At 27.9% G+C, this 134,498-nt stretch overlaps 3 protein-coding genes and 1 pseudogene across 3 annotated transcripts in view; 2 read left to right on the top strand and 2 right to left on the bottom strand.

Moving 5' to 3' along the window:
* Positions 1 to 24,253: 24,253 nt before the first annotated feature.
* On the top strand, positions 24,254 to 26,241 carry LOC113554528. Its single transcript, XM_026958409.1, has 4 exons — positions 24,254 to 24,337; positions 24,418 to 24,567; positions 25,295 to 25,462; positions 26,062 to 26,241. The coding sequence occupies exons 1-4, from the start codon at positions 24,254 to 24,256 to the stop codon at positions 26,239 to 26,241; spliced, it is 582 nt and encodes a 193-aa protein (XP_026814210.1).
* Positions 26,242 to 29,815: 3,574 nt separating this feature from the next.
* Positions 29,816 to 115,216, bottom strand: LOC113550912 (protein sprint-like). The gene is given in 21 exon segments (XM_026952867.1): positions 29,816 to 30,506; positions 30,590 to 30,788; positions 30,870 to 31,139; positions 31,206 to 31,337; positions 31,873 to 32,064; positions 32,328 to 32,605; positions 36,644 to 36,779; positions 36,849 to 37,020; positions 37,117 to 37,568; positions 37,638 to 37,763; positions 37,765 to 38,480; positions 38,569 to 38,697; positions 38,976 to 39,125; positions 39,214 to 39,305; positions 39,409 to 39,596; positions 39,720 to 39,890; positions 56,144 to 56,321; positions 85,688 to 85,792; positions 103,601 to 103,677; positions 114,664 to 114,750; positions 114,883 to 115,216. Coding segments are annotated over 21 exon segments (3,984 nt in total). The 5' UTR covers positions 114,886 to 115,216; the 3' UTR covers positions 29,816 to 30,375.
* Positions 115,217 to 117,315: 2,099 nt separating this feature from the next.
* LOC113555307 lies at positions 117,316 to 120,741 on the top strand (annotated as a pseudogene).
* A 13,406-nt stretch (positions 120,742 to 134,147) lies between these two features.
* LOC113553356 (peptidyl-prolyl cis-trans isomerase-like 3) overlaps positions 134,148 to 134,498 on the bottom strand; it is a 1,556-nt gene continuing 1,205 nt past the window's right edge. The window contains exons 4-5 of the mRNA XM_026956655.1: positions 134,449 to 134,498; positions 134,148 to 134,386 (exon numbers count right to left, since the gene is read on the bottom strand). The exon at positions 134,449 to 134,498 is cut by the window's right edge and continues 69 nt beyond it. Coding sequence (XP_026812456.1) covers positions 134,260 to 134,386; positions 134,449 to 134,498 — 177 coding nt within the window. The 3' untranslated portion in view covers positions 134,148 to 134,259. The remainder of the gene's footprint in view (positions 134,387 to 134,448) is intronic.

Genomic DNA, 134,498 nt, shown 5'->3' on the forward strand with positions numbered 1-134,498 from the left:
TTACTATTAACTAGAGCAAACATAACTTACATCATTTCATACTTTATTTTTACACAATATTAATATATAGTTGATAACAATTTTAATTAAAAAACAAAAATATTAATATTGATATTATTTTTACCTTTAAAATGTTGTATTCCTTATGATAGTAGAATTATCAAATCTGCTGTACATAAAAATTATATTTACTCATTAAATATAACTGCAGTATATTATAAATATGTTATTAATAATCGTTTATAACATAAAATATTCTTTTGACACATTGAAATTTTACTTGATTGATGTAAAGATACATACAATTAATGTTAGGTACTTGTAAATTATAATAATTTTAGTATTTTTTTTCTACATGGGTTTAGAATAAAAATAATATAATTGTTAAAAATTGGAAAAATATACACAAAAGAATTAGATAGATTGTGATTATGGTTATATCTATTTGATCTAATCAATGAAATTATAGTCCACAAGGTTTAATGTGGACATAATTATATCTTAATTAATACTACATTATTATGAATTATTTCTTTCAGCCGATTGCAAATGTAATATTTTTAACTTATTATTAGTAAATAAATGGAATTTTTGAATAGTCTTAATATTAAATATTAAATGCTTGATGATATAGTATTATATAGTGTATTATTCTTAATAAATATCATATGATTCCTAATAAACTGTAATCAACTGTAAATTATCCGGTAATTTTATAAAAATATTTATATGGTTAGATTAGTATTTAATCAAACATATAGTACATTATTGATTGAATTGTATTTAAAGTAGTGAAAGAAATTATTAAAGTGTACTAGTTTTAAAGTTTTTTTTTTTACATTATTGAAACATACAATGCATCAATATTAAGCTAAAATCTTAATAATTATAGTTTAAACGAAATTAGTTTATTAAATATTTTTGAACCATTAAATTTATTGATTTTTTTATGTCATGTAAGCATAATATAATGATTTAATTTGTTTTTTTTTTAATTTACCAGATTTTTTAATAGATATCGCTAAATTTAATGGTAAGTAATTATACTTTACGGGATGGTAATTTTATTTTCTTATATAACCTTAATTGATAGCTGTTAGACATATTTATTTATTTATTTATAAATAATAATTATAATAATAATAATTTAATAACTACGATAAAAAACACACCACGCACACTGTATTCTAATATAGGTCTGTTTAAAGTACAACACAGTTGTTTAAATTACTAATCGAATTTGAAATCCATTGCCAGCCTGTAGATAAAACGAACAATTTTCAAAGCCTTTCAACAAACCATGTTGTGCGGGCCAGGAACGAACAATAATAGACCGTGCGCCCGGTATAACTTCCTTCTGTACTAACATATCGACTGACTTGTGTAAATTGTGTGTATGTGTGTTATAGCTTAACTAGAAGTGGTTGGGTTCGCCGCGCAAATACCAGTGAGCTATGTAGTGTGGTGGTGTGTAAGGTGTGTATTTATGGTTGTGTGTAAACTTTAAACTAATGACACGGTTAACTTTAAATAAATGGTAACTCAAATATAAGTAATAAAAAATATGCTGTATAATAGTAATAAATACGGACCTTTTGGCCCAACAGGTAAAAATGTATATAATAATATTCAATAAATAATTAGCGCATATGTATAAGAATTCACACTAATAAGCTATATCGATTGTAAATATAATAACTGCGCCAAACAGAACAAAATATAAGTATAAAAGAAATAATAAATATAAGTTTTGATTTAGTAAATATATAGAACGATTATCGTTAATGAATTTCCAGAAGTGAAGGGGATACCTTCAACAATGATTTTTCAGCATGATAAACATATTTACGCGAGAATTTTTAGACCCATATTTAAATTTGGAACGAAGTAGAGAAAACTTTCTATAATAAAAAACATTATAAGACCCTTATTATAAATTTAAGGTGTGCTTCTTTTTTTAAAAAAAATATATGTTGTAGCTCCTTGAAGAACTAAGGTGGATATGAAAATACCTAAAAAATACACTTAGGAACAAAACCGAGTATAGGACGGTGTAATGCATCAAAGAGCGAATTCATCGCCGAATCGAGGTCTATAGATAAATAGTCAAACTCCAAATAAACGACGAACATAAACGAAATAAAATAAAATAAACGAACATATTTGTGAGTAATCATCTTTACGAATGTTAAAGTAGGTTCAGTCATGAACACTGAATATCAGTAAGCACACTGATAATTGGATTACTTGATATTCAAAGCAGAATAGTATTTTTCTGCAGGAATTTATAGGAATTCTTTAACACATGGTATTTAAATAAAACTATTTAGATTTCATTTAAAATACTTTTAAAATGTATTAAGATTACATTAAAAAAAAATATTGCAATTAAAATTTCCAAACTTATAACTATCAAATAATATTCTATTGATTGGTATTCAAAAAACAGCTACAGCGTTTTATCACTTAACACTTCATATAAGTACAATAATAGTAGAAATTATGCTCTATACAATCGTTTACTATTATTAAAAATTATAGATATAAAAATTAAATACCACTGTCAATGGTGCACACAATGATGTACATGTTCTAAGTATGATGCTTATAGATTGCTGGTATATAAGTATATCAGAGAACAGTTACGTTTAATGAGATAAAAATAAAATAATGATTTGTATTATATTATTATAATACTTTACAGATACAATAAAAGACAAGGACGCGCCCTATGAAAGTAATTATTTAAAAATCACTAAAAATAATTTTTAATATAATCTATGGTTTATTAGTTGACATATTCTTTGAATCATATACTTTAATCTCTCTAAAAATATAGCTGTGAGTGTAAAATATTTAAATTTAAAAAAGCTTATAATTTACTTCATTAAAAAATCGTAAAAAGCCAACGAGAGAACGCAGATAATGTCTTCACCATTACGGTTGATAATAGGTATTTTTATTCTAATATATAAGCTAATCACGTGAAATTGATCCTATTTTGCCATGCTATACGTTTGTAAGAAGATTACAACATATGATGCGTATATGACGTTCTCTTAAATTTCACACTTCTCTAAAAATAGAGCAACTGTACATTTCTGATAACACGTAAATGTATTACTAAGATTCAATTTTAAAGATACCTATTGATTTTAAATTAAATCATTTAAATGATTTACAATTAATTCGATTAATATTGTACACATCGTTGTTCACTTTCATATGACTGTTGCATACCTTGTAGATTTATATTTTAATAAATATAATAATATATAACCCACACATAAATGATAAGACAGTAAAATTATTTGAACAATCAGAAGCACAAACATTCTAAGCCATAGTGGCCAATGTTACGAAACATAGAGAAAATTGTATGTATCATTTTAACAAAGCTGATGAATACCACAACTTCCAATGGTGAACTTCCAGTGGAAGTCTTCGACTCTTACATGAATTCCTAGAGTTGGATCGTAACACCAATGTTACCATAAAAAAGAATATTTTGAAATATATTTCTTTATTAATTTCAGTTAAATTAATAATATATAATAATTTATGTTTTTGTATGTTTGTAATTAAATAGATATAAAAAATTATGTTTCTACTTGTTTATTATTATAAATAAATTTATATTTATATTTTTTAGCTAATCTAAGTACGTATTATCCGTGGCTTTTTTTTAAAATTAATATGTATAATTAAATCACAAATTAGATTATTTCCGTTTAGGTTTTTTATATAAAACAATTAAAAAATATGTACCTCAGCGTTCAACCCGGTCAACTACTCTTTTTTATTTTTTCGTCCCAAATACCACTACTAGTTACTTAGTTAACGACCCATTAGGGCGTTTAAATTCGAAACGCCAATGTAAACCTTATAACTTCACATTCTGTTGATATCTAATTTTTATATGCTATATTATTTTTAATCCTCTTCTCATATTTTCCATTCTTTCTCTAAACTATTGTTGTCATTGTACACTAATTTAAAAAATCTGGAAAAAATACAAGTTATTTTATAATTTGAAATACATAAAAAATTTGGTTATTACCTAAGATTTTAAATTGAATATTAAATTCTCTATACGTTTTCAAGATATATAAATTAAGAAATCTACCGGATTGGCATATTCTACAAAATTATTTGATATTCATTCATATAACAAATACTTCTTTCGAAATAATTAATGATAAAATGAATAAACTTTTTGAACTCCTTTCGAGCTATAGGCATGGAAAATTTACAATTGTTTTTAGGTTTTTTTTTTTTTATAAATGCTGATATTTAATTATTCAATGGTTCAGAATTCTTGGAAATGTATACCAAGATCCCTGGTTCTTATATATATATATAAATGTATTAAAAATAGGTACTTTGTTTGTGTTTGGTTTCATATAATAATAAAAAATAGTTCCGTTAAAGTTTGGTTCGACACGGTTTTTGTGATTTCGACCCATCTTTAATTATTTTATACTTTTATAACCCATAATGTTAATTTATGTTCACTGATATCAATGATTTTTAACGGTATAATATTACCAGACAATTTTCTTTTGTAGCTGTGTTTTGGAGTAAGTATTTATTTTTTCTTTTATAATCATATCTAATTAGTTAATATTTATTGAATTTTAAGCTGTCATTCAACCTACTCAATATTAAAATTTTATAGAATTTCTTTGTTAGTAAATAGAAGTTTGTGATTTTGATGATCATAAATTAAATAGATTTTCCATGAAAACCGAAATTCCATATAGATGCAAATTATGATTTTTATACTTAAGTATGTATAAAACATTTAAAAAGGACAGGAGATAGTGATAGTTAAATAACTAGAACGCAAAATAGAATGTCGGAACATAGACAGTTATAAAAACAAAATAATATCACTTTTAAAAAATGACAAGTACCTATACTAGAATTATAATAAACATATATTATATAATATGTATAGGTACATGTAGTTTGTCAGTATAGGTAATAACTATTGTGTTAGTACTCAGCATAGATTTTAACATTTATAAAAATAATAAACATATCTAAGTCTTGTGAGATGAATACATATTCACATATTGCTTTCACATCTATTTCAACTGATATTGATGAATTATTGTATTCTAATTTTTCTTAAAAAAATACCAAAACTAAAAGAATACTTATAAAATAGTATGTGCTATTTTTTTTTAATTTTAAATAATTTTATGAAAAATCATGAATATAAAGTAGAAGTAATGGTGTTTAAATAAATAGTATTTAAATTGTATTTAAAACACATTTGAAAAGTATATAGAATACTTAAAAAAATATTGCACTTAGAATTTCATAAAAATACTTAAAAAAGTATTTAAATACAATTATTCAAATACTTCTGTTAATTACTATTTGCGAATTATAAAGAACAAAAATTATGGCCAAAAGAAACTAATGTAATAGTATTTATTTTATCACTCATTTTTAAATAATAACTTAATATTAGACTTTGTTTTTATATTTATATTTTTCCAAATATACACTCGCGAAGCAAACTGAAAAATTAACCTACAATAATTAATATTTTGTTTCTGCCTAAGAGATATACTATTTCTATAGTAGTTATCTTAAGAACGTTTTTATACGAAGTATTGAAACAAAACCATTATTTAATGAAACCCCGCATCCGAACAAATCTTAAGAAATTCGATAGATTTATGTAACAAGCTGAAAACAATTAAATAATGTTCTATGGATTGCAATTTTTTTGTAAATCTACATTGTTTTATCTCTAAACACTTCATATAAGTACAATTATATTGCGAATTATGCTCCATAAGATAGTTAATTATTATTAAAAATTGTAAATATAAAATTTAAATACAACTTACAATAGTGCATATGTACTTGTCATAAGTTTAATGTTTATAGGTCAATGGTATAAAAATATATCAGGGAACACTTATGTTATAAACGCGTTAAATATACTTATAATTTGTATTATACTATTTTAATACTTTACAATAAAGGAAAAGAAGACGTCACAAATCATGATGGTAATTATTTGTCCGTATCTAGCACATCTTAATTCATCTATTTTAAAATAAAAGTTGTACAGTAAAATATATTATGATAAATTTTAATAATATTATTAATAATACTGTGCGGTCCGGGAGCATAAGAGATATGAATAAAAATAATACGCGAGTCCGGTTACCTAATAAGCTACGCACAATACCAGCACACCGACCGACCTATGTAACTTGTGTGAATTTATGTATATAGCACTCGACAGGAGGTGAACAGGTTCGCCGAACAAATCCTGCGAGTGCTAGTGTGTGGATGGTGTGTGTATGTGTGTATATTTGTGTGTGTGTGTGAAACTTAATACTAAATGACAAGGTAACTCTAAGTAAATGGTAACGCAGTATAGATTTTGGTAAAAAACAAAATTTAATATAATAAGATAGTAATTAATGTAATAATTTACGGCCCTTTTGGCCCAAAAAATGAAAATGTTAACATAGAAGGGTAGCAATAATAATAGGTGGCTGAATAATATATATATATGAGCGATAATTTTACAAATAATAATAAATAGTTAAAAAAAACTCACAATTTGTAGAGCGTAGACTGGCCAGCTGGTTTCCTATAGCTATAATGAAATGAAATAATAACACACGACGCGTAACTACATAAGCATAAAAATCAAGTGGCGATTAGCGCGAACTTGTAAGTTATAAGTTGCAATTATTATAATATTCAAGTATTAAATATTTTAATATACTATTTAATGCATATGGCGATTCGCGCCCACGCTGTATAAATATAATAATATAATATGAAAAGGCAACGACAATTTAAATAATACGATGATTCGCGCAGGTAATGTAATAATAATTCGTAATTAATCGCCAATAAGAATATAAGTATAAAAAAAATAATGCCGTAGCCATTCGCGCGCACGGCTAATGCACTTGATAATATAAATAAATATTATATAAAAAAGCAATATAAATACAGTATTGGCGGATACGTATAAAAAAGGAGACTTTTGTTTCGGACGAACTCTTTCGCGACGACGGATGGAGAACGACAAAACGGGCGGCCGCGTTAAATTTCGCACATTAGCGAACCGGCGGCGGCTGATAACGAGTTGCCGTAATCTTATTTTATTTTATTATTATATAATTCACGAACGAAGATATTACAATGATATAAAAATAAAATAAACAATTAAAACAAAAATAATTTGTGTGTGTGTGTGTGTGTGTGTCGATCGGCGGCAGCGGCGACCGAACCTATTACCGCGCTTATTAAAGCGGCGCAAACAAATACTTTAATCAATTTTTATTACAAGAACAACGTACAAAAAATAATAATTTTCAATAATATTGTTCTATACGGTTTATCTTAATTAATTATATTAACCATAAAAATTATTACTCATATACCTACCTATATTATATTTTTATTTTTATTAAGATGTACAAATATTATGTATGTATTAGTTTTTATTAATTGTATCACATGTTGTACTATTTTTTATTTTTTTTATGTGATAAGTTTCTCATCATAGTATATTTTAATGTTATATTACAAAATAACAATTTTAGATAAATGAAAAAAAAATCAAATTTGCCTTACTCGTGTCATTATTATTTTTTTAAGTCTTAAATATTTATCCATTATTTCAAATTCTTAAAATCTATTTTATGTATCCATTAACTTTTTTTTTAGCGTCACTAAGTATGTTCAGTTTTGTTTTATTTTATTTAAATGCATTAACCTACTCGAATTCTATTTGAGATGTCGAGTTGGTTTTGTGATATTAATTATTTCGCCCATTACCTCAATGTTAATTTTTATATAAATTAAATCACACATTCTAGAGAGAATACCTATTACTTAAGAAAGAAATACGCATAGGTACACCCGTAAAGCTAAAAATACGTGAAATAAAAAGTATAGAATTTTTTTAAATACTCTCAAATGCACAAAATACTAACGACCATATTAACATCTATCATTATGCAATCATCAGAATTTAAGTCTTCACGTTTAACTTTATTGGAAATTTAATATTATAATTGTATTCATACTAAAATATTATATTATATATGTTTTTTTTTTAGAAGACTTTGGTAAATATGTTTATATTAATTAAATTATAGTTTTAAATTTTTTGTTTCTAATGGTGTATACCGTTGCAATGTTTGATAGTTAAGACATATTTATAAGAAGTAATACGCAAAAAAAAATTTCAAATTAATAAAAGAGTTGTTTATATTATAATATGCGATACGGTAGATTGATAAATTAAACTAATATCATAGTATTTATTGAAAATTAATGAGAGTCTGTCTAGATATGTCTATGTTCTAGAATCTACGGTCGTTTTCACGTAAATTAGCCCTCGGCGATGACAAGCTAGTGATGTTAGTTCTGACATACAGTGGTTCTCAATATGCGCCGATAGCTCTGCAAAACAATAGGTGGTCGAACAAAAATATCAACATCGTATTATTCAGTCTATTTACCAATCCATAATTCTATTCCTTCCAAAAAATAACAAAAAAAAAAAATATATTTTTTTGTCAGTGCCATCGTCAAAAAACTTTGTATAACTACTCGTTTCCATGATTCTGTTTACTGTTCATATTTCGTATTTGTGTACATTATATTGTTTAATATCGTAGATAATTTGTAAACATTTTTTTTTAATATCTTCTAAAATTGTTTTACATTCACAGATTAAAATACTATTTCCAATGTGTATAAATATTTCAAAAAAATTTGATCAATTCGTCTACTCCGGTCATAGACAAGTTCTTTAATCAGACAAAATTAAAAACTTTCGAATTTTATGGTGAAAATGAAAAATCGTCTAACGACTGTAATGGTATCATCGCGAAAAGAAATAAATCATCTTCTGTATCTCATACTACTGATCCGTCATTTACTTCCCCGTCGAAGACATATAAAGAGCACAATTTTTAAGTGAAGTAGACAGTATTGATGCGAATATTGTGAGGAGAACCATTCACGCGTTTTATGATAAACGTGAGTATCCTACCACATCACATATATTAGCTGTGTATAGAAAAATAAATAAGTACAAAAGTTCTGATACTTCCATGTGGCGTATTTTGAATATTCTCTATTTCAAATACAAAAAATGGAATGACGGGCGTCAGTTCTTAATGGAGCGGAATGACATAATTGCTAATCAGAAGTTAACCTTCGTCAAAATAATGATAATTCGGCCCCTTATGTATTTATAATATATAAAATAAATTTATAAAAATTATAAAATATGTTCACGAAACGTTGGATTCTGTGACCGTGAATAATTGTAAAAAGAGCGTAAGTCATTGCAAAAAATTACATGGTACAGATTTTATAAAGGAATCTTTACCTGACGAAATTTTGGATCCCTTTAATGACAATTGATCCAAATGAAGATTCCAAAGATTCCACAGATGATAGTAAATAACATTTTTATAATAATTACGTATATATTTTTTTTATATAATTTTAATTAATTTTATTTGTATTTATATTTAAAAGAAAAATACAAAAAGTGATACTAAGAAATGTTTATTATTATTTTTTATTACAAATAATTAATTTAATTACCGCAAAAATGTAATTATATACACAGATAAGTAATTAATTTAATTTTGCTGCGTTTTGTTTGACACTTGTTTTAGACGCCCTTCGTCAGGGGTCACCAAATAGCGGAACGGGGGACGCATACGGCCTGTGAAATATTGTATCCGGCCCACAGACATAGAATAAATAACATATACTACGACAACACTATATTTGTTATTATATTATGTACTTAGAATTTTGATGGCCCGCGATAAATGTTCAGATTTCTAATGTGTTCCTTAAAAAATATTAATTGCTGATTTGTCAATACGTCCACCAGGCACAATCGTCAAGTGCTATTTTTTGTGAAAACGACTGTTTTTTGTAGACTTGTATCTAAACCGTTACAACAAAAGAGGGAATCATTGGCACAGCAGATTCCAGCTCGATCAGGGCTATTTATGTGTATTTAATAAATATATATATCTATATAATGTGTACATATTAAAAATTAACTAAAATTTGGTCCACAGATCGAGATAGTACGTATTATTTCTTTATTCACTTTGTATATAATTAAAGAATTTCGAGTGAAACATGATTTTTGTGGAGAATTTCGAAGAATTATGTGTTTATTTTTTTTCGGAGTAGTAAAATTTCTTCTTTCTACTATATTGCGGTTGTTCATTGTTGAAAATTTTATCTAACGGACAAGTTAAGAAAAAAAAATTAACAATCGAACAGCGAATAAACAAGACCATTTACGCGACACCAGTTCACGACAATGTACATTTTTGATATACCTAAGCAAACAATAAATCCGCTGAAACAATGAAATGCCACGCAATGACACGTAATAAGTATGATGTACAGACTTCACTAAAAGTTATAAATAATACAATGAAATTATTATCTAATAATCGATGTAGATAGTATCCTTTTCCATTTTTCGTACCTACTTTAGGTTAGGTTAGGTGAATATGAAATATGAAATATAAATAAAACTTCAAACTATCAAAACTTTAATATTAAAACATATAAATTGTATCTATACGGTAAAATCAATCGGAGATTACCAAAAAATGATATCTTTTATTTATTGAATAAATAATATAATACTAATTGGATAATTCTTATAAACAATACCTATTAATAGTTAATTCAATACACGTGGACTCTATTTCGATATTATTTAAGTTTGAATGTTCTTTTTGATATAAAATAGTATCAAGTTTAGAATTTTATAATATCATTATTATTCGTGATAATAAATTTGTAAAAAAACTGGTCGATTCCCCAGTTTACTATAAAAATATCCTACATTTAGAAATTAAAACTTATTACAGTTAACCAAAACTAATAAGACAATATATTTTAAAAATTATTTGCTACAAAGTCTTTTAAAATCATGATAATTCATAATAGCTATATCTTAAATTATTTTTTATTATCACTTTATCACTAACGGTTATAATAACTTTTTTTTTGTAGGTGGTTTACGTATGTAACAATTATATTTAATACAGCTATTATTTAATTGTATTATAAATAGAACGATTTTGTTACAAACTACCGTGTAAAATTAATAAAATAACCAATTAGTAACGATTAAAATTACATTTTTTTTTTTTTTTTTTTTTTTTTTTTTTTTTTTTTTTTTTTTTTTTAGAGGTGATAAATGGTACGTATATATAATTAGTAATTAAAAAATAAAATTTTATTTTTATGAAATTTAAAAATCGCACATACAACAAAAATGTAATAATGTGCACTTATTGAAAAGATTTTTTTATGAAAATCCGGTTTCTAAGTATAACTTTTTAAGCCCAGAACCAATTTACTGTTTAGTTGGTTTTTTATCATTTTCATTGTGATAACGATATCGTTCTTTGTCGTGTGCCACGTTAATCGTTCTCACAAACTGGCAAAAATACTTTCCTCGGACCGTTATCAGTAATCATGAACCGTCAAATTGTCATTCTCGGACACAACGTCGATGTCGATTGACAGACAGTTCACGATTTCGAAAAGTTTAAAATTCAAAAATCAACATTGGTAAAACCCAAATTGTCAACGTATAGTTAATGACCTTTATTACTTGAGATTTGCACTAAACTATTTGTATCAAATCTGCATCGATTCATTAACACTATATACAACAGTGGTTACTTTGTAACAATTTATATTTGGATTTAATGAGACTATTAGTTTCAGGTATGACTTAAATTAATGGTTATTATATAGGTACCTATACAGATTTTACAATTTAAAAATTAAATAAATAATTATTGTTCACAGAGTATCTAAGTACGTATTATTTCATTATTTTGTATAAAATTTAAGACGTATTTCGCTTAAAACATTTGTTCACAATTTTAGATTTTGAGCTAAGCATTTATTGTTGTTAAAAATATGATTAATTTATTACATAACTTCACACCATAATATATATTTTTTTTCATCAACTTGTTATTGTGAATGTAAATCACGCCGTAGTTTAATTCTGTAACTGGGTCTTAAGGTTACTAATAGGTATATAAAAGCTACCAAATTCACTCTGTGTTCACTGCATTATAGTGTTACCTATGTGTACGTCATATATATCACATAACCATAGTACTTACATTGTTAGAAGACAATTTACTTTTCATACTTAGTTATGTGTTTAGTAATATAGTAAAATATCACTTATTATTACTAACTATTAGTGTTGCTTACAATATTTTCTTTAGTCGATCCACATTATAATTCTCATTCAATAAGTGTAATGCGTGTTTAATCAAAATTTAACAGTTAATTTGTTTATTAGGTACTAGCTTAAAAATATTTTATTTATTTTGAATATTATATCATGACGTATAGAAAATTCTAATATATACATTTAGTAAAACGTAAAAAGTATGGTTATTCGTTAACGAATTATTAGAAAATCGATTTGGTCAATAACTGGTTTAAAGTAAAATCTTAATATTTTCATAATTTGTTTCCTTTAAGAATGATAACAATTATTAGAAATTAATTACTCTTAACCCTTAATAATGTATCGACTTGATTCGATTTTCTTGTTACAAACTTGTAAATTGCAGCAATATTCACATGAAAAGTGATTATAAAGACACAAAACAATATAACTAAACAAATATAAAAAGCACACATTGTTGTAATATCAATTCATTCGTTGATCCGATTAGAATTTGAACTCCATCAAAATAACGTATTTCCTTTATTCAATCTGAAATTAAACTAGCTTCTGTGGAATTTTAAAATTCAGATAATTTATAAATCTTCATTAACCTCAATAATTATTATTAATAACTCAAAAGTAACAATTAAATTTACTTTTTTTAGATCTCCTATGGAAAAGTAAATATTATTAGTATTTTTAAATTGTATTGTTAAAAAATGTCGTTTTTAAAAAAAATCTTCATAATTTCTAGTGAAAGAAAACAATATTCAAAAAAATAATTTTATTTTTTATAATTTCATTTTTTTTGTTTTTTGTATGACAATGCCTAATTTTAATTATACATTCTTAAGCAGTATTTCGATACATAAAAATCGAAACTAGGACGGACATAAAATTTATAGGATGGCGTGGGGAATCCAGGAAGAGTATCAGGACTGCTGTGTGTCGTGGCTCAGTCCGCTGACTCTTTTTTCGTCCTGCAGTCAACCGGCTGCCGAATCTCAACGATTAGTTACCGCCGGTTCCATAGCTCTCAAACTATTTGCTCGTCATAATTTGATTTTTCTAATACAGCAAATTAAAAAATTATACAATATATGCAAAACAATTGTAGAAATCATTACAATAGCCGTGTGTAGAAAAAGTCCTAAAATATGAAAAAAGAAGCAAAATATATTTTTAAATTTGAAATCATTATGTTTAAAAGAAATATGTATTATATCTAAGTTTTCCTAACTATTTGTTGAACAAATATTCAAATACATAAAGTTCTGAGTCCTGGTTATATGTATTAATATTTTAAAACTTTAGTTTTGGAGTAGTAGAGAAACATTTTTCGGGGTGCTCATCCGTATTTATTATTATCATTAAATGCACGTCCGAATTTCGATTTTTCATGTATTGAAATACTCCAAAACAAATTTTGCTTTAGAATATAAAATTAAAAATGTAAGTCATCTTTTAAAGAAGTTAGAACTTAAAAAAAAATATCTGAAAATATTATTATAATGAAAAAAAAAGAAATATAAAAATGTTAGTAGATTTTGAAATAAAGAGAGTTGTTTGATAAAATAATCACTCAATAGGACTAAGTAATATATCTTATTTAAAAATTAACTCATAAATGGTTGTCCACAGTGGAAAAGAGTACGTATTATTTTTTATTTTATTTGTAATTAGGGTATTCGGCATTAAACATGGCTAGATTTTGAGTGATGTCTTTTTTATTTATTTATTATTTTTTTTTTTGGAACTGTAAATATGCATCTATATTTATATAAATTTGGTATATCATAGTATCAAGCTTATAAAATTTGTGGTCAAAATTAAGAAAAATAACAGCGAGAAATGAGACTACTGTTCTCGGTAAAGTTTTTGGTTGTAATCAGACATGATATAATTGATCTAGATAACACTATTAAGTTCTAAAATACAAATTAGAAACCAATAGGTTGTAAAAATCATAAAAAATTATTTTAGATTTATGCTCGTTAGTCTTTTAATAGCAATATAAACAATTTAAAAGGGACAATTTTTATTTTATACATATTTTTTTGATTGTCGACCGATAGAACATTTTTTTATTGATATAATTTATAAAAAATAATTATTTCAATCAAAACCTAACAGTTAATTTGTCTATTAGGTAATAGCATAAAAATATTTTATTTATTTTGAATATTATATCATGACGTATAGAAAATTCTAATATAAACATTTAGTAAAACGTAAAAAGTATGGTTATTCGTTAATGAATTATAAGAAAATCGATTTGGTCAATAACTGGTTTAAAGTAAAATCTTAATATTCTCATAATTTGTTTCCTTTAAAAATGATAACAATTATTAGAAATTAATTACTCTTAACCCTTAATAATGTATCGACTTGATTCGATTTTCTTGTTACAAACTTGTAAATTGCAGCAATTTTCACATGAAAAGTGATTTTAAAGACACAAAACAATATAACTAAACAAATATAAAAAGCACACATTGTTGTAATATCAATTCATTCGTTGATCTGATTAGAATTTAAACTCCATCAAAATAGCGTATTTCCTTTATTCAGTCTGAAATTAAAGTAACTCCTGTGGAATTTTAAAATTCAGATAATTTATAAATCTTCATTAACCTCAATAATTATTATTAATAACTCAAAAGTAACAATTAAATTTACTTTTTTTAGATACCATATGGATAAGTAAATATTATTAGTATTTTTAAATTGTATTGTTAAAAAATTTCGTTTTTAAAAAAAATCTTCATAAGTTCTAGTGAAAGAAAACAACATATTTAAAAAAATAATTTTATTTCTTATCATTACATTGTTTTTTTTTTTTTTGTATAACAATACATATTTTTAATTTTGCATTCTGAAGCAGTATTTCGATACATAAAAATCGAAATAGGACGGACATTTTATAATTACGGGTGTGAATCCAGTGAGAGTATCAGGACTGCCGTGCGTCGTGGCGCAGTCCGCTGACTTTTTTTCGTCCTGCAGCCATCCCGGCGGCCGAATTTCAGCGATAAGTCACCGCCGGTTCCATAGCTTCAAAACTATTTGCTCGTAATAATTTCATTTTTAAAATAGGGCAAATAAAAATTTATTGAATATATGCAAGACAATTGTATAAATCATTATAATAGTCGTGTATAAAAAAAGTCCTAAAATATGAAAAAAAAGCGATAAATCTTTTTAAATTTGAAATCATTATATTAAATAGAAATATGTATCAAAACTGGTTTTTCCTAACTATTTTTTTAACAAATATGCAAGCACATAAAGTTCTAAGTCCTGATTATATGTATTTATATTTTAAAGCTTTAGTTTTGGAGTAGTAGACCAACATTTTGCGGGGCACTTCATATTTATTATTATCATTAAATACGAGTCCAAATTGCGATTTTAATGTATTGAAATACTCCAAAACATGTTTTGCTTCAGAATATAAAATTAAAAATTTAAGTCTTTTTTTAAAAAAGTCAGAACTTAAAAAAAAATATCTAAAAATATTGTTATGATGAAAAAAAAAGAAATATAAAAATGTTAAGAGATTTTTAAATAATGTGTGTTGTTTGATAAAATAAACACTTAATATAACTAAATAATATATCTGTTGAAATATACAATTACTATTAGTATGCATACATTGTAAGCACACGGGTGCACGTGTCAATATATTATGTATTACAGTTTAACTTTTTATTGTAATGTGAAACAATACTTATTAATACCACACACATATATAGATAGGATTATGTGACGTCAATGACGCTCATATATGGGGCTCATTTTGTGTACAAGACTCACTCTCTCGTATACTCATTGACACGATGCGTTGTACGTCGTGTGTTTATATCTAGTTGTGTGTTACATTTATATGATACTGTTATTATAAGTATAAAGTCGTGTTATCATTTGTGTTAATTACCTCAATATTCAAAATCAATCAGGCTTCAATTTCAACAATATCTTATTTAAAAGTTAACTAATAAATTATTGTTCACAGAATCTGATAGTAGTACGTATCATTTTTTATTTTATTTATAATAAGGGTATTCGGCGTTAAACATGGTTACAATTTTAGATTTTGAATGATGTGTTTTTTATTTATTTATTATTATTATTTTTTTTTTTTTTGGAACTGTAAAATACATGCTTCAATGTTTATATAAATTTGGTATATCATAGTATCAAGCTGTTAAAATGTATGGTCAAAATTAAAAAAACAATAGCGGGAAATGGGAGTATTTACGCAACACCATGTCAATAGTTCTCGGTAATGTTTTCTGTTTTAATCGGACATGAAATAATTTAATCTGCAGTTAAAGTATCTCTCCGTTGGAATAACTGAATATTTTAAATTTAAAATATCATATAATCTTCATAAGTATAAGTAAATAATATATTGTATTTAAAAATAAATTAAAAAATGATTGTCCACAGATCATTATGAGGGTACGTATTATTTTTTATTTTTTATACAACTAAAGTTTTTCGTATTAATAAATCTGTCTACAATCTTAGATTTTGAGTTATGTGTTTTATTTTATCAATTTTTTTTTTTTTTTTGGAGAACTGTAAATATGCTTCTATATTTATATAGATTTGGTATATCATAGTATCTAGTTGCTAGAATTTATGGTCAAAATTAGGAAAAAACAGCGGGAAACGGGAATATTTACACATCACCAGGTTATCAGTTCTCGGTAAAATTGTTGTTATAATCCGACATGAAATTATTTGATCTAAATAATACTATTAGGTTCTAAACTATAATATTAAACCAATAGGTTATAAACAACATAAAAATTATTATTATTAAGTTTTGGAATAGTAGACCAATATTTTGTGGGCTACTCCGTGCCATTACATTATCATCACTGAATGCTCGTCTGAATTTCGATTTTAATGTATCAAAATACTCCAAAACAAATTTTGCTTCAGAATATGAAATTAAAAATGTATGTCGTCTTTAAAAAAAGTAAGAACTTAAAAAAATAACATGAAGAAATGTTGTTCTGATGTAAAAAAAATACATTTAAAAATGATAATAGATTTTAAAATAATGATTTTTGTTTAATTAAAGAATCATTCAGTATTAATAAAAAAAAAAATCTTATTTAAAAATTAACTAATAAACGATTGTCCAAAGATCTTGATGGTAGGCATTATTTTTTTATTTTACATATAATTAAGGGATTTGGCTTTAAACATGCCTACAATTTTAGATGTTGGGTGATGTGTTTTTTATTATTTATTTTTTTTTTTTGGAACTGTAAAATACATGCTTCAATGTTTATATAAATTTGGTATATCAAAGTATCAAGCTGTTAAAATTTATGGTCAAAATTAAAAAAACAATAGCGGGAAATGGGATTATTTACGCAACACCATGTCAACAGTTCTCGGTAATGTTTTCTGTTTTAATCGGACATGAAATAATTTAATCTGAAGTTAAAGTATCTCTCCGTTGGAATAACTGAATATTTTAAAATTAAAATAATTCAAAATCTTCATAAGTATAAGTAAATAATATATTTTATTTAAAAATAAATTAAAAAATGATTATCCACAGATTTTTATGACAGTACGTATTATTTTTTAATTTATATACAACTAAGGTGTTTCGTGTAAATTAATATGTCTATAATTTTAGATTTTGAGTGATGTGTTTTGTTTTAATTATTTTTTTGTTGGAACTGAAAATATGCATCTATATTTATATATGTTTGGTAAATCATATTATCTAGCTGCTATAGTTTGTGCTCAAAATTAGGAAAAAACAGCGGGAAACGGAAATATTTACTCATCACCAGGTTATCAGTTTTCGGTAAAATTGTTGTTATAATCCGACATGAAATTATTTGATCTAAACAACACTATTAGGTTCTAAACTATAATATAAAAACCAATAGGTTATAAAAATCATAAAAAATTATTATTATTAAGTTTTGGAATAGTAGACCAATATTTTGTGGGCTACTCCGTGCCATTACATTATCATTACTGAATGCTCGTCTGAATTTCGATTTTAATGTATCAAAATACTCCAAAACAAATTTTGCTTTAGAATATAAAATTAAAAATGTATGTCGTCTTTAAAAAAAGTAAGAACTTAAAAAAATAATATGAAGAAATGTTGTTCATTATACATTTAAAAATGATAATAGATTTTGAATTAATGATTATTGTTTGATTAAAGAATCACTCGGTATATGTAAATAATATATCGTCATTCTCGTATTTACAATATATAGAAGACATTCGGTCTTTTTTTTATTATGCAGGGCTAATCACCAAAAAAGTAGCCCTATTTATTCGTATTAATATATTTGTAAAAAATACTAATGCAGATAATTTGTTGTACATTTTTATATAACTATAATCAATTAATTTTTATCACTATCAATAACAGTAACTTTTTATTTGCAGCAAATAAAAACCGTAATTATTATATTTTTTATATTTATATTTTTATATTAAAAATGTGATACTAATTTTATGTTCAATATTATTTAATAATTGTAATATCAAATAGGTATTCATGGTTCTTATTATAATTATTATAGACTAAATCACTTCTCATTAAATGAAAAAATCAACTTAACACCCAAATGGGTCATAACATTTTTTGATTTATTCTAAAAGAAGGTATCCTAATTTGACGTTAAAGGGCTCTCCTATGGAATTACTGAATATTTTTAAATTCTAATAATACTTCATAAAATATATAATTAATATTTTAAGCAGCACTTGCTGCTTAAAATAAAATATTTTAAATTTACAATGATAAATAATAAGCTATTTGACGTCTAAAAATGTTTAACAACTACACTTCTAATATTAAAACAGCTTGTTGTGAGGAAAACTATTTTATAATATTTTAAATGCCTCGTTCGAAACTCTGATGTTTATTTTATTTATTCATTATCGTTGAACCAATTTGAGTTAATTTTAAAATATGTACCAAGAATGAAAAATGCAAATTAATTGGTTTTCTTTAAATATTGGTTGTAAGTTCTATGAGTATCGGCCGCCAGTTGTGGTGCAAAAAAGTAGCCAACAAATAGTTAGTTGTTAGTTGTCATAGTTATGAGTTAATGATTTTAAAATCCATGTAACTTATTTTGATAACACTAGATTGAAAAACGTTGGCCAAATATAATACATTGTGTGTATGAAATTTAATAATATAAATAAAAGTTTTATGTCCTGATGAATAATGTATTTGAATTACAACAGTATAACAAATATCGTTATTCATATTTTAAACATTAAATTTATATCAAATTGCTATGGTTAATCACCGTTGAGTTAGGTTAGTTTATCAAACTCTTATCAAATATAATTTCTTACCAATTACAGAAGGTTCTAATACCACTATCAAAACTAAGTTACATAAAATTCATTGTTAGGGTTACAGAGCGTTTTGTTGTCACGAGCGCAATTAAATATTCTGGTAATGGATAATATAAGCAACCTACCGGTAATTGAAAAGAACCAAATATTTTCATCACTTCGCTCAGAATCTAAAAAGTAATTATTAATTACGTCTTGCAAATGTTCGACTCCCGTCGGTTAATGTGTGTAAATTTCTACATATTGATATTATATTTGTAGAAAGACAATCTTAGGTCATCGATATTATTTTAATATTGTGATATACTATTATAATGTATAATATGAGTTATTGATTTATTAAAAAGTATATTTACCATTTTATTTCTAGTCTATGTCAGTAAGTGTATTATATTTGATATGTAAATATATTTTTTTAATTTGATGTATAGAACTTTTTAACTCAATTTATGAAATTTATTTCTCATACATTTTATAGTTATCAGCATTTTTTTAAATTCTTACTTGCTTACTGAGAACTATATTCATAAAATAACAATTTATTTTATATTTTAGAAACTATAATTGAAAGTACGTATGTTCTTAATTTAATTACGACCAAAATATATTTATAATTAATAACCATTGAGTTGCGTTTTCTACCAAATACTTTTATTTATTTCTAAAAACAATTTTTAAGAGATATTGAATTATATTTTTCAAGCTTTTTGATCCAAAGAAATATTTTTATCGACATTTATTAAAATAAATTGAGAAATTCTAATGTCAATAAATCACTCAATAAGCGTTAAATACTGAGGAAATTATACTATGACACTAATACACTATGTATATGAATAATTACAAGAGTGTTATTTTAAGAGAACTTTCAAGTACTTATGGTTATTAATTTTTGAATTACATTAAAATATTGATAATTATTGGTCATTTTTACATTTATCCCTCATAAAACCACCTACATTTAATTCGCTAGTGAGTGGAATAAGTTTGTGATGGCAGCGTTGGACCTCAACGTCCCCTTAAGCTGTATATTATGACGATGATGAAATAATATATTAATTAATTTATATTGAAATGGACTAAAAATTAAATTAAATATGTATATAATTTTGAATAGTGTATAAGTATAAATGTTAAAATGCGTTATGATTTTTCATTTTTTCATATTTCATAAACAAAATCAGAGATTTTATGAAGGATTATACTAAATGACAATCAAAAAAATCCATCGTTATCATTAAAATTATTTCGTCATGGCCGTCATGGTTGTCATGCCGATAAAAACACATACACTAAAAACACAAATTAGTTTAAATAAATAGTATATAATATATATATATTTTATTTATAGTATATTTTTTTCTATATAAATATTTTGTTACCATTATCCCATTTATCAATTCTCTTGATATTTTTTAGTTATATATTACCACACTATCTAAATAAAATTATTATAACATAAAATTAAAGATAAATATCACAATGTATCTTATTTTTCAGATTTGGCGAAAGATTACGTATCCAAAGTTAAAGGTATGTATAATTGTGTATTTATTAACTATAAATACTATTATTTTACCTACATATGTAGTATATATTATAATAATTTGACTTGTAACTAAATAAATTGGATCAGTGTTGGTCTTAGGTTTTATGGTAAAAATTGCCTCCATAATATGAATAAATAATATTATTATTTGTAAATAAACGAGTAAATAAAATTTTGGTAAACAATAAACCAATCTAATCCCGATTAATTTTGCAGATTTTTCAAAAGACCCTTTAGGACCGGTAAAAAGATACTGTATTTCTATCAATATGTATAAGAATAATACACGTAATTCATTTTATAAAAATCTTTTCACTAACTCCCAATCACCTTTGATATTAAATAATCAGAAGTACTATTCTGGCTTATAATAAAAAATATTTTAACTAAAAATATAGTCAAGGTTAAAGTTATTATTTTTTTTTTAGTTATTAATTTAAATTTATGTTTAAGTACTCATATTATTGTATATATATTATATCCATATTATTCTGTATAATAATTATAAATTGTATATGTTTACAATCAAGAAAAATTAAATGTATCAATCAAACAAATAAATAAGATAAATGTTTGTAGAAAATGCAAAAGATAATAAAATATAGATTTGTACATTTAGACGTATGTTGTATTTCTATAATTAAATAGAATTGAAAAACAAAAACAGACCTAAGGGAAAGTATTTACCTTAGATGTAGGGAATTCTATAAATAATATGGATTTATTTTATTATTTACTTAATGGTCTATATTTATGTATTTATTAATCATAATTTTAATTTTTTTTTCATTATACACTATATAAGTATACGCAACTTGACTTATTTACATTTATTTTCTTTTCCCTCAAATACTCAAGTTATTTTCTTGTGTATTTAAAATGTAATTGAAATTTATTTTTTCCGCAATATAAGACCGTGAAACTGGTCGCTAAATGTCTCATCTGCACGATTAACTAGCGGCTACCGAGCGACAGATATACTACAATGTGCGTTGTATGTACTGTATGTGCGTTGTGTGTAATAATATATATATATATATATATGGACCAATTAGTATCGGATGGGATGTCCGAGTAAATACTGATGAGGTAAATAATGGTTGTGAGTGTGTTGGTGTGTATTTGTGTAAACTAATGTGTTTCTACCGAATATGAAACAATAATAGGTCATGAGCCGCCCGGTCACCCAAAGTACTTGACACGTTTCAGCTATGAATAACTGCCCACCTACCATTCCTTGCATACGTGTGAGACGGAAAGTGGGATTACAATGAGCAATTTTATGACTAAGCACTTCTGAATTTAAAACATATATTATTAAAGATCAAAAAAAAAAATCTGAAAATCCATTTTTAACAATGAAAATTTTGATATATTTTTTGATATAAAAGTAACCATTGCAATATTAATTTAATAAGTATCGAATTTTTAGATTTTTTTATGCCATATTATTATTATTATTATATAATTATAATATGTTAAAATAATCTGTAACCACTAACAAATGGCAATGATTGTAATAACAAAAACAATTCACACAATGTTAACAGTTCTTAACAGACGAGACGCACAATTGTATTCGTCATCTATATAAAGATTAAAGATATATATTTCACTTCAGAACAATCTGTTAATTATTTTAATTTTTTTAATTTAAATTATTGCGGACAGCTGTCATTGCCAATCGGGTAGAAATAATATCATATAATATATAATAGTACCTACAAAGTGAGTTAACACAATTGTATTTTTTGAAATTAGTATATGTACTCATAATATTTATGAATTTTTTAGGAAAGTTGAAGAATTTGAAAAATTGGATTTAGAGCTAATGGGGTAGTTGCTGTCAATTAAATTAATTAGTTAAAACATATAAATACTTTGTATAGGTACATATTTTTTTGTATGTTGATTATTTTATATTTTATTATCGAACTGTAATTAAATTGTGAATGTCACTTGAATAATTTATAAATACTAAATAGTACACATTAATATATACGTATAATTTTTATTAATACTTTATTTCAACAATATAGACGAGTGTTATATAAGTTTTTAACACTATGAATGATTGAAAGTTTTGAAATATAAAATACATTCATACATTTAGAGCAGTTGACATGCTTGAGTAGTAGCCTCTAAAAGTTTCCGAAAAAATTAATGTAATTTAGTAATTTAATTTAATTTGAAATAAGTGATAAAATTTGTTCGAAAACAAATATAAAAATTAAATTGCAATAAAATATTCTAATCGTATCATTGTTCTCTTAAAAACGAATAATTTTACCAATACTAAATTTTTACAATATAGTCGAGTATAATATAAGTTATCATCAGTTTTTAATTTTAAAATACATTCTTAAATTTAAAGCAGTTGACATGCATGAGTAAAAGCCCCTTTCCGTTTCAGGAAATATTAATGTAATTTAGTAGTTAAATTTATAATATTTTTTTGGAAATGATTTTTTACACGTCGAATGATAGATACAATTCATACTACTACTATTTTAAATAAATTCTTTTTTTTTTAACATAACTTTTATAGAAATAATTTCTCTTAGGTATATATTTTTCATTCACAGTAATTTGTTTTCCATAAAATTTTTTTTTTCATACCTTTGATGTAAAATGGAAATTAAGTTTATATATATTGATAATATTGATATTACGTAATATTATTTGCTTATACAAAAGTTATGAACTATTAACATTTACATTTACAAAATTTCAAGTATCTACAGTTATCTATTTTTAATTTATATTAAATATTATTAATGTACCTAAATAATGGTATATCATACCTCAATACCATACAGAGAACAATGTGATACGATTCGAATATTTTATTACATTTTAGTTTTTATATTTGTTTCCGGACAAACTTTATCACTCATTTCAAATTAAATTAAATTACTAAATTACATTAATTTTTCCGGAAACTTTTAGAGGCTACTACTCAAGCATGTTAACTGCTCTAAATGTATGAATGTATTTTATATTTCAAAACTGTCAATCATTCATAGTGTTTAAAATATATAACATTCGACTATATTGTTGAAACAAAGTATTTAAAAAAAATGATAATAGTAAAAATATTCGTTCTTATTGGATCTTCTTGTTTGGTTAAATCAAAAAACGTTTATATGCATAATTTGCCTTTGGTAAAATAATATCTTGTTATATTTTTTTAAACTTATTACCTACTATTACTATTTTAATGCTACAATAATAATTAATACAGGGGGAATACCGTACAGTATTTGAGAAGCTATATCCTTGTCAATCGTTAACGTTAAATCAATTTCATCTGTACTACAATAAAAAGGCATATAATGTAACTGAGCTGAAAGGAAATTTTACATTTTTGAATCCTTTTGACGATAGTTATACAGTAAGTAAATATTTAATAATGGTTTATAAAATAATAGTACATATACCTACTCAACTAGGTCATTAAGATGAGGTTTTATTGTTTATCTAATATAACTATTGATTGGCTGTTGCCGCTTAAAGCTAATTAATAAACAAATTATCGAATACAAAATATCACCATCGACACAATATAATTTAAAACAATAATTGTTATTGAATGAGGATTATACCTAATATGGATCGACCAAAGGTAGGTAATATAAACAACATAATTACTTAGCAATAATAAGTAACATTTCACTATAACTAAACACATAACTAACATAACCAAGTATAAACGATAAAGTGTCTTCTAACAATATAAGTACCTAAGCTTACGATATATACATGACACATAGACAATACTATAATGCAGTAAGCACAGAGTGCATTTGGTAGCCTTTAGATATTAGTAACCTTTATGACCCTGTTACAGAAATAATAATGATGGCGTGTTTTACGTTTATAATAACAAGTTTATGCAACAAATACGCATTATGGTGTAATTTTATGTTACATTTAATTATATTTTCAAAATTTGTTTTTTTCCCCGAAATACATAAATCTTTTAATACGGTTGACTAAAGTACCATGATGATCGAATAGTTGTAGTCATTAATACTATTTGATTTTATAACTAAGGTTAAAAAAAGTTAATTTTAATTGTTTAATATAACCTTAAAAAATATACTTACTATTTTTAATAGCTTGATGTAAACGCTGCATCTTGGAGTTTAATTGGTGGTTGGAAACCAAATTCGATGGTTTATGTAGCAAAGAAAGCATGTAGTAGTTTGAAGATGTTCGCAGGGAATGCGTGGTATACAGTATTGAAGGCTTTTAACATTACTAAAACTAGCTGTCCAATTCTTCCGGTAATGTATTGAAATAATTAAAACAATTTATGATGTTTAATGTGGATTAATTTAACGTGCAAATTTTAAATCACTGAAATAATATTCAAATAAATACATTATACGATATTAGTCCATTCTAATATAATTCATGATAATGGAAACTATTATCGTTTTGCGACTATTAAAAACCAAATATAACTTAGTATAGTTTATAGCCAATTTTAGAAACCTTCACATCATTTGCGTTGAATTAGCACTTCTGTTTATCGTAGTCCTAAAATGAACCACGTTATTGAGAAAGTCACTATATAAAATTGTACTTAATTTTAATTAAATAACGGCTTAATATTAACACCGTAACCATTTTATATGGTTTAAAATAGTAATATTGATCTTACCTATCAACCTATCCATTAGTTATTATGCTTATACATTTAATGATTTGTAATTTTATATCTATTTAATTAGGTACCCGAATTTTATTTACTATATTATACTCAATAAAACCATAGGTACTCGAGCTTTTATTATTTTTAATTTTGTAATAATATTAGGTATACCTATCCTTGAACATCGAAAATTATGTATAGTTACCAATTAATCGTCACATTTTTCAGGGTACATATGTTACATCAGGAATGAATTTGAAGAACGTAGAAGAAGACCATAACTTTCCCAAGGTGTATTTTTATGGAAAATATAAAGTATCATTTAAGATAAAAAATTATAAAAATGAAATTATTACTTGCTACATATGCGAGTTGAGTCTTATACGACCATGGGAAAATCCAATTTAAATTCTACATAAAAACAATATACCTATTACATTATTTTCATAACTGTAATGTTTTTTAATTCATTATCTAATATCAAATGACGTATGCAATATTTTCTTAATTACAGAAATAGTTATTACTGCAACTATTACAATAAAAATAATTTTATAAAATGAAATGAAATAAATCTATTCATGTAAAATTTAAAAATTGTCATCATTCGCTTGAAAATTAAAATAATTTAAATACCTACCTAGGCACAATATCGAAAAAATTGAAAATTTTGAATAGATATTAAATAATAAAAAATAAATATTATTATATACAGTTTGTGCGCTGGGTTTTTAAAACAAGTATTTTTATTTCCAGTATTGTCAAACTAACTCATTTAAAAATTACTTTTAATTATAGTATAATAATAATAATAATAATATATTTGAAATGATAAACTGATGTCCTGATATTATATGAGTATATGACTTAAAAATGTTTATGGTTTTCTGAGTACACATATAATTTTATTAACTTTTAATATCAAGTTATATTTTTAACTTAGTACCCGAAAACTTGTGCATTTTCAACTTTTTAACATACCTTCCTTCAAACATAAAAGTTATAAAATGTTCGTTTATTTTTTTTTATATATGATTTTTTAATCGGATATTTCATTTTTTATATTAAAATATATGTATTTTGTATGTATTTTTTGCTCAATAAAAAACCTGTTATAATGATTTATTTAGAAGGCAGATCCTCTGTACTGTTGAGTTTTGTTATACAACTAATGTGCATCACCTAGATCAAAAGTTCTCAATCTTTTTTTTAGGACCACGGCCCAAATTTTTTCCTGAAAATCTATCGCGACCAATATGATTTCACTTTTAAAGTATCAATAAGTAGGTAGTCTTTAAAATTTGTTTGTTACTTTTATTACTCATTAGTTATTACTTAATACCATAAAGTCTATAGATGAATAATTTTAACAATTATACAAATGTATTTGTATTTGAAGCGTATATGTAAAGTGTGCGGTTGTTTTTTCTGCTGAAGCTGATAGCAGCACTTTATAAAGTTTATGTGTTTGTGTTTATCTCTATCGTACTCGAGGTTTTGAGTATGTTCACACCCTAGTCGCACAAGCATATACATTTTTATAATTTTTTTTTTTCATAATTGTTTTGTATTTGGAGATATATCCAAACATAGATCTTAGAAAAAAAAACAAAAAATAACTTAAAAACTTAGGAAGTTACCAAAGGTTGGACAGCGTAAATCTCACAGTGCAATAAACGTATAAACGGGTCATATATTATTTTAGATACCTACATTATAGTAATTATATTCTTTTCGGTCACTTCATATAAATAAATTATTTATTTAACTTTAATTTTACAGTTATTATCTGTATAACAGTTAAACAATTAAAACAAATGATACAACGAGTTAATATAAAATAACTCGGATAATTAAAACTTAACTGCAAAATAAGACATATTTTTATTGTGTAACAAACATACATTTTATCACGGCAAAGTTTTAATGACAAAGATTGAAGAATCGAATTTATATTAGGTAGGGCGAAAAATATATTTTGCCTCTAGACGTTGACGAGGGTAGTTGCGCTACTGCATACAATATGCCACACATAGTACATAGGTTCATTATTTATTAGTACCTACATTTAATATGATATTATGATTTTAATTTAAAACGGTAATATTTTAATTTAAACTAAAAATTAATAAATATTGCCTTGTATTAGTTGTATTATATATGGACGCCGCTGCGGCGAACGAATAGTCACTAACCAACGAATTTTAGTTTTATCTTAGTTAAACTCTAATTTATTAATTATGATAATAAGATAGTTATTGATTTATCGAGTGGGATGGTCATTTAAGTTAGAATTTTATCAAAATTCGTCAAAATCGTAAAAAATCGTAATCTATTTTGTAGTAGTTAGAAATCGATGAAAAATTTTCTTTTTTCTTCTTCAAGATTACTCATAAATTATAAGTGACATAAGTTCATACAAAAAACATAAAATCTAAAAAATATATAAAGATAATAATTTTTTATAGACATTTTAAGTTTCAATTTAAACGATAGATAAATAATAAAATAAAGATAATAATTATGTTATTTATTATTTTGTGAAAACTTTGATGGAAATATAGAATATAAATATAATATATATGTAGGTATTAAGAAATAACTTATCACTGATAAGGCTGACATTCTGACAGTCATCGTTCAGAATTGTTTTTCGTATATAAAAATATATCACTAAATTTAAGTTTAACACATCTATAACGATGGTCAGTGACCCACTCGACACCTAATGTATAGCAAAACATTAACCGATCGGCTATACATTTTTTTATTTTCCTAATTAATTAGATAAATCTTTAGAAATTTTAGTTTTAAGCCCTTGAATGTACAAACTAGATACAATTTGATCAAAGTTAAAGACCAAACCGTATTTACAACTACTTATCGTGTATACAGAGAAAAATAACTAATTTCACGAAAATTTTACGACAAAACTATTGTAAGACACAATACATTTTCACTCTGCGAATTGCTAAGGATCTAAAAGGTTCATTATTCAAAAATATTTTACCGTCATGTCATGGTAAACTTTTGGAATTTTTACATTGTAAAGCATCAAGAATTTTAATATTTAAATTGAACATTTAAAAAAATTACTTACTATAAAATAGATTAAGAACATTTGTAATTTAGAAAAAAATTCCAAATGCTTATATATATATATATATATATCAAATCAGAGTACTGTATTTTAAATGCTTAAACATAAAAACAATTTATTACTTATTACTTATCTGTAATCTAATATTAAATTTCAAAAGCTTTTACTGAGAAATACAATTTTTATCAACATAAATAATGTTATTTTAAATTGTTGTCTTGATATTTACTAATATTATTCAGATTGACCACTGGACAGTCTCTACATTTTTAATGAATTTAAATATTGTATATTTGTGTATATTATTCAACTTACAGTCACTTTGATAAATTTATAATTATGAATTTATATTATGCTAAATACAATTTCATTACCAAAAATAAATAAAAAATGTAACTAAATACCATTCAATGACAGTTCCATTTTTGATTGTTGCATATTTTTTGTATTTTAGAATTGTAAGTTGTAGCTATATCAAGATCCATAATATATATTGGTCAAGAATGAAAAATTTTTATTTGTTAGAAGTAAGATAAATATATGTTTTTTATGGTTTTAAATTACGTTAAAAACGCAATCAAAATCACCACATGATTAACTGAACAAATTATAATAATATCATTGTACGTAAAAAATAAAAACCAATTGCTTCATTTTAAGAAGTCGTTATTACCAATTATTGTTAACTACATAAGAATATTATATGATTAAATATTTTACAACATAAACGAGATGACAATGCAACCGTTAACTAATTTTTAACATTAATGTTGTTAATATTTTAACATTATATAATATCAAATGATTTGGGATTAGTTTATATATTAAAATACAAATTATTTTTAAAATATTTAAAGTAAAAAATATATTTTAGATGCAGTTAGTTAAAGTATAAAAACCAAAAAAATAATAAATTTTCAGATCTCGTGTCATTTTTTGTACATTGTACACATACGATAAAAAAAAAAATTATTATTATTTTTAGCATAAATATAAAGTATCAAGCTTATCAGTCATTGAGCCGAAATATTATTTTTTATAAACTAAGTAAGTTATAAAACATACAAATAATAAAATATCTTTGAAAAAAAGTTTTATAAATATTTAAATAATTAAAAAAAAAAAAACGTTTTTAGACACGATAAAAAAGAACATAATGTCTAAATAATAATATACTTATGATTATTATAATAATGTGTGTTATTCTGTATTCACTACATTATGTACATGTTTAAGTTTACACAGACATACACACAAATTTTATGACTAGCATTTAGGATAATAGTCGGCGCAAGATATTGTTCACAGGTTAAAAGTCTAATCACAAAGAAAAAATTGTTATACAAGAGTATAAAATAATCTCAAAAAAAATATAAAAAGAAAACAAACACAAAAATAAATAAACAATAATAATTTTTTTTTTTTAAATCTAATTTTATGGCCTAAGGAGAAGGTGAATGGGGCCAAGCTATTTTTGCATCGATTCGTTTGTACGCAAACAAACAATGACTGCCACAGGCTGTTGTTGAACTTTTAATATCTTGTGGGCAATCGGTTTCAGATAACAAAAATTCTATAAACAAAACATTATTAAATATTAACAAGATGACCAACAAAATATCATATCAAATAGCCTTGATTCTCAATTATTGTTACCTTGGCCATCAATTAATTTGAACAGAGAATAATCTTGTGGGTTGGTTATGCGTAGTTTATGAGCAATGATTTTACAAACGTCACGTGTCGTCATGTGCGGTCTAACAGGTAACGTCTTGGTCAACAGTGATCCATTGGTTTCATCGGGTACAACCACTTTAAGAACAGATTTGAGTTCATTCAGTGGATCATAACTCAACTAAAAAAAAACAAAAAAAAAACACTAATGAGTTTATACTTATTAGTAAAAAAAAATACAAACAATTTTGGTGTTACATACTGTGTTGTCGGATCCTAATGTCTTCACGCCATTGATAGTATTTGATTCCATGGATGATTTGTAACTTTTCAATACGTGCACAGCTCCGCACAGTGCAGTCAGATAGTAACCTCCCTCACCAGGTATCAATGATGGATGCAACAGTCCCCACATGTACTCTGCTTCCAATTCGGCTGTAAGGACGTTGCATTGAACAAGCACCCATACAAGCAGTGGTAGGAAGTCATCGGCGCCTAGACATGCATCTGCATTCCGGTTTTGCATTTTCACCTGAACAATTAAATTTGATTACATTAAAATAATATCTATACATAATATGTTTATAAATTATCTTACAGCATTAAATATTAAAGCAATGGCTGAAAGCAGATGTTCCAGTTTTTCCAATGGTAAGAACGCATCTTGGAGACGTTTGAAACACTCTGAGATTTTCTTCAAATCATTCTCATTGGGTGGTATCAAATTTTCCTATTATAACATTAAAATTATTAACACATTAGCTAGTTTATTTTAATACATTATACATAAAATAAGAACTTATAATTATAAATAATAATAATAATAATAATATAATAATAATATAATATTATAATTCTTAATATTTTTTTTTTTCAATCAATTTATGTTGTCAAGATCGTGTTATTATACAATAATAATTTAAAAGCACACCTATTTATAATTTATTGAAATATTTAAAGTATTGATATAATCCAATAAAATACATTTAAATTGTTTTTTAAATTAATGAAAATAAGAAAGTGACAATCCAAAATACTAAAATATTTCTTTTAGTTGTATTAAAACAAATTGTTTTTCATTGATTTTTAATTATTATTAGATTATATTAGTAAACCGATATAATAAAAAAATTATATTAATTGTGTATTCAATTTCCCAATCACCGATCGTAGCCGATAAAAATTAAAAATGATACACAACAGTTCGCTTTGTATTTTAATGATCTGGTTAAAATAATTAACCATTTATTCGGTTATAAACTTACTCGAACAGCAAAGTCTTGAATACTTTTAGACTTGGCGTAGTGTATGTTTTCGACCATGGACGGGATCGAGCCGTTATTGACGTACTCGTCGACCAGAAGGCTGTATACGTGTTCTCGTAGTTCCCTGAGAACCAACCTGTTCATCACACCTTCCAGGATCACGTCAAGGTTCAGGAATTCCGTAGGCTTCAACTGCGGATGGCGGAATGTAAACAAACGAGAAACAGAGTAATTAAAAAATAATCGACGATATAATAACAACAATAAACAGAAAATTTAGTCCGGCGTTAAATAGTGTTTAGATAAAATCGTAGGACATATGAGTGCGATTTCAAGGACGATTCGGACATGATGTGTTCAGGAATATAGTAGTATAATTCGGGTAAACAAGACGCACAGCCCAAATGAGAACCATTATAAAATACCATAGGTACATTAATATACACGAGTAGTACCTGGCTTCGCTCCCTTTCTACCACTTTTTGGAATTCCTTTTCGCCGTGTTTCAGGAGATAGTTCTTCATGCCCGACATGAACTGCCGCACGTTCCTCATAACCACCGACGGGTTGGTCTCCTTAGATTCGACGGTGCAGCACACGAAATTGTCGATGGACCGAGCAAACACGGTGGTCTTGTCCGCGGCCAGCTGTAGAGCGTACTCGCGGGTTGAAGAACCGGTGCCGGTTTGGGCCATCAAGCGGCTTCGTGCCAATGCTTGGATCCGTGGGACTGCTACAGAATAACGTAAACACCACAGTTAATACTATACGGCATAGTTTGCTCGTCTCTTCTGGACGATCGTATGGTCATATAGTTGTATTACAGTACAAAAATCAAATGGAATGTAAATTCGTAATTCGAAGTGGATGTGAGAAATGAGAATTAAAAAGGTAAAATATCAATCAGTGTAATGTAAGTCTAACGGAGACGGTGCTACTCATTTGCGCCCAATTCAAAACAATAGGAATAATCGTGAAACGTTGAAATTGATTGAGTTGAAATATAAAATCTAAAATATTATTTTTAGGTTTCTCGCGGTAATCGAAATTATTGCGAAATCCCAATCGATAAATATAATATTATAATTCTCGAATAGATTATGAACAGTGCGTAGGTATGTAATTTGTGTATAATTGCATCAGCATAACAATTATGAACACGATCGTAGATACCTACTCCAAAGTAATAATGGAATTTAAACAACTACTTGTATTTTAAGTAAAACCAACCTTGATTAGTTGTTGTTATTTAAAATATTACACGAGGAGTTGGTTCTTACAGATTTACATATTAGTTGGCGTTGTGTACTTAAAAAAAAAATTATAACTGTAATGCATATAATATGTCAAAAACTAATATTTTAAAGACAAAGTTAACCAAAGTTATGTTAAGTTATTAACCATGAGTATGAAACTGAAGTTTGTTAACATTATTTTATATTAGAATTTAAACATATTATTTATTTGTACAAATAAAATGCACTACTAATTTATAAATACATTTGAATAAAATATAATATCTATATAATAAATAATAACGTGTAATACGATGAACAGTCATATAGAATAATTTTCTAAACGTAAGACCAATATTTTTTTGGAAATAATTAACTTTTTTCTATTTTTTCTTAAACGATAACTGATAGCAACGTTGCTTACTATGCGACTATAAATCGGCATGTAAGTAATGTCTTTTTTTTTAGGCGTAAATGTCCATAGTAAATGATGACCCTATAGCAGGGGTCGGGAACCTGTGGCTCCGGAGTCGCATGGAGTTCTTTAAAATGCAACCTGCGGCTCTTTGAATAATTATCAATCGAGATCCGTAAAATATAAATTATATTATACCTGCGTTATTATAGTGATAAATAAAGTTTTTCTATATTTTCTAAATTTAAGACGTATTATGTTTTTATTGCCTACTATTTTTTCAATGAAATAATAATACTATCTTTATTCTAATATATGTACTAATAAAGTAATAATTTATACACCACAATTAAAAAAAAAGGTTGTTCAAACCTGTGCGGCTCCTTGGATATCATAGTTTTGTAAATTTTTGAAAAAATGGCTCTTTCCTACGAAAAGGTTCCCGACCCCGGCCCTATAGAGGGATACAACCCACGTAGGTACCTATCGCACAATAGCATAATACTAATTATAAATTTAGGAAAAGAAAATATATGTTGTATTCAAGTATTTTTATAACAATAAATAATATAAATTAAGATTGATTTTTATCGAATTAAAATTGTACCACCGATTAAAAATGTATTTCATTTTTAAAACCGACGACACTACGGTAGAGAGATGGAATAAGCACATAAAACTTTTTTTTTTTTTAAAGCGACAATGTAGAAAAACATGTAGGTTATCTCTGTTGAAGGTTTACTCAACAACGGGACCTTGTGAAAGTAAAAAAAAAATTATTAAATACATAATACACTGCTGCAGGTATTATTAAATTCTGCTACAAATATTACAATATTATAAACCACCCACGTTTAACCTTGTTTCATAAAAACTTTTTTTTATATAATCGTTATAAATAGGTATACGTTGAAAAAAAATGGACTTCACTTTTACGAGCCGTTATTTTGGAGACATATAGCGCACTCAACGCGACTGGAAATCGTTTGAATATTTAATTATTATTAATTGTACACTGCGGACAAATACGGTCGGCTGTCGGCAGTATAAACTCGTTTTATCGGGATTTTAATGACTGTCGGATGTAATCATTATATTGTGAGATCACGAATGATTAATATACGCTACGTCCACTTGATGTAACTGAAACCCGTCTGCAATACGAATATCGCTTTTGATCTATATTTATTTGTTTTATTTTTCTGGCTAGGTAGTCAAAACGACAGAGTAAGTAAAATCGAAGATTTGAGTAGACTATTAAAAATATCTCGTATAAAAAAATGTATTATATTACATCGATTTGTTGTGGAATCATTCGTAAAATAAATGAATATTAAGCGACAGGGTGTAAAATACATCGGAATACACTTAATTTATACATTATAAATTATAATCGAGAATGCATTGATTTTTTTACTAATAAATGTGAAAGAAAATTTTATGCAATAATCTCTAACCAAAATCATTAAATAAAATTTATTTAAAATATTTAACGTTTTAGATTTTTTTATTTATTAAAAAAATAATATATATATATATATATATATTATAGTATACATCTACACAATAAATTAATAAGTTAAAAATATATTAAGTATCTATGGAAGGTACAGTTACGGAGTATCTATTACTTATTTTACCTATGTGAAATTGTAAAATACAGTCACAGTTACATATAATTAACATACATATTTTATATAGGTATATATTATATCTGTGAATACAACTCATGATATTTAAAAAAAGACTAAATCTTTGTAATCGTAAAGTTGTAAAAAGACGAATTTCAATCTATTTAAATTTTTTGATCCATTTTCAATAGTTTATAAAATAAACTGGGTATTATATTTTGGCATTATATAACAGTGTTTTATTAAAATTGTATTTAACCCTTTTTATGAATACAGTCATGGTTATATTTATTTATTATTTTATTTTTTTTAGTTAACATAATCATGTATTCTTTTTGAAAAAATGAATTTTAAAATGCGAATACATTTGATTTTTTTAATTCAATAATGAATGAATGTGAAAATGAATTTAAATAAATATTATATTAATTTATTAAATGTTTCAGACTCTGCCTACAGGTTATTTAACACGTTTAGATACACCTAGTATACATTATATCACTATCTTACTTACGAATATAACAGTTAGTCGAAATTAATGGAAATTATGACGTAGTGAGAATTACATGACTTGTATACTAGTGATCGATACACTCGTTTGTATAAAAATTATTTGACAAGTTGGAAAAATAACCCAACAAAACGGATTATTATTTTGAATATTGTGGATAAAAAGATCTATAGTTATGTTTTGTCATGTGTTCGAAAAGGAATTGGCGATTTTATCAAGCAATGGAACGTAATGGCCTAAAAATATATGTACCAAATGTATATTATCATTCGACCAGTAAGCTCGCATTACTATATTATAATATATTTGATGTACCATAATACGTACCATACACGTATTTATTTATATACTAGATGATTCATTCCTTATTAGCCGTGCTCGTGGTAAATTAATGCGGTTATCGGTCGGGTCTCGGGTGTAATGTGTAGCCGTTTTAGTTATATACCGAAATACAAACAGGTCACGAATGGTGATGAGTGATGACCGATGAGAGAAGCTGTCAACTGTGCACGTGCGTTATGTTCGAAAGCCTATATTATGCTATGTTGTACTAAGAGCGCAATACCTACACGTAGTGAATAAAAAATGTAGAGAACCGTGTAAATTAGGTATACTTATTATGGAGTGTATAGACATTGTTCATACATCTCACCATTAAAGTTATACTGGAATACAGTTCTGAAACTACCATTTTATATTCTTTTAAATGACCAAACTCAATTTATAAAGATATTTTCAAAAAATCTTTGATTAAATCCTTAAATTTTGATACAAATACTTTTTCAATATTACAACATTTAGTCCTAAGTATAAAATGTGGTACTAAATGATAACTTTTTATTATTTTTTATTTGTCAAACATAAATAATTTTAATCTATAGAACTGACTAAAAAGAGTGAGATCTGAATAAAATATATTATTCTAAGTAATGTAATTTTAAGCTATTGTTAATACCAATAAAATGTTCAACCATCTTACCTAAAAGTGGATCTAAACGTTCAGAGAAACTTTTGTTACGATTAACTGGCTTTAAGTGTGATTGATTTTGTTCTTTATTGGCTACAGGTAACAAATGTTCCCACCTTGAACTGTCCCATGGCTCAGAAAATTCAGTCTGTAATGTGAAAATCAATATTATTAAATAACAATTATATAAATATTAAGAAATTAGCATTTAATTTACTTTAGAATCGTCATCGCTATTTTGAGATAAAAGTGACAAATTACTGAAGCCACTTAAGTTCAATGTATTGTTGTTCACACTATCGTTAGATTGGTGATCAGGTTGTTCAGTATTACCGTTGTTTCGAGATGTTGAACTGGGTTCTTTGATGTACAAACTTAAATGTGGCAACCTAAGAATGTTTATTACAATAATCATTTAATGTCATAAATATAATATTTTTGGACAATGTCAAAAAAGGTCTGACAGTAGATTTTATTTAATTTACCTGTTCAAAATAATCTCTTGTATTGTAGGTCCTTTGCGTCCAGGAGATTCTCTTAAACAATCATTGGGTTGTCCAGTAGTTATTTGGTCTGAGTTATCTAATGAGTTGGCATTTTCATTTTCATTGCCAATAAACTCCCAACTAGAATCTACTGCCCATGAACCATCCTGACCACGCTTAGGTGGACCAATACGTGGAGTTTCTACAGGCTTACCAGTTTTTAACGGTTCTCTTCTGGAGTTTTTCAACAATGGTATATTATCCACAGACGACGAGAACGCTTGGTTGGTAGAGTAATTACCATTAGGAGATAGCAGTTCTTCTTTAGAATCAATACGAGATAATTGGCTACAGCCGACTAATGCTGGCCATTGATGAAGAAAACTCGGCTCTGAATGGCGGTTTCGGAAATTATTTGCTGAAGGTTTAGACTTGCGACGTAGGAAAGCTGCCTAAACATTTAAATTTAGTTAGTAATATGTTAATTTTAATTTTTAATATAAATTATTAATATAATTTACTTGTCTTATGGCATCAGCAGGTTCGGCATAGAAAGGGCTGTTTTGTTTAGCTTCAGCCGTATCATCTTCAGGGACAGGTGATTTTGTCTCTGGTGACCCAGGTGACAATAAACTGGTTGTACTGTCCTGTAATAGATGGGAGATCGTTTATTTGATTTTGTGGTAAAACAAGACCTAGTGTATTTTTAGGAATGGTTGGAATATTAGTGGTTTGTTCCAAAATATCAGGTGGCATCTCTGGAGGAACTTCTGGAGCATTTTTCTTATAAGTACCACTATTGCTTTGAGATGGAGTTTTAAATGTAGATAAAGACGAATCAGGACCCCAAACATCTTCATAGTCACTAACTTTATCCGCAAAAGTACTTCTATGATAGATATTAGAAGTTTCTAATATATCACTTTCTCTGTAGTGTCTAGATTGTTTTATTCTATTTCTTTTAGTACGGCGGCCAGAACGTAACCCACCTCCTGTGTCTGAGATTGGGGATGTAATTTCAGAACCTAGAGGACTTTTGATAGCTGGCATGATTTCACTGTCATCTGTTGATTTTGACAACGGTCCACAAGACACTTGAATTAGTGGCGAGGGAGTTGTTTCTTTGTGAAGACTAAATGTCACAGTAGTAGTTACAGTGAAATTTTGTTGCCCCGCAACAGGCTTGGCCCAACGAGGAGGAGGTGGTGGTGGTGTCTTAGCTGTATGAGTAGAGCTTACAACATCCGAAGTTACTATTTGACTATTAGAAGATTTAAGACTTAATGTATTGGGAGGCGTGGGTCTTGTTCGACCACTCACTAGACTTGTTGGTGGTGATAAGTTATCGGAAGAGGATGGTGTACCTAAACATACATACAACATTAATAAACAATCATTGTTAGGGTTATAATATTTTAATGTGTAATAATGTCTATAATGACTAATTTTTACCTTCTTTCGAAGAACTTTTGAACGTTGTTAGAATCCCATTAGCTTGTTGTATACTTTCCACAGGACTAGTTGATAATTCTTCTATAGACAGGTGATTGTCTGTAAAAGCAGATTCTTGATTATTATTGCCTATGAATAAAAAAAAAATATATATAAATATATTATATATAGTAAATAGATATTCAGGTTAGTTCTTGTATTATTATTGATATATAATTTTATCGGTAAATGTATGTGTTTATGAATTTATTTTTTTTAATAATTACTTGAAGTGATTATAAAAAATGAATGGGGAAATTGTATAATTGTTTAAAAAATGTATAACAATAAATACATTTTTTTCGAAAATATATCTAAAATATATAGATCTATAAATCATTATCATAGTATAAAGGAATAAATCTCACCACTACTAAAACTACTAAGGCTACTCGATTGGCTGTGGGCAGCACTACTAGGAATAGATGTGTTTAATGTCCTCTTTGTAGATTCATCATTTGGTGATATATCCAATGTTGGAGAACTTCTTGAACTAGCCATAGGATATCTCCAAAATTCTAAAAAAAAAAAAAAAATAAGTATTACATCTAATTAATAATAAAAAATTAAAACGAGTGAATTACTAGGAAATGAAAAATTACCAACCTTGACCAAGTAATGCTAAAGAAGAAAGTTGCTGTCGGTTTTTGGCTTCTTGTATAGCTTTTGGTAACATAAGCTGTACAGGAAGTTCATCGCTGAAATATTTAAATACGATATTAAACACATTATTCATATTTTTTGTAAATATAGTTTTTTTTTTTTTTTTTAACTCAATAATTTTATATACAAAAATCTTACCAGCACTGTGCGTAATGAGCAATTAACATGGGGATACTATCAAACTTGTTGTCTGAACTCTCCAGAGCTAATCGGTTGTCAGTAGTGGCTTGTATGAGATAATGTTCGATGTACGGACCTTTGCCGCTTGGCAAACGGACGGATATGGCCATAGTGCCCGTCTGACTGGACTGTCTCACCACGAAATTCTGAAACAATAAACATACAATTGCTTTTTTTCTTAACTGCTATAAAATACCATAACGTCAACAGCTAACAACAACGCTGACAATAATTCAGCAATAATGGTATGCAGACATTTCATTACTCACCCCGTCGTCTTTGCCTTGCAACAAGTGAAAAGCACCGGCCCGTTGAATTCCGGGCAGAAACCATATCGGATGACTACGTATAAGACGTTCGAGTAATCCAATATCACAACTAGCCGCATCCCCCGAACCAGATCTTATGGATCCACTACTGGTTTCATAATCATCTTCATCCTGTAAACATGGGTACATTTCGGTATTATTAACAATACAATTAAAGTGGTTGAAAAATAAAACTGGTTATAATTAATATGGACCGCGGTGTTCATAAAACGTGTAAGGATTTCATTAAAAGAAAAAAATAATAATAATGAGGTAAGTAGGGGGGAGGGGAAATATATTTTTGTTTAACTATACACGTACCAGAGTAATGCAAATAAAGGGGAATTCCCGTGGCTACTATAAAGGCTGTCTCATTCATTAATTCCTATTGTTTTTTTTTTTTTAATTTTTTCTTTACTCTGTCTTAAGATTTATTAATAAGGACTACTGCCGAGTGCCACCGACTTTGGAAATTAGTTACAACTCAATAAAATGCAAAATAAATTTTTTTTACAGTACAAATAATGTAAGTAAATTAAACATTGAATACCGATGTAATATTGATGAATGCCGATGACCACATGCGTATTACTCAATGTTTTGAGGAAAATTTACCATTTCACTTAAAAAAAGAAACTTAATACACTTACACAGAGTAAATTTGGCGCCAAGTTCATTTAGGCTCTCCTCCGTTTAGTTAAGGTCGACAGAGGTCTAATAATAGAAAATCGAGTCAATACATAGCTGAGAACTAAAACGTGTGACATCACCATCCAATTACTTTTGATTTTATTTTTAATTTTACGTATACGCGGTATATCCGGTTAGTTTGTAAGGCCAAACGGATTTTAAAGAATAAAATTTTGCATAGGACAATCTCTTGACGTATAAATATTTACAACGTTGTGAAAAACGAATACGCTCGAAAAATACAAACGGAAATTTCTACTAAGATAAAATCTGTTCATTAAATATTCTTTGTGTGTTTGTTTTCATTGTTCATTATCGATTATGCATTTTAACTATTAATACAATTTTGAAATTCGAGATGAATAAATGTTGAACGCATTGAATCATTTACAGTAAATTTCAATCTAAATTATAAAATTTAACTAAAATATTATGTATTAATAAAAGTAGTTTAAACGGATTAAATTAATGAATGGTTAATACGTAACCTAACCCTTATGATAAAACATCATAAAAAAAACGTAAGCAATTTAATTTAGATAACTTTATTATTATTATTATTTCTGAATTATACAATCTATATATTATTAATATTTTTTTAACAACAAGTATAAATTAAAGTGAAAGTATTCAACAATATTTATAATCATATATATATAATATAAAGAAAAACAAATGAGATAAATATATATATATATATATATATATAATATATAAATTATATTTAACAATGTAGACAGTAGGCTTATGTGAAAGAGCCAACCAGTGTCAACTCAAGAGTTTTGAAAACTTAAAAAAATAATTAAAACTATTCGAATAGCATTATAAATATATATACATTTTAATTAATTTTTGTGTACAATATGTAATGGAATTTACAAATTAATATCATTCTAACTTGTTCTAGATGTTTTACTGTATCTATTTTTAATTTTTTTTAATATTGTATTATTACATATATTATACTTTTAGATAAAAAGTTCAGTAAGTCAACAGTTGTTGGTTTATCCTATATACAGTAAATTCATACCAGTAATATAATATTCATATAACTATTGTTGAATATTTACTTAAACATGTTCAGAAAATATTTAATCATAGCTTATGAAATTAAAATGAGTACTAACTGGTTGCTATTAAAAATAAAAATGAAAAATTTGTAAAAAAAAAAAAAAATAATAAAACAATACCACGTTGTTTTACTTTTTTTTTAATAATTCAACCCTATTAAAACAATACAATTATAACATACTGTTTACAATTAAAATACATTATAGAAACGATTATATATGACTAGAAAAAAAGCTTCAATATTAATATTAAGTACGAATGCTTTATAGTTTATACGACCACAACTCGTTTATTCGTACGCTGAAAATATGAATATACATTTGAAATCAATAGACTCGTTTTTACACAACACGCCTACCACTCGATTCGCCCCACTCTCTACATACAATATTGTAGTTTTTGCAAAGTATAGGTAAAATTGTTCAAACGGTCAGTTGTATCTATTCGGCTATACACTTTAATACGTATTACAATTATTATACGTCTAGAACATAATACCGGAACACCACGTAGATTCAATTAAAAACTATAGAATTGGTTGGGTGATCCAATTCCGTTGGAGCGATACAGGGATCAACTTAATTGCGGCTGGCAAACAAACGCACGCGTGTATACGTACAACTGAGTTTTCCAACGATTGGATTTGGCATTGGGTCGGGATGCACTTGATTAAAGACGTCTCCTCCCCACAAGACCGTTGTGTCCGCACTACAGGTGCACATACGCCACGAAGACTCTCGAGACTCGTCGACTCGTAAAACGTACAGTATATAATATATATATATATATATATGTATAAGGTCGGTAGAATGGGCTGGGGGCGACAAGGAGTGACATAAAGGGTGGGACGAGCGGGTAATTCCGGTCATAACGCGAGTGGTAACTTTCTTCGGTTTGTCCGCCGTACACGGGTTTTCAATTAGCGCGTATAAAACTTTTGCCAACTCTTTATGATGGGTTTTTTCTTTTGGTTTTATTTTAAAGCTGTTGACGGTATAATGCAATATGTAGGTTACAAAAATAACAGATTTTGGACGTCTCGCGACTCTGTCCGCAATATTAAAGGGCGTTGGATTAAAAAAACTCCATTACAAAAGTTACGAAATTGTTATACGCGCGGATAACGGATAAACCTGCTTCGCGTAAGACACTTTTCGACCCGCAATACCCTAATAAATAATAATATCGTACAATGCGAATGAAATATTTTGTCAACGATGATAGGCTTTCAGTCGATGCTGACCATCCATAACATTACATCTCAGTACGTATTTATGTATTATAACACAAGACTTCGATAGTTCGATTACACATTCAACACGTACAGTCGTCGTGTATCTGTCTATGACTAAAACGCATCGAAAACATAAGTGGCCGATAAATTATTCATTTATTTATCACTAAAAGCGTTCGGTTCCCAATGTATTATTGAAAGTACTAGGCATAAGTGTTGTATACCATATGCACATATACTATACACACGTATATGCGCTGAATCTAGGTCAATAGCCCCGACCATTTAACGCCCAATGGTTTTTAGGGATTTCGGACAATTACAACCCATCACTTATTATGATGAACGAACAGCTTATTAATGTCAACTTTTTTTAAATTCCGGTAAGATCGACTTAAAACTTTTTTTCAAACGCTCAAGTGTTAAGTACGTATAAAAACCAAACAGTTTAAAAAAAAAACGAATTTAAACATTTTAATATATTTACTTTGGATCTTAATATGAAAAACTTTTTCTATTTATTTATCTGAAAAAGCATAATTAGTAAATTCGATGTTTAATTAACGAAAACGTAAAACAATTTTAAATTTAAGTTAAACTGTGATAAGTACGAGTTAAAATTTGATTAAAAGTTTTTTAAAAAAAAACAAGAAAATAATGTGTCTTCAAAATCTACATCGCATAATTAGATCGATCAGTATTCAGTGCCTTTTTATACGTTAAAAAAACAGTCCGTTTAAAATTCCTCCACTAGCGCTATTTAAATTTAAAATGTCCTTCCACATGGTGGAAAATGTTCTATTCTTCGAGTGGCAATTGAACGATTGCGCTATTACGCTTCTAATATAATACGTTGCCGAAAATACGCAATTTGTTACGGTTGTTCGTGTGTAATGTATACTTTACTTTTATAGTTGATTAAACACTAAACAATTTTTTAAACAATTTTCTATATGCATTTATATATTTTATATAGGTGGGTATACAAACGAAGTACGAACCTCAACACGCGAGTTGTATAGGTGACCATAATAACGACTGACTATAACGACTATATAGGACTATCTGCACTACAGTAGCAACAGCACGTATATCTACATATTCGATAATAAAAATAATAATGTTTTTTCCTTTATTAACCCAGCTAATGTATGTAGCAGCTGTCACTATAATATAATAGATATAACATATAAATTCTAATATTTTTTATTATTAATTATACCTATTACATGCCACACTGGACCGAATTCGTCGTCAAGCAAGTTAAAATAATAATATATTATAATATGACTGCGAAATACCTAATCATAATCGTATGTAACCACAAACACGCAAACTCAATTTGTAGTAACGAACCATAATATTAATGTAATATTTGTAAACATCGACTTCTTAAAACCGGTCAACGATTTTAATAGTTATTATATTGGTGTTAATTGTTTACGCTTCATGATGTGAAAAATAACAGTGTAACGGCTATTTTATTAGTATAATATGAGTTTGTTCTGGTCGTTCAGGATAACAATTTTACTCAATCAAAAGTTGTTGAAATAAGATTAAGAAAAAAAAAATAGACGGACAAGAAATTAAATCTTAATAAAAACCGTAATAATGGTATACAGTGCACAATTATTAACGTAGCCTAAGTGTATTTAGTCTAATGGTCTAATAAATGTTCTGTAAATTATATTCGAAAATATAAATGTTTTGACTCTTTTCGTGAATTCAACAGTTATACCGTGCCTTTTCATTACCGTTTAATTTTGTTAATTATTTTAGTTATTACCGAGAGAGTGATGTCGATTACAATATCGTACAGCCACTATCGTAGTATCCACTTATAAACATTCAATGTGGAAAGGGTCAGATTATCCCCTGGTCACGTGTGCTGAAGCCCAATCAAGTAATATATACTACCAATACACTACATTTTGTACCAACAATATGTACAAGGTGATATTTTTAACTTTAATTATCTTTAAAAGTACTAACGTTGTTTGCAAATATATTTTACTCCATAATTAATTTGAAGTTATTAAAAAAAAAAAACATTTTTACTATTTTTTATAGGTTTCTCTTTTTTTCTTTATGACAGCATACATTTTAATTTTATATTCCAAAACAGAGTACTTTTCTGAGAATTCAAATACCAACATAAAAATTGAATATCGAACAAGCAGTTAATCAGTAATAAGTAAGTACTTAAATTTCAGATAATCGGAGTTCAGTTGTACAATAAGGGTACCCCGTAAAATATTTATCTACACACCGCTCATCTAAAATTTTAACATTAAATATATTTTATGACTTTTTAACTAACACCGTTCGAATTTTAATTTTTTTACGCTAAAATTCTCAGAAAAATATATTGTTCCTGAACATACAAATTTAATTGTTAAAAAATTAAATTATCTTTTAAATTTTTTTAATGACATCAAATAATCTAAAAATTATTCCATAACCATAATTACTTTTCAATAAATTAATGTTTACTCTTATAAGTAACACTGTGTATAACATATAAAGCGGTTGTTCATAAATGCCTTGTAAATTATAATAATTATTATATTTGAACCACTCACATTTAACTTATTAACTCGTATAAAATGATTTGCTGTGCATAACAATATTATACAGTATTAATGACATACGTCAAAGATATAAGTACTGTAAACTTGAATTTCCATGTGATCCGTTTATAAATAACGAAGATTCTATTTCAAACATGATGAAACTAACGACTTTTACGAGACGAGAGTCCGATAATTTGTTTACAGACCTTATAAGTTCGGAATCAAACGTAAGTGATGGGTGGTGCTCGCAAAGTAAGAGGATGTATAGGATATTCAATATGAATACAGTGATGGACTATAATAACAACATTACATAGGAATACACGCAAAATGGTACAAGGCACGCGTATTAGATGACACTGCCGACGGCCCATATCGATTTCCATAATATAGCGACTTTATAGGTTTATAGTGCTGCACGCACAGAGCAATTATTATTAACCCTCCCCCCCCACACACACACACACACACTCCACGTCCGACGACGTCGTTCGAGTCGAGTTCGAGTACATTAATTCTAATTGCACTTTGTTTATAATAATATACATATAGCGAAATCGTCTCGTATAACGAAATGCGAGGCGCGGCGGCAGTTATGGCGGTAGCCGCGTATTACGCACCGCACAAACGGAACGATGTACCGCGATAATGAAACGCGATACAGTAAAAATACTCGGTCTGCAGCGGCGGCACTACTTTAATACGACATTATACAGTAGTATAACTTCCCGCGATTTACAGACTTACGAGTGAATAGTATATAGGTGGTATTTTAGTGTATTTGTTTTTATTTTTTTCGAGAACGTTAGAAGCAAATTAAATAATATTTTATTTGTTTTTTTTTTTTTGTGAGAATTGCCGAGGAAACTTAAAACCATCGCGTGATTGGTGCTTTACCAATTTCGTCAAAACGTGTCAAAATCATTTTCTTTCGTTATAAAACAAAATAAATAAGGAATATTGTATCATTGGTGATAGCTTTGAACTAATACTGTTCGTAATATCGGGATTGTACTACAATCAAACTTTTTATTTTCCCATTCGTATTCAACAAACTTGCACAATAGACGTAAGAAACTTTGATTTTTTTAGAACGGAATATCAAGAGATTCTAAAACTAGTTGTATCTTAAAACGTCTATCACTAGTCGGACACATTTTAGAATTCTATTCAGTTCTATGGAACCCTTCACAAATTGGTCTCGTTGAATAATTCGAACGTGTCCAAAAACGATTTTTATACCATATCATTGGCTATAAAAGACCAACATTTTGAGTCTAACAAGTAACAACCCTCTTCCATGAGTACACCTCTAAGAACCATCTAGGCCAATTTTCATATAAATTTACCTCTAGATGCAGATTTATTTATATATTTTTTATATTCAAACTTATAAGTTTCTAAATTACTTTAATTATTAAATTTTCTTATCTTTCAACATCTATCGTGGTCTTGTCATACATTTTCAATTTCAATTCACCAAACTCCTTACGGTTATAAATCATAATAATCTCATTGATATCATATCTCCCAAGATTGCAATACGCAAAATAATTTTGATTTATTTGATACACAAGTTTAATATACCACAAGTGAATGTTTTTACAAACACATAATTAACGTATTTAATTAGTGATTATAAGTTGGGCTTATTTTATTTGAATCCGCAGTTTGTTGCAAAAACTAATCAATATTTATATAATTATAAATAGTATTATTTTTATGTTATATTATATTATATATTTATTATATAGTATTGTAAAAATAAACACATTTTACAAATTGGGTATTTATTGTATATAAAAAGCGAATGACGGTGTTATAGACAGCACGTTCCAATTATTGTCTTAGCATGCATACAACCCACTAAAAAATTGATTTTGCGACACACGTATAAAAAACTTCTGCAATATTGGCACTGCGCCGTATTTGTCCGTATTTGAGCTGTTGGCAAAATATTAGAAAATTAAATATTTTTTTTACCACAATCCATTTAGACTTTAAGAATAAACTTCAATAAATGATAACTCAAGATTGACGAAAAAAGACAAAATTGTAAATCTTGATTCACGCATTATAAATCATAATTCATATACTGTTTTATAACTTTATGATTTTATAATAAACGACCTATAAAGATACTGTTTTCTTCGGTCAAGCCGTATATACAGTTAAAATCGATAATAATTAAAAGAATTGTAATGTATATAACTATACAAGTTTAATAAACATCGGAATTATTTATGCGACATGTTTATTAGAATTAATAAGTCAATATGAAATATATCACATAAATAAATAAAAATATGAAATATTATGAGTTTTGATAATTTGAATACAGAGTCCAAGTTTATTTTTTAAAAAAAGTGATTAAATACAAAAGAAAAGATTTGCACAATGAAAGAAAAAAATATTATTATTTTAATGGTACAATTTAATAAAACATTCAAGAAAATAATTATTACATTTTTACGACTTTAAGTGTTGTTAGTGAGTATTTGAGAGAGAAAGTACAATAACATTAATAACATCGAATACAAAAGTTTAAGTGAGAGAAAAAAAAACGTATTTCTTGTATATATATATATATCCACCTATACTTCAATCGACGTAATTTGTTTTTGTTACATCAATTATTATTAAGAGGTACCTACGATTTTACTGACGAATGGCAAACGTTTTTTACTCAACAGTCGACCGAATGAAATAATTATAATACTCAAGTAACGTGTGTGATATTATTGCGTTGCCACTTCGAATTTCGATACACACGAAAAAACATTTGATACGGTTTCTAACCATAAATCGGCAGTATATAATATCGCCATTTGATAACCATCACGGCCAATCTAAAAACAGTCAAAACATTTAAATTTGCGTTTTATATATATCAAAGGATTCGTGCTTTCAAGACGCGTGAGTCCGTGTTATTATGGTTTTGAGGTTAGAACGATATGTTCACTGTGAAAAATCAAAATGTCATCGCGTGGCCTATCTAAAATACAAGTATTAGGTACACTATCAAGGCCAATCTCGTGATTTTTTTTATTAAAAATAACTTTTCAAAAATACATAGTATATGTTTTTAGAATTAATAATTTTAAAAACAGATCTTATAACTTTCAAAATTCCTAACAACCAAACGGTTTTTTGTTCTTTCCTAAAAAGTTTGGAAAACTAAGAGGGCCATGATGTTTCTTAAACGACGATATATTATATAATACGCGTAAATAAATCTGCGACGTTTTGGAACAGTTTTAGCGGGTGGAGGAGACTATTTATAATAATAATTGCATCACACAATGATTTATGTACATATTTGATGTCCAACTGCCACTAGCCGACGTTCAATTAGTTGCGCGGACGTTTCATACAGCTTTAAATCATTTCGTGTTCGTCGAAATCTACCGAACGAAAAAATATTCGCGAATAGTACCTATATATATATATATATATATATTATATACTCGTAAATTATTATATACTATATACATATATGTGTACAGAGTAACCCGACCGATGATGTGTCGTACACGCTCTACGGAGTCTGTATCACGGGATATAATACGAGGTTTCCCGTACGCTCTTACACATCGTTGCCAGGGGAGAGACCTGCAGTGGCTTTTATTTGCAACCGGCCCAGCATCCGCCCGACAATAGGTGCACACCACGCGGGGAAGGTTAAGTACAATATATATACTGCGTTATATGGGGGCCCTCCCCAAAGACGGACGTCGCTCGCGGACAAACTTTCCTCGGGCAATATTTGTAAGCGCCCGCGGATATTATTATTTTAACGCACGCATTCAGTTCGGCTTTTATACGTATTATTGTTCGGTTCTACAACCAAACGCGAATATCGCACTAGACTGCAGTATTGTATGCCGCCGCATATTATTTATGTATGTGTAACCCTACCGCGTCCATTCACCTGGAGTACCCGACCGTGGGCCGAGGTTATTTTTTTAATTGAAATCTTTGCCAAAGTAAGAGAAGCGAATAAAAAATAAACGAGTAAATCCCGGCGTACACGGCCACTGCTGCCGACTTGCGCACTGGCTCGTTAGACATATTGTTACCGGAATGCATATAATAACTGTACCGAAGAAAAACATAATATATGATATTATATATGTATACATAAATGTGCTGTATATAATGTAACCGCTGCGAGTACATCCAATTCAAACGAAAGATCGTATATAATATAATTATTGTTAATGGATAAGAGGAAAAAAAGCCAACCAGATTTTCCGTGGACTCTGAAACACGATAATATAATAATATGTACGTTGCATGGCTGAAGTCGATTTATACCGATGTTCAAGATTCCGAGCAAGCTATTGGTTTTTGTAACGACTTTCTATTTTTTTTTTTTTTATATATACTTTATATTTCTGTTTCTAAGACACATTAATATAAGCGTCGCTACTGTAAAGTTTATCGATCTAAAAATACGGAATTGAAAAACTTCCAGTCAAACATTTTTATAAATTATAGAATAAAACTGGACAAAATGATGACAATAATATAAACGTGTTTTGTCTAATTAAATTATAAAACAAAATATAAGTTGAAAATGCCATCTTATACGATTTACAAATTACAACATTACCTTGTACTGAGTGGAATTAAAAACAGTAATACATTATACATTACTATTATTTTAATAATTTTTAGCAGACTAACGTCTTTTGGAATACCTACATGATGTAATGATACTCGTTCACTATATTATGAGGTTTATCGAAGTTTCGTCGTTCATATATTTTACTAAAAACCCAAAACCTTAGTAATTACAATTCACGTTATATTATACTATCGGGCATTGACTCAGTAGCATTACAGTAACGACAATAACCTAATATATTATCAAAATAATGTATATAATGTACTGAAAAAAAATATGTATATAATTACATAATAATAATAATAGACAATATAGTCGGAAGGTGATAAGGATGATAGTGATGATACACGGTAATGCAGTTAAAATATATTAATATTAATAATTAATAATTAATGAGTTTTAGCTCTTAAGTAAAGACTGCTTGTGTGTGTGTGTATGTTGGTAAAGTAGCACATTAAATCACGTATCAGAGAAATAGACATAAAAGGGTCAGTGGACGCACGCTCACTTTATACCGTTTACGGATTAAGAGTTCGTCTACTGATCGATTTATACGGCTGTGCGGTAAACGCGGTTACCTATACAGTTAATTATTTGTCCGGATTAAAACAATCTCAACAATAGTTTTGTCTAATAATTTAAAATGTACCTAATCCTTAAAATTAGAACGGTGCATTAAATATTAATTATTATCGTATGTTTTCCAGCGGAATGCGCGTGATAACGGTTAATGAATAATGTAAGAATTTAATTTTGAATGGCCCCTCGATTTTAAAGGGGATAAATTTAATTGTATTCTGCTAAAACACTGCAGTTGAAATATAAAGAAACGACACAAAAAAAGTGTTTTATACGAACTATAGGTATTAGAATAATTATAGAACAAAAAAGATTATCCGAGCAACGTTACTATTATGGGCGTGTGTGTGTGTTGTATGTTATGAAGCTTATACTTTTTCATTTCATCCGGTGGAAAATTGTAAAGATTACGATGCGTGTATAATAAATAATAATAGTTTTTTTACAGTTAAAATATAAATTAATACGCAATTTGAACATGCATATATGTAGAATGACAATACATATTATTATTCAGTTAATGAGTAAGAAGTATGGTATTTTTTGTCATACTAATTTCCAAACATAATAAATCAGTGGTTACTTACACATTATGTGTGCTATGTACTTATGTATAAATGTATAGTGTAGATATTATTTTCAAAAAACGATAATGTCATCGAACTAGGTAATTATTAATAAATGATAATATTATGTTATCACTCGGTCATGATAAAATATTCTTATTCCACATAATATAATACTATAAAGATAACAATATTGTTGTGCTCTCAGAAGTCAAGGTATTACATTACTATGTATTATTAATTGTATACATCTCAACGTTAGATAATATTATTAATAGTTGACCTAGTCCAATTAATAATTATAACCTTATTTACCTGGACGCGAGTGCGAGTGTTTTAAATAATAATTTGTTAACAACATTCCGGCCAACCTTTCCACGTAAATCGTAATCATTTTGGCTTTTCACCAAATATACAACACGATTAAGACAAACTGCTATATAGTAATATAGTATGCATACAAATTTTTTAAAATATCTATATAATACGTTTGTACTTTGGAGCAAATTTTCTTAAAAATAAAAGACATTTGTGATCGAAAACTATAAACATAATAATTATTATAGGTACTTATAATAATTGTATTCAAAGCAAATAATAAAAAAAGCGTCAAAAATAACTAGTTACGTCTAAAAACTATTTATAATATTTTCACCGGACAAAAAATATACTATTGTTGTAGCGGTTTTAGATATAGACGACACGCCACTAAAAACTTACTGTGAGGAGTGCGACAAGTACTTACAAACTATCTAAAAAATATAGTCTGCGTTGTTTTAGAGGTAAAAAACGAGCATCTTATTAATGTGTGAGCGTCAGAAAAATCGACGAACCGTACAATGTACCACTATAATTTTGACAAATGGAGCTCGGTTGTCCGCCAAATATTATAGTGCACATATTTTTATATCTATATACATTGCTATCGATCATCGTCCGACTCTGGGGCCGCTATACCGGGGGGCCGGATGCTGTAGCCTGAGACCGCGGGCTGTCGTGCTGCCACGTCAGTGCACATATAAATTATATAGTATAAAAATATATATTTATATACCTATATATCATATATTATACGAACACATTCAGTGGGGCACTGGGAACGATTATCTTCTTCTTAAAGTATGTACAGAATAAAATATTTATTATTGGTCATTGCATATTTAACGGCATACATCGTGTCTGTATATTATGTTGACCGGAAGATCAATGCAGGATAAAAATGAAAATTCACCATGCCGAGGGTTTCGATCCAAAGCGATGTTTACCATTGTACAGAATATTATTGTACAACCGAATAGAGAAGGAAAAGAAGGAAAAAACTGCGCGGGCAATGAAGATGACGCCGTCGTTCCCGCATATGAACAGTATATAGTATATAGTTATATAGTTGCGGTAGTCGAAGAATGAAATTGCTAACGACGGCGAAATCATGAAGAACATTTTTTTCTTTTAAATAAGAATAAATACACGGCAAAGTAAATACTAGGTATTTTTCACGACGTGATGAGTTTTTAATATATTTTTTTCGCAATTATAACCGACGCCGTGACACGAAGCCTGCCGCGTTAAAGATAAGGACGAATCTTACATTTTCATCCCAATAAAGAGTCTTATGTTGACGTAGTTTGATAATGTCCCCCTCGAAACGAACAACCGAGCGAGACACTAAACAACGATGACTGCAACATTACGTCCAATCAATCAAAATATAAAATCAATTATCAGTTTTGTTGACGTATTTCTTTTATGGTCGACGAAACAACAAAAAGGGAAATATCAAAGCTTCGTCGGATCTGTGATGACTACATTATCACTGTATGTAGCCCAAATATAATATAACCCGCCAGTTTATAATACAATTTAAATAGAATAAACCATAACAATAGGAAATAATAAATCTATAGTTGTAAAATCGTATTGTTATCGAATAAACAAATGAATAGATGAATATTAAAAATATTTAACAATTAAAATCATTTTAGTAGGTATTATCTTTATTTATACAAAGAATATTAGAAGAAAAAAAATGCTGATTTATTAATTTTTGGGTAGAAGCGATAGTGCGCAAGACGAGTAAATAATTTCCTTCGCTATATATATTATAAACACAACTATAATAAAGCGCTGAACTCGATAAACATTTTTTCCAGTATACCAGGCTTTTATAATAGCTATACTATTTTCGATTCGCTGATGAAACAATTTAATTACACACCTTATCCCTATAAGAGACAGTTCGCGTAAAATTCCGCAACGTTGATTTTTGAAATTTTTCATCAAAGTAAACGAAATAAAATTAAAATGCAATCTCGAATACGCTGTTTAATTAATCTATTAGAGAAACTTTCAAACTTTTACCTCATTTAGAATAAAATAATAATACGTACTAAAACTAAAAGGCAGCCGAGTGGTTTACCTAATTTTAAATTAAGGTTAACAATACAATATTTTTACATTAATAACTTGTTTAATATAACATTAATATTTTACGCATCACAACATAATCGATAATTAATGTCTAGACCGCATTAGCTTGTACTTCTATAGTTAAATTACTGAAATAGTGGGAGGTAAATTGATAAATTTATAACTAACATAGATATATGTATATATATTTTTTTTAATTAGATGTATTATCTATTTAGGTACCTATTGAGATTCAGAATAATTTTAAAAATACAAAGTAATTGGAATTTATCATTTAAGCATAATATACAAACCGAGTTTTTTATAATATTAATATATAATAATGCATTTGAATATAGTTCGACAGGAAGCATAAACAACTTTACATGACTACACCACGGACATCACATTAGATAAGTGACGAACGATGCGGTGAAAAATCAAAATAATGGTAGCGTTCGATACGGCCGACATTCCGTCAACAACGTATGATGCGCTTTAATATACGCTGCTAACAAGTACATCAGAACGTCCAATCGTCACCGGACCACCCGCTGGGCATAAAACACCGGAGCGACTATAATATTAATATTGTGTTCCCGACTGTTACGCGGCCGCCGTTCTACTGTAAATGCGTATGCGGCGGCTGTTTGCCACTATAATCGATACGGGTTTTAGAAATCGTTTTATTTATTTCCATTTGTAAGATATACATAATATAATATAATGCCTATAATGACACCGCGCGCGACGGCCGTGAATACGAATAATAATCGGAATTCCGAATTATAACTCGCAGAACGTGGGGATAAACGAAAAGGAGCGGCGTTCAAAAAATAATAAGAAGATGAGAAGAAAAAAAAGAATATAATATGCGTTATATATATGTGTGTGTGTGTGTGTGTGTGTATAAACCGAGAGCGAATCAAATATTCACCAAAATCGATAAATTACCGAGTAACGCGAACACGATGGTTCATTGGTATTCAGCAGGTGTTGTTCAGTTACTACATGGACGGGGCGTTTGTCGAGTACGATGGAGCTACATACATTTATATATACACACATGTACACACATAATACTATATAATGACGTGTGTAGAACAATAGGACCGCAAACTGCAGTGGAGGGAGGACAAGACAATAATAATGCATTAATTCGTTCGTGGGTTTTGGTTATAGTTTTTTCCGAATAAGCCACCCAAGTTTTCTGAGCCGAAGAAATTCTCTTTTACCGAAATCTGCCCGAAACCAAAACAAAAAAAAAAAAACATAAACAAAAAAAAAATATTTTAAATCTCGAGGGTTCGTTCTAAACACGAGCGTTGCTTTTGAAAATGAAATGCTCGTGGGCGAGTACGGTCCCTCCAATTCGTATACCATTATAATATATAACGGCGAGAGATAATGAAATTATTAAATCCATTTCTGAGCTGCTTTGCCTGCACTGTTATACGCGGCAGGTCGAGAGAACTTCGGAGAAAGTTTAATTGCATCATGCTGATTTTGGGCAAACAACGAAATACGGTACCTGCCTAATTTTTTAGAACAATACCCTTGTAGAACTATAGTGTCTACGCTGTACTATTATATTATAATAGTAAAGTTATTCCGTACCTAAAGTAAGTGTAATCATAATATGTTTCCATAAAAAGCATCGTTAATGATTCACGGAATAATAAATGTGCTCTTTCGGAAATATAATGAAATATACTCGACATAATTTAAGTATATAAAAGTGCTTGTTATAATAATATCTAGAACTGTCAGTATGATTACCACATTACTTAAATTTATTGAAAAATACTATGTTAATATAACGTAGTACACGTAAATTATAGTAGTAATTTATGTACAGGTTTCGACGTTTCGTTAACTCACTGTTTCGATTATATTACATAATATATGACAATGAAAAATAATAAATCCTTCTTTGCCGGCAGACTAGAGAGAGAATACAGTTTAAGTTGTCGAGTAATTTTACAATTAGAAAAGCTCTATAATACGTGTTATTTTAATGTATTGATTGGAAAAATAATTTTAAAAATATAAATAAATTCGTTTATCTTTTATATTTACAGTATAGTATAGTAGGTGTCATATTACGAGTATATTATATATTGTTTGTGTAATATTTTGTTTTATAGCTATTAAAATGATTAGGTATTAAAATCGTTACAAAGAGTGCGAGATTACTTAAAGCAAACATAATATGTGAGTTGCCGACAGTGAACAACCCTTATAGTATTTATATTATATTGCCATCATTTTATTACTGTATGGTTAATGACGCGTTCAATTGGCTTTTAGTATTTATCCTGTTCAGCGTTTGTGACCGTCGAGCAATACATTTGGTTATAGAGCTTAATAACAAACGACCGACGATTTATGACTCGGGGTTTTTCATTAATAGCTTTCACGGATAAGCAAAAAACGGACATCAAATTGCTTTACGGTCTTCGAATTGTTTTGGAGCGGGCACATGACACGATTTATAACTACACATAAAATAACCCTCTTATTCACTCCTCAGCACAAACAGTTTACCGCGATAATATTTGTATTTTAATTTATTATTATTGGTTTAATCTAGTTAAGTAGATAATGTTTATTGCGTATGTATAAAAAAAACTCACTTGTGACAAATTATTAAACTTAAATTCTCGGCCGTCGGGAAACTCTTCATCGCCTTGGAACTGTTTGTCTTCAGCACGGATCAAGTTGCCATCTTGATCTTCGTCCTCGGTCCCGCTGACCACGGGGCCCTGAGATCTAGCCAGTCCGTCGATGTAAGATTCAAGAAACGCATCACCTCTGCAAAAAAATAAAAGCAACAATATTAATTAAAATATTATTATTGTGTATGACGTCTGTTACTATAGTATAAACGCATACACTTAGATTAAAAGTAAGTACATATAATAATTTATTTATTTAAAAATTGTAATTGAACTTCCTTTCACTATACGTTGATTATGAAAATAAATATTTTTTATATTATATAAATATATGTGTGCTATACATTTTAACCTTGAGAAATATATACTATTAATAGTTTTACATAATAAATTAAACATAAATCTTTTAATTTATAACTCCAATACAGTTTGATATAAATTAATTGTATAAATAATAAATGAATAAATGAATAAACTATAAAACAACAAAAGTGACATGGTAATCTAATTTTAACAAAGTTCTAGTTATTGTTTCACCAACAAAATATAATATAATAAAGTTTTGACAAGTTTACCCAATTCCACCATAGGCAATATTATTCCCCTAAAATATAAAAATATCAACCACAGACAAATACAATTTATATATTACTATAGCCCAAAGGAGGGGACTTGGTTCTGGATATAATTGCTCATATAACCATTCAGATTTTATCGTTTTACATAGGCTAGGCGTCAACGTTATTAGACGCCTGACTTTTATGGTTGGTTATCTCATATAACTTTAGAATCAAAACTTAAACAAAATTTTTTTTCAAATCCTCGTTTTTATACAAAAAAAGATTTGTATGTGCTTTGATCATTAACTAAGACAATTTAATGAATTATTATATTTCATAAAATAAATAAGAACCGCTCATAAAGGAGCAAAACGCAATTAATAACGTTGCTGTGTGCCGTTTTGATAAGCAGGGATTAAGCAACCTCGACCGCCCTTTTTGGCGGGGGTTTATTACCAGACAACCCTTTCAACTGAAGGCACAATTAGCGTGTGCGTGTGTGCGTAACTGTGTGTATGACAACAGACGAAATGGTAACCCGAATAGAAACATCGCTCTTTGTTTATCAACGTTCACAAGTCACTTCGGGTCTCCTATCTTTTGTAATAATGGCACTTGAGCGACAACTAGAGTGAGAAGGGTGGGACGCCACATCAAACCAAACAACTTTTCAATTATATCTGTATACATACAGAATGAAAAACTCTGCGGACCGAAGGAGAATAGTATTTAATATTTATTATTATACGAGTTAAGTGATGTGTGTGAAAAAAATAAAGTTACTTTTATAGGTATATGGTTATAAAATATATTTAGTCTGAATAAAGTAGGAAACATATATTTTGAATATTCCAAGTCTGCCCGAGGGCTGATGGGGTTTATAAACTAAAGATAAACGACTGGATTCGCATTATGAAATGGATTAGAGCCCTTTAAAAAGCTTCTTATCGACCGACATGGAGGTTCGGTGGATTTTAGAGAGGGTAGAGAATATTTAGCTAACAATGACGATTTAGACTTCAGATGTTAGCAAAGACAAAGTAATCGGATTACACGTTGCACAGATGCTCCTTTGACGTAACATACCGGTGTATAAGTATAAATTATTAAGAAAGTAATTATTTATTAATTCACAAAAGATGATAACAAAATAAAATATACAAAATCAATGTTTACCTATTCATATTTTAATTTTATATTTCTCAAGTTCACAATAAGTTGTAGTATACTATAGTATTACGTATATCATAATTACCAATTTAAAAGCAATATAAATTTTAAAAGTTAATTTTAAAATTAGAGTTTCATCGATAAAAGCGCTACTACTTAGATTGGTGATGGATTTTCACTTATTATTATTATTACTGTATGATTGAAATATAAATTGTGTTTTTATTTTTTTTAATTGAACTTTATTTCGCTTCGACGACTTATGACCATTAACGTTACTTAAATGTTATTGTTATTCGATAACAACGCACGTCCGATAACAAAAATAACAAATACATCATTCAGATTTAAAATAAGATATATATAATTGTACACCTTATATAATATAAAGAAAAAGCTATAGAAAACGAAGAAAGCACAAAAACAGCAGTAACTGTATTATTCCTATAATACTACTATCGAAATATTTTATTTTAACTCAAAATGTAAATTCTAATTTAGATTCGATCAATTCGATCTATCTATCAACAATATAAATTATATTTGTATAAAGGGCCATTTACACCATAAACAATTGTCTGTATTTTAGATATAATATTCAAAACGATATTTAATAATTTATGTTACATTTTTAGAATGGTATTTTAGATACGTATTCAATGCCATTCAGCCTACAGTAGGCTACACGAACGATAGTCGATAAATCATATAATATTTTAAATATGTATTACATTCATATTATCCTAAAATCAACTATTTTAGATTTCATGAATAATGTAATAGTAATTTAAATACACAGAAATGAATAGACATAACACTAAAATGATTGGATAAAGGGCGATAGCTAAAATAATAATCACATATATATATGTATATATATATATATATATCAGTACACCTTCGGCGTGAAAAGCATCACCACGTATAATTGACGAGAATGCTATTTTCGTGGAGGGCGTCAGTATATTAACATTATCATTATTCCAACAGCAACCTATGCATTAAACCTGGTTTAGAGAGATATCAATTAATTTCATCCCGGAAAGCAAATAATTAGTTTTGTAGCCCCTCTCTGAACTGTCCGTTTTAAAGGGAAATTCACTGACAGGAATTTATAGATATAAGGTTATCAATAAAAAATAATATTGACTATAATAGAGTTAGGTAGGGATTAAATCATACATTTTTAAACTTAGTATTGTTTCAACTGATCTCTATGCAAAAGTTGTTTCAAATTTTAGAGTAAACCATGTGTATATAATATACGTAAACATCATTATTAATGTTACTGTGTACAAACATGAATACATACAATATACATATTGTATGTATATATTTATACAATTATTTCTTTATAAAAGCAAATTTCTTATTTTCTATTGTAATTTTGCAATAAAACACGAGTAATTTAAACTATGGTAAACGAATACATTGATTTTCATTAAGACAGCTGACAGGGCTATCATTTATTTGAAAACAAATAAAAGTGTTAATTACCTACCTACTCCTACTCCTCCCAAAAGGATTTTCGTTGTTTTTTTTAAAAAAAAGAAACGTGTCTCAAGTTTTAAACTGTTATTACTTTTTGAATTCAACAGAGGTAAAGAAGAAATCCCTGCGGGGCATGTTTCCATGTCAAATCCAATAATCCGGGCCACTGAATTTACTAAGGAATCTTTAAAAAAAAAAAAAACATGTATACCCGAGAAAAGGGTATACATTATATTTATACAGTGTGTTCTACCGAACGGAAGCCAATTTATTGGTTGCTGCTTGCTCAGTATTATAAAGTCATAAGGTAATAAGGGATTATTATATCTGATAAAAGGATAGCCGGGTGGCCCCATTGTCGGTTCCCTTGCAGTTATAATACTAGAATGTCACAGACAGACGAATGGTCGCCATGGAAACTGTCTGCGAATCCCTACTACCCTAGTATATGTTTTAGTTTATACACACTGTATGTACGTGAACAAAAAAAAAAAAAAAAAATTACACTTCTTGCAATCACCCTTTGTACCGAATGAGTCATTTTGGTTACACCATGAATAGTTCGTAACACCCTTTTAGAATCTCTCCAATTTGAATACGATGATTTTTATATTCATTCAAAAAAACCTTATGATTGCATAGCGTAGAATTTCAACGCTAAGTATATACCGTATAAATTATTTTATTCATTTCATTCGTTCATTCTTTTGAGGTAAAACATCGGGTTAGACCATCAAAGGAGAGATGCCTTATCTAATTATAATAACCGAAATAGGCCACTTGAATCGAGAAGGACTTTATAAAATAATAAATATGATTTTCGGTATAAAAGCTTTTGATAAGAAAATCTGGTAATAAGAGTTCGGATACTAAAGCTCTAAAAAAAATTTCTATTATTTTTTTTTTTAAAAATATATATTATTTTAAGTATTATTTACTTTGCTTTATTCTTTAGCTTAAAATATAATATTAACAGTTACCTAAAAAATAACTATCATAGATCATGATTAATTAACAAAAGTTATTAAAAAGCATTAAAAACAGCTAGACAATTAAAATACATTTTTTTTTTTGTATATTTACTATCTATCTTACGACGACCTACGTAATATGAATCAAATATACAGTTGATAAAGCACATTAGACCAATAGAAAAAAATCAATCAAATGCTTATAAAAACACTACTAAACTGATAATAATTAATGTTGAGACAAACTATATTGTAAGATCTCACATCGACTAAACTAATCACAGATTGAACATAATTAAAGTTGCTCAATAATATTATAACTATTGAAGGCTATATTTAACTAATAAATACATAATATTAAATTAATGTTTTTTAATTTTAACGAGAAAATATAGGTGTGAATTTAAAATACATTAAGAATACTTTACTTTTTTATCATAATAATATACTCGTATTAAATGATTATAAATCTATAATACACTTTTATAAAAAAAAATGCATAGAACCACAAAATTTATAGTTCAACTGAGAACCTTCATCCAAACAAATTCAAACAGTTATTAACTAAAATATATAAAATTACACAGATTAACAATAATCCATCAATATAATGTACCCACACATCGTCATTTTTTAATCTCAAGAAATGATGAATGCATAGAACCAAAAAAAAAATAGGGTGTTTTAATTATAAGATATAAGTAATATAACTGATACAAATGTATAATTTTACATTGATCAAAATTAATACAATGTGCGGGTCAACGTCTTGTAATCATTTTCATCCTTCACAAAACGAATTCACGGTCAGTCAAACAAATACAAAACAAGTTATACACTCCATAGATTAGATATTACGCAAAAACAGGTTACCAATCTATAAATTTGACCAATATGACGATATTATAATATGTAAGATGGTGTAATACAAGTGTTCTAGCCGTTCAGCGTGAGAATATATTGTAAAATATAGGTTCGTTCCTACACAAATTTACTTCAGCCCCTGGGATTGGGTGACATTTTGTATAACCCTCGTGCACATTTGTACCCTACTACACAATTGACGTCCGAGACCTTTGCGGCTTACTGTGTATTTTATTTTATTTATTATTATTTTTTTTATTTTTTTGACGATCAACTGGGCCAAACACGAGCAGGTCTGTGCATGTATTATGCATGTCGAGGAAGCCGAGCACGCAGTCTAATCAACCGGAGAGGAAATTCATGAAATATTCACGGACCCAAAGGGGGCATCTAGACGCAAATACGAGAAAACGCATAAAGACATTCGCGTTGGCCTATTAAAACATAGTCGTATAGAAATATATTTAAAATAACCGATCAGAGAAATATTGATTTAAATCGGTTAGATGAATACAGGTGTTAGTTAAAATGTTGGACGTTACAAAATTATTAAACAAACATAAACACATTATTCTACAACTGAAAACATAAAAAATAAATAATGTTTAACCTAAAATCTGGCAACAAAAGCCGTGAATAATATTGTTAATTATCATAATAGTCCACACTCCACAGCTAGTCTACACGAAACAATTGTTAAAATAATGTGAATCGGGATGTAAATATATTTATTTATCTGATGATTATCATTGAACAATTGTTTGTATTACGTTCATTGAAAATAAAATAAGCTATATGATTTTGATAAACACAGAATTATATAAATTAATCAATTTAATTATCAAGTTTTGCTCTAAGTTCCTTTATAATGCTCAATATGCATAATTATGAAGGCTTATAAACTTTTCTATACTTCTTCAAGATTTTCACTATCATAATAATTTTTTTAAATTAAATACTTATAATAAAGTATTCATGTTTTTAATACTATTATGAAACGATGGAATAACAATACAGAAATACAGATATTTCTACTTAATTAGAATTACATGCAGTGCATTATTATAAAGTACCTACTCATTATTATATTATTCTATGATAGTAATATTTAATTGTAAATTATATTTTTTGTTTTCAATAAGTAATGACTAAATAATTTTTTTTATTCGACCAAATTTTATTTAATTATTTTTTATTTCTATTCATTTTATTTATTAGTAAAACATGACAAATATTTGATTTGATTTTATTAACAATAATAAATTGTACGATTTGTAAAAAAGGAAACTTGTTGGGTCGATTTCAGAAAGTAATTTAAATCCATGGACATTGTGTAAAATAACTTAAATTCGGCAGAAAACCCCCTGTCTCACAGGCTGTATACGGTGTATACACAAATTTGACTTTATAAGTGCCTTACAAGCGAGTTTTAATGGATAGACGGACATCCTTTCAAAGACAAGCCGGAATTGGATTTAATTAAGCATAACGGTATGTGGGACAGTACGTCTCGTGATAAAACGTCTTCTTGAAAAGGGGAGGAAATAATTTCGATCGTTAGTTCACCATTGTTTCAGCACGCTTTTAACGATAACCGATTTGTCACTCCCTTATTTTTTCGATTCAAATCTCGACTGAAGTGTTTTAGCTTCAAATCTACATCGAAAGGACTAAACATTTGTGAGTTGATCAAAAGAGGGAGAACAATAAAAAAAATATAATATTTTTTCTTTAGAGAATATGAAAATGTCCTTTATGTAGACTTAAAATTGAAAGGACAGAGAATCTGGTAATCGGATTAATCGACCGAAACGAACGGAAACTTTGGAGTGAATAATGCAGTGCTTAACAACAAAAAATATATATTGTATGTTGATAAGACAACGGTCTGTCGATTTAGACTTAAAATCCAATTATATGAAAAGTTTGAAATCTATTAAAAAATGTCAATATTATATTATACTGTGGATAACTTTTCCAACGAATTATAAATAAAGTTTAAAATTGTAATCTGTAGATAATTATTTTTATAAAAAAAAAAACCCGATTCTTTATGTATCATTTTAAAGTTATTTTCATTATTTTTCCATCAATTCAAAAGTATTCCGTGATATTTATCGTCGTATCATTCAATTTCAAGGTTAATCGTAGGCAATATATACATATACAACCTATATAACTATATATTTTAAGCAATTCTAGTTTATTTTAATATAATATATTATAGTAAATTGATGTTCGGTTATTTTCCATCTAAAAATAGTTTTATTAAACACAAGATAAATTGAATGGTAATTAAAGTTCAATAAAAGTTTTTAAAACATTCTATATTTAGTGAAAACTTTTTTCTTATAAATAAAGAACATTTTTTCGATAAACTTTCCATAAAATTATACAAGTTATATCAATACTTGTATAAAATACGACAGAGTTCCATGAAGATAAAAATTATTATTTTAAGCATCAAGAATTGGAAAAACTTTATACTGTATAACTTAAGTACAATATTCGGAAATCAAGAATAAAAGGGAATAATATAATTAATACATTTAACAAACGATTTAAAATGAAAATATATTAAGATTTTTTAATCTATATTATGTAACAGTTTTTCTTTTTTTCAATGTTTATTTATGAAGTAGATTTCCTACTCTATGAGAATTTAACATATATTTTATAGAATAAAATATATACCTACCATAAAATACAAAATTCGCAACATAACTTACATAACATAATAATATAACCACCATAAACCATATATATTTGTTATTTTCTTATGTGTATATCTAGAAATTATTAAACATTATCTAGTTGCACAATTAATAATAGGACATTACATTCTAATTATACCTGATGTCATTCACAGAGGAGCGTACCTATAATACATTTAAATACCAACAAACAATTTATTATACCAAACAGTACCTACTCTAGAATAATAAATGTGTGTGATTAGACAATCGTAAGTCTCAGTTACCAGTTTTTTTTTTATTTTAACTAAGAGTATAAAATAATTTTTCCTCACCTAAAAAACAATCTTTTCTTGCCGATTTCTGCATACCGACGGCTGCAGTTTAACGGCTTAAGCGAAGTCGGCGACACGGACCGGCGATTGAGTTTCACAAAACTCAAACTGTGATTCAGAGAAGTCAATAGACCACGGTCGGACGTCGGCGACAAAAACGTGGACGCGCCGTTGCACAGGTGTTCGATGCTAGGCGACGGCATGCCGGTCTACACAGCGAGCTGGAAAACCGCGGCGTTTAAAAACAGATTGAACAAGAGTCCGAAATTATTGTCATGGGGACAAGACACAAGAATGGAATTAAAATAATGACAAAAAACGACCACGACAACACTGACCGGACACAGAACAAATCGATTATTTCGTTTTTTTACTGTTTTCACCATCGTCGGATCCGGTGAACCGTGGATCCTCCGTGGAAAAAGGATACGGGCAAATAATTCTGAAAGACGTGACACACGAGGCGAACAGCAAAAATACCACATTAGGGTCAAGGAATGCTAAATCGAGTAGTTGCCGTCGGCGGGCATTATTGCAGCACACGCATAATATAATATTATACACACGTGAACGTTTTTATATAACTGTGCCCAGTGTGTGGGTTAAGTTAATGACTTGTACAACAACGATACAGATGGCTTTTTTTGGAAGTGATGGAAAAACCTATATTTAATGAATGAATAAAGTCTGTGGTCAATGTGTCGTGACAGACTATAGTGTTTGAGAAAATTTCGAATACAAATAATAATACCAATCGTAAATAATATACTTATTTACCATAAATTCTTAAATCCAAATCCTAGCAACAGTAGAACTACACACACACACAGATAGAAAAAGACGTAAACTCACACAGAAACACACGACCGCGAGATGACGCGAGAATAACGAGCGTGCGAAAGGCACGACCGTCGGCAAGAGACGTACGAGCGCGACTGACGCGCGTCGAACGGACCGGCGGCGGCGTCGTCATCGTCATCGTCATGCGAGAAAAAAAAACAGCGAGACCGGCAGCAGCGCCGACTCTCTTCCGCCTACAACCCTTTTATCCTACACTCTAAAGTGCACCGAATCAATCGTTTCGTTAAACGACGATAACCAGTACATAGCGTTTGACCTTTTTCCTCCATTACATCAAACTCTTTATCGAACAAACTTAACTAGTAGCAGATCTATATTAAAAGTACCCGCCTACCTCCAAAGGTAAGTACGTCATGTTGTATATACGTATCAATTATGTATGTTATGTATATACCTATGTTGAACCTAAAAATATACTTAGAAGCATAATATATTTTGTTTAAACTGTAGTGCCGCTACCAGTGACCGCCAACACCCTACCACTTCCCCCTTAACCAATAAATAATCACGTAAATTTGACTATAATATAAACCTGTGGTGTAAACGATTCAGTTAATTAAAACATTACCTTTTTATTGTCAGAACAACTGTGTTAAGTAATAGTATTAATATATTATTATAATATATAAATATACAAAACCTCGTCGGCGTATTATTGTGATTATAGATATATTATTCAATATATTACATTATAATATTATATTATTATCGTATATATACGCGGGAAGACATAATTAGGTCGGCGCATTTTAGAGTAATGTTTTGAACTTAATATAAATGCCACTTTACAAAATGATTACACACATACAAAGTAATTCGTTAACTCTAGCTAAATTAAGTCAAGTTGAGTAAAACTTCAAGTATGTTTAAACAAAATTAGTTTCAGTGCTTTAACATTTAACACAAGTCATTACTATTTACTCCGATGATAAATAAATTACTATTGATATATTATAATATTATAATACCTAAATATAGATCAGAAATATCACTGAATCATACACATTTTATCAATATAACATATTTATAATAAAATTAATTTCAATGATATTTTATTAGATAATATATATATATTTGTGATAAAAAAAATTCTTTTCGAAGAACTTTGAATAATAATGAGAGGAAAATTAAAAGAATAAACCATGAAATTATTGGGGTTTATTTCCAACAAAATAATTATCGAAATATAGATTTTAGTATTTGAAGATGTGTATCGTAGCATTATAGTTATAAGTTATAACTATTTTAAACATGGCGAGATTAATGTCATATTTTGTGAGTAAGTTGAGGCCTTATGGGGTCATTAAAGATCCCTCAGTTCGAATTTTATCAAATTGTAGGGGGTTTTTGGATAATTTCTAAGGGTTAGTTCTAAATTGACTTTTATTGCCAAAGAGATCGGTAAGAAACGCTAGGGCAGACACGTCCCACGTGGGATTTAACGAAATCGTGCAAATTGAACATATCAGTCGGACAGGAGGAAACGAATCAACAAAGTAACTCTTGTTCCGGTTCCTTATGATTGTTACGATTTTTCACTATACGAAATTAGTTTAGCGAACCAAAAGCTTTTCACATAAATGTACAAAAATATTAAACACGCATTTATTGCTGGCTTGGATAATAATCACAGAATTAAATCGCTTATTTACCTGCTTATATTTATTATGATATTTAGATAAACGTTATCAAAATAAATGAATTAATAAGCACATATTATGTTTAATTAATAAATTACAAAATACAATTAAGTGCTCATTATTCAAGTTATACAATATAATAATAATATATAAATATTATAAATTATAATTAGTAATATATTGAATCACTACAGGTTGAACAAATTGATAATTTATTCAAGCATTTTGATACTACTTAGGACTATTATTTAAATACAAACATTATATTTGTAAGTTAAATTTAACTCGAAATATAAGTCTTATAAAAAATATTTTAAGCTATTTAAAAAAAAAATAGTTTATAAGAATTTTTTATCGAGTGGATAAAACACACTGAACAAAATTTAAAGCTTGTCAATTGGAAACAAGTTTCATAGACACGTCGAATAAACTTGACCGTGCTAACTTTGTGAAGACAAATACATAAAAAAGCACTTAAACAATAAAACTATCGTCATCGGTTTTTGGACGTCTTCTCGAAGGGGACATGGTATTAAGTCCCAAAACGGTCGTCTATCTAATTAACCACAATTGAACCCACATATAGGGGACAGTGACATATTCACTTGGGTCATAATATATTATTCGATATTCGTTATGTGTCACGAATTATTTTGATAATATTATAATTTAACCGACGTATTGGCTCAAGACCAATTGCAGAAACACAAAACATTTGTTTACTGTGTTGTGTGCATAGATTTTGTGAAATTACGGTCCGGTACACGAACTCCGGTGATGTTTAATTATCGTTGTTGTTGTCTGGAGTGTAACGCGTACATTCCTACACGCGCCACGCACGCAAGTCGATTAATCTATCGATATAATATCATTGTGTGTGTGTGTGTGTGTGTGTGTGTGTGTGTGTGTTCAGGAGGCCCTGTACGAAATGTCGACCGCGATACCGACGCACAACACAATCTCGTTGAATGCCATCACTAATCGCACGATTAAATTATGTATTATTATGTTTTACATTCCCCTGAAGGAACAGCGCGCGTAAAACACGACAATAATACCTAATATTGTAATATAGCAATCGGTCGAAAATCGCACGACGAGACAATAAACGAGGATGATACGCGGGTGTGTAGTACATGTACTACATATAAAACATAGCAGCAATTGATTTACACCGCGGAAGCCAAGTCCATCAACGACGCTATTAAACGGCAGTCGGTTACGGAAGCTTCTACCCGCGTGCAGCATGCAGTCCGATGATTTCGGTGAACATACACCCTCGACGCACCGTTGATGACGGCAGTACTGCAGGGGTGTGCCGACGACGGCACGTCTTTATACTCGTATTATTATATCGTCGTCGCACCATCTAAATCGACTGTGGTCACGCAGACAGCTATTGATAAACATTTCCGGCCGACGACTTGGGGGAAAGTATATACCTACAGACGTGTACGTACGTGTAGGCACCGCGCCGCATATATATAGAATTCCATCAGATAAAAGTAATGCATGTCACCCGCAAAACCCGGGGTGAAGTATACAGCCCCGAAAACCACCGAACCATTAACCAAATGTGTTCATAATTTCGCATAATACGCATATTATACACCTACGCACCACATAACAACTATACAACCGTAACGATGTATTCATTATACTTACGTATCTGTAATGTAATGTAATGAATTTTCACGTGCATTCGGTATTCATACACGTCGGTACATATGATGATATTATTAAACTGTTTGTTGTTCGTATAAATGCACGATTCAAGCTTCAGATTCTAGGGTATAATATGATAATTATTGCAAGATCACAACGTTTTGATGTGGGGTCTTCATTTACACGACCGTACATGTTCGGTATCGTTGTTATAACTACTTCACTGCCGATCGAGTGAATGTATATATAAAAAATAATAATGCACTCACATGGTCGATAGACGGCGACGACGTTTCTTGTTTTTCGTTTTCCAAGTATAAACTAAAACTATACGACAGCGTTGGACGTTGTATTTTTATATTATATAAACGCAATTAGAGTCAAGTGGCATTAGTCAAACGGGAAAACTATTAAAATAACATTCACTCCCCGCGACGTTATTCTATTTCTTAACGGCCGTTATACTCTGTATCCATCGTCGGACTTCCACGCCAACAACAACAAGACGTGACGCAAAAACCGAGGAAGAAAAGCTTTTAAGGCCGTCTAAGGAAAATATTTATCTGCGGGCACAGTGTAATGCACAGACGCACAACACAGTTTCACCGACGTCCGTATAATATGACTTAATACGTACGTATGTACGCTACCGTTTTGAATGCCATAATATATCAAAGAGAAACTTTACCAAAGCGAAAATAATTAGCAAAACGCCGCCGTTTTATCCCGGAAACCCGCGTATCGCCTTTTACCAGCGACATCGCGAAACGGGCTGCAGCCGATATGAACGTTTTGCGATTATTCACTATCGGGCGCGCGTTTTGTCTACAATAATAACTATGCGTGTATATTATATGTGCGTCGGCTATTATACAGACGGTCGAAAGCCCTCTGTTTGTCGGATTACGTTCCATATAATATATATAAATACGGCACTATCCCTATCACTCCCTTCTCACTCGGTCCACGGTAAATAATCTCTATGTATACCAACAACCCGTGTACCGACGTATATATGCTGTGTTGAAACGCGCGAGTCATTAATATTTTTTTTTTGCCCGCCCCTCTCCAGCATAGAAACCTTTCAACAGTTCAACGGGATAGCGCGCGCGCCACAATGATCCCGAGCCTGGACCGAAGCTTTTAATCCGACGAAAAATGTCCGACGGCTTAAAACAGTGTTTTGTTCGAAATCATATCCATTTGACCGTGCACTACACGCACAATAAGCGACCGTGGATTAAGGTCATAATGTACGGTTTGGTATAGACATTTTATGTATACATAGATAGTAACATTACTGTCGATTCCTGTTGTTTAAAAAAAAAAAATTGAAATTATTAAAAATAATTGACAGCCTACGTGCTTTTCTCTCAATGTTGTACGCCTCGTTTCCGTTTAATCTCCGTGTGCTATTTTTGTTTTCATTGACTATGCAAATTAATAAACATCAATAGACTGAACCATATTATATATATATATCACAGAGTGATCGACTCAAATTCAAATTTGTTTTATTCTCCTCAATAAAGACGAGAATGTGTTTTGACAAATACGAAAAACATGCCGAACTATACATTATTTAAATAACGATGCTTCGCTATAATGCATAACTATAATAGATCATGGCAATGAGTTTAAATTAATAATATATCTCCGACGTTCACATAAATTTAAAAAAAAAAATGTCTATATTGTTTATAACGTCTATACGTTTATTAATCACACATTTCATTCTTTTAATTTATTTCTTAGCGCGATGAAACAATTATATATATTATTATATACATTGATTACTGTGCTGTATCAGCTAATATTATTCATAAATGCGAAATTAATGTGATTTGATTTTTCACAACATGTGGCGTAAAAATTCTGAAACATATATATCTGTGTGTGTGTGCGCGTTGGAAACGATTCGACAATTTAATAAAACGAGCTGATGTGATATTAAAAACGTTCACTGTAATCATAAATCGTGATATACAAAGGTACGCGTTATATTATTTTTCATACGATTTATGATTGAAAATGTGCACTCAAACAATTTTTATAAGCCACCATGAATCGAGACAAACAAGTTACATAAAAACCATAATAATATGTTAGTAATATGTTATAAGAGTTTACAAAGTTTTGCGTTGCATCGATATAGACAGTGCGAATAAATAAAGCGCATACATGGAAAACTTAACAAAAGCAGACAATATTCTGAACAAAAAGCGGAAGAGTGGTGAAGAACACGGTTGGGGGTAATACGGAATGTGTGTACTATGTGGTGGCAGGGAAACGACCATAAAAATAAAACTCTCGTGAACAACTTTCCACGTGGAAAATTATTATTTCAGATAAAAATCGGCGGTATATGTAATAACCACACTCGATTTTTATAAAAGCGAGCTCTACTAAATAATCATCTGGGAATGCCATAATTGCTTGCCGGTCACTAGGGAAATGATTGGACGTTAAAGCAATTTTAGTCCGTGAGCAACGCTCTAGAGTTTTTATTGTACCTATAGAATCAATTTGAGGCCAAAATACATGGCGAGGAAAAAGGTTGATTTTAATGTTAGTTTTACAATAGAATAAATTGTCCATAAAAATCTATTGAAAACTGTTTGATTTATTTTTTTTCGGTACAGGACAAAAAATATATGTTTAAAACGATTTGTTGGACCGGTGATGTAATTTTCTTGTGGAAAAAAAACTATACTAAAAATTTAAAAATGAAAAGAACAATATCTGTTTTCTTAAATGGTTTGTCAAAAATAATAATACGGAAAAAGTTAAGTGTGCGTGATACGATACAGGTCACATGCGTAATCTTTGAATTACTCGAGACCTGGCCATAGGCCAATAATTCTTATTGGACTCTAAAGAAATTCCTAGGAGATCGCTTTAGTGTAATACAATATTTACAAGAAATCCATGTAGAAATGTTTTTAGGGAGGGTAATATCAATAACTCACAAAACTTAATGTAACATTTACGTAAGGTCAAACTTTACAGAGCTTAGATAGTTTCCAAAAAGAAAGAAGGAGATTATGTAGGTACCCATAAAATAACAAATATATACATATATATATATATATATATATATATATATATATATATATATATATATATTCTAACATTAAAACATCATTTGCAGATTAACATTTTAGTCGTAATCACAAAAAATAAAAATAATTTGTACATAAACGAACTAATGGATTACATATATGAGTACACATCGTAGCGTGGACATACTATATACGCGTAATATATTTTTATCATTTAAAACGCCAAACACCGAATACGTATATTGTTTAAAATTGATAACCATAAAAAAAATATTATTAAAACTTTTGTTTAAAATAATATTTCATTATTTTCACGTGCAACATACACACAATAAGCCGGGTCAAATTTGTTATTGTCTCTGCTGCTATGGATACGAGAGGGGGTCGGCGTTTTTGTTTGCAACCGGCAGTACGGCAAAAATGAAATATTTTACGCAAAATTAAAATAAAGACCGTTTACACAGCTGATCCCAGGGGAAATGCAGATCGTATATATAAGAAACAGTGGACAATTAAAAAAAGACGACTTAAGTGGGCTCACGTGATCCCCACCTCCATAAATCCCAACCATGAAAATGTATCATCGTCTTAAGTCTTCTGTTCCTTTGAGAAATCTACTGTTTTATGAAAGCTCTCAAACATTAGGATCTCGTTAATTTCCACGAAATGGTAATATTAAACTTTTGTCGCCAGTTTGTTGGTTTATTATTACAACCAAACCCAGCAGATTTAATTATTTTTTACGAAGTGTCACTTTAATAAATTACGAAAAACATTATAACAGCATTAGACTAAATACAATTGACAAAATTATTTAAGAATAGAATAGGTCGATATAAATAGTCAATAATAATAATCATTTTTTTAATATCTAATTTTAGGTATGAAAAAAAATCAGTTTGTGTAAACAAAATAATTATATAACTCAATTCATTTAAAACAAAAGAAAACATAGCTAATATTATTAATTTAAAATTATTTTTTTTATATTATTTAAATCTGTGTAAAAGCTCAACGCTAAAAGTAATTTGTATTTAAATTTTAATGATGTCTTTTTAAAGTTTTGGGAAGTTAACTTATAAACTTACAAATTGTTTTAAAATATTTCACCATAGGGACCAATAACTATCTCATTAAATCTATACTTTCGGTATTTTTTTATTCTAATTATAATGAATTTTTAAATACGTCATTTTGTTAAACATCATTCAATTACAATAAATGGTCACAATATAGATTTAAAAAATAAAATATCTGTAGAATATAATGTAAAAAAAAAAAAAAAATTAAAACAAAAGTAACTAAAATAATATATTCTTAAACGTTAAATAAAAATATGACAATTGAATAATAAATGTAAAACAATTCTATAATGCAATTCATTATAAATAAGTCTTTATAAACACTAGACTTAATGTTCGTGACATAGTACTTGGTGAATCAAAAAACAAAAGGAATTGAAATAAAATTAGTTATGCACGATTTTAATCAATTTTTACAATATCTACAAATATATTATGTTATAATATTATTTTATTAAATTTTAAGTTAAAAAATTAAAATTAAAATCTATATTTAATTACCGATTGTTGTTAATTACATATAATAATTATTTGATAGATTGATTTTAAAATCCAACATTTGTTGAAATATGAAACCCATTATCTTTATTATAGTATTTAACAAAGTAACAATGGCTTTAAAACGAATAAATGTTTGACCTATTAGTTCATTTAAAACTAATATGAACGAAATACATTTCGAATTCAATATAATAACTAAAAAATGTCCCGAGTCCTAACCTATTGTACTGGATTTTCCTCAAACAATATATGATAAAATGCCATTCGACAAGTAATGTACGTAGGGAACACGGTTGAAATAAAAAGACATATTCTGTTGGAAATATCATAGAGATTTAACGCTTTATTGCCTTTACTGCAATACAGTACATATTATTGTCTTATTGAATCATTTTGAAAATAGCCACGAGGTAAATAACAGCTTAACGGCAATACGTAGAAGAGTAGGACGAGAATTTTCGATTCAAACGCCGACAGCGGATGGTATAAACTATAATATATCTTGTCAAAGAAGACATGTCTGATACGGGGAGACGTTTCAACAATTGTTTTCATCCGATTCTCAATGGACAGCGAGACCATATTATTATTATTATTATTATTATTATTATTATTATTATTGCTAACACTCAATTCTCCGTATACGATATGGCTTCATTTTTTGTATTATTAAAATTCAGAGATTATTATGATACATTCGTAAAGTAACAGTACAGCATCTGTTATGGTTGAGCGTGATCCTTCCTCCCACCCCGAAAAAAATAAATATAAAGTTTACGTTTCGGACGGGCACGCTGAACGATCATATTATAAGTATACATACTCATATGTATTCGGCGCGCGTAAAAAGCTGAACGTCGCAACAACAATAAGACACCGACATCCTATCGTCGACGTTACTATAAAAAAAAAAAAAAAAAAACAAGATCTCGGTGATTTATGGAATCCGATTATTAATTCAACGACATTGAAATCCATTTATACCGGGCGTCTCCGAGCAACCGAAGCGCGATTGTGCGAGGAACGGCCGGCGTCGCGGTGTCATCGTAACGAGATTAAGAAACATTATAATATATTATATAAAAGCGTCCCATTGTGATATCCTGCACCCGCAGTCGAGTTATGCGCGTCTCTCCTTCTCGACACCGAAAAAAAAATATGATTGAAAACGCGAGATTTATCGCGAATGTATATATACATACATATGCATCGGAAATCCATTCAAACTTGTTTAAATCCGTACACTGTATTTTATAACTGTATGTGTGTGTGAGAATGAAAATTGAAATCGGCCGCGCGTGCGATCCTTCTCGCTAGCCCACCCCAAGTCGGTGGTTTTGGATTTCCAATCCGAAATCAAATTTCCGGTAACGGGCCCGTTAATGATTTTTGAAATGCGTACAAATCATCCACACCATGACAAGTATACTCCCGTTAAACGTTACACGGGTCAAAAGGGTTTCGCTACATCCGTATCATTCTGTTTTACGTTTAAACCGATACAACGATAATATATTATATTATAATAATATGTATATCGAAATTAAAACATCATCATCGACATATTTGTTATCGGTACACATTACATTACAGGATGATTATTAATCAATTCGAATACAACTGCGCTTTGACGTTTTCAATCCGTTAATGTGCCCTACGTATACCTACGATAGAGATTCAATTCAATTTAATGCTAACGTTCAACCATCGATTTTTCTTTTATTTTATTATATAGGCAAATAAAGCGGCATATTATTATAGCCTGCAGTTTACTACACCTGTACGTGCTTGTCGAGTACAATCCATTCCCGTCGTTTACTTAAATAATGAATATCTGTTTGAACAATAAATATTTACTTTTAATTTTGTTTTATATTTGCCTTAGCGTTATACGTGCAATATTACACGTTTCCCGACAAGCTAAATCTGCGAATACGAACATACATTATGCACATACGTAGGTACCTATACTACTTTCTCGCTAGTACATTTTTAAAATTACTGCACTATAATACATTACTTATAGATCTAAACTTTTTACATATTTTTTTCACACAATCGTTGTATAATACAAAAATAATGTGGTATTGAAATGTATAGAACAAAACAATTAGTTCGTAAAAATGAATAGGTACAATTTATGAATCAATAAATACAGACATCAACAAATATAATATATTATATACTCATTTAAATTATAGGATGCATTTTAAATTGTATGTTCAATGTGCACACCGAGTTTCAATATAGCTTTCAATAAAATACCTTTAGATTTCATATAGACTATAATAATATAGTGTTTATATGTGTAAAGGTGTTTGCACATGGAACGAAAATCAAGTAGATTTGTAAAACATTAAACTTTATAAACTAAAAGGGGAATCAATTATTTTTGGAGTATAATATTATGGCAAATAAATATTAGTTTTAACAAGAAGGAAAAGGTTACGCCTGCGATGAAACTATTTCCATGTAGATACTAATTTCGGAGAAAATGGAAATTGCTTTTTAAATTAACTATGAAAACGGTAAGGACAGTACCTAAAACTGGAACCAGTTTGACGAAAAAAATGTACGTTACCCAAATGGCCAAACAAATGTAATATGCGATATTGTCAACTCATATTTGCGAGTTGCGTTCCAACAATGATATTTGTACATAATACACAGTCATTATTGTGGGTGGGCTTTGACAGAAACCGTACTCCGTGAAATTACTAAATCATATGCACGTTTGTCTTGAATAACATTTCCAGTTCCAGAGGCCCCAATCATTAAAGAATAATTTTACGGCGTTTGCACTTAACATTAGCACACAGATTTCTTTTGACAAAATCAGAACACATTAAATAATTAAATCGTACTAACATTTTAAGAACATAAAACATTTTTGATTTATAACTATGTAACTAATTGAATATTAAATAGGCAGCTATAGAATGTTCCATATAAAACAATAACGATTTAAAAAATTATTAACGTAAACAATTTTGAATTATTAAAAAATAACATTTTTTTTACTAATTTTTAATGACGAAAATATACTTTTAATTCGTTATTCTTTTTTAAATCGTAAGACATTTTTTGTTTATATTTTAATGTAAAAAATTAAATTCTAAACAAATTTATGAATTATAATTTATAATTATTTAAAATATAGATTAGCAAAGTGGAATACTCCGCAAAATAATAATCCACTACTTCACTCGTGGAAACTTTAAAAACTAATAATTTATAACTTATAATAACTAATGAATGGCTAATGAATTACTTATCCAAAATTTGATTTTTATAGATCGAAATACTCCAAAAAATATTCTACTTCGAAATATGAAATTTAAGTAAAATATAAAAAAAGAGTAAGAAACTTAAAACAATTATTCTGAAAATGACTTAATTTTGTATACAATAAATACTTTTTAAAACATTTAAGTTTTATAAAATAATGAGTGTCTTATTACGTTAAATGGATCACCGTATGAGCACCTGCGACATTTAAAAAGAAAAAAATACATATTATAAAATGTATATAAATATATATATTTATATACGTACTTATATATTATAAATACACATCTATATTTTAAGAAGTTGAGTGAATTACTATTGTTATTATCTATGATGAAGATTCGATACCGTAAAAAACACAGTTGACATTCCATTCGAAATTACATTGTTTACTATATATTTTCCCAAGGACAAATTTACTGCAGTAGGTACATACATATTATACAGTTTTCCCAAAACTGCCTCGAGTACGATGACAGGAAATGATGGTGAAACGGAATAAAGATACCTACATTGTTTTCTATTTCCATAGGGCATTATGATACATGCGTTTTTGTTTCAGACGAAATACATTTTAACATTTTACAATTCATGCAAGACGTATAACAGTTACGGTGAAACCGAGTAATTAGTGACAGCTAAATTAGAAATGATATAATGCTATTCTCGGGGTAGAACATTTTAATTTTACAATTTTACAAAATAATAATAATAATAATAATCAAGCGTACATTCGAATTATTCTATACAAAAATCAATTTTGAAAATTAGGGAATATATCCAATCTACGGTTTATTGAAAATCTTCAAATATATCATATTTTTTACATTCTCATAGTAAATATAATTTATTTACAAATCATTTGAATAGTAATTGTTTTATTTAACTGCATACAATTAATACAATATTAGTAATAGTGTAATGCTGTAATAGCTGTATACTATACAAGAAATATACAAAGATAGAACTGGATTGAGTGAATAGGGAGTCCATCGAGACTACTTAAAATATGTTATTAACTATTATGTGGAAACTAATTTACCTACGACAGAAAATTCTTATATATATTTTTCCAACATTCAAATCATAAGATATCATGACTCATAAGGTCATGGAAATCGTTCTAAAATGTACAATTTATGGTATATAAGCCAGTGTTAGCGGAGAAGAAAAACGCCCGAAAAAATGTCATGTAAAAAAATATTAAAACATTTTTATTTAAAATATTATTTTATTCAAATCCATGTTTATATATAATTTTCCTTTTGAATATAACAACAGAGCTTAATACAATAACGTGTGCCGGCTTATAACATGAAAAACAAAATATTTTCACGGATTATAATATCGGTGTAAGGTCATTTAGGAATGTTATCGTAGTTGTTACGGAAATTAATGTACATAAATATAGGTAAAAAAAAAATGTTAAATAAATTTTTTTAGCTCATTACAATGAAATTCCAACGTATATAATAACAAAAACAAAACAAAAAAAACACGGAACCACTATTATAGAGCAGATGAAAATTGGTGTTGCGTGGAACGCTTGAAAAATAGTTTAAATTATGGGTAAGTACCTATACACGTTACACGTAGATTTATTGAATAGTATTTCTTTTAATAAATTTAAATCGAAGTCCAATGAAATATGTATGAGAAAATACGTTATGGTTTTTTTTATTTTTCTCTTTAAGTAAAAACCACAAATATTTTAGACGTTTAAACCACAAAATATGCTTGAAAGTATAACATGAACATTTGTTTTTTATTACATTAAATAGATTGCTACAACAACATATACCTAAATAACACAAAAAAAAAGTATACTATTTGTATTTCAAAGCCTATAATGTTATTTTATCAATCTATTTACAACTAATCCAATAATAATTCTAATAAAATGATTAACAAATCGAAATCTTTATGTAATCTATAACTATTATAATATTCAAAGTTAATGGGATAGTTAATTTTTTTTTTTAATATATACTGTATGTGTGCACCATGCGTGTGTTTATATATAAGACTAACGAACTCATAACAATATATAGTTCTTCGGTAAAACATAATATTTAATGACACGAACATTTCGCATTCGTAATACGTACTATAAAGTTTCCAACCGTAATTTATCGTACGTATAATTCTATTTAGGATAGTCGTAATAATAATAATACAAATTTTAACAAAGGATTGTACAAATCGTAGTTTAATATTAATTATGGCCGCCAGCTTCATTTCCCTATTCCGAACAAGAAGTATTTGAGATGGGACCAAGATACATGTGCTCGAAGACATTATATGAATTGGAACTGTGATACGCCAAACTAGTGGTCGGAACAAACTTTCGCTAACATCAAAACGCACTAAGACCCTCGACCACAAAAATATATTATACCAAACTCAGCGAACGTGTCACACACTATATAATACTATTTTTTTTATTGGTATACATTTTTTACGCTTGAACGATATGGCTAAAGGTCGACAATGCAGTAAAACATTAACCGACACCGATTAGGATTGCAAAGTGCAAGTGCTCGTTAATTACCTTATGTACCTATCGGCTAACACCTTCTCGTCCATAATATTTTTGAACCGTAACCAAGGTTATATTCGCCGTTTATAATATAATATGTGATCAATAATTAATGGCATGCAAAAATATCACAGTATGTATAACAGTGTTATATAATACTTAAGTATAATAAATCGTTTTTTTATTATTATTTTTTATTTATTTTAAATTTAAATAGATAAACGAAGGGATTGAAACAGATTTTAAAATTCCTAGTCCAGACTGGGCGTAATAATAAAATATATATCTACATCGTATTAAAATTTGGTTTTCGATATAAACTATATAAAATATAATAACAGTAATTATAAAATCAAATTGTAAGTCGCTAATGAAAAATTACTAACCATCAACAGCGTATACTGTAATGAAAATATATGTATGTACAATATACATAGAGGTATCATATATACATGTACTCATAAATTATACTATAAAGTTGTACAATTTACCCAGCAAAAATGGATTTATTCATATGTGACTACTCCATCATTCATGTCGACTTCGCATTATTTTGAATATAAGACAAACTAATTATATTCTCAATACCGTAACACTCATAAACGAAATAATGCATTTTAAAGTAAGAACCATTGTATTATAATTTATACATTAGGTTTTTCATATCTTATATACACTTTTCTTGATTTACTGGTATGTAAATATTTGAATTACAAATTTAATATATTACACGTCACCAGTTTACATAAAACGTATAAACTATCAGAGATGAAATATCACGTTTTGCTAAATCTTTGTAGGATTATCAACATTAGCCAGTTATTGACGCTACCACATATTGATGAATATTAAACATAAGTCCTAAATATAAGTAATTAGCAAACATTAAGAAATCAAGGAGAAAGATTTTTTTTTAATAAATGCATAATCAATAAAAACGAAAACACATTTAATGCCTTAAAATCATTTAAGTTGTATATTAATCACAAAGCGGCGATGTGTTGAAGAATAAATAACTGGAACTACAGTGTAATATTTTCTCCATTTACAATTTGAATATTCTTAGACACACTTTTCAATCACACGCGACCTTCGAGTTACTGGCATCAGACATTTTACCTGACCTTTTAATCTCGACTTTTGATTGATGAAATATTCAACGTAGTGAGTAAAATAAAAAATAATAATAAATAAATAAATCCAACCGTGAAAGGTGAGGCAAACACACACATTGACAGAAGCAATCGGCACAGTGACATTTTAAATCATCCGTCGTTTACACGGGGCGCACGAATAACACATCCAATACCATTTATTCCCCCTGGGCACATGTTGATGCGTCTGTTTATGTATTCAAGTCTGGTTCGGTTGACCTGCCGGTTGCTAGTGATTGCTTTTAAACGGGGAAAAAATCGCCTGAATATTTGAGTACTCCGGGCACGGGCCCATCTCGGTTACAGATGGTCTCTTAGGGGACCAACATATAAGGAGAGAAAAAATACTCGTGACGACCCGCACACGTTGGTTGGTGGTGGCAGTGTAAAAATACAACATCCAACTAAAAAACTGAAATGTGTTAGTTTTTAATTTCATTTGTTAAAAAAACAAACGTTGAATGAACAAAACACAAAAATTATTCCCGGAACCGAAATTTAACGTAACATTACAAGTTCAGTAGGCCGACAAAAAAAAAAAATAATGAATACAACCAATTATTTAAATAACTTTAAGTTTTATTGCGCATTAATTAAAATAACAAATTACGTGACCTATACGATCACGTACATACGTGTTATTGTCAAACCAGACTCAATAATAATAATAATAACTAACACATCGATTATTGACTTAAATTTTTAAAATTATTTATTAAATAAGTTTAACAATATTTTAAAATATTAGAATATTAATTCAATGATTATTTTAAACTATAATTTTAATTTATCTGTTAACAATCTATACAAATTATAAGGTACAATATATAGTAAACAATGATACAGTCCAAATTAAATTAAAGTAATTTGGAAAAGGCTAGCAATTTGTATAACTGTATAGAAAATACATTTTACCTGAACCATTTCAAATTGTACTAGAAAAATCGTATTGAATCTTAACATACATCTAAAGGTAGGTTCATCTGCCTACTTACAATATTTTTGCATAAATGGAAACGGTAATACATCAATAAATAAAGAAAAATACAAATTACTACAGCACAATATTTTGTTTTTATTTATAAATACAAAAATATTTATTTAACTGTTTGATTAACAGAAGCGTTTAATAAATATTTCGTTACGATGACACTAAATAGTGACACAATAAGCAATAATTTAAAACCGTACAGTATAGTTAACGACCTTTAAGTCTCGAGTAAACCTGTGGAATAAAGGATATACGATACGCGCGTGTCATTTTATATTACAACTACAATCAAAAATTATTTTTCGAAAAATGTGTTAGACATCAATTAATAAATAGGTCTTGGATTTATTTAGTTTTTATGATAATATACATTTATATTGCAGTAAGTTTCCAGATCGCCAAAGTCTAAGCAAGAGTATTGTTTTAAACATTAAAATTTTGTTTTAAATTACTTTCGAATTGCGATAAAAAAAAAAAAAAAAATACAAAACCGCACAAACAAGTTTTTGATGTCTAGAGTATGTCTGGAGGAGAGGTACAATGATGATATTTACATACTCGACGGTGATCGGATATAGTAACTACTATACTACTATATCTACTATATTGCTACTGGGAAATGCGTTTTGATTATTATAAAATCAGCTCACGAACCGTGTGCATAACATAACATTACCTATAAGACGAAATGATGGAATAAACATTATGCAAACTCGTTACAAATAAAAAAAATAATAATAACAAACATAATAAAATAAAAATCATATACATATTACATATACATCTTATTATATTGAAATAATGACTAAGTCAAAAGCCCAACAAACGCGATTGAAAGATTGTCATTGTGTGAACAGATAGAGAGAGAGTGAGAAAATTATATTACGTCCAATCCTATTAAATATGAGATCATCAGTATAGATGCATATTATAAGACATCACGATGGCAAAAACCGACTTCGCCTGCTTCCGCCGTTTTCAAGGACTAAGAAACCACAATCGTTTATTATTTTTGATAACGCTATTGTCCTGTAGGTTTGTAATTCATGTATTGTACAGTATGCAAATAATATTTAATAAAAAAGCAGTATCATAATTTTAATTTTGGATAAGTACCGTGTAGGCCTAGACAGTAACTAAAGAGAAACATTATTTCCGTTACAAGTATAGAGAATTATTAAAAAAAATTCGAATAAGATAAAACAACAATTACAATATCATCAAGATCGTTGATAATAATCCATCAAATTTCAAAAAATAGGCTAGTGTTCAAGTGTATACTATGTTATAACACAGAATAATTATAGTTCATTAAATATGTACAATTACAATAATGATTTATATAATATTAATTGAATTTAATAAAGTCTTATTAGAAAAATATAATCGACTACTATCGCATTATGTACTTTAATTTAATTTTCATTACGGTGCAATAATGTAATAATTACATAATTTTAACTCTAACTATATATAATAACCTATGTGATTATATATCTATTTAACAACCAAGTAACTAATTTGATTAGACTTTGACTATATAAATTTAGAGCATTGCCTAATTAATTTTATTTAACTAAATATTCTTTCTATCTAAATAATATAAAAGATACAATATATTTTATATATATATATATAAATATGTATATACTTTTTAATAGTTATATTAATAAAATAGACACACTGTATAATATTTTATATCTGTACGCGCGATTAAGATATATCAGCCAAAATTATAAATTTACGGACTTTCACAGGGGACATAGCAAACAGCTGCATATTTAGTTTTGATGATACTGCATATTTATATTACCTACATATTTATTTTCGAAAAAAAAAAACATTAATTTAAAATAGAACATGATTATTGCTTTGTATTGCCGTATTATTCTTGTTAACCTGCTTTTAGAAATAGTTTAACTTTCGTAAACGGTAATACTTTTTTTGGGTATAAAACTAAATTTTTTTAAATCGTAAATATAATATATAAGTGTGTATACTGTATATGCATCTGTGCATACATGTCTGCTGTGATTTAACTATACAATGAACTGCGAATATGTATTTATCGTGGGAAATGACAAATTTATGTAACTAGCCGACCTCGATTATGGTAGTATGATTCACGCAATAAACCACAAATATATACTTGTCGATTTTTTTTTTGAACAACCAATAATATCACTTAAAAATATCACCGGCACCATCGAACCGGACCAGATACCGTCAAAAATAAAATATAATGTAAATATATTCGTATAACTCGGAGAAAAAAAAACAATAGCCAATTCTAGAGATTATCAGCCCGGGAGAACGTCTTTGTCAACGACCTAATTTCCTGAACACATGCATGAGGTGTACACTCGTCGAAGCTTATACACCACAACAATGAATGCGTATAATCAAGATCGGCAGCAAAGCGAGAACGCTGCAGTTTATTGTAAAGATGATTGCACCATATCGGCATACTGTTTAAACGACAATGACCGAGTCACTTATAGAAAAGATATACAACAGTCAAACTATTCTAAGGTTCCTACCTTATAGTTTACTACCACATTCATTGTTGTGAGATTTACATAGTAATCAGATTGTGAGTATAAGTTTTGACTGTTTGAGGTATAAAATGACTGGTATCAAATAATACATAATAAAATATGTAATGTCCACTTTCCAGTTTAACAATAAAAACCCATTTGAAATCTTTGCACATTTTATTTTCTTTCCTAATCATACTCGTAAAATAAATTTGTTTTTAAAAACGCCGAGACAAAACCGGAAGCTTGGATCCCAAAACACACTAGACAATTGTATGGTCAACAGACTATATAGAAAATAGATGTATAAAAGGAAAATAAACGTCTTCGTCAACATTTAACTCGCCTACGGCATATACTATATACGGCTTGGGTCGACCTTGCTGTACAACGCCTTTCAAAACATTGATTACAGAAGCCTAATTATTGTTACTATATAGACAAGTTTATATTTGGTTCTAACAATAGCAACAATGACGCAAGTAGATTAATGTAGTTTATTATATTTAGTGTATTTTAAGTGTTGTAATACATATAATATGAAGTCAAATTTTAGATGAACAAACAAATTTCAAACTACAAATAACTAATTACTTTAAAATCTAACACTATTCTCCAAACAAAATATTGTGACAAATAAAGTCTTGATGCAAATATGAATATTAAAAAATGGCTGTCCTTGAAAAGTACGAGTATATTAATATTATACGTGTAAAATAATGTATTAAGATATTGAAATTTACTAGTATATTATGCAAAATGTAATATAAATTATTTTTAAAATGCGTATATTTAATAACTGATTTTGTATTAGAAATAAAAAAACAACGATTCTCCTGTTGGATGCAAAACCTGCAAAACCTAGGTTAGAATTCTACCATAATAACATGTGCAACTTCATTACTGCACGTGACCATCGCTGTAACGATTTCGTGAGATTCCATTGCAGGTCTCTACACTCAATGAACGACGATGTCTGGATTTACACATTCGAAATTAAATCCAGACTTGCATAGCCCGAATTCCTACATATGCAATCATCACTGCAGTCTGTGATTTACGAACACGCTGGCTTATTTATTATTATTTTTGTTGAATTTCGACACACCAACATCGTATATTATTATATACAGCGGTCAAGTGGATGAAGGGACGCGGGAATTGGTATGTTTCGGAAAATTCATTTTGGCCGCGCGCAATGTACCCTACAAACACAATATTAAATAATACCTCCCCGATGTATACATATATGTATGAACTCTATGTGCACGAGGTGTAGTTGATTAATTAGGTGTTGGGTTTTGTGCAGGGCACGCACGCGAACAATGGGGCGCGCAACTTAATCTCCCGCATTTTACCCAGCCCTGTCGCTGACCGACGACGGCGACAGAACATCTGTTACGGACACGAGACTGTATAAATTATATATATATAAAATATGATATAATATAATATCTATATATGCACGTGTGTGCCTTTTCATTCGAGCGAGGCGCCGCCGCCGCAAACAGCCACCGGTGCGTGAAAAATAGCCAATGAAAATACCACACGGGCTATACTGTTTTGATGAGGATTGTACATTATATGTCAAAATTGAAATTTAATTTTCAATTATCTCCAGAATAAACAATTAATTACAATCTTGTTTTCGGATGCGATTTTCACCTGTTTAAAACGGCGATCTTCTACGTAATTGAAATTATAACGAGTAAGGACATTAAATTTTAATACATTATACTTTTCATAATTACTTTCTTATTTTTAATTCGTGAAATAACTAGTTTTTTGCAAGTTATTAGTGTGATATTAATATACATATACTTTTTTCAGTATGAAACAAATTCAATTCACCATTTAAAGTATTATACATTTCGTAACAAAATAATTGTTTATACAGATGGTTTATTTAAACAACTATTGTCCAAACATCGTATAATATCAACCGTCGAATTGTTATTGATTCGATTGAAGTGGATGATATATTATAATCAGTTTCTTTGTAACACAGAAACACGGTACGGAACAGCTATTAGACTTATAAGTTATAACAGTTATCAGGCAATATAACATACGAATGAAAATCGAAAAGTTGACTCACCTATGAGGAGGCACGTACGTGGGAGATACCATAGTATTTCCTGTGCTCTTTATTAACACAGAAGTGTAACGGGTTATCAGCATGGTAGTATCGCCTTCATGGGTGCTGCGTAGGATACACAAACACACATTTAATATACACACACATAAGGCATATATAAAAAATAAACAAAGATTTTGTACAGAACAAACGATGGGTTAATGCATTGCGGTCGGTATCGAAACGGTTTAAAGTTTATGGCGGGTTGAAAGGGATACACAAGATAGATAATGGCTTATCAGTATAAACATCATAATATATATGTTATCGTGAAAACAAAGACCTAACACGTATCGACGCCAGACCCTCATAAGCAAACGGTTATATTTGATTTATAATAGTTAAACATTAGTTTGTACTAAGCGATTCGATATGGAAAAATAATAATAAAAAAAAAAACATACTGATGACAGTGTTTTTACTCGATTTACGGAATGCTTACACGTGTATTTTGTTCATAGACCAATTTGCGACGAACCAATGATGCGTGTAAATAATTTCTTTATTTTTTCGTTCTTTTAATCATTTAATTAAGTAACAAGAGTGGATTATAGTAAATGTTCTAAATACTTATACGCTATAGGTATACAGCGTATAGAACAAATGAAATTTTAAATCAATTAATATGAATTTTTGAACAAAATTACAAAACTAATCTAATGGTACGTATTGAACGAGATAAAAACGGTAAATATATTGTAATTATATTGAAATAATTCTCAGTTATTGCTGTTTAATAATTATTATATTTATAGCTTAAATAAGTGATGAGATTAAACGTTTTAAGAAAATTCAAACAAATTAAAATTAACAATATTAAAAAAAAAAAAATCACTATCAAAGAAAAAATATATGATCTTGGCTAAAATACCAAGAAAATCGTAAATGAAAGAAAAAAAATTAAAAGAAAGTAAACGACCAGCAGTGTTTAAAGTCAAACGATTATTTTTTAAATTTTTTTTTTTTTATTCATTGCGTATTACCCGTTTCGTACTCGACCGTATGTGCTATAATTGACATCGATTACCATTTTTATCCGAGATCGACGACGGACAGCAAAAACGCGCTACACGAAATAAAAAAAAATTCACCAAAAATTATTGAACCGAAACGCTGAAACGAACAACGGGAACGCAAAAACACAAAAAACCGAGCGCGCTCGAGCACTTATAGGCGTCTATGATACGTGTGCAACGACGGGCACACACGCGACACACGACCGACACACGGACACAGTACGGCGTGTTCGTATATTATATGTGCTTATATTAAGTGTATTATAATATGTATATAACTTGGCATAATATAAGAGTGCCCATAATAATAATAATAATAATATACTATAACACGCCGCGGAACACACGCACGCACCGACTAACCGGTTGACCGGCCGATCGATACACGCGAGGCCCTTCTATAATGCATACGTAGGCGCGCGCCACCCGCCCACCCGTCCCCCACCGACATCGAACACACACACACACGACAACTCGCACACACGCACCCCCTTCCAAAAGCGTAATATAAATAACCGACCGCATAGGTACTATTCATTATGCGTGCTCAACATCGGATGACGAAGATCCGAGTATAATATTATGTACCTATATATATATATATATACAGTTGCAACCGAAGAGGTATACCTTATATAACTACCTATATAAATATTATCCGGAGAGATGAACGCGCAGCCGCGCACATTATCGCCGACACTTGTATTATAGGTGGCACAATAACCGGATAATCACCCGAATGATAATAATAATAATACCGTAAGTATGTAAGTACGTATATGACGTGTGCGCCACGTTTGTGTGTTGTGCGTACACGTGCGTCGTGCTGCAGCGATTGCCGCTGTCGCGCGACCCCGGCGTTTAGCGCGTTTATACGCACGACGTCGGCGACCCAGAGGTCCTGCCGTTGTGTGTTATGCGGGTTTTTTTTTCCAGTCAGTTGGTTTTTATCTTCCGTTTGTTTCGCCGCCGTCGAAATGTCCGCGATGAACTCGACAATAGCGCGCGGTGACCTATGCTGCTGCAGGTAAATGAATGAGGTTTTAAAAACAATGCAACACACGTATCGTTATCATAATATATGGTGGGAGGAAATGCGTACGACAGCCTGACGTTTTGTAGACCGCGATAGAGTGGATAGGGACACGGTTGGGTATGCGGTGAACTTAAAGTTGATAGCTCCCACCGTAGTCGGCTTCTACTATAGGTTTGTTTATATAATGTGTAACATGCATCCCGTCGAAAATGTTAGTACAATAGAGGTTGTTAGAGTAAAATCCTGTTGGTAAAAATAAGGATAATGCATTGAATAGGAGTATAATAATAACTTATTTTTAAACACCTATCCCGGTGTTTCGTAATACAATAATATATAATATTATTATGTTCGCAATGCGATATATTGTTTATAAATAACTACAGTTTTTAATAGGAGGTATTTAACGATTCGAACAGTGATTTTAGGTTATATAAGTAGTATTATATTGACAATCTCAAAATAATTTATACTTAATTAATACCAATTATCAGAATGCGGAATTAAACTATTAAAATGTTTAATAGTTTAAACTGTTATTATATAAGTTTGTACTGTTCAATTCAGTTAAATATATTACGTTTTTAATTCACTAAATAATTTGGGCTATAGTGCACAATTAACATAATACGCTATGCGTCAATCCATAATCATTATACACTATTCATAGTGCTGAATGCGTGTAAGCTATATACTGATTGATTCATTTATCGATTAACGAATAAATCATTATTTTAAACCCTATTAATGTATTTAAAAATATTTTATTTTATATATTATCCAGTCGAAATTAAACATTTTTTTTTTTCAATATTTTAAGAGTTTTATTTTTGTTTTACTTTTTTGAATGACAACTTAAATTTTTAATTTCATGCTCTGAAGCAGAATAAATATTTTTAAGAACGTTAATAGATTTTGAAGTGTTTTTCAATAAAAAAAACTTCAACAATATTCAACAATTATTTTAAACTAAAAATATAAATACAACCCATGTGTACTTTAACGAAAATATTATAAAAACATAATTTGTATTTTATTTTAATGTATGCAAAGAATAAATTAATAATAAAATATATGCTCGCAACTTTAACGCATTCGTACAAAATCTAACCTAAATCCGTAGAGTTAGATGTGTACTTATTGTGTATGCAAAAGGGTCATCGGGATCGACTTATGGGGTGGAGTCACCCTTTTTGAAATTCAGATTTATGTAAGTTTGTTCGTGTGCCCTCCCGTTACTAGCACGCAATGTGTAATAACGTCGATGGGTTTACCATTTGTGTTTATATTTTTTTCAACAACAAGAAACGATTTGCGTTAGAAGTAATAACCGACCAAATAAACCGGTTTGTTTGCAATTACAATCCTACTATTCTCCGACACCCTCTTTGTACCATTAAAATATGTACACTAAGCAGTGTATAAAGTGGTGTTTTTTATAATAGTCAAATTCCATTTCATTTTGTACAATTTCACAAATTTAAATACGATTTCAATTAAATCAATTGAATCTATAAGAGCGATAATTCGTGGCAACGGTATACGACGTTTTAACGAGCTTTTAATGTAAATAATTTGGAATACATTTGGTGTATCTGCAAACATATGTTTATCAACAATACTTGTATAATTATATTTACACCATTGTAGATGGTCCTAACTCCTAATACATGTCATAATACTTGGCATTTATTTTTTCTCCATTTATGAATGTACAGCAGTTGTAACTCGTAAAACTGAATTATAATTTACAGTTTAGCATATTTCTTTTATTTTATATATATATATTTTTTTTTTTTTTAAGGAGTGTCATTTGTGTTTCACGACGCGTGTGGTTGCTGTGCGGTCTGACACGTGTATACTACTTTACTATTGGGGGGAACACTCGAACCGAAATCATAATACTGTTCACACACTCACACATTCACGTTATGTTTGAATTTAAAATGCGTAATGTGTAGGATGATGAACATGGGAAAATATTTGCAAATCAAGCCTAAATCAAAATATTTTCTAGAATACGAAACCATGAATTTAACCGACATATAGTCGATGAGTCCGACGAATAATTCAAAATATTATAAAAACATGTTAAGGATATAAAGTTTTGAAAATAACGTGGGCTGGCTTTAAAACAACCAAACTCATTTAGTAGTTCTATAGAATGACTTATAACAGTGTTACAACTTTGGTCAATAGTAATATTTTGAATAAGTCAGAATAAGATACTGAATTATGTTTTGAAAAGACAGCTGTATCGTGTAGTATAGTAGAGTATTATAGACTATAGTACTATTATAATACACTATAAATATGGTATACTGGCAACGAGAAAATTCCTTATTTTCAAAACGTGTGCGTGGTAGTTTCAGCCCCATGTCTACTGGGTAGAGCATATAAAATGCGAATAAAATGCAATCTCAAAAAGCCTTCCACCGTGTCTGATCAGATATATTCGGACAGTCACCCACGCCGTAGTCATAAATATATAATAATGGACTGAATCCTTAGAGTATTACTCTCTGGGGTTTCATTATGTGCGAGACATCCGACACTTAGCCAACTACTCGGTTTCCGAAAGCAAAAAAGTGTGTTATTTACTTCCGATAACGGGTTTATATACGAACAGGAAAGAAGACTCTTAAATTCCAGTCTCCAGAGAATCTATAAAACGATGGGTTAGCTGTAATTTAAAAAGCTATAACAACTCACAAATACAATTTAAGATCCATAATGTGAGGATTAGATTATTAACTAAATAGTACTTTTAAATTTTAATGATACAATTTAATATGTTTTTACGATAAATTTGACTATAAATATGTTATCTACAACATATAATAAAACAGTAAAAATAAAATCTAATTTAAAATAATTAAACATTGTAACTCATATACACCAACTACAATAATGTATACAAAATATAATAAATAGAAATATAATTGTTTTAAAACTATTATTATTTACCGAATTCAATCATTTTCTAAAAAACACAAAATATTCACTATCAATATATTAAAAATATTATTAAAATGTACAATTTTCTCGATTAGTATTATATTCATGATGAAAAAAAAACTGAAAAATATAATTATTTTTATTAAAACGAAAATGCCATTGTTAAATAAAATATACCAAGAACTTTATTTCACTTTACGTACTAAAAGAGGCTATACAAGAAATTAAAAACCAAACTGCAGAAGCCTATAAATAAAACGCTGCTCTGCGTGGGGTCTAGGGCATTTCAGGGGACTCTTTGCAAAATGAGAAAACTTCAAACGATATTGGGTCTCATCCAGGTGAGGGCAGAGGTGTAGGTGCAACCCTAGCAACTTTTTCAACATACCCCCTCACCGTTACGATTAATGGTAGATAGAACTCAAAAACAGCAGGCGTACAATGTTATAGACGTTCACTTCCTATACGTAATGTACCTATAATATTACAAAAAAAAATTTACGCACATACGGATCCCTTTAACTTTCTACGCCTATAAATATAAAATTACTTTGCAAAAAGTACTTTAGAAGATAAGTGTGGTTTTTAGTATCCCTAAAAAAATACATTTGTAAAATTCGTTTTGCGTATTAATGATTTAAGTAAAATTAAAGAGTTACATTTTTATAATTTATACGATAGATATCGTAAATTTAAATTTAAAACTAAAATGAAAAATAAATCAGACTTACTAGCTATATAAAATGACTAAAATAATGTTGCTATTTTTTTTATTATCAAATATCGTTTTAATTTTTACAACTGTTTTTTTTTTTTTTATTTTTTTTTAATGTTATTATTTTATACTATTAGGTTTTAGATGGTTATAATTTATGATGATTACATGATATCATAATTTCATAGTTGAAATTTGTAATATGCTTACAGTATAATGTTATGATACAAATACGAATATTTATATTAAATTTTTATGCTACACTAAAATTATTTCACATTATTTAATTAAAATAAAAGAAAAATTGAAAGGTAAGTTAAAAGAAATGAAAATTTTAAATGTCGATACATCGAATTTTAACAACTACTCGTTTTTAAATTAAATATAGTCTCGTGATTTCAGATGAAATTGATCACACTTATCCATTATCATATTTATTAAATACATTATACATTTAAAAGAAATGTATAAGTATGTATACAACCAGCTTGCTATAAATTTAAATGAACTTCTTGACGTACACTTCAACTATAAGTACGAGTAAATCTATCACATAAAATAACTGATGCACATGACATTTAATAATGTGTGACTATTTTAAATCAGATCTATTATGGCGTTGTTAAACCGTCATCGTAAGTATGTGTAGATATTATAATATGCTAATATATGATACTATTAAATACTAGTACTAAATTAATACCAAGATATCATAACACCATTAAAGACGACGGTCACATAGTACTCGTCGTGAACAGATAGCAGCGGCCTGTGTCGTGACATAAAACTGTCTCGGGTGTTTAAACACAACTGGAATATTGTATAATGTTAGAGGGATTTCGATACTTAAACGCCTAACACTTATATGTTCAGTCAAATGGGGTAGGTGGGTGAGTTGAAAAAGCTTTCGATAGTGCGATTTCCATTAACATGCAGGGTATATACTCTTAAGTAGAAACTTAAAGTGGGGGTAAGGGAGAGTATGTATACACGGGTTTTGTATAATATGGCCCACCGCGGGTATTACATTACGCCATATATATGTGTATGTGTGTGGTGTGTGTGTGTGTGTGCGTGTGTGCGAGTAATGTTCAGGAAACTGGCATGCAGGGGAGCAACTAACACGAATATCATCCTTGTTGTGAATATTTCGAAGGAAAGGGCTGAGACCGATAAAACGCGATTTACAACATTGTGTTAGGAACGTATAGGAAATTTTAATTACGAACTAGCCGCATAATGGCACTGGGTGATAATGGGCTTTAGATTTATGTGAAAATGTGTATGGTTAATAGAATACAATGTTATAACCAAAGTTTGGCCTAAAGCCTTTTGTGCTCTCTCCTAAACTTCATTGAAATAAGAATTAAACGTTTTCCGCTGTAAATAAAAGCGTAAATCATTTCCTCATTTTTTTTTTCAACATGCAACTTTTCATATTTTTTTTTTATATTCAACAATATCTCAAATATTGTATTTTTAGCACAGATGGTATGTTAAACATTTTATGTTCAATTTATATGTACAATAATAAATTTAATAAAAAATAAGAATCATAAGACTCTTTTAAATTATATGAAACATTTATTTATATACTACTATTTGTTATTTACATTTATTTGTATTTACATTTATATACTTATTGAGATTTTATGTTTTGTTCATTTTGTGATGTCATATTAAGAAGAAAATATGCACACTTCAATCAATATTAATTTTGATCACAATAAATTAGTTATTTTACTCAAAATCTATTTTAATAGTGGAATAATTTATCACAGTCCATATCATATGCTAAATTTAATTTTAATTTAATATCAAAATTAAAATCAATTGTACCGTCGTATTTTAATGTATATTACACAATCATACTCCATTTTTTCAATACTATAAAACTTTGAGATGAAAAATAAATATTAAGTAATAAATAATTTATTTCTATTAATAATCAAGTTTATAATTTTAAGAAAACAGAGTTTAAATAAAGTATGTTATAAGTAGTACGTATGTTGTTATTACCAATTAAATTGAACAGATAATAAAGTTTTGTATCAAAGAAATTAAATTATATCATTATTATACACAGTTCTAGAAAACTGAGTTGAAAAAAAAGCCTTTCAAAATAACTTTAAATATATGGAATTCGTAATGAAAATTACTTCTATACGACAGACAAAATAATTATTAAAAGTTTCGTTATATTAATATGAATTACCTACTAAGAATATTTTTTATTTGTATACCTGAACTCTGAAGTATAATATATATGATGTTGAAAAAAACATTTTTTTAACAAATTTACACAATTAATTAATTGATAAACAAAATAATTAAAGATGATTTTAATAGACATATTAACTAAAATGTATAGCTGAGATATAGGGATATTATTGTAGGTATATTTGTTATTTGGCCAGTATCTAATTATATTATTACGAAACCCACTTAGCAAATTTTACGCTAAAGAAACTAAACCATCAAATGTAATTAATTTTAATTATATTTTAATTACTTAAACAAAAAAGCAATTATGAGCATATTACAGATGTAATAACATTTTATTTGACAAAAAAATATATATATATTAATTACTGTGTTGCTGTGTTGCTGTGTTGCTGTGTTGGCAAATAAAATATAGAATATAAATACGGAGGAAACAAGATAGAAAAGTATAGTATAACCTACAACAAAACGACACATATACACGCGAGAAGAATTATGGAATTAAATTTGCAATAGGAGTGAATAACACTCTTGGTAAGCCTATCCAATGACTAGTTAAACGTGCAAAGAGAAAATCACACAATCATATTATTACTATTACAATTTCATACATTTTATCTCTATTTTTAAGACATACTCACGCACACGCAAAACTCACGATTGTACATTAATCAAATTCATCGCACTACTGGTAATACACCACAGTATGCGAGAAGTTCCACGGCTCACGCTCCTTTCTATCGCCCCAGCGGTATACAAGTGTGTTGATAAAAGTTGGATTGAAAACCCAGTTATTTATGTGTTGTCAAAAGTTTAAAGAAACACATCTTACACCGCTAAGTCCCATAAGCCACCAGTTTTAACCCCGAAAAAGTCTTTGTCGTAATAATAAACAATGGTAGTATATTGTATGATTTACGCTGGTTCGCTGGTTGGGGGTAATTCCTTCGCACTTTAGCATAATGAAATACGAGCGGTTAAGGGTTTTTTAGCATCGTGGATCAGGTGTGTACAGAGTAGGTAAGTAAACTTTTATTATAGTTTAAAATGTACTGGTAGTTTGACGTCTATATTTGAATTGCTATACTAAGTGACTGTAAAAAAATATGTCGGAAATATTCAAAAGGTTTTATGACTGTTTTCAGTTAGAAACCTTTTCGGAAACCTCAATTTATTTAAGTGCCGACATAACGGCAGCAAAAGTGTCCAAGACGGTCGAAAGGTAAGTATGAGAGAGGTACTGCTACAATGATAACGATGTTTACTTAAACGTATGATAGCAAAAAGCACTTGACTAGATGTTGTTTACGTGTTACTTTATACAGTGGCTATAATAAACATGGCACGTGGAAATATACCCTAAATACATAAATTTGTTTTAGTGCAATACCTTTTTTTAAATTATACACCCATATAAGTACTTACTAAGTACGTCCGCCCACTTTTAATGAAAATCTAGTACCAATGATAATAATGAATAGTTTATATCTACTTATGAATTAGTAAAAAAAAAAAAAACTCTCTGATAGAAACATACAAATAATACAACTGAACCATAATCTATAAGTGCATCCGTTTTCTGTAGTTTCATCGTCGTACACATATAAATCAAGATTTTTATTTGGTAAATTTCCAACTGAGATTTCGTCACTAAGTAATAGAGTGTTAATGAAGTTTATGTCCGTTTCCGTTTCTTCCTAAGATTTTATATATTTAAATATTTTAGAGTAAGTGAGATGTTTGCAGATTTACTGAATTATTTGGAACTATATTGCCAACAGATTATTTCTTTAAATATAGTATACAATATATAAAATGTATTATACTCGTACGACCAAATAAAATCAAAAAGCAAACTTACACAATAAATAATTCTTAGTTACCTATTACGTATTATTATTATTATTATTATTATTCACATCATTTAAATCATTATTTATCACAATTAATTTGAATTAAATCTCACACACATATTTATAAATACACATAACCATACAAGATCTCTTTACACATTTAATTTCATTCTGGGAATTCTTTCGATGTAAATATTTAAAAATTAAACTATTACAACATGTACCTATTAGATTATGTATACACATTACTACTGTTATAACTTATAATACTATGGAACATTTCGTATTAAATAAATTATACAACTATAATAGCCAATAATTATAATTTAAGTAAAAGAATATTATTAAAAAAAAAAAAATTAAAAACACTTTAAGGTTAATATTAAATCTTCCTCTTTGAAATAATTTATAGAATTAATAAAATTATAATACAAGTATGATTATTATATTTTCTTTTCACTTGTGTTTTGTAGGTACTTATCATAGAGATAGTTAAGGAAGTACTTAATCGGTATGTAATAGTGAAATTTACAGCCAATATATCATTACACTTTTCGACAACGCAAACTATAGCAGAACTACCGAATTGGATTAAAAATAATAATAGAAAATAGACAATATAATAAATGGATGAGATGTTGCTTAAATACGAGTATCTACAGCCAACGCAGGTAATTTTTTATATAGTATTTTTGTATGTTCGTATATATTCTATATTATACTATACACAGTATAGAAAACAGTAATTGAAAACGTTAATTTGTAGATTTAAAAACAGAGTTTCAATGTTGAGAGAAACAATTTTAAAGTTTAAACTGTACTCATTTCACCCATTTAATTATCAAAGTGCAACTGGCAAAAATAAAAAACCACATAAGTTGTCTATAAAAGCTTTTACGGAATCTATCGTCGGTGTTCGTAATGGGCTTTGACGTAGTTTACGAAAATCTATTAAACTGGTATAATAAGCCAATTATGAGTCTAGACACACAACCCCAGCGTTGGACCTTCAGCAAGGAATCAGGGTAAAGTAAACTAAGCATCGTGGAATATATAATAATTATTAGTAGATTTATGCGAAATGACCGGTCATAATTCGGGGCTGCTGCGGTAGCTAATTGTCCACAGGCACGGTTTTATGATCCAACTGAGCGGCCGTTAAAACAACATTCTAAGGCAATAATCCCATCGATATTTTGTTTCTCCCCTCCAATATTCGAATGAAATATAATAATGGTCACCCCTCTACCACCACCTCATACACGTCTGTCGGATTATGGTTCAAAAATGTTATATTACATGCATTGTAAAATTTATCGTACACACGAGAGGGGAAGGCATGGGATGTTCGTAATGAAGCCATAAATTAACATCTTGACGACAGGAGCGCCTCTACTGCCACCCTCACAACACCGCTGTGTATAGGTATGAACCGCAATTACAATAACAATTCATTATTGTTTGCGTGTATATAATGATAAAAATTAGAGAAAACGTCGGTTGCAACTGGACCCGAGCATAAAATACATCGACTATCGTCCAACGTACTGGAGCATATAATATAGGTTATATATTATATTAGGGGAAATTATTATTTGACATATTAATAGGGATTATCATTTTTATTTATGTTTTTACCAGTTTTATAAAAAAAAATCATTGTACATACGCAACAAAAAAGTAACCATCTAATGTAACCAAATAATTTATGACTTAAAAATCCAAAACTCAAAAGTATGATAAGTCCATAGTAAAGATAAGTGTATTTTTAAAAATATTTCCCAGAAGATCTACAAACGGTGAAGACCAATTATCAAACCAAGTGCCATTAATGTTAGTTTAATCAATTTTAATAATATTATTCACTTTCAGAAGAACAGAGTAATAATTTCAACAGAGAACATCCCGAAAAAAGTATAAAATTATGTAAATTTAAAACTTAAAACATTATATCTTTGAAAAAATATATAACTTATGATACTTAACTTTTTAATGTAAACTGTTTTAACTAGATTCTTAATTTCATAACTAAGCGGAATATTTTCCAAATATTGTATGTATAGCATTGATTATCAAATAATTAAAAAATATTTTAAAGTTATAGTGAACTGCCTATATAAATAAAAATACTTTATCGGTATAACAAATAATAGTCTAATATTACTATGTGAAGTTATACTTCCTACTATATAAAATTTATAATACACACCGCATACATAATTATGAGATGTTCATTAAATATTACCATAACAAAAATAAAATAATAAGAAATTAGACAAATTGTATTGATGTTTTTAACATAACATTTTAATAAATAATTAAATTTTTATATTTATAATACTAAGATGTATATGGTAACAATTACTTTAAAGTATAAATATAAATTCTATTGTTCTAAAAAACTGTATTAAAATTGTTACACTGAATTCAATTTACTTTTATTTTATGATTGTGTAAATTAGCTAATGGATAAATGTACAATACTTACGCAATTGAAACTAGCGCAACCAATTTAAAATAACAAAGAACATTTCTCTTTTAACACATATTTAATTCATGAGAACCTAACAAATTTTGAACTTTAAATTAATTTTATGTTTAAAAATACAATACACTTTATAACTTTACAAGAATGACGTTAAAAAAAATAATATCTTATCCTAAAAACACATTAAATCAATTTTAACACCCCAGACAAGTACATTAGAAACCAAATTTTTACAAAGAATAATCCGTTGGTCAAAACTAACTTAAAAAGATTCTAAATAAAAAAAAAAATCATTCTAGACAACATTGTAAAATAAAAACATGGTTCACAACCGTTTTTCAAAAATATGCATGATAATTTAAAAATTAAAACTATTTGTCAAAATATAAATCATAATAAATAACTTTAAATAAAATGACATTCAATCGACATCGACTCTATAGCTTTCTTCGTGTGCTATTCTTCTTAGTTTAAAGTTTGGTTGTGTGTGTACTTTCAATAACAATTGTTCCACTATTCAGTTTTCTGGTACCCCAAATAGTGAAAAAGTGTATAGGTTTTCTCCCCCGTAAATTCGCTATGGGAATTCCCATAAAAGCGATTTATGATCAAGTCCGGTATGCGTTTTATTGTGGCCACAAGAATGTCGTATAGATGCATTTAAGCCCCGTAATAGAAACAAATAAGAATGACCAGCTAGGCTGTTATTTACACGGAACCATCCTTGCAATCCTTAGGGAACTGGAAAGGTCTAAGGCCTAGGCAAAAATGTACGAAAAAACTTGAGACAGTAAATCGTGCTTACATAAAAAAACTGCGAAGCATTAACCAACACCTATAGTAAGGAATAGAGCACCTCGCTGTAGTGAAAACAATGAAGAGGTCCTCATTCACAATTTAAATAGTCATTTTTAGTATTTTCTATGAAATTTTAAACAATGTTTGCTATATGCAACAACTAAATTTTTAATTTAAAGATTTTTTTCTTTTATAACAATTAAGAAATAGAAGTAGAACCTACTATGAATTTCAAGATTTACAAAACTAACATGTATATTAAATATTAAATTGTTTACTTAATTGCGTAAAATTAAATACTATAACTATTTATTTTTAATATTCGTGTAACAAAATAAACAACTAAAATAATATGATTTATATGTAAAATTAACGAAATACAATTTAATTTCATTAAAAAAAATTAATATGAGGGTAGGTACTAAGTATAGTATGTAATGTAGGTACAATGAAATTACACTAAATATTATTTTTTAATTACAGTTTGATAATGCAACTAAAAGCTATACATTGCGAGATATAACTTCTCTATTTGTTTACATGATAATATGAATATCCGAGTATGTAAAACGGCTATTTCTTTGCATTTCCCATTTCTATTTACTTCCGTTTCCGCCTTTTGATTTCAGTCGCTCGAGGCAAACAGATGAAACGTTAATATGGGAATGTGACAGCTGTGTGTCTGAATGGAAATCTTTGAGAACGACCCTCTTTGGCTTTGGATAAAAAATAAAAACTCTCCATTTCAAAATCGTAAATATACCTCAAAAAAGATTTTTCTCTTACATCGATCTGTTATTTTTAACAATATATTTTTTCAAATACCCTAACTTATCAACGTAGTGACGTGGAATCGAAATTAATACTAACTAATGGTTCTGGGTAATATGTCACTTGTGATGGAATACTTCTTATATCTTGTGCAATGATAAATGACCTGTACAAATGTAATAAAATATAAAGTTGTCAGAGTTATTGGACAGATCGACTTTTATAAAATCTAAAATTATATTTGACTGCAAGGAAAGTTGGAACTTTTTGACCAGTAATTTATTTTTAACTTATAAGAAATATGGGCTTATTTAACAGTTTTGGACATTTAGAAAATGAAAAACTAAAATACGAATCAGGCTGTACTATACAAAATAATATGATATATAAAGACGGCGTTTTAAATAGGCAATAACACTTCACTTATGAACAGAGTAAGATCTCATAATTTTATATGATGTTAAATTTATTAGCAAAACAAAATAAAACTAAAGATTTTTATAAATAAAATTAACAAAATAATTTATAATATTATAGATACATAAATAACTCTTTAATGTTTTAGTTGGAAAAATTATTTCATACGTTAATTTCTCGTAAATCTAGATTTCATTACGCTTAAGTAATTCATGAAATACAAAAAATAAATATGCAAATACGTGTATTCTAGTAAATAAATAAAATATTAATTTAATTTAAAAACAAAATATCGCTAGATATACCAAAATTTAAAATAGGTGTATATTTACAGGTGAGGTGACCTGATTTTTATTATAAAAATATAATTAATTTCTACGCTTGTTTTATGGAGTTTATATTGAGTATTGTTAAATTACTTCTTAACAAAATAAACTAAAAGAAAAAATAACTGTATAAAATTGTATATAAGTGGATACCCACATTAAATAATAAATAAAAAAAATCAAACCTTCGGAAAATGTACACGCAACAATATTGTTATATTGTAAATTATTATTATTGTTAAGCTTGGTTGGTTCAATTCCAAAAGAGCTTTAGATGAAAGTTATACCGTATACTAACAATATACTAAAATAATAACTATTATATTTGTGAAGACTTCGACGAGTAAATGTTGAACAATTTTTACAATGTAATCATTGTTTAACGGCAAATTGAGAGACTAAAAACGAAAATCCAATTGTCGAAATGTCCTTATATCTAGTTATGGTATTTCATTTAAAAACAGTACGTGTGACATAAACCGAAGTGTAACATGAATTTGCGACTTCAAGAGTATATTATGATCCAGACACTCAAGGAAGTGTGCGTGTTGTTTCATTCTTTCAGCAGTGAAAAGGGGAAAAATCCCGTTTTCACTCTCTCCCTTTTACATTTCGCAATGATAGTGTTGCGGCCAACCTTAAAGCTTTAGTTGTAACCACCCTCTACTGGCCACTGTCGTTATTAGTTTCGGATTAACAAAAGGGATGCCCCAGGAATGTGATCATGGAATGCAGACCACGGCGGAATCATAACCAAAAACAACAATTATTTCAACAGCATAAATCACCGAGGAGAATATACAACAACGGAATGCTTATCTCTTACGGTACATAAAACAAGGGTTTGAACTATAAGGGAAATTTAATTTTCAAAAATATGGACCATTAACGTGCATATGGGAAAAATAATTTAAAACGAGTAGTTTTTATGTATACTGAATTTTATAGCACACGAGTAAGTACCTACAACTTTGGTGCTCACAAATAACAGCTAAACTGTATGTTTGTTAACAATTTTGAAATTAAATATCACATGAATAAACATTAAGACCAAAATAATAAATTGTACACCACGTGTAAAAAGATACAATTAGTAAAGAACTCTTACAAGCTAATATTAAAACAACAGAACAAAAATACCACTCAAAACTTTACTTGTATAATAATATTGGACATTGAATAATTTTATTGTTGACACATATCACGCATCTAAACAAATAGTCAAGTTTTCTATATTAAAGACGTATACTAATAGAAGTATAAGTTAATAACATCATAAAATTACTTATATATTAAAATAATAATATATATTATATTTTTGGTTTTATCATTAGGAGTTGCAATAAAATTATATTTTTAACAAAATATTATTTAATCATATTGATACTCTATTGTTAGGTTACAAAGGAGAACAGCTACTCTGTCGATATTATTAGCGTTGAGCTATTTTAAGATTACACGAACAAAATAATAATTTGTCAGAACGTGGGTCAAGCACCATCTGCTGGGTGGTGTTCTCTGAATACAAACGGCCTAAAAATCACATAGCTTTCTTCTATGTATATACACTTTCTCTATAATATTATTGCCATTATTTTCACAGTTTTTACATTCAGAATTAAATGTAATATGTAATCCAAGTCAAAATAAATAAATAAAAATGAATGATATCTTAATAAAATAAATGCAAACAACATTTCACCAATAAATAATGTAACGGCTCCAAAAATATTGTCATATTATCATCAATGAGTTAAATAAATTGTTTCGATTAAATATTTTAATTATATTTATGTTTATATACTGCAGTATGTATATAATCTATACAATCATAATACATAAATTAGTTTTGTGTTATCTTTTATTATACGACTTAAAGATGGACAATTGTCAACCCAATTAAATTTATTGGCATATAAAAGATATTAAAAGCTTAAGTACATATAATTGCAAAATTCAAGGACAAAAAATATTTTTAATGGATTTTCCAAATAAAATGAGTAACTTTCTATTAAAAGTTATAACATAATGAGGCTTTAATTTTAAATATTTAAAATAGAAAATATTAAATTTTTAATATTTTTATGTAATTACTACTTGTACAATATATATTGTATTTTTATAAATGAAAAAAAACTAAAATGTTAACAATTTAATGCCAAACCTTAAGAAAAATTATTTAAATATTTAAATCTAAATGTAAATGTGTTTATTTTATTTATTACATAAATCTACTACGAAAAATAAAACGGAAAAAAGCTTTTGTCGAAAGCTCGGCAATATTTATGGAGGGTCCGAGAAATATAGATCTTATACACCCTAAATAACGGCATTGGAACCGGACGGACACTATATCCCGTGTACTGAGAATAATTCGTTTCTGGTACTAAGGCGTTACATGTTAGGGAGGTATATTTGAATCAGAATAAAACGATAAATCGGTTTTCCGGAACAAACAAACTGTATAAATGAGCATGAATAAAGAAAGCATTTGGAATACCCCTTCATCGAAATCGGTAGAAATAATGTTTAAAACCTGTAGGTGAACAACGTACCTACCGAATGCTATATAACTATAATATATTATGTCAAATGTCTGTTAAAAGAAAATGATTGCAACTACTCGTAGATAGGTATATAAAATATATTATTATTACTTGACTGTGTGCGATATAATATATTACAACAAATAATGAAATCTGGATGAGTAACTCCAATAAAGTAAAAATTTGTCGATTTTTTTAATTTAATACGAATCCGTTAAATTTCGGTTTCGAACACTTCACGATACTTTAATTTTCGCCAACAGAATAAGCGTAACGAATACCATCACTTATATTGTTTACACATGTCAAACCACTACCATACCCTTAAACTCAACTTAACACTGTCGCCGTACCTACGTATTGATAAATTATTGTTATTTCGGATAAGTATACCACTCACAAGAAACGTACGTGCACGACGAACGGAATAGCAACTGTCGGCAGCGACAAACATGTTTCATCTACGGCGACAATGGCAACGACGGCGAACACAATCCAATATCCACTGAACGTGAGTTAAATACACGAGTATACACGCGTAAACAATATTATTTCAATAACACGCATCGAACCGAGTACAATTTATTCATAATTTTATACTTCACCGATTATTAGATAATAAAAAAATTGACCCTACCATTTTATGTATTTTTTTTTATTTACAGAATTATTTATTATTGTACCTCTTATATCTGAAATATATTATTATTATTATTATCTATCTTACCTGTTTAACGTAGTGGGAGGCGAATCGTAAAGGTCCGTAAGCATGTAGTCCAGATCATTGGCAACGGCACTCAACAACTGTAACACAAATGTAAAGCGTAAAAGTGGAAGAAAAACATCAAGAATTAAGTGTTCTAATGTTTACAGCAAAGAGTAGTCATGGTAACTGGGAAAATACCGCATACGGTATTGTATAATTCTGGTAATATATTGTATATGAATTACTTTTTATAAAGGTACCCTTTGTTTTTCTATATTGTTAGACAAAAATTCTTCTCTAAGACAGGTTTTACAAAGCAATATGGTCCTAAGAATATTATTTTGTTTTGTGCTATCATTATTATTATGTGAAATACATGTTAATTGTATTCAATTATAATAAAACGTTTCATGATTTTCAATTGTACAACTCCAACTATCATTGATTTTAACCGCAATGACCGGTGATCATAACAATAAAAACTAAATACAGTATTTTAAAATACAAAAAATAATACATTCTTTGAATTATTGTACATTTGCACTAAAAACTTACAACTCTGTACTCATTTTAGTAACATAAAGGTTTGTACGGAATTAAATACTATTATCCTAGAACTAAAACTATAAACACACATAATCAGCGATTTATTTTTGTAGAACTAAAATAAACACATCATAATACACTATAATAGTAATTTTTGATTAAATTTTATAAATTGGTATTTTCCGATCATTAAAAAGCATGATCAAAGAATTATTTAAAATATAAAATATACATATTAGGGATTAGCAAGATATGTTTTTAGTTATTGATGAACGGGTTCATCTATACCTACATGCATTTTCTAATTATATTCTAAGTTCTAACATGCATATATTTCTATTATTTATAATTTTAAGACTAAACAATTTTTTATAAAATACCTCTCAAATATATACTACTAATGTTTATATTTTAAATTGTAATTAATCAAAAATAATGTATATTTTTTTACGAATTATATAACACAGAATAGTAACTATTAGTAGTACTACTACTAGTATTTTTCACATTTTTAATTATTTTATACTAAATTAAAATTTAAAATTAGGTACATATTCAACTATTCACTGATTTTATCTTCATACGACGAACGTATAACTAATACTTATTTGAACTTAAATTGTACACATTAATATTTGTACTATCTACAGCGTCTTTTTTTTAATACCATATATACCTAATAATTATATATATTTAGTAACAAAAAATTGTTCGTATAGAAACTTTACTAAATTGGAAAAGTTATTTATGAAGGGATAATATTAGTTTTTCGATATATAAAACAATTCTTCACGATTTTATCTTTTTATAACTTCTCCTAATAGGATAACGTTATTTTCTTTTACATTTCTATTACATTCATAACATAATATATGACTATTTGATACAATATAAATAAAAGTTTTAATATAATTTAAACAACACTATGTTGGCACTAAAGTCAGATTAATTTACAATAATAATTGTATGATCAAAATCAAGAAATATTAAACACTTTACTAACTTAAACTACTATTTTTTAATAAATTGGATGATATTATTAAGTTAACCATAATACTGATTACCAATTTTAATTTTAATTGTTGTTTATATTAAGTATATATAAATATGTTTACTTTAATTTACCATTAATTAAACAAAAGTTTTATTTTATCTATTAACAATTTATTATATGAAAATTGCACAGTGTTTATCTAAAATGATCATTTTATAAATATTTATTTTGCAGTGTTCTTTTTCTGCAACAGAGTCCCGTTTTTACTTATTACAAAATATAAAAATTCATAAATCAAATATTTTTAAAGTTCGTTAATTTCATATTTTTGCTACATAGTTTTATATTAAATTACAGTGCAAATTTCAGATAAGCCGATCAATGAAATACAATTATTTAATACATGTAAACAAGACAACTCGATCGATTTTTCTTGGAAATGCCTGGTGTCACGCAAAGAGAAATTGTCACCAACTGTTTAAGCTGCTTGTCTAAGAAAAAAATGTTCAAACCGGATCGCATGTCATTCGGCTTTCAAGCCCCCGATGTAACTTTACACGAGTCCTGAATATAAAAATAAAAAAACAGAATGTGAAAGCTACACATGACCGACTCTTGGGAGAGACAGTGAAAAAAGGCTTTTGCAACGTACGTCACAAAAACGTAATTCACGTGATGTGTAAAAAAAACTATCATTGGGGGAAAGAATATACACAATATACGATTCAATTACGTTTCATGTGCATTGTTGAGATTGCAGTTTTCATTAACGTCAGTAGTCTGTGCTGCAATTTTGAACGAATAAGACAACTTAATTGAGGACATTGTAAATACAATTCATCCCAATAACGATTTTTCTATGTACTTTAGAGTTTAGTTAAATAATACATACACGCCATACACATAAGTGCTATATGATATAATAAAATGAAAATGAATTTCATAAGCCTACCTAAGACACAACTATAATAAAATATTATTTTATTTATTAAAAATAAAGGATATTATAAAAATCAATTAATACTAAACAAAACAATAATCGACATTTTTATATTAAAAAATAAATGTACTAAATATAATATTTCTTATGTAAATTATTTTAAACAAATGTATAATAAAAATTAATAAATTTTGAACGAAATTATAAAGGCAATACAATTTAGTTTCTCTTCTCTTTACAACAATTCATATATTACAGTTATAATATTATATACAATTCTTAGTAAGTAACAAGATTCAAATGATTGAAATATTTCTAATCATTAAATTGAAATTGTATCCATTTTTAGAAACATCGATTTTTGTTTTTTATCTTTCTAAGCATACGACTACAATTTAATTTACAATAATAATAAATACTATATCAGGAAATTTTTACTGATGCTACTTGAAGTTGTTTTTGTGGTAGGTACCTATTATAAGTTATTATTTGCTTTCAAATGTATATTAAATATTAATAATACACAACCTATCATGCGTGGTAAGCAAAGTGAAAGAAGTGCGACCAATAACTGGGTATACATTTTTATCCTGTACTGTCTTAGTATTTTATAAATTTGATCAATACCACTACTATTGAATAATATATGTATTTATTATTAACAATGTTATAAAAAAAAAGAAAAATACTCGTGTTTTGAAAATAATTTTATTTCCATGAACAAAGTTTGTTTGCAAATTCTATTTTCAGAATTGTTGTTTTAACGAGGGCTACGGAGTGGAGAGTCGTTTATGTAAATGCGAAACGAAATCAACGAAATCCCTTCTTGGCAGTAACCTGCTGTTGTTGATGGAATATTACTATAACCGTGGATGTGCGGAAGAGATTTGTTTTGGTGTGAGAGAAATCATAAAGAATACCACCACCACTGCAGCTACCTACGTATTATTTTATATAAATGTATAAGTACATAGGGGGTAGGCAAATATGTAAATATTGGGGAAAAGCAAGGACGGCGGTTATGATACCTCGTTTCGAGTTAAACGCGAAAAATATGCTAAGATCACGGAAGTTATCTTAAGGCGGACCAAAAGAGAATTGAATAAACGGAATACTTTCGCATACTATACGTGATATTACACCTGCAGAAAATCTGAGATACACACACACACATGTATTATACATACATTTATATATATTATATATACAATAACAATATTCCAGCCACAGCACATAAATCATATACCACGACCGAGATTTATTTTTATAATAATATTAAATACGTGAAAATCATATATATTGCATAATACCTGAGCAAAAAAATATATTTTATAAAAAATAATTTATCTTATTTTTATAATTTGAGAAATTCTAAGGTTTTGTAACATACAATGACTTTACTTTAAGTTTTTTTTTATTTAATTCCAGTTAGAACAACTTATGAGAAATCTATTACAAGCTATTTTTAAGTATCAAAATTAAAACTTTACAAAATTATTTCCAAATTGTAGTGTTTGAAAATTTTATCAATAATTAAGCATCAAATTGTGTATTTTCGATATATTTTAATTACTATAAGAACAACTTCTGAGGACTCATACCACTATAAGTATATAGAATACATTATTTTGTTTCTTTGATCAACATAAAGGAGGTCACTTTCTAATAACAATAATCAATAGGTGTTAGTTATCAACAAATTTTAACAAAGCATTTGTTGTTCTAGAAATCGACCTGAATTGTTTGAACATTTGACAAAAGAATAAACAATGTATTTTAACGAAGATTCTATCTAAAATCTAGTACAATAAATGACAAAAAAATACTAATACATCAAGTATTACTTGTCTTGAAAATAATTTCTACCAAACGGATAAAATATATTTCACTATTTTTTTTTTTTTTAATGTCTTCGAGGGTAGGCTGATGTATTTGGACCTTCAGGCTATGTAGACGGTAGAGTATAATGTTTATACGAATATTTTGAAAACGATAGTCTTTCTTCTCCCTTTTTAAATAAGATACAAATAATGATTTGGTTTTTCCCCTCGTAAGTCGACTCATCATTATAGAAATATTACAACAATAGTTAATCCCTCCCCCGTCCAACCACTAAAAGAATAAAACATTAAGCCTGTAATAATAATTATTATTATGCTTTGTAAATACTATACATAATGTGATTACACTGTATGAAATAATAAACAGCATACAAGATACAATAAATGACATTAATATGTATATTGTACCTATTCTATTTATTTATTATTGTTTTAAGATTCTATTCACTCCAGTCTAAAATATACACAATAGAAATACAATATTTAAGCTCTACGTAGTTTTAAAATTTTTGGATAGTCAATTAAAATTAATGATTTTTATTTTTTATTATTAATTACTTAAATGCGTGTATTCTCCAATAATTAAATATTAAGCGTTCAACTAAATATTTAAAATAACAATACATTTAATGTATATTATAATAAACCACATTTTTTAAAATATAAAACTTTATAAAAAGTAATAAAAAATGAAACAAAGTAAATTTAAATATAAGAACTATACGGAAAACAGGCAAAGACATTTCAATATTATAGTATTATATAAAAAATGTTATTCTTCTATCATCAATGTATTGTATAACAAAATATTATACCTATTACATTTTATTTAAAATATATTTTCACATTGATTGATAACACTTACATGATCACAAATTTTTAAATAAAAAAATACCATAAATGCGTGTACACTATCTATATTATAGTACCTACTATACGATCGTATATATCAATTTATAAACGGTAAACTATTATGAATATATAGATTTTGTAAAATGTAGTATGTGATGATATTATAAAATATTATATGATATATGTTAAACTTAATAGATTGACATAATAATTCATCAAAAATACAAAATGTAAAAATTAATATTTTTAATTATACATTGGTTTACTATATTTAAATGTTCTTGTACACATTTTTATTTTATTTTTGTATTCAATATAATTTTAAACTAAATGTTTAATTTAATTATGACTCTTCAGTTAACACTCTAAACTAAACCACCATAAGATGCTTTTGCGTGCTCTCAAAAAGGTCGTTATTCTTGAGTACCACTCGCTTGGTGACTGTATATTTTTACAGACGTAAAAAGGGGGGAAAACACGTAGCCAAAGACCGATGACCTAACGGTATGCACTCGGAATGGATTCGGTCTGAATTCAAGGGATAAATTCGTACAACTGGAACTTTATAAATCGCTATTAGCAAAGGCAGGTCGTTTTGTATATTATGAACAAACTGATGACGAAGGGAGTGATCAGAGTAGCAAAAGGCAATATTAACGAAACCTGGACAAAACGTATTGCTCCTTTCCGGTTCGAAGATAAGCCCAATTTGTCTTCACACGCTGTTTCCCTTTTATATGAAGAAATTCAACAATATTTCACATCGAAATTGCACACACTAACAATCTTCCCAAAGGGGTAAATCAAATTCAAAAAACCAATGTATTTATCTTCAGACACTACAAAATGTTTCAAACATATGTTACAAATTTGTACGCACCACTTCAAGTCACGAACATTATAATATAGTATATACGCACTAGCTACTATTCAATATTTATAATTGTATTATTTACAAACGTTTCTTCAGTAAGTGAACACTAATATAAATAAATTACTTTCATGTAGATTGTAGATTCTAAGTATTCATATTTCATACTGATTGTTTAACCTAACCTATGCAATTTAATAATTTAAACGAAGTTTCATAGGTACAATAGTAGTCTATACTCTGTACGCATTAATTTATTTCGTACAAATATTCAACAGGTAATTAAGATTTTTTTTTTATTTACACGAAGTTGTAATACTTTATTTGAATATAATATATATACTTCTATGGTAAGTTCTATCAAACAATTATGAAAAAAAACTAATAAATTTTAATATTAATTAAACAAATATTGTTTAAAATCATTAAAATTGCCTACATAACTACATCCAAAGTTTAAAATTAATCACATATTTAGAGGGCTGTGAGAATAAGCTATAGCCCCAGACATCACTTTAGTAAATGTGGTCTTTTGTGTTTTTTTTTAGATATAAATATACCTAACTGCGTTTAAAATAATTATAATTATAAATAATAATATTGTATAACCTAATTTTTATTCAACCCTTTCTTATCTTATTTTCTTATAACCTTATAAATCCATACAAGAAACTCGTGAAGAATATAGATGAAAAAATATGCGTCTCATGCGCCGCTCTTTGTCTCATAATCCTTGGAAAATGGGAGATGTGTGTCGTTGGACCGGAAATTATGAGACACTCAAACATATAAATACAAGACTCATTCTGCTGAAATTTCATCACACTATACAGTGCATACCCCTATATATCGACGATGCGTAAACTGATCGAGAATTGATACATGATAGATATGTTGTTACTAAAAGTTATACAAGATAATTGTACTTGAATAGACGTAATAATACCCCAGTTTTTAACTAAATTATTTTGTGGTAATGTATTTACATATTAGTTGAATAAAATAATAATTTGCTTTACAGCAGTAATATAAGTTTTCAAAACCTTTATTATTATAATATTATATCATAATATACAATAAAAATTTGAATTATATATAATTTTTTTAATGATATTAGATAACTAAAAAAATAATGAGACAATATTTATCATTATCACAAACCTTTATATAGATAAATTATACACAAATACAATATTTACAAAATAAAAAAAAAATCATTGTTTTTTGTTGGATAAATGAAAAAAATGAATAACAAAAAAAGTTTAAGACCATCAAATGTGCACATATTAACCCGAATTTATTTTTTTTATTTTTTCGGAATTCAAAATATAATATTGATAACTGATTATACTAGTCTTTAAATAATTTTATGAACCATGTTTTAATTTTAATTTATAAAACAATATATAATAGGATTTCAAAAAACGTTTTCAAAAGAATAAAAGAACTCTTCAGTCCCTTCACTTGTTTCACAATTCACCCACTTAGCCTTACCATACTTGATTAAAAATTGTAAACTCTTATTTTATGGTTTAAAGAACAACGTTTCATAAGACTTAAATTCAAAGACCAACAATACATTTTAATTTTTATCTATAAATATAAATAAAAACATGGAAGCAAACTAAACAATTTTTATTTTTTTCGTAAATAAAAACAACCTAAAGACAAATATTTATAAGTACACAATTATTTTTAATCAGCATCCAATATACGTACGTCAAACAATTTATATACAGCATGTCGTAGTTATAACTCCAGTACCACAACTACATGATATAAACATAAAGACGTTTAGAGACATATACATGTATACATAGACGAATAGTGTTTACTATCTGCAACGTTATTAAAAGAAACCTATCCTAGAATCATTATTAGTATTGGACGACTAGAACAATTAAAAACGAATCGCAGTTAAACAACCTCTAAGAACAACAACAATTATATCAGAATACAGTATTGGTATAATCAGAACTATAGAAACTAAATTACTAATTCCATATTTTTGGTCAAAATGTTATAAAAATAAAATTAGTGATACATAATTATTATACATCAGTAGCATATTAATTTTTTCAGTATCCAGTAAAAGAAGTACCTAAATTAATAATTATAAATAAATATGCGTAACGGCCAGGATCAGATGTCGGATTATACACAGATGTTAATTTACATAGAAATGGCGTTTAAAAATCGATTACGGCAAGCTGTCCAGTCAACCTTAAATGAATTTCAAGTAAATGAGAAAAAACGCTACCCTTTTTTGAATATTAATAACTGTTGTGGTTAACATTTACTATGCAATCAAACACATTAGTAACTACTCACGTACGTTGTGGAGTAATTCAGCAGCTGATAATATATAAATTTATAAGTATACATTGTTGTCCCTATTACATTTGCTTTTTAGTTTTTACTAAAATTATTTAATTACATACAAATCGTTCGTGGAAAATATAATGTATTTTTAAACCATAAAATACGTGAGTGAATTAATTGTAATCTTGCAAATTTTGTGAAGGACAATAAAAAAAATTGAAGTTGTGCAAAACATTTAATGTTACATTTTTCTCAAATTACCTATTTCAAAATATTTTTATTTTATTTGAATGTTTGTTTTATTTACATATACTCAAAAGAAAAACAAAAACAGCTCGATTAAAAATTCATGTTTTTTAAGAACAACTATACCTACTTTAAAAATATTTTATACAAAAACATTTATATTTTACATAACTTGAGTAGGTATATAAATATCAAGGAAGCTTACAATATGTCACGTTTAAAATAAATTCTTGAATTTCGTCCAAATTTACGCTGAAAAACTTATCATTAAAATGATTCAAAAAACTAAATTTCAAATTAATTAAAAAAAGGAGGGACAAATACTATAAACGTAACTGGATTTATATAGTTTTAGAAATCTACTTCTAGAAATACTGGCATGCTATCAAAGACTAAAGTATTAACACGTACTGACTAAAATGAAAACGTCATGAGTTATAAATGGGATTCGTCATCTTTTTAATTTTAACAAAATTGAATCATAGTTCTTGAAATTAATCTTGAATTAATCTTAGAACTGTGATCATGAATAATAATTAATGTTTTTATGTTAAAAATTAAAATAAATATTAAATATTAATATTAACATTTGTCCAAATAATTGTATTATAATATTACATAAAACAATTTAATAGTTAGATTCAGTTACATTATTTTCAAAGATCTTTGATAAAATGTAAATACTATACTATTACATCATTTCATTAAGTATACCTAATGAATTTAAGTTTTATATGATATCATTTAACATTCAATAATTCTAATATAAACTCACAACTGTTTTATAAACCTAGATTGTGATTACCTAATTAATTAATATTTTAAATATGTTGTTTTAGACTCATAGATCAAATGTATAATAAATAAGTAATTTAAAGAATAAAAAACAACATTTCACTGTTAAATAACAAAATTAAAAATTAATAAAACTGAATACAACTGTTAAGCACTCATTTTAACATAAGTACTGAGTTTGAATTATCCAAAAATGATTAAGATTTTTTTTTAACAAGTGTATTTAAATAACAAAAATAAAAAAGTAATTTTAAAACCAAATAAAATGACTTTATACTTGTATATAAGTTATACATTACTCATTACTCAGCTTAAGAACTTTTATAACTTTTATAGCTAGCATGTTTTCTTGGACAATTTAATGAATATCAAGGTCAAATAAAAATTATTAAAGTGTATAAATTAATAGGTAAAATAAATCAATAAAAGAACCCCAAATGTAGTTAACATTTTTTTTTTTAATATTTCAAGTTTTTTACTTATTAGATCATACTTTAACTTTATTTAGCTTTAAAGTACCTTTCCTTAAACCATTCTTCAAATAAAAAAAAGTTCAATAAAAATGTAATTCAAAAGTTAAAAGGATTTTATTAGTGTTTGTTTTAGTCTTTTCTCTGTGATAATCTTTGCGCTCCTCGCAATCAATGTTGGTATTTACATTATTTTGTTTTCATTAAAAAATCAGATAGCATAATATAAAAGCAATATAGTTATAAAAAAAAATAGAAAAAATAAAAATAAATCAACAGTATCAAGATTTTCAAAAAGAAAAATATTAAGGTTCAGGTTCAATATGGAAAACGGATTTAAACATTTCACTCGAAAATAGTACATTTAACTTTTTTACATTAGATTTCTAACCAATACAATATGATTATATTGATATGATACGCTCAAATTGTTTTTTAAAAAGACTTCTATATGTATGAAAAATATTATGAATTAAAATAAATACTCATCAAATAATATAATATAAATTTTATCCATTTTTAATAACTATAATATTTAAATTCATGTGATAACATTTTTATTATTTCAATGAAATGAAAAATTTTAAAATTCAACAGTACCTACCTCAAACAATACTATTTTAGTTCTAGAAGTGTTGATACTCGGTTATCATGTATCTTTAATACTTCATAAGTAAATTTATTAAAACTAATTATTCAATAAAAGTAAATAAATAATTACTATGAGTATTAAAAAGTAATATAGTTATACAAAATGTTTTATGGCATATTATATTAACCTTATATTATGTATAAATATATGTCATTAATACATATATGTTATACATTGATAAACAAATCAATACTCTTTTATTTATCAATAATTGTTAAAAAAATTTAGTGAGTCTTCAGTAATTAATAGTATATAGAGGTAGTAATAGTTAAATATCGTTGTGACATATGTATGAAAGGTAAAACACCAGAATACAAGTAATATTATAATTATATTGAAGGGGTTTTTTTATAGATTTATACGAAGAAGATACATTATTATGGAAAATATATCATAGCAATACAAATTTAAATTGTTATTTTTCATACCGTAGATACTATAAATGTATAAAACTGACTAATATAAGTCATCTACACACATAACAAGTAGGTAACAACACATAACTAATAGTTAATCTTGCTGTTTACATCATGAACAATAATTGAATGTACTCACCAGCATATAAGAGGAACCAGCAGCGGCAACCGGTCTCTGTTCTTCATTATCCGCAGCACAATCATCGGCCATATTTTCGTCAGCGAGCTAAATACCAGAGAAACGATCAGCATAATAGTACACTACACCATTAGTCATTGCTCATTATGATAATAACATGATTATGTGAAGACGCAAAAACAGTATCACAGTTGAATCATATGACAAATATGCACTCACCATATTCTGACCATATAGTTCACATGAGTATGCCTAGTGGCTGTTACATTTGTATACCCAACGCGAAAACACGTCACAGTTGTATTTTATTCCCACTGGTGAACGGTTAGAACGGAACACGGAACAGCTCGCGAAACAATATTGCGATGTAAGATTTTTAAAACGACTAAAATTTTATTTACCTAACTACGATTTCTTTTTTTTTGTTTTTAAATATAACCGACAACCGCCGGAATTTGTATTCGAGACGGTCGCCGACAATAACATTACAATTTACAATAGCAATAATAATAACAACGATAAAACGGCCCGAAGTTTCGCGTATGGTACCCCGATCAACAGGTCATGATAAGGTGATAATGAAAAAATAATAATAAATAACAATACATATGTGTATAATGGTGTATTATGTTACGGCAGTGAAAGAAAAAAATTCCCCGACGACAACGTAGCCCGGGCACAGTGTGACCGGCGCGCGCACCGATTCGGATGTGTGGGCCGAGCCGGTTTGTACTTTGTACACGACGGTGGCTGAGTATCCAGACACGATATTATGGGTAAACTCTGCCTATTCAACATTCGTTATAATATCGGGTATTCAGGTGTTCTGGTAGCCGATAGGTTAGGTGTTGTGTTATTTTATTTCCATTTTTTGTGTTCCTCATCATACAATTGTGTAATTTCTTTAAATACTTAATACTTTATTATATAATTAGATATAATATAGGTAATAGTATCTGCTTGTACGACTTCAGACTTACCTATTTAAAATACCTAATTGTTTTCTCAAATGTCTCGATAACATTTTTTTATAATTTAATGATTCAATTGCTTAAATTATAATTTTAATTTTACTGACTTCATAATTGGCAGTAAATTATGGTTACGATAAATAATGACTATAATAATTTAAAAAAATATATATATATACTAATTACTAAATTAAAACAAGTTAATGGCGTTAATGCATTTCCTAATTTGATACTTAATTATTGTTAATTAAGAACTTACGCAAATAATTTGATTGCCTTATGCGACATGGGAAAATAATTATTAATTACATCTAAATCATCTAATATACTAATTTATATAATATATTAGGTATACTGTTGAATTTGTATAGACCCATCTTGAGAAAATATTAAATAGGCTATTCAATGAATGCCTTATAAATGTATTATATTTTATTTATTTTTATGAATTATTATTAAATTACTACTATTCAGACATTTAGAAATTCCCTATTACAGCCATATTGATACATATTGATTATAGATGCAGCCAGCTAGTAAAAGAATAAAAAATTCGAAATAATTTCAACTTATCAACTATCTTAATAAAAATAATACAAACGTTGATAAAACAATTTACTATAACAATGCATAATTTTCAATTTTAGATTTAAAATTATAAAATTTATTTATACAAGTATATATATACTATGTACTACGTACACAACGTAGTCCACATAATATAATATATATATATACTTTAAATAGGCTATGACTACAGACATATTATGCTCTATGCATTACCATTTACCATTGATAATGCATCAGAGAGATGAGCATAACAGACTATAATAATAACTGATATAAATGTTACTATTATAATTATTACTTTAAATAGGTACTTATAATACATAGATAATAACTAATAAATTAAGGGTGGATCTAGGCCAAGATAACGAAGGGGGCGATTTTTAAAGAGTACACATGATATCTATGCGATGTCTTACGAAATGCGAATAATGAACCTTATGAAGTAATTACGTTAAAAACTTAAGCTTGATCGCCCCGATCACCCCCCTCTAGATCCACCCCTGTAATAAATACATTATACATGTATTATACAATATCCTATGACCCATGGGCGTTCTCACGGGGGGGATATGGGGAATTAATTCCCTACACTGAAAAAAAAAACCATTAGTATTATTAACAAGATGATATTGTTAGCTGTTAATAATCCTCAAATTGTCACCTCGACAACATTTTTTTACAGAAACAAAAATATTTGTTCAATTGATAATAATAATATCAAATCATTAATTTAAAACAACAATTAGAATCTGATACAAAATTACGTACGAGTTATCGTTCCGCGTCTATTAATAAACTATATATAGACTGATTTTTTATAAGCAAAAGAAAATATCTTTTCCATATGATAAAAAATTGTTAATAAGACAATAATACAATACCCGAACTCTTTGCAGCCTGCTGAAAGCCACAGAATAATAGTTTTTGACATTTTTATTATTTGGTCGTTACGACTTGCGTTAGTACAATTATTACGTACTGATTACGTGTTTTAGATGTTTTAGTTTATATTATTATTTTCATGTTTTTAGTATTGTAATCTGAAATCTAAACTTATATTTTAAATCATAAGGTAAGTACCTATACATATATTTAAATTATACGAAATAAAATGATTTGTTATATGTGCCAAGCGAATATTCACAATTGGAAAGCATTAGTTACACATTTTAAAATTTTCCATTTTCTTAAATCTGATAGTACTTATAAATGTGGCGAAGAAAACTGCACACAAACATTTCAGTGGTTAGGGTCTTTTAAAAGACATATGATTATTAAACATATTTCTTATGAAATTGAACTTAATAACCCATCACACTTTGAAGCTTTGCCATTACCTCTAGATACAAGTATTATTGAACCAACCTTTTTGCAATATCAAGCTGCAAATACTACCACTATGGTCGAAGAACAATTTTATATTAATGTAGCTATTAATTCATTTTATAAATCTGCTGTGGAATTTATTGTTGGATTACATAATAATAATAATTTTACCAAAAAAGATGTGAGCAATATTCAATCTGGTATAGTACAAAGTTTACTTACACCAATGGTCTCTATATTAAAGAATGTTGATAAAGCTGAAGTAAAAGAACCATTATCTTTGTCAAAATTTAATCATATTTTAACAGCTATGTCCAACCCTTTTCAATTTCGTACTTCAGAATATATTTTATTAAAATATTAGTTGCAAATAATCTTATATCTGAAGTAAAACAATTTACTATTCATAATGAAATATGTCCTGTTCAACACTTGGGTGAAACTGTGTAAGATGAAAAACAAACAAAGGGTGCTCTATTGCCATTAAAACTTCGGTTTCAAAAATATTTTGAGCATGGTGAAAATTTTAAAAATCAATTAAATGAACTTAAAAAATTATAACTAAGTAATGGCAATAACATAACTAATTTTGTTCAAGGTAAACTTTGGAAATTGGAATTATCTAAACATAGTAGTGACAAAATATTAATTTCTTTTTTTTATTTATATTGATGATGCTGAAATCAATAATCCCTCAAGTTCACATGCTATGTATAAACAAATCTCAACAATTTATTACAGCTTTCCTCTTGCAGAAAATCGTTCAAAACTTTCAAATATATTTTTAGCCGCTCTTATTAAATCTTTAAAAGAATTTGGAATTGATCTCTGTTTGCAAACTTTAATTTACGAAATTAACTTGTTAAAAAACGATGGCTTGGATATAGTTACTGAATGTGGCAGTTTCCGTGTTCACTTTGTTCTAGGCATAGTACTAGGTGACAATTTAGGTATGAATAGTATCTTAGAATTTAGTAAGTCTTTTTTTGCTAATTATTTTTGTCGTTTTTGTAAAGTCGATAAATTAAGGTCTAAACAAATGTATGAAGAAAACATAAGTTGAATGCGAAATATTGATAATTATAATATAGACATTGAAACCCAAAGTTTTTCTGAATCAGGAATTTACAAAGAATCAATATTAAATAAAATTCAAAGTTTTCATGTAACTCAAAACTTTTGTGTGGATATTATGCATGATTTGTATGAGGGTGTTTGTCATTATGATATGTGTCATATAATTAAATATTAATAATATTATATCAACAGAGCTAAACTATTTACTTTAGACACATTGAATGATCGAAAATCAAATTTTAACTATGGCCCAATAGAGATCTGTAACATCTCTCCTAAAATTTCAATTAATCATTTGAATAATTACCATTTGAAAATGTCTGCTAGGGAAGTAATGACATTTATAGATTTTTTTCCGCTTATGGTAGAAGATTTGGTGCCAGAACATGACGAAGTTTGGTCATTTTTTTTAATATTGCTCAAAATGATTGATATTTTGTTATCATATACTTTTAATGCAGATATAATAAGATATCTTAAACAATTATTATCAAAACATAACAATCAATATAATATACTTTTTAATGACACCCTAAAACCAAAACATCATTTCTTAGTACATTACCCAACTATTATAGAATATTCAGGGCCCCCTCGATTCTATTGGTGCTTTCGATTTGAAGGGAAACATAAAGAAATGAAAATGTATGCCAAATCAACAACATCCCGAAAAAATATTACCTTAACTCTAGCAAATCAATTTCAATTAAAATTTGCCCATCTATTATTACAACCTATAAAGTCAAAAATTATATTTAAAGAAAAACATAAAGTACAAACTAAATATATAGTGTTGATAAGTAAGACATTTAATTTATGTCCATCTAAGTATTCATGTTACAATGACTTAGAGTTTAATGGAATTGGTTTTAAGGAAGGTTATTTTTTAACCAAATTTTTAAGTGAAATGAATCTGTTTAAAATAACTAAAATAATTGTTATTGGAAATAATGATGATACAGTTTTTATTTTAGGGGAACAAATATTATTTGAAAAATTTGATCCCCATTATGAATCCTTTGTAGTAAATGAAAATAAAAATGAATTGAATAATTTTTCTATTTATAGCGTTTTTGATTTTAGTGGCCCATCCATTAATGTTACAAAGATGGCAAATGGTAAAAAGATGCTTGGATTAAAAGAGTATTATTAAAATTTCTTTAAGTAGGAACCAAACATATGTTTATCAAACATTAGTATAAATTTATTTTTGTTATTTTATTTAATTTTTTATTTAAGAATTTATTGTATTAATATTTAATATAAGTGTGTAGTATCTATTTATTTTCAGAAATAATGGCTTACAGTAGTAATAATGACACTCTTAATAATTTTGTTCCACCAGTAAATGTTACCTCAGAAACAATTAGTTTTGTAAATTACAACATGTAACAATTTGTGCCATTTAAACAAATACCTACTTATTTATTATTTTAGGATATAACTAATATGGAAGAGACAATTAATTATTTTCTAAATAATGATAATTTAATAAGTGTTAATATTCCATTAGTAGAAGGATTTAAATATCCTATTGAAGATTTAATTACATTGAAAAATTTATTGGATACATGGTATATGGGGTGTGTGTATCAAACATGTATTGGTAAGAATAAATATAACCAAATCTAAGTATTAATTTATTTTATTCTCTTGCACATATATTAATTTATGGCTTTGTTTAGATAATTTAATTGATTTAAAAGCTTTTACTTATATGAAATCAGAGGATGCTAATAAGTTGCTAGAAAAATTCCCGCTAGGGATCTTAATTGTATTTCTGCATGAACTTGAAATAGGGCAAAACAATATAAATAGAAATGAAAATATTTCTTTAAAAAATTATACAAATCAAAAGACACAACTAACTTATGAAAAATCCTTATCGTGGCAGTCAAAATTACCTAGCATAACAAAAATAGATGAAATATTGAACTCCTCTCCACAAGGAAATTTGATACTTGATTATTATAGGAAAAATCAAAAATTAAACGATGGGATAAGAACTACATTAGTAGATATAATAATTGGGTATATTATTACCAGTAATATACAAATGTTAGTCAATATAGCAGAATCATTATCAAATCAAATAGTTGTCATGTTTTCCTCGAAAATTAAAGTAAATGCTTAAAAACTTATAAAACTATAGTATATAACCTAGAGATTTATTGAATAAAATTGTGTTTAACATCATACCTCTCTTATTAAAAAAATATATTTGTATAATGTACCTATTATCTATTTAGAACATTAATACATGTTATTTTTTATAAACTTTATAGGTAGGTAGTGTATTTCTATAGTTACTTTTCTATTTGAAAAATAAAGTAATTTCATTACAATTTTATTTGAATAACAAGTAAAGTAACTTAATTACTTTTTAAAAGTAACTTAACCAACACTGGGTCTTTTAACTCAACGTGATGACTAGTTAAGAGTGAATAGCCACTTATTTTAAAATTGAATAAATGCAACCCATAACTTTTATAAATGTTAAAAATAACGGATAATGAATTAGATCAGACATCATTTAACAAATATATTATTTCCATTAATATATTAAAATAAAAATAATTATAATGAATCCTATCATGTTTAAGATGTATATTTTTTGAAAATTGAGGCATTTTTGCCAAAACACAAAAAGTGCGTCAAATCGAAAACGCTATAAACTTAAAGATGCGGATATTATACTGGCTAAAAATAATATTATATCATGGTAACCTAGCCAGATAAATTTTAAAAAAGCATATCTTATTTAGTTAGTGATCGTACATCTTAGCTATTATTGCCTCATAAATCATAATCGCTCTAATAATTTGCATATTATATTCGTGTTTAAAATTTAAACGACGACTTACGTACTTAAATATTTGTTTCGCGTGAACTATTTAGTTAGTGTTTGTACATTTTTTTTAGCTATTGTTCCATAATCGTTCTGATCATTTTATATGGATTCGTGTATAATCGACGTACGTAAATATCAAGTTTTTCGCGTGAACTATATTATATGACTAATATATTTACGTATTTTTTTTGTAGATTTTATTGTTGAAAATCAAAAAACAAGTTCAAATTCAAAAATGAATAACGATATAAAATCTTTCATAATTATTTTATTGGTGTTTCACATAATTATATCACAAGCCGAAATATTTTTTTCAAAAACGACAAAACAGACTCTAGTAAGTAGATACAATTATTAATTAAATGGCGCTAGGTCCTGGGCGATTTGATTTTTTGCAAAAAAATGTTATTTAATTACAATAAATAGTTAATAGCCCATAAGTTTTCATGTGTTTTTTTATAACACTAAAATATAAATGTTAAATTGTTGTAATCATGAATAACTAACTATTAGGTCTGTCAGCAATCATGATTTTATTATTATTACAAAAAGTTTATGATATAAATAGGAATATATTCTTTAAAATCATGGAAAACTTATTACTAAAAGTCGAGGACTTAATACATTAGTGCAAAAATAAACACAGCTAATTGCCTTTCTTATATTGCCATATTTTATAATACTCTTCCGTATAATAATTTGTAATGTTTTTTTTAAAAATGAACTGGAAAATAACAAAAAAGAAGCGAGAATGCTAATGAAAGAAATAAGAAACCTATCAAATAAAATAGTTGAACAAGGGGAGACACTTGTGCAATCTAACATTACCACACACGAAGTCAACGCATTGCAGGCGATATATACAGGTTTATCTCAAAGGTATGGGATACTAAAAAAATGATTTTAAAAAAGGTGCTGCACCACCGAACTGTATAGCAGGAGGTAATTTAAATATCACAAATGGGACGGGGAATAATTATACGGTTATTAATAATTATAATATTAAAAACTGTAATCATGACAAACACTTGGCTACCGACAATAATTCAAGCAGAAATTCCGAATCTTTGGATTCGCCTGACGAATAAGTTCCTACGGTAAAAACGTAGGTAAACGTAGACTGTGGTATCAAAATTGGTTTATAATTTGTTTGTTTAAATAATTTAACATGTTCACTTTTATGTATATCTTTAATATTAATTTTCTATCAAATGTATACCCTATGTATTATAGTAGTATGAAAAGGGGCATTCTGAAGCCTAGTCCTGCTGATCCGCTGATCCTGCTGATCCTCCACCTCCCTAACCATGGCTGACCCCCTTCCCGCCCCACTTATTATATAAATTGGACACCCGTCCGTTAAATAAATAAATAAATTGAGATTCTTTCTCTGAAGACATTTTTTTAAAAAAAATGACACGGTAATTTGACCGGACGGCCGGAACCCACACACGTTTCGATACGAATGCGCAGTCCCGCGGTTGACCGGGTGGACGTACAACATTGTTCAGGCATCAGACGACCGGAAATCACGGACACAACAGTTCCTAATCGTTCGATAGCCGGTAAATTCGACGATTTATGCTGGTGCTTTTAGCTTGATGCCCGCGGTAGCTGCTAGGTCATGCTGGTTACAATAAATATGGTTATTCACCGTTATATTGCCGCGATATTAATTTACTATTGATGTTCGTATCGTATTATTTATTATCTTTAAACCGTTTCTGATTTATTATAACTATGTGGCATTTAAATTTCCACCTATAGAATTAGGTGGTACAGCTCCTTTATTAAAAAACTTTTAGTGAATTTCATACCCATGGGATAAACCTTCTGTTATTGCCATCATGGCGTTTACCTCATGCGCTGGCATGTTCGATTTTAAGAATGAGCCTCCTTGGTCCGGGGCCGGGTCCGGGTCCGGATCATTAAAATTTTCATATCTCCTCTGTATTTATTCTCCTGTTCCTTGATGGTGATCGCGCGACAAAGGTAGCGGGCTGACTAAATCAATATGAATATGTCCGAAACGACGGTCTAGCGGCATGAAAGGAGCGATCGGGGAAAATGGTGTGCCTGTGCCCCTTACATTTTTGGCATTTTTAACAACGTCTTGTCGTCAGAGAATTTGCAATTAAACATATTATGGTTTAAACTTCAAGTGTCTACAGTTATTGATTTTTGAATTACAACAAAATAAAAAATCATTCCAATGTTGTAAAAATTTGAATTTCTAACAATCATAAAAATGTAATTTGATTTTCCGATAGTGAGTTTTTTTTTTTAGTGAAATTATACTAACTTATGAAGAATCTCGTATTAAATTTATAAACCTTAGATTTAAAAAGGAAAAATTTTGTGAATTTCTAACTCAACATAATTTGCACATTTTCATGATTTTTATTCCTCTTGTCAAAATTCGACAAAGTTATGAATGTTCATAATTTTGTACTGATAATCGGTTTAAAAAAATAAATAGTTTACGGGTTTTAGTACCTATGCCTACACATAATTAATAATGTATAGTTTTCTTATTTTGGTTTCTGAGAGGAGCTAAAGAGTTTTTACATTTTCACATTTAGTAATTCTGGATATTTTTTAGCTTGGCTAAAGACAAACCACCAGGTAAAAATACTTTCTTAATTGGGCAGGGATTGGGCTTTTTAGAGTTTATAAATATTTGAATATACAAAATACACACGCGGTTCTAAGCATTATAAAAAAATGTGGTAAAAATATTTATAATATTTTTTAAATCTGACTGATTATGATAATACAAGACTTAGTAACTTAGTGCATCTATAAAAATACTGACATTATGTATTTTCGTTTAAATACTGGTATGACATTTAACGAAAAAAAATGATAGCAATTTAATAAAGTACTGAAAAATATTTCTAGAGTCTTAGCTGCGGGATTCATATATGACTAACGTTTGGTAAACTATAATTATCAAATACACTATTTGAAAAATACATAGTTCGGCATGCCTCTTTATATACGTATTATAGATGTGTATAATTATATTATCTTCTAAGTTCTAACTTAGGTATTGCTAAACTGTTTATATATGCGTATACACATCTGTAGTCATACATCAGTGTAGGTATATAAGTATGGATGAAAGCATATACATAATATATAGAAGTTTGGAGTATAATTTCCAATGGATTAGAATTGAGTTTGAGCCTTCAAATCAAAATACGCAAAATTATAATATAGCAATTTTATTTTGTATTTTAAACGGTCTATTTCTATAATAAAACCGTACGTTCTACGCATGATCGTCGCATTTTAAATTGTAATATAATATTAAAGTAATTAAGAGCAGAGTGCACATGCCTTTATTTTTACCTCTGTCGAATCGTGACACGAATAGTTGTGGTCAGCAGGAACTGTAACAAAAATAAAATAAAAACTATACATTTTGGAGGTTTTATTTTTATAGGAAAATCATAAGTTGTGCAAGTGAAATAGTGCAAATTGTCTATAATTAAAATGTTGAAAAAATGTTTTGGCAAATGAAAGCCAAACTGCGAAAGAAAATTAATAAATAAGTGGACTTTAACGCACTAAAACAAATATACATATACGCGACACATTTTCGAGCCAAGGGCAGTATGAGCCAAGCTTTGTACAATACATTTCACCAACACAAAGCCATTATGGCTTTTTTTTAAGTTTTTTAAATTTAATAAATAAAATATAAAAAAAAAAATTAAATTAAATTAATATTTTGGTTAAAAATAAATATTATTATTTTATATAAGTTGTTTTCATACAAGAAAAGGGATGTGGGGATTTAGCCTCAGCTCACTTTTTATTACATTTTCATTCCCCCCCCCCTAAATAAAAATCCTGAGAACACCTCTGCATTCTGCAGTATACATATACCTACTTAAACTATAGATAGTATGCAGAGGAAGTGCGCCGAACACATTCAGAATAAGTATACATTAGATATAGAACAATATGTCTAATGCCTATAATGAGCATAAATGCATAATATGCATATTAAAGGTAGAATATATCGTACATTTTATGTTGCTATCTATTCTGTTGAATGAAATTAAATTGTAGTCTGACGAATGACCTATACATAATTTTATTAAGCTTATTTTTACATGAAAGTATGGAACTAGGTGTTTATTTCCATACATAATTATATAAACGTTATTTAAAAAAAAAATTATCGAAGCCTATAGATGTTGATATTATTTAATTAAGAAAACTAAGGTTTTTATGTAAAAGATTTATTATTTTAATTAAATTATTACATTAACGTATAAACTATTAACATTTAAGACATTAAAATTAACTTTAAACCTTTTATGGAATCATTGAATCAAATTTAAATTTGATAAGGTACCTATTTATAATATAATATCTCATTTTCTATTTTAAAGTAACTAAGTTATAATTGTTTTATGGAATACTACATTATATACTTATTAACTTATTAATGTTCCATTTAAAATGGGTTTTATTTTTTTAACTGTTTTAAGTTTAAAAGTTTTTGTTTTTGTATTGTAAAAGTAAAAGTATAAAAACTGAAAGTTGAAACTGTTTTATTAGTTTGCATAAAATAATTTATATTATAACTATACATAGAATACCCTTTGGAATACCCGCCTATACCATACATGACTTTATTTTACTTTTACCAATAGATACCTCAAAAAGTCATAAATAATCATTTTATCAGCCATAACTCATAAGAAATGTAACAAAATATAAAAAGGTAAGCAAATGACTATCGTTCAGCTGTATTACATTAGGTGTCGAGTAGGTCACTAATATGGGTATGATAAATTTGAATTTACGGGCAGATATATCATTGCATACGAAAAGTCAAAAAACAATTCCGAGCAAAAACAGTCAACCTATTATCAATATTATCACAACGTATAATTCATATGTTTTTTTGATATAACTAATATATTAGGTATAGAGTCCTAAATACCTATTACTTTTAATATAACGGCAGGTTGATAAAATTTTTTCTGAAAATATTTATTATAATATTAGTATTTAATTACATATTGTAATAACATACATTTATACCATATAATCAACATCAGCTTACCTATATACATATAACTCAAAATTTAATATTTTCTCTATGCAGTAAATAGGTATACCGTAAAACAATAAAAATAGGTCCATAATGTATATAGATATTGTATTAAAATAATTAAAAAATTGTTTGCGAATTCTAACTTCAAATACATATAAAAGTAAAATAATAATAATAATATTGTGCCTATATGTATTTTTAATATTTTTATACGTATAAGAATAACTCTTGTGAATCTTGTATTACATTTTCAAGAATTTTGACCCAGCCAATAGTTTTTATCGACACTTATAGCATTGATGTTATTTATAAAAAAAACTAAAAAATATTGAAAATTTTCATGTTTATTAATGATTCGAAAAGAGTTCAACAATTTAAAATATTGGGGATTTTTTACATTTGACTTCCCAAAAATAAACATCCTAACTAAATCAAATTCGTTACTAGAAACCACATTTTTGAAAAATCGAAGAATTTTATCGACTAGGTATACTTATTATGGTTACTTTACAGACATACAAAAAACACACAAATCATTGTAAAATCAATAGGTAAATTGATCGCTCTACTTAGAATTTGAAATAAATTTATAAATCTTAGTAAATAAATTGACAAATGTTATTTTTCTAATGTAATTATTTTCATATACTTTCAATATAATAGCACCTACTCTGCAGACCTTGTTGCAATTGTTCTTATTTGATTAACATAATAATATTATTTAATTTATAACTATAGACGATCAAACACAAAGTGGTATTCTATATTTAGTGCATTTTCTCTACACTGTAAAATACTTCCTTCGATATTATAATACTATATATATTTTTGTGTTTGTTCAGAAGATATTTTGAAAATTCACTATATACGTAGGACGTATATTATTATGTACCTGCTTTAATAAGTATAATGTATATACACTATATTATGTCTATATACAGTTAGTACATAATAATATTAGCTATATTATTAAGATACAATAGGTACATAAAACATAATGAATAATTATTAACAGATATAAGTTGTTAACAGATATAATCATTAAACTACCGAAAATCTTAATAAAGAGTAAGAGTTACGTCATAAATGTGATATAATATAATATTATTTTAAATTAAAATTGAAAATATTATAAACACCTACCCTATTTAGTATTTATACAATCTGGTGACTCGTAGACAAAAATGGTTTAAAAATAAAAACAGACAATACCAATAACAAAATGTATTTTAAGTAATATTACATTAGAATATATTATATAGAGATGACGATGACTAAATGATTTCTCAAAATGTGTATTTAGAAAAAGAAATCCAAATTTTATTATTCTAAATGGGTTAGCAATTTAGTTTATTCAAGAAAAAAGCGTTAGATTAATAATTAATTAGCAGGATATTTTCATACTCTAGAGATCCCACGTATATTACGTAATAAGTTTAAAATCTTTAATGAAAACGCAATCCTTTGTTAAAGTGCTTGAGTTAATCCGTTTAACTAACTCCGTTTTACTTAAAACCTACAAGCACAACAATTTACCCTTCGACTCTCCGTACCTCTGTCTCATTTACTTTTAATTGAACGATATTTTACCAATTAAAAGTGCCCTTTTACACATAATGTGCTATAATACCATACTCAAATAAATAAATTCTACCTAACATAATATAGTGAATTGTATTTACTTGTGAAATATGTTGTGTATGCTTCTAGAGCTGTGTTATATACAATATACATTGTTAAAAAGTAAATTCTATAAATAATCGTTAACCTCGCAAATATTTTATATGTTTTTTTTTTCACTAAACTTTGTATTTCATTCATATAGTTTGTATAGGATTAATAATTACTTATTATCTATTTATATGGTATCTCATGTTTTAGTTATTATCATAAATAAATCATTTTTAATTACAAAAAATGATAATAAAGTGATTAAAATGTACACGTTTATTCAAACACATTATTATACAGTGGTCTTTAAAATTAGAATTATACACAGGTATTAAGTATTTAGGTCATACGAATGAACATATTGCATAATTAATTAACTTTGAAAATTCGTAGTTAATATACTTACCTAAGCACCTGTTGGCTGTATACTATAGTTAATTTTGTTTTAACTAAACGTTAATAAACGTCTAAACCAGAAATTAAATCGGCATAGACAATAATTATATATAAATGATGTTTTATGCCAGGTTACATGCAAAATTGATTATTTTAATGGACCAATAATCACAGACCACTAAATCATGTTTAAGAAACCATTAGCTCACTATTGGTTCATTAGATGTTTTTGTGATTATTATACATGCAACCCAGTATTAGACTTCTATAGTTATATATCTGACCTACAGCAATGTTCACTATTATAATCACAATTGATTAATAACACAAAATACAACATAATTGCGTCAAGTTATATTGCATAACTAATTACCATTTTACCAATATTCTTAAATGTTTATTTTTAATAATCTGTTAACGTTTTTGGAGTTGAAGGAGAGAACTCAATGTTCTTATTTCCGACTACGCTTAAAAATCATCATTTTTAATATGTTCCACAGAAGGCACGCTGATACACACTCCGACACTCCAGACTTAAAAGCAGAGACGATGAATCCAGAGCGAAGGAAAATTTGTTATATTTAATTCTAAAAATAGCATAGCAAAATAATGATAGGTACTAATTTCGATGTGTTAAAAAACCGTGTCGGTGCTATGCCATCATAATAACACTGCAGGTATGTATTTTTGTAGCAAAAACCAACGAAAGTAATTTTTTAAATAGTGTAACAAAATATAGTTACTTCATAATAACATATTTATGTAAGTTTTGAAGCATTAAGTTCCGGTGTTAACTTGATGGGCACTAATAAATACATATTAGATTCACCATAATTTTAAGTCTATTATTTTAAAATATACTTAATTTTATATAGATATTTAAGATATTGGTACTTTTAAACTGTTTAAGTACCTACCTATTATAAAACCTATTTAAATTTAAATTGATGCTCAAAGTTATAAATATATAAATAGTACAGTGATATATTTAGTTTTTTGTCTGTCTTAGGAAGGGGATGGGGGATATAAAATTATTCAATGGTCATAACCAATTTGAGGGGCTCTGCCTCATCATCGTGAGCGGAACTACGGCCATGACCCAAGCTAATTGGCTCCGTATTAACGTGTACAATATACATTTGCTACCTTAGAACATATTATTTTAAATGTAATAAAATAAATTACTTATGTTATACATTTGTACTGTGACAAAAAACATTGGTGTTCCCTATCGCCCTCCACCCTGTCCTTTGGATATGATAGGTGCAAAATGACTCTCATATAGTCTCATGAGTGGCCCAGTCTAATGAAAATGTCTAGTTTCGCCTATGCTCATCATCCTCTAAGTTTCCTTGAAATATTATAACTTATTAACATTCTAAATATAAAATACGTTACCAAAATGTTAATAAAAAAAATTATAGGTCCATACATATTTTCTATTTCATTTTATTATAAAAAATTATAAGTTTACATTTATTATAAAGGTAGGTAAGAAAAAATCTAATTTTCTTTTTTTTAAATTTAGATCAATGACTTCATGTAGTTCTAGTGTTACGAGGAAATGGTAATACTATAATAGGGCCTCGGTTACTTGAAGAGAAATAGTCTAGCACTAGTTATATATAATCTTATTGACCTAATAGATATATTATAATAATTATTATTTATTTATTTTAGCAATAAATACCTAAATGACTATTGACTACTGACTATTATATAACATAATATAGCTATATAGTAAAAGTATTTAGAACAGCCCATGTTTATTTTCTCAAAATGTTGATTCTCGGGGCTTATTGGGCATTATTAATATGATCATTAATTATTATTGAAATTTTCACACCACTTATCGGCGAAAATACAGCGTATTTTTCTGTATTATAGAAATATTCATTTGTGAACATACATTTTCTTAAGATGCAGAATAGTAAAAAAGAGGTCATCCATCCCACATATGTAAATATCACCACTTTTTTAGGTAAAACTACAAAAAATTCAACACGATTTCCCTATAAATTTTGTTAAGTGAGATACTCGTATTACTCGATTTAAACAAAAATTATGTAAATATAATGCTAATTTTCTTTCAATTTTTATCACACTAGATATAGATCAAAATCAAATTAAAATGTTTTCTGGTTTAATCTCAAGTCTAATAAGTTTTATTAAGCCTAAAATGTAAATAACTTGGTATATTCAATTTAAAATTTGATTGGATAAGTAAAGGTACTGCGGAGAAAAGAAAACATTTTCAGATCTTTAAAACTATCATAATATATTTTATTAAATATAAGGCATAAGCACTATCTAATATAAAATACGTAGCCTTAATTTAAAATATAACAAAATTGCGATGAACGTAGCGTTAAATAATTCAATATTTGACGGAAATTATATTGAAAAAAAGTCGTTGTCGGAATAACAGCGCTCAATTCTCGCGGCAATATCGGCAGTGTAAGAGTTAAGGATTTACATTTTTAAGCATTAAGCTCCATAACTTACAGAGGAAGCTTAAAATAGTACATTTAAAAAACTATTAAGAAAATGAAAAACTTGAAACATTATATACGGACACGATAAATAAACGGCAGAAAATTAGGGACGTTTCAAATGATTATTATTTTATTATATATATATAAACTTGCTTACATAAATAATTTCACCTAGGTATTTGAGTTTACATATTTACAAAGTAAAAACTTAATTATAATAAAAAAGTTATTAGTTTATTTGTCGGGAAATGGATAATAAACAATAATATAAATTGTGTCAATTAGTCGAGGATGACTCGACGCGGTGAATACGCCTGACACTATAGGTACTTATGCACCTATACTAGTGTACTCGATGGCACGAGATAATTGAAACAAAAAACAAAACATGTACACGTCATATACAGGGTAGTTCTCGGATAGTCTATGTATTGCTTCAATATTTGATATATTTTATTTAAAAAGCTTACGTCAAAACAGTTCGTAAATAAAAAACATCACTCCAATAAAAAATTTGATATTTTTCCCGGCCAGTTATAGTGTGGCTAAATATTTAGCTTAAGAGACTATATCTAAAAAAAAAAACACTTTTTAACCGTTTAACCGTTTACAACGAAGTGGTTTGTGTTTTAACACGGAGTCAGAGAACCACACCACCCCGTATATTATACATCTATTTTATTACACACGCCTGGAATTAAAGTCTGTCGATAGAGTGGCAGAGTGCGCAACGTCGACCGGAACCGTCCCACGGGGACGAATAAAAACGAACAAATGCACATAACACGGCCGGCGGTGTTTTTAATTAGAGAAACGGCGGCGCGTACATAATTCACAGGCGGGAAAGACGTCGGAGTCGCGATGATGATGCCCAAAACCGACACGATTCGTATGATGATATAATCATAATAATATTCTAAATTATTATTATGATTGGTGGAAATGTTTTTCGGGGTAAACACTCCCCGGGGGTGGCTTGTAAAAGTTTTGAACTGGTCGAGGGACACCGCTGACGTACTTACACTGCCTGCGCGGAGCCAAACGAGTTCACAGCAAACAACTGTATTATAGAGCGTATACGTATGCACGCTGTTGAATTTACTAGGATCGCGGCGTGGCGTCGGGAAAGAAAAACCTATCAAACTGAGCGAATATGTTGTTGGGATAAATAAAAAAAAAATTAAAAACTATTCGGAACAATAATTGCAATTGTATTATATAATATACGATACGCCAAAAATCTGCGCATATTATTACCTATAGACCAGTGGTGTTCCGTAGACTTGGTATAAGTGTTCCGCCAAAATCTTAAAATCAGTAAGAAAAATATTAAAAAATGTATATAATTACTGTTGTATTTTACGGCTGTGTTTGGGGTGTTCCGCGAAAACCTTATGAAATTTTAAGTGTTCCGTCATTCGAAAAAGATTAAGAGCCACTGCTATAGAGTATAGACGCTATAGACTATAGTATATCTGCATATATTTACCCGCTGTCTAGGACGCCCCGGACGTCAAACCATATACTCAGATAAAGCCATAAAGGGTCAATATGTTTTTTTCAACAAGTAATAGATAGTTATATTAAACCATTGGAATTATAGTGTTTTTTTTTTTTAGACGCATTTCAATCGTAAAACTAAGATATAAACACGGGTCGTAGTTACTAGTTCCTATAACTTGAAATGTTTACTTAGAACTATTACCTACTATTATTATTAATATCTATTTAAAGGTTTTTTTAAAAAACATCAAACTGAAATTTTAATTATGATATTAATTGTGGCAACTGAAAGCAACCAAATATACTATATAATTATTATATTAAATACATAAAGTTACAAAAAATTAATTTATAATCAATCATCATGTAAAATTATAAAATTTTACATAGTTGTATCATTAAAATATCATTTGACCAGAAATAAGAAGGGTCCGACATTCCAAAATTGAACCTTTTAACAAGAAACAAACTTTTTTTAATGGTTCATAAATCTAAAAAATCTAAAATTTAAATTGTCTGAAAATACCACTAAAATAGCCTAATTATATTTTAAATTATATTACATCAAGAAAATATTCATATCAGTATTTTGTGAACATTTTAAGTCTGTACTGTTGTTCATTTTTAAATTAAAACAAAATCGTTTAACTACATTTTTCAGTTTTTCTTCATATCATGCATTTTATTCTTTTGAGTTTTGATCACCTTAAGTACCAAATAAATCAAATTTTTTAACAACAATTACTCTTAAAGTCAAAAAGTGAAGCATTAAATAAATAATGATGATATATTGATACAATAAAAATAAAAATTATTTGTTATCCAATACATTCATCACTCCAATTAAAATCTAAAATGACTTTTTGGCAGTAAGTTTAAAAAATATTCTATATTATATTATTATTTATTTCAATATGGATTACTTTTGTGACAGCAGTTCTTCATTATACACATGTTCATAGGCGTAATTTGGATTAAATATAGAGGAGTGCTAGATTTAAGTTCTAGTTATATTTTAATTCATAAGTTTTTAAAATATTAACCAAATATATAAAATATATACCAATTAAAATGGATGATGCTATTAAAAATTTGGGGATGCTAGTCATACAATTTAATAGTAATACCTTCAGTTATGGGTATAAACATGCACATAAGGTAGTGAAAGTGAAATGTTGACTTCTCAATGAATTTCAGTTATAGTTGTACATAAATAATACATGCACCTAATATGTAAACCTAAGTGGTATGTTTGTAACATAAAACAAAATTGACAGATTAAGAATTTATATTTTGGAAATTAAGAAATAAAGATGTATTAGAATTATTATAGAACATATTCATAGTTTTTATTATGTCGATATGGTAAATTAAAATCAAATGACCACTATCACTTTTATTGAATTACTACAATTAGTAATAAACTAAAATAATATAATTCACTATTTCCTAACAAAAATTGTAGTTGCAATAGTTTTAACCTCCATCCAAATATTTAAAGATAATTGTGGTCTGTTTACAAAATTAAAATATGTATACAATTTACTAATCAGTCCATGCAGTTTATTATAATAACTTACATATAAAATTTGTATTCAAAATAATTTTATCACTAATTAGTAATTACACATTAATTATTAGATTCTTTTAATGTAATATTTATGATGCCAGAGGATTCGCATGAATGGAAATATATTGTATTTTCACATCAGTCAAAGGTTTAAAATTTTTTGAATTCACCGGTAATTTTTCTAGTTCATCTATAGCTTCAAATCCATCGATTACCCTAAAAAAATTATAATATTAGATTAACGTCTAGAAACCAATTTTTATTAAATTTTGTATTACCTTCCAAAAACTGTATATTTTAAATCCAGATTTGGTTGAGCTGCATATGT

This window comes from Rhopalosiphum maidis, chromosome 2 (genome assembly GCF_003676215.2).
Source record: "Rhopalosiphum maidis isolate BTI-1 chromosome 2, ASM367621v3, whole genome shotgun sequence".
NCBI classification, from domain to species: domain Eukaryota; kingdom Metazoa; phylum Arthropoda; class Insecta; order Hemiptera; family Aphididae; genus Rhopalosiphum; species Rhopalosiphum maidis.

Bases quoted from the DNA above. Each gene is read 5' to 3' on its own strand.
- LOC113554528 (XM_026958409.1), top strand. From the start codon at position 24,254: ATGATAATAGTAAAAATATTCGTTCTTATTGGATCTTCTTGTTTGGTT. The intron at 24,338-24,417 runs GTAAAATAATAT...TAATTAATACAG, and splicing joins ATATGCATAATTTGCCTTTG to GGGGAATACCGTACAGTATT. The intron at 25,463-26,061 runs GTAATGTATTGA...CACATTTTTCAG, and splicing joins CTAGCTGTCCAATTCTTCCG to GGTACATATGTTACATCAGG.